The sequence below is a fragment of the Opisthocomus hoazin genome, chromosome Z (assembly GCF_030867145.1).
Source record: "Opisthocomus hoazin isolate bOpiHoa1 chromosome Z, bOpiHoa1.hap1, whole genome shotgun sequence".
Taxonomy (NCBI): Eukaryota; Metazoa; Chordata; class Aves; order Opisthocomiformes; family Opisthocomidae; genus Opisthocomus; species Opisthocomus hoazin.
In genome coordinates, this window is record NC_134454.1 from 91013026 (window position 1) to 91121367 (window position 108342).

Below are 108342 nucleotides of genomic sequence, written 5' to 3' on the forward strand. Positions count from 1 at the left end.
CCACGCAGTATCAGGGCATACCTCAGATTAGCACACTGCCAGTCTGCTGAGAGAGTCCCAGAATCACACTTACCATCTCTTTTATCCCAGAGGCACCAAAGAACAGCACCATACTCGTAAAACCTACCAGCCTCAAACAGCTGTAACGGGAGAACAGGCTCCTGCGACTGAACCTGTTGACAGGTACTGAAACGGCAACGAGTTTTTCTAGAGAAGACACCTTGCCAAATGCCACCCTACCACAAGGGTTCACAACAGTCCAGACTGACAAGTCCTAGAGAAATAATACCCACAGTAATAACCAAATCTAAGAGAAGGCTTGCACTTCATACATTTCAGACTAAGTAATCTTTAACAGAGCCAAACTCTGTGGAAGGGGCCCGTTCCGACCCCGGAGCAGCACACGCAGTCTGCGGCTTCAGCACAGCAGATTCAAATGCCACCTTTGTACAGTGCCATTCCTACCACACAGTGTTAAAGGCAGCTGCATTATGTAGGATAACGTTCTAATGTAAGGTGGAAAAACACCAGCTAATATCTGGAGGAAATAACCCACTTCTCACTGGGGATAGAGATTAAGATTTGCATATGTGGTGTTTTGGTTTTTCCACTCATAATAAACTTCCTCAGAAGAAAAACAAGTTTTCAAGAGTATTCTAGGAACAGCAGGTGAGTTGTAAATTTCATTTCATACAGAATTTATCCTGCAAACATAAAATTAATATTTTTTTTCACTTGGTAAGCAGAGAGAATAATTTCTGAATACCTGAATAAGCCTTGAAAACAAATATGTTGAAATGATTGCAAATTGCATAGTCTAAGAGCCTTCACTTGGACATGAAAATAACTTCTTTTTACTTGATCTTTATATGAACTCAAGCCTATCTTCTACTTAATAAAAATTAATTCATTGAGATTACTAAACAAGAATTGCATGTGTTGAACTGATTTCCAATACAACAGAACAATAACAAGAGATTCAAGTGTTGTTTTTAGTGTCAGTAGAAAGTTTAAAAATTTAAAATAAAAAACAAACCAGAAAATTCAGCTGCTTCAGCTGAAGACAATTCCTCTGAGACTAAACAGATACATCAAAAAGTTCACGTGACATAGAGAAAATTGTGCCTTAGATATATGCTTTGTGTTCTGAGAAACAACAGCAAGATGGTATCAAGGATTTAGCAAAAGAGGGGTGTCCTATTGCATTATGGCTATGAAATACAATCCCTGTAACAACTATTATAGACTAATACAGCAGATACCTTTCTCAAAAAAAAAAAAATTAGTGAAACATCTCAGCAGTATCTCCAAATGAAAATGTTTTCAAGATGCAGAAATGTAAAGTAGGCATTTATTGAAAACCACACAATTTTTCTCCCTCCTCCCCCACCTTTTTTTCCCTTAAAAAAAAAAGCTCATCTCTTTCACAAGCAGATCTTCATTTCTCCATTTAAAAAAAAAAAAAAAAAAAGATAAATTAGTCTGACCAGCAAACTAGTTCCTCTTTTCAAACTCTGATACCAATGCAATGAGATACGAAGAAATGAAGTACAGAAAAACGGAAGTCTCAAATTCATTTTTCTTTTCACTGTATTCCAAGTACAGTGTCACACAACTTGGAAAACTAACAAGGTTATGGCACTAGATTTAAAGCTCTGGTGATCCGAATTGGTATGTGATTAGGTAGGCACCTAATTCCTGTTATTTGCACCCAGCTCCTAATAGCTTAAAAAAAGCTTGGTGTTTTTCTTGCAGCGCTCATCCATTCAATCGCTTATCTCCCCTCCCCACCCAACAAGACAATGAGAAACTCTTCCCTTTTACACTGAGCTTGAGCTCCTTCTTTTGAAAACAAGCCCACATTTGCACAGTCACAGATCATGTGTACACATATAATGATGTATTATAAGAATATGCACAAGGAACAACCATAATATAGAATGTTTTTGTTTTCGTGGCAGGTATATCATGGTGCAGTAGAGGATAGCATGTTTTTTTATTCTCAAACTCCAGCAAAAGCATGCACTGAAGCTTTGTGGGAAACACTCATTTAAAAAAAAAAAATCCAGACTGCCAGGGCACACCACCAACAAAGCACTTACATATGCTACCACCCATCACCTGCTGGCCAGGGTAACAAGCCCACGAGGTTAACATTGCAGCACTAACCTCACCCTGCCAGGCACATCTCCTGACCCACGGGGTGGCACGACCTGCCTCAGGACTCTGAGGGGGCCCTGCCATTTCTTACAAATCTGCTCTGCCTCAGCAAGTGATGCTCAGTCACCTGATGCACCCAGAATTACTGGTCTTCAGAACACTGCCTGGGCTGCAATAGCTCCTCAGCAAAACCCAGCCTTTTCCTCAGCCTCACAACAACCAGAACATGGTTTGACTGAGGATCCCTGGACACCTGCATGAGATCTGGCATTCTGTAGCTATCCTCCAGCCTCTCAGTAAAAGGTCTCCAGCCAAGGAAGGCTCACAAACAAGGGAGAAGATGACCTCTTGTCTCAGCTACTGGGACTCCAGTATCAACATTCCTGTTTCAGGTACAGCTAAGTTCTTGTATCAATGCATATGCTTCAGATGCTAGTATAAACATCAAATGGATACTTAGTAAGGCCCAGACCTTCTAAATAGCTACAGCATGAATGCCTTAGCCTAGTGCACAACACTGTCTTTGGGATTACACCTCAGCAAAATATTTTTGGGAGCTCTGTGCCGCACTGCTTAGTTGGTAGACTGCAAACCCTCCAAGAGCTGATTTTGAAAAGGCCCTGTTATTCTGTCCTGAATGACCTCACCCAGAAAGCCTCCTTCCCACTCAGAACACAAAAACCACAGAAGTGGCAGGGACCCACACACTACCACACTTAACCAGGCTGAAACAGAAGGCCACCTCTGGGGGGGGTAGAGGGACAAGCTTTCTGGTGATTTACTTCTGATCCAGCTCATTGTCCATTCTCTAAATGACATCAAATCTAATACATGCTAAGGAACAACACCTCTTATTTTAATTGCTGAGTACTGCAATCTCAGAGTCATCCCATTACAACCAAAGATTAGGAGTCCACTTACTTGTCAGTTGTAAGCTTATTCACTCCAGCCGAGTCAGTCCAGAAGCGCAGTCTCAAGAACTCCAGAGCTGTTGCTATCTAGTAAATTTAATATCCAGTGCAATAGGTAAGCTTCTCCAATTTAACACAGACTATTCTGAACACCTAGCCACACTGAGTATCACTTTACAGACTTAACAGTCTCTAGAAAGGTCTCTGAGCCACCCTCCCACCTGATCTTAATGAAGACTTACTAATTTTCTGTTTGTCTAAACACCTGTGTAACTCCCAAACCCTGTTTCTACAGCCTGTAAAGTAGACTAATAATTCCTCTGTCAGTATTTTTGTTAAATAATGTTGCAATTCTCAGTGCCAGGCCAGGAATTGCCACTGCTTCATTTTATCTTGAGCTCAGGATCCATATTTGTTGTTTCTGTATGCAAGTTACCCGCAACATGTAAGATGCTCATAGTTATCACTGTCCAGTTAAACACTATAGCTATCCAGGCTTCCAACTGAAAACCAGCTTCTGCTTGCTGAAAGAAAATCCCCTCCATAGCATTAACAAGTAAACTTCTCTTGTTGAAAAAAGGAGAGAACTCTTCAACTCTTTTAAGGGACCAGCTGCCTTTCTTTTCTCCCTGCCTTAGTCTCCTTTCTCTTTTCACTATAGAAATCTCTTCTAACACATAAAGAGAACTTACCACGCCTGAAGCCTAGCACCTGCATTAATCGAAGCAAATAAAGACCAGCTGCACCTGAGAAGCCTACACCCTCCCCTGCAGCCGCATTCTGTGGACAGGAATAGCCATTACTCCTAGAGACAGACTAGAAAAAGAAACAGCACATTAATTCTCTCCGAGGTCTTGAAATTGCGATTTTGTGAAAAATACTTCACTTCAGCAGAGCTATGGCATCCAGGACTGGAATATTCATGTGAAATTCAATTTCATGCTGCGTAGGATAGTAAACAAGTTAGTAAGCTATCTGATTAGACTAAATATGATATCTGTATAAAGTCTACATGTAGCAAGGAAAGTGTCTGCAATGTCACATAAAACACCTGATGACTAATTTTTTTGTTGGTCACTACTCTTTGTCTCCAAAGCATTGATATTATTGCCATGTTATTCTTCTGTTTAATTGGGGGAATAGGTGCAGAGGAATATAGAAAAGAAAAATAAAACCACCCTACCAAAACATATTTAAGTAGCCTTATCTTGGCTGCTTGTAGGCTTTTTAGGCACTCAGCATATAGGCCCGCGGCAGGGAGTTCTTTTTCCAGTCACCATTTGGCCAGAGATAGGTCAAACCGGCACAGGAAAAGTTAAAGTTTCAACACGGAGTTAAAAACATTGTGTTCATGATTTTGTCAAGACACCACACCAATTTTTGAGTTGTAATTTTTATGAAAAGAGCAAAAACAGTAAAAAAGTGTGTGAAAGGCTATAGAGAATCCTTTTTAATTGCACAAGCTGAAAGGTTTCACCTGAAGCCCCGGGGGAGGTGGGGGAAAGCGCATTGTGACTACTCACATCTAGAACAAACTTCACCAAGACTGAGAAGTTTAAACAAATAATGAGTAATTACAATTGGCTACAGCAAGCAAAAGGTACCGAGCACCCTTTCCACCCTGCTTCCAATGTTCTCTACCACAGCCTTTTGACCAACTACCTCAGCACTGGCGGCGGGAGCTGAGTTCACCTGCGCAGCGCTTTGCCGCTGCAGACGGCCTGGCCTCTCCTCCCAGAAGGGGACATGGTGGCCTGGGGCGCGAGGCCGGCCCTGCCTGCCCCGCCGCAGCACGGCAGCAGACCAGACACACAGAGTGAGCGGGCGTCTCCTCAGCAGAGACCCCAGCCCTGAGCCCCACCCCTTCCAGAAGGTTCTGTGGCCCCTGCCCGGGCCCCGTGCCTTCCGGGAGGCCCCGCCCCACCCTGCCCCGCCCGCCTGTCCTCGTGGGACGGGGGGGCCCAGGCGCTGGCCGTGTTGCCCCTCGCGGAGCAGAGCTGGGCCTCTGCAGCTCTCCGTGTCTGTTCTGAGGTGATCAGACTGCAATTAACAGATCTCCAGCCACTGAAGGCTTCCCAAGTTCCCAGAAGAGGATGTAAGCAGGTTTTTTACATGCAAGCTCAAAAACCGAATAAAGTTGCTTATCCTCATCTCCACCAAAGACCTCAGTTTGTGCCCATTGCCCCTTGTCCTTTCGCAATTTCTCAGGCTGATGGAAGCAGTAAGCCTGACCTGGGCAAAAGACTTAGAGCTAAAGAGCCAAATAACAGTGTTTGCAGAGGCAGCAGTTTTCTTGAGGGGTGGGGAGCTCCCCCCCTAGGACAGGTAAATAAACTAAGATTTATCTGTTAGCCATCTGCTGACATCAAAGTTGCTTAAATTCTATCCACAACTATTTTGCTGGGGAAACAGAAGTTTCGTGGACAGTACACTGTTAGTCAGACTTTACACCCTTAATCTGAAGATAATCCTCAACCTGAATGCTGTGTGTCAGATGTGTCAGATGGTGAATCATTATGGGGAATGCCAGGACCATCTAGAACTGCTGTAATGCGTTTGATGATTGGGAAACTCAAATCAATTTCGTTTACTGAGCCCCTTCAGAAATCAGAAGAGATCATGGTTTCCAGGTTAAATACCTTTGCTCTACTTTATACTGCTCTAAGTTAATCTTTCTCTACCTAGTAGTCAGAATGACCCAGAATAGGTAATCTTTAACCACTGGCCATTGACTTACGAGGGCCACAACATTTTCCCTTCTGTCATCTAAGTTGTCCTAGCCCTACACGTGCCTCACCACTGTCTATTATATTGTGCTATTAGCACTGGTGAACGTGCTTCCTTCAGCGCTTGTGAAGGTTGATGCTCCCTGAATCCTGTAGTAATCTGGGATAAACAGATGAATAATACCAGCTTTTCCCACTTTGAGCCCAAGAACTCCTGTAGCAATTTCCTCTCAAAAATTATATGGTATCCTGTCCTAAACAGATGTAAGTCAGCATAGTTTCACTCAAATTAACAGCTCATAGCAAAGGGATAAATTCAGTCACATTGTTTGATATATGTCAGTTTTCTCCATAAAAAGATCCAGCATAAATCTTTGACCCAGATTTATCTGAAAGTTTTAAAACAAGTAAGCCATGCACACTGCTGGTGGATTGTAACCGGATTTTTCCATAGATGAAATGGCCAACCCCAATCAGTTTTAAGAGTATTAATTGCATGCTCATTCAAGGTAGAGCTGGAGTAAAGCTGTAAAGACGCAACTCAAGCTGTCACACATGAATGGCTATTAGTGCAACAGTTCTGAGGCTGGAATCTAGGGAAGGAAGGGAAGGAAGAGGATTGCAGAATTGGGGCCTCCTTGCACTGGTGCCTCAGTAGTTCCTTTTTAAACCTCTGCACCTTATAGTATCAGATTTTTCAGCTCAGAATCTTTCGCTCCAACTCCCTCCTCAACTGAGGGTCTAGTTTCCCATCTGCCTCAGAACTGCAGCTGACTTCGTTGTGATAAATTAGCTGGATACCATCAGGTCTTAAGCCATCCAAATGAGGAAGAGAAAGCTCTTCCCAGTCCACTCTCTTCTCCCCACTTACTCTACACGTGCACCGTGATCCCTCTCTGTGTTATTTTTCTTGTCTTATAAAGTCCAGACTATTCTAAGTGTAGAGAAAAAAAAAAGAATGAGAACTGATTCAGGTGAGCCTCTCTGATGTCATGTAAATGAACCCTGATTTGAAAGTCTTCAATTTGAACTGAATGGTAAAACTGGCTTTTGAAATCTACTCTAAATAAACAAAGTAACTGCATTTTTAAAGCCCTTTCAAACAGGCTTTCTAAATCAGCCTTGATCAACACGTAATGCATTTATGATCAAAATTAACCAGCTGCAAAGAAGGTTTATTCTTCCAAAGGGCTTTATACCATTCGCAAACCCTTGTAGGCCCATATAATTTTGAAACAGAATAAAACAGTTCTCCTAATACACTCGTGAGATTTTCATGCACAGACTATTTAACCCCGTTTTTTGCCAAAATTGTTGCTCTTAGTTGAAGAATTTCATAGTTAAGGTACTGCAGAGCCAAATCATAGCTTCTTACTGTTCGTTAAATACTCCCAGTGTGAAAAACTTCCTAACACAGCCCTGGTTTTGCCCCTATGGTAAGTTATTATTCCTTCTGTTTTGGAGTTGTTCTTCCACTCTTTCCATGTAGCAAAGACTTCATTCCTCAGTTTTCTATTTTACTCTCCGTATCCTTCACATTTTATACAAGAAAAATGATGGGAAAGAACTCTTGTATGGATCAAATTTCATCCTTTGTATAGTGATATTTTAGTCAAGAGGGGCCATGCACATAAAACGCAATCACAGAATCACAGAATAAGTTATGTTGGAAGGGACCTTTGGAGGTCACAGGGCTCAGTCCTCTGCCAACTTCAAAGTTAGATTGAACTTCAGAGTTAGATAATTTTGCCTGGGGTCATATCTACATATTTTCAAGGGAAAAATGTGGCCCTCGGATGAATGTGCAATGGTTATTGCATTATATGTCCTTGTGTCACCTTTATTAACATTTAAACAAACGAGTTCCTTTTTTTTTTCAGGAATTTCCAAATAATTTGGCATTTAATTTCAAAGAATTGGACCCAAACCAATCTGCAACAGTAATGAATGTTGCAATGCTGTTTCAGACTCTCACCAGTGGCTCCATGTGTAGCTCGCAGTACTTCACTTACAATTGCAGATCGCCACTTTGAGGAAAACAGCTTTTTTTCCAGAAACACAACCCCAGAAGAACCAAGTAAGTGGTGTTTCCTCTGTGATTAAAAGTAGCACATTTTAGTCTTCCTCTGATGTTTTTGGACAACATGTGCTATTTATGTTTTTATTACTATTATTTGAGGTCTTTTGCCCTCTTGTTATGATTAAGCAAATTGTCAGACACCTTCTGTAGACTTAGAATGCACATCCATATTTTCAGAATGGCATATGGAGTTTGCACACATGATTCTGGTACAATTCTACAGGTAATTTTTAAATAAATACTGTTTTGGGCAGACTATGAACTAGTACCAGTACAACAACTGGTAATTCTGTCATCTTTATACTGTGTGCGCGTACCAGTCCCAAATGAGAGACTTTTCACCAAAAAGCAAGCAGTAGTAACACCAAATGAAAAACAGTCCCTGATTCAGGAGAGTTTTCTAAACAGACCAAGAGCAGAAGATAACACAAACGTTGAAAGCACCATCGAAAAGCCTTAACCACTGGGACTCTAAACAAAGAAGGCAGCTGTAACTGGGGCTCTATTTTTCCTAATATTACAGGAAGTCTATTAGTAGTAACAATCCTGGCACAGTCAGGCCCCACCGTACAAGATGTCTACATACACAAAGAATGTGCAGATATATAATGCTGTAGGTGCTATCCTGATCTTTGAGAAGTTCGTGGAAATGTTTCTTTTGACTTCAGTAGATCCTAGTTTTGTCTGTAGTGATCAGCAAGATGGTGATTCACTCTAGAATTTTCCCAGTCATTTGCCTGTCTGTGATAAAAAATGAGACCGATTCAGTGCATCCAAGTCAGCTGAGATTGACACATAGCCATGGTCTCACTTCTCGTACAGCACTGGAAGATAGGTAGCACAGATTACTGTCACTTTTAACCTAAAAGCAAGTGTCTAGGACTGTGCTGTTACAACACTCTTCATTTCACCGTGTTTCTCCAATACCCTGTCATACAGCACAGAATATGAAAGCCAGAACTCAGGCATGTGCTTGTATTCTTTTCCTGCCTCATTTAGTTCTCTGCTTCCCTACTAAACATCACCTGTTAGAATTATTAATTTGTGCTTTGTGCTTATTAAAATCTTTTTTCTTTAACAAAACTGGAAAAGAGTACAGGGTAGCAGATGGATTATCTACATTAAGCAACTAACATTGCTTTTACAACTGAGGTTATACAAATGTCATTAAATCTCTGAGAATTATATATTCCAGAGTTTTTCATAAGGGGAAAAAACTATTCTTGAACTGTACATGCAGTGATAAGACTGATAATAACTTATAAAAATAGCTTCATTATTGCACAGAAAGCCCAGGTCAGTGCCTTCTTTTATTCACGACTGCTGACATTGTTATTTGTATCTGAAACTGGAGCTACACTGTGATTAGAAAAAAGCATTTTAGGAAACAGTAGGAGATCGTTCTCACCATGACAAGTTTGCAGTCCAAATACATGACAACCTAAAGAAGAAAAGGCATGCCATTAAGTTGGTAAGGATGAGGGTGTTCTAGTGGCTTTGTCATCCAGGTTTTTTCCATTACACAGTATTGCATTATGTGTTTGAATCACTTACTGCAGGACCCCTCTCACAAAAGGAGAGCTCTGATTCTTAGAGCTCATATATGCTGGCCTGTTCCATTTCACCCTGGCAGTGGTGAGGAAAGGCATCTTCACAAGGACAGAAGGTGCCCTTGTGTTCTGTCGAAGGTCTAGGTATACTAAAGCTGGAAAGCAAGAAGAAGGCAAGACAGCATTTTTTCCAGATTTGATTTCGCAGTGGCTTTCTTCTGCTGGGTGGACACATCCAGTCAAAACCAGTGAAGTGACCTGGTTCCTCACTTCTGTGAGGTACTATATTGAAAACTTTGCTTTTTTTAAAAAAACATTATTTTTACTTAAGACTGTTGCAGAACACTTATGTTCTGATGGAATAGAAGCATGGTAATGGAAGCAAGCAATGAAATACTAATTAGTTAATTATCAGGAAGGGTATCATACTGAAGGTGACTTGAATTCATGTTTAGAGAAATCTCAGGTTCAAATCCCATACTAGCCTTTACAAAAAATGTGAAATTCATCATGCCCTGAATTTGGGGGTTTATGCAGTGGTCTTCTTGTTGATTACCTGCATGAGGTCCTGAAATGTGTTTAATTCCTCATTTTGCCATTGGTGTTCAGGAGTCAGACTTTTTCCCCCATCTCATAGGTGTGCTGGAAAGTAAAATCTACTAAAAATGTGACAGGCTCTTTGAGAGTTCTGAAAATTCCTGTGCAGAAAAGACAGTAAATCAAAATTTAAAAATGAAAAAAAGATTGGTAAGACCCAGCAGTGAACAGTAAGATTAGCACTGTTAGCAATTGATGAAATCAGTCTCGCTGGAAGAAGCAATTAATACAAAGACAGAGTAAATACTCTTCATCTCAGGGTTAAGCAAAACAGGCAGATGAAAAAAACCTCTATATTTTGCATTTTTCCCTACCCACATACGCTCTCTCTGAAGGGATAAAGAAAATTGAGATTTCAGAGCTTTTTTTCCATTCCCTAGTCTGTTTGACTAAAGGTGACTCTGGCTCTGTGCAGTGAGGGCCATCTCCCTCCCCCAGATCAATACTTTAATATGACTTATCAGAAAGAGAATGAATTGTTTACTTTAAAACCTCAGGATCCCATAAAGGGCGAGGGAAAGGTGTCCACTGGAAACAGAGGCCAACAACACCTGACCACTGCTGGGAACTCATAAAAGAAAACCAAGACCTCCAAAGATCCAAATGCAGCGATATTCCTCAAAATGTCATGCAAGAGAACCTCAGTTCTGACAAGCCCTAACAACATATCAGAGGATCATTCGGCAGTTGCGTCAGATGGTAAGTGCCTTCCTGTGCTTGATCATGTGAGCAAAAGGAAATGCTAAAATGCACTAACAAAAATAAAATAGTGCAGGTGAATTTTGCGTACTAAGTACTTCAGCATACCAAAATATCTGTAAATGCCCATAGCCGGTCTGTGTAATGTAACAGAATTTAATGTCTTGATCTCTGCCTCCACTTTTAAAGAGATTAGGCTTTTATTCGTGTCAGTGGGCAACGTTTATTGTTCTAAAGAAAAAAAAGGGGGTGGCAGGGAAGCTGACAGTAAGCGTGGTTAGACTTCACCGGGGTTACAGAAATACTTCCAAGTCCAGATACACAAAAAGTCCAGGTTCTGTGATCCATCAAGATACTTCTTGAAAAAAACCCTTTTTTTTCACAACAATCTTCTCAACTGGACCATTCCAATAATAGTCTTTATACAAATGTCTAGCAGAAGGGAAGCAAAAAGTGGAATTTTTTTTCTCCAATGCAGTACTAAAAACTAGTGGCCATTTCTCTTTCTTTCATTACCTTTTGTCTTGGAAATCTTCCGGTTGAATTGCTGGAAGCTTCCATGTAGTTGTGGAACTATAAAACTGCCTGCTTGCAGCTGCATCATTTGCCTGGCTATCGACTGTCATATACATTTCACAGTAAAGTCCAGAGGCCCTTCTGCCAGGGCCCTACAGCTCTTTGCACTGTATCTGCCAGCAATTGTCAGGCTTTTCCTCAGAGAGCTTAATTAGAGCACGATCTTGCCTGACCTTTCTCCTCTGCTGCACAGAGAAAGCTGAGTAAAAAGTGTATGAGGAAAGGTAAGGGGAAAATTGTGATGAATTAGAAAGCAATGTACAGTAATTATGTTCCTTTGGCATTCATTTCTCATTATCGCCTATAGGCATAGGCACGTTCATCAAAAATAGCCTGGTGGACCTCAGGTCTACAACTGCAAGCTGCACCCTAGCTAGACAGAATATGTTCTGGGTGTGACCGTGTATCTGCCATCATTAATTCAAACAACTCAGTGCCATTTGGATGCACTGGGTGTGCTGCAGCTCCTTACCTTCCGTTAGAGATGTCTGCTTCATAGCTGCGATTTCACAGTGGCCTGATCTGTGCATCTGCAAATCTGCCTGACAGTTCTGTGTCAGCCTTCAAACGCGCAACTCTTTCCCACTACAGCATGTACAGATTCAGAATGCAGTCAAAATCAGTGAAAGATGAAAAGCACTTGGAAAAGTTTCAGCCCTGCCCAAGCATTTGCAGGCTTGCTTTCTTAACAAGGATGGGAATGACAGAGCAGTTGTAATAAATTTGAGAAGCAAAACAGCCTGAGCTGCTAACCCGCCAGCGAAGCTTCATTTCTCTGCTATTTACCAGCCAAGGGCCACTCAGAACACCAGCTCATACGGCCAGTTCATGCTTTCACTGAGGTTTGCTTAGATGTACTTGCAAATCAGTTGTTAAACTAGTCCAGAGCTCCAGTGAGTCTGCATGGACTGATCAACACTGGTTGAACTAGAGGACGTTTAAGAAAAAGCTCCAGAAAAGACACAAATTTGGATCAAAAGGTAAGGAAAGAACGTGTTACACTGCACAGGGTATGCTGGTGGTTCAGATGTGTTCAGTACACGCAGGTAGCCAGCTAGCGTGTTTTAGTGTGTGTGTGTTAGCGTCTCCTCTCTGCTGACACTTCAACTTTTGATGCTGTAGAATAGAGAATTAGAATAGAGAATATGAACAGCTGTATTTGGGAGCCCTGCGCCCTTACCCTTCATCATTTCTTGTTACAGTTCCTTCCACTGTCTCAAACCAGGACTGCTGTTTCTGCCGTAGCCCTCAATCTTCTCCAGGTCATTTCCTTCAGAGAGCCACGTTCTACTCCCCACAGGCTCCAGTACTTCAGCTGACCTAGTGGCAGTTGCCCATACACAATCTCTTCTTTTGGGGCACGCAGAGCTGCACTTCTCACAGACTGCAGCATGCCCTGACTCAGGCTAGGCACTGCCTCTCCTACTTACACAAGCTGATACTTAAAATGGCGACCACTTGGTATCAACAAGTACAGAAATGCGATTTTCCTCCATAGCTGTACCACAATCCGTGTACATACCTCACACGTTTAGATTTTATAAACAGCTGCTGGTGGAGATCTGTCTCTTTCTCTCTGGTTTCTCAGCTGGAACACACGATGGGCGTGCTGACAGCAGACTGAGAATAAAGCAGAGGCGTTATGGCTATTAATGTGCGGGAGTGACACATCACTAGGCAGTGAGTTAGGAAAGATAAAAAATGAGATTGACAGGAAGGTTAAGCCCATAGGAGGAGTTCTCTGGGGATCTGGAGTCTGCGTTTTGAATGCTTTAACTTGCTTAACATTCTTTTGCTAAAATGCAACCAGATTCTACTGGAGAGTCTAGTTTTATTACAAATGGGTAACAAATGCTCCTGATTATGTAAAAAAAGGGAATGCATTTACTGAGCTTAAAAAAAAACGAGACAGATAGTTCAAAAGCATTATAGCAAGATGTTCTGTCCTCACCTCTTGGCACAAAAAGACGACTCCATCCCCTCCCATGGTGCTTCTAACCAGCCCGTAAAGCATTATTTTTTGAGTCAGAAGTTCAAGTTTTCAGTAGCTACAAAAACTATTTCTGTTCTCAGCACATACAAAATCTACCCAAATTAACACAAAATGTAACATTAATGTTTAATGTACTCTGCTGTCCTTTAAAGATTTTTACCAGTTCCAGGGGAATAAAGGAATTCCACTCTGTGGTCTGTCTTCTTTTTTCTTTTTTTTTTTTTCTTTAAGTTAGCAGACTTCATTACAGTTATTGATTTGTTACTAATATTGTTATTATTAATGAACGTTCACTAGCTGGCTTCCACTTTCACAAAGCTACATTCTATCCGCACCAGTCAGTATTTCTTTCACTTGATATGCAATACGATCTTGCATAGATGATCCCACTAGTTGACAGTCTTTATAGACTGAGGAAAAAGTGGACACACGGCAGAGTAAGATACAAACGACACTACTGTTCACCCAAGCTCTGGTTTCTAATCTCTTCCATTCTCTGTGCTCCTTTCTCTGTTTTCTCTGCTTCTCTGCAGTATTCAGATGTGATGACAACGCATAACTGAACTCGCACGGCTTAAGAAATCACTGTGCATCGTGTGATCCTCAGTAATTGTTCGTGTGTTCTCAGTCCACTCCTGACAAACAGGATCTTTTACAGGATTTTTTATACTCACTGAGAACGTGCAGAAACGTTATTAGTCTTGCAGGCTAAACAAACACAAAATCCCACTCTGGCCTATTCAACCAACAACCTGTCCTGGGCAGAAATGAACCACCACAGTCCTGTGTATGTTAGTTACACTGCTTAACTCACTGTTGCATAGGGGTTGACGTGTCATAGAAGAACTTCCATTGAACAGAACAGGTGGAGTGGGACTAGGAGTACAGACCAACTTGCTGGTTTGTAAGTGGGCTAGCTCTAAAATGCTAGTGAAGACAAGTATATGGAAAACAAATATAACTTTTAGCATTGTGATTCCTCAGATCTAACCTAGCTCTGTAAAGGTCAGGCACTTATTCTGAGCTGTTTCCATCAATAAGAGAGCGGTCCTGGCAGAGAGTGATTCATCCCTCCCTTCATAAATTTGTCTCTTAGCACAGGACTGATCACTTTCTCAAGGTGCCTGTCCATCTCCTTTGGGTGCTCAGAGCTACTTAAAGGCACGCTTAAAGCTACTTAGCTTTTAGATTTCTTCAGCTAACTGAAACAAAATATTCACCTCAAATTTGGAATGCTGTCTCCCACTTCCTTGGTGAGAATCCTGATGTACCACTTACAAGAGCATGTAGTGACAGCACAAGGGTTGATGGCTTCAAGCTGGATTTAGATTAGATAGAAGAAAGAAATTCTTCCCCGTGAGGGTGCTGAGGCCCTGGCCCAGGCTGCCCAGAGAAGCTGTGGCTGGCCCCTCCCTGGCAGGGTTTAAGGCCAGGCTGGACGGGGCTGGGAGCACCTCGGGCTGGTGGAAGGGGTCCCTGCCCATGGCAGGGGGGTTAGACCAGATGATCTTTAAGGTCCCTTCCAACCCAAACCAGTCTGTGATTCTATGATAAATATGCATAAACATGGTCTTTTCTCTGTGTTTTCCAGATCTTTGAAGTCCCTGTGCTGAAGTCTGCAATGGGTGTATGTTACTTCTTCCACTACTACCAGAGCTGTGGAGTGTGACAATGGTGTTTGTGTCCAGTCTATCAAACGCCATTATCACACTAAATAGCTACTGGTAGACAAGACATCAATTCAGAAAAGTATGTGAACTGTAGCAATGCATTTTCCCACCGTGCTGAGGAATGACTAACCTTTTTACATGTATGTCAGGATGACTCTGCTCTTCCTTTTATAAGCAAACCCACTATCGTGTGAGGGAAATACACACTCTGCTAAATGCAATTCCAGGCTCCCATCGTAAAGCACACGAGTCATCTCAAGGAATCACCATTACAACCTCATCATTAGGAAAGTGGGTTTCATTGGAATCAACAGGGTTGTGATTACCTCTGAAAAAACAAAGCCAGCCTGGGATTTTCTTTTTCCTGTTGGACTGACCATGACAACAGAACACTGATGCCAATTAGCTGATGTAGTGAAACTCTGATTCTTATTCTGGCACCAAATTAAAATGTACATTTGTAACATCAATTGACAGAGATGCTCATGACATTTTTCAAACAGAACACTTTCCAAAATTCTGATAAAAAGCTATTACCTCTAACTCAAAACATCATTTATTCAGGTTTCAAACGCTTTCAGCTTTGTTCCCTTCCATGTCACTACTATATGTATGATTTGAGCACCATGCTCAAGTCCATTGTCTTATATTCTAAACCTACTGTTTTGGGAAGGGTCACCATTTCCTCACAGAAATTCTTCTGAAAACTATTGTAAAGAATAGGAATAATCTGTAGAAGCTTCCAGAGGGCTTAATGAAAGCCAGGCACGAACACTGCACTGAGAACCCTAAATCCCACTGCATAACCCAAGACTTAGGCTCACAGAATCTCGCTCTGTGATTTGCAGTAAGAGTGGTAACCTTAATATTCATCAGCATATTCCAAACTCCACCTTTCCTCTGACTTCTAGTGCTAAGTAACCAGGCATGCATAAGGAACAGGAAGTTTCCTATGGCTGTGATGTGTAGAGTGCTCCTGGAAGAAAGCACAGATGAATACGTGAAATTTATCATTTATAGAGTATACTGTGTTTCCACTTGCAACCAATTTTATTATGCAGTGTTTCCCTACAGAATATTTTCAGTGAGTTACTTAATTTTATTCCCTAAACCTTGTTTTCTTCCATGAGTTACTGCTGTGGAACAGTCACTAGCAACGCATACTGCTGAAAATTAATGGAAGAACTGCAATGTTTTATATTAAAATTGAGTTCCAGTCTAGATATTTTTAAAAGAATTCTCAGCACTTCAAATTATAATAACATAACAGGTCTTTACAGAGGAACCCAGAATAGTTTTCCTAAACCTTATACGCATCCTAATCACTCTTTGCATTCAGAATTTTCTTCTGTGACCACCTGTTCTGAAAGCCTGCCTGCCTCTCTGTGCAGGTATCTGATACAGTAATAACAGGTGACTGAATGGAGAGTGGTTCAGTAGCTTCCTGATAAATTAGTGCAGAACAGCTCTTGCAAAGAAGGTAATGCTTACTGCCTACAGGAAGAAGAAAGACTTTTTGTTGCCTTTTTTTCCTCCTCCAGCCCTGCTGTCCCAAATAAACATCAGGCACAACGACAGGTAATGGGACAGAGCCAGGGCGATGGCAGAGGAGGGGAGGAAGGAGAGGTGGCTTCGAAGCCAAGTCATTCACCTGTTCAGTTTGTCTCCTTTCTCTCGAACCCCCTTCTCCAGCTTGGGGGACAGAGGAGAACACCACCTGGGCTCCCGATCCCTTTAACATTCTTCTGAGGGACATAAAGTCTCTTTTGAGAGACTTGTGCCAGATGCATGTCCACTGCTGTCCCACCTCCCTGGCATCATCCTTCCAGTATTTATTGCACCTGTTGGCCTCGTCTTCCCTGGTCCAGATCTGCTTTCAGGAACAATAAATCTTAATCTTGGCTGCCATGAATGGATGGACATAAATATCCTGATGTTATTCCTCCCTCCTGATGTTTCCTACATTACACAGCAAGCCCATTCAAACACGTTCCTGTAGCAGCAGTACCAGCCTTTTGGTGTGTGCCACAAATACTTTCTGCTGGGCCCTGCTGACAGGTCCATCCCCGTTCTGTCACTTGGTATGGGCCTGTCACATCACCGAACTGCAGCTGGGATATACTGTGCTGCCATGCACATGGCACGCTTCCAGCCACAGCAAACAAGCAGCTCCCATCGTCTGATCCCGTGCACCCCCCTCTAACAAGACCAAACGCATATCTACCGTGTGTCTGGGGGAACACAAACATGGTTCATCTGGTAAAGGCTGGGCTGCCCTGCAGCATAAGGTCGGGCCCTGTCCTTTGTCTGAAAGGAGCAGATAAATTAATTGGAAAAACTGATGTAGTGATCCAAAACATCTGGCACAGACTGGGCATCTATCAGACCACTAAGCATTAACACTAACAAGGGACATTGTTCTGCCACCACTGCAAAACAAGCAACCGCAGTCATCCATAAACACAGCGAGAATCCAGCAGCAGAAGAAAGGCTCCCAAAGCCAATATTCTCCTGCTGCCCAAGACTCAGTAAATCACAGTAATTTCACACCCACAATATTTTACGGCGGACTCACAGCGAAATCAGCAGGGCTGCAGATAACTATGGCTTATTTTTCAAAAGGTCTTTGCTGAGAACGAGCTTCTAGCTGAGGGAATCTTTGTGCAGGTGAGTTAGGGGGTAGGGGTGGGCAAGAGAGCTGGAACTCCTTTCTCTCTTCTCTGGCTTTGCAGGAGGAAAGCAGAAGTGACCTTGTCTGCAAGACCCTCTGTGTAATGTTTTCGCAGCAGCTGCTTTTCTTCTCAACCTTTGAGAGTGAAATGAGGTCCCTTCCCTCCCTCACCACACATGCAGTGCTTTCTAGGGAGCCTGTACCAGTTTGGTTTGCCCTTCTCCTGATTACTGGCACTGAGATTTTTCTTATCGGAAGAACATTTTATGCTGTTGTTCTCCTCCCACTCAGTAAGCCTCACGTGCTGCTGGCCTGAGCACATTCTGTGATTCTGTATCATATCAATAGAAAGAGCTGGAGATGAGGTCTGTCATTTTGGACTAGCTTTACAATTTGCAATGTCATCACAGCTTATTCCACATCATTCATTCTTTCAGAGATGCAAAACATGAATCGCCACTGCTGGTACTCCAGTGGTGGAACAGCAGCACAGGCTCCCCAGGTTCTACTTGTAATGTTATTAAAGGAAACCCATTTAAAATATACAGTCAAACATCCACATGGGCAAACAGTTCCTAACCTTCCCCTGGTGCTCTGTGGCAGGATGGCAGTGTAGATTAATTCTCTCTCCCTATTACTTTCCAATACTGTGCTCTTTAAACTCAAAAATAAAAAATTATTTACTGAGCCTTTTATTGTAGAGCATCATGACCTTTACAACACCCACACATGTATTAGATACACTGAAGTTTCTTGAAGAGAAAAAAAAAGAAGAAATTAAGGCACAATGGAGCTGCATGCCTGCAGTTCACCATTAGGTTATGTGAGGTTAAACTGCGGGAGTTATACTGAAAAGCTGCTCCAACAGCAACTGCATACAATTTTCTCTCGCTACGTGGTATAAGGAATGGACTGGGAAACATGCTGCCTGTTTCTAACGGGGTCCTCCATCTTACTTCTCCTTGAAGTGGATAAATACTCAAGGCACAGCATTCGAAACACATCAGCTGCCTTCTGAAGGCGCATCCTCCAGAAACCTGGGGCCCAGCAATCTGTAAAGCAGGTGTACGCATAGGGACTGGCAATGCGTGTCACGGTGCTGCAATGATCTATTCATCCGAGACTGGTCAGTCATAGATTCAAACCCTGAAACTTCGCAGCCTGACTTTTGTCATTTGGAAACTTGAAGAATAATCTCACTTCTATGGCAAGGATCTATCTTCCAATAGGCTAAAAAATGCTGCAGATATTTTGGTTAAAAGTTTCTCAGTTTTCCAGTTTGAGAGAAAATTCTTCTGTACTCCAGACATATCTCCCCATACTGCAGGACCAGGCTGTTTTCTGTACGCACTGATGTTCTCCTTGAGGCTGAGATTGTTATTTAAGATCTAAAGCTGGAACCAGAGTCTGCAGCTGATTCGCAGCAACTGTGCACGGGTTCTCAAAAGTGCAAGCTGTCTTCTTGAATCCGTGGAGGACCAAGTACTCCGATTCATTCACCGCTACCATCGAACACTGCTGAACATGCAGGTGCCATTTCCAAATGTCCTCAGGGTTCTATTTCAAAAGGGAGCGCGCAGGCCAGTTTTCACTGAGCAACAAAGTTCTAAGGATCACAGACACTTTTTGAAATAAGATCAACTTCAGCGTTATGTGCCTAATATTTTCTGGATTTGGACCTATACACTGCAATCCCTTAGGTGTTTTTGAAAAACCACTGGAGATCAGACATTTTTTAAAGCACTTAAAGGTAGAATTACCAGTTTATCTATAGGGACACATACATCTAAAAACCCAATACCTATAGGCCATTCATGTGATTGATTACTTTTGTACAAGAAGAAACATCCTGTAGAAGCTTTATTGACTCCTGTTCCTGAGTGTTTTGTCATTGTTAGTCCGTGTAACAGAATTTAAATCACAACACATTAGTGCTTCAGCCTAAACTACAGTTGTGCCCTGTGAAAAGCTATCTGTACACAGCGCAATTCATTCCTTCTGTGTCTGCTTAAGAATATTTGTTAATATAATAACACAACTGCTAACAGCAAGAAGTAACCTCTAAGTGCTCCTTTAAAAAAATGGGTCCCAGTTTCTGCTTTGCTGATGTCTCTGCTGAGATTAGAATACATATTAATTTCACTTGCTCACAAAACCCATGCTCTGGTTCCCTTATGTGAAAGGCAAACAGCAGACTTTGGCTCAGATTAAAACACTGTCTGTAAAACAGGCAGCTGTTTCTCCCATTCCTCTCAATGGGCCATTAAATGTAGAGCCCAATGAGAACACCGTTTACCCTACTGAGACTTAACGGTTTCATTGCTTGTGATTTTGCAGACATCCAGCCTCCTAGGTGAATCTTTCTTCTGCCATTGAAGTCAAACTGACATAAATAGGACCAAGCTTTCTTTTCCCAGTCTGATTTCTTGGTCTAGACCTTTGTAAAAAGTTGAGTTTAGATGCACTCAGCTTTCACTCGTTTTCAAATAGCCAGGAAGTACTTCCTGACACAGGGTACGTGTGTGTTTCCTGTAACAGCAAGACTGACCTGGGTAGAGCGGCGAGTTACCAGTCTACAAAGAACAGCAATTATTAGCAAAGTCTGTTTAAAAAAAAACTGACATGAAAATTTAGACATAAGCAGACAAACAGTCTGTTAATCATCATTTCCCACCAGTTTTTGACACGTGCACTGGAGCTCTCTCTGTGTCATTGTCAGACTATCTAAATTTTAAACTCTTTACACTGTGACCCAGCAACATCAGGAAGGAACTGCGGATGTTTTTGAGAGGGGCTTGCGTAGACAAGGTATTCCTGCCACCAAGTTCCTACCTCTCAAACAAGACAGACAGGAGGGCAGAACAGAGAGCTCGGCAAGGGTGAAGGAGGACGGGGCAACAAGGAAACAAATAAAAGGCGAAGACTCAGTTCTCTGCTTCCCTTAGTAAGCCAAAGAGCAATCTCCTGAGTACCACGACAGCGCAAGGTTTTAAAACTTGTCAAGATGACTTTCCCCTGAGGTAATCAGTCAAGCATTTTCTACTTTTGGTAGCTATTAATGTATAATTATTCTAATGTATTTGCACGTGTAGCTGAACTCAAGGGCAATGACTGAATTTTAACAGGATCACGTGACATTATTATAATTGAAGCTTTGTTCTGTCACATAAAAATGACTGATTTAAACCAGGGTATTGCCAGATTTCCCTATTATCATCAGTTAGACTTCCCACTGATAGAAATTCAGAAATTGTGACTCACACAGTGTTGTAATACATCAGCAATGTAATATGTATATTAACAAACAAAATACGGTCAATAAAGTCCTGAGCAGTGGAAAAGCATCCATTTTAGCTGGGTGTATGTCTATTTACTCCAAATATGATGGCTTGTTATAATATATATAATACTATATATATGTAATGCTCCATGTATGCATTTATTCTGAGATCAATAAAAAGAAAATGAAAAATAGTTTTTGAGTACAGATGTCAAGTCTAGTTGAAAGATGAATGAAAAATATCAAATCCATCAAACCAGAAATACAACCAGAATGTGGCCTGAGTCCTTAATCAATGCTCCATCAATGGGCTCGGAGAACACTTCCTCACAGAGGAAAACATTCTGAGAGATTCACTTGGGCTCACTGCCAGAGGACAAGCATGTCACTGTCTTTTCTTAGAAGGCAACATGGAGCACAGAGCCTTTCATCATATTGTGTTCCAGAGACGTGTGGAGCATAAGCATCCTCGTTCAGATCTATGGTTTCTGCTGTGCTTATTTTGGCCAAGAAGTGTAACCAGTATTTTCTCCAAGTTTTTGATTAATGAATAAGGAGGAAGTTATGACTCAGTCCTGCAAACAACTGCAGGGATGGAACTATGGTCACAGACAGGTGCTCTAAGAATCCCTCTGAGGTCAGACACTTGCAGGATCAAGACCTCCAACTTCCCAGACAAGGATATTATTAATTGTGTCTGCACTGTCACCAGTATTGAACACACCAGGTAAATGCAGCAAGGTGATGTTTTTACACAGGCATGAAATATCAACAGAGTAATTCTCTGAGGTTGTGGGGGTGGGGGAGTGTTGGTTTTCCAATACCCTGTCTTTCCGAGATCAGAAATATCAGGAAGCAGAACACTTGAGAGTGGAAACGGGTGCAAATCTCCTTCCCACAGATGCTGCATGCCACCATCATACTCTGTGTTTCCTGAATGACCAGAAACTGTCTAGAAAGCTAGGGAGCCACTCCTCAGCTCCTACATGACAGACAAGAGAACTTTCAGTAAATTAAGGGTGGCCTGCAAACATACCCACATGCACATGTGCACACATGCAGCAGCTGGAGCAGGTGATGATGCCCAGGTGGGCCTGCTCTATTTACAGCAGAGCATACCAGCCCTCGATTTTTTTATGCAGACTTCTTACATTGTCCCTTGGCTCTGATGAGCAAGCAGCCTCCTAATTGGGGTGTGTTACAGCATTCAGCACACTATTGAGATGCACGGCACCAGAAGAACTGGAAACACCTGGGGTAAGCTCTTGTTCCCCTGTCAGCACTCTGCATTGACAGAAAGCTGTCAGGAGCAGAGCTGTTGGTCAAACCCTCTCCCATCACCACAGACGGGGAAAGGGCTACTGACCTAGGCCCGCTGGCATGCAGTGTTGGCCTGGCAGCATGGTCCCCTGGCTGGGTGGCCAGCTTCATGCTAACTGCCTGGCCCTGACACTCCTGCCCCTGACTGGCCCAATGGTTCCAGCTGCAACGTGACAGAGTGCCTGACACGCCCCATTCCCAAGATCTCCTCCCCACCAAAGCTAGCCAGAACGGCAAGCAGCAACAAGCATCGAGTACAGAATCCCAGGCTCAAGACACGATGCATTGGTGACTGCCATGCGGAGCAGAAAGCGGCTTGCTGCCATCGCCACCGCGAGGTGCGCTGCCTGGCCACGCACGCTGTCTCGCTCTCTCACACACACCTTTTGGCTTAGATGTGGGCAAACTCGGACTGGTTCCTGGTTTGAACAACTGAGACACCAGAGCAGCGAGACTTCCCCAAGAAAACCTCTCCGCTACAGCACAGCCTGTATCAGCAAGACCATTTGCCTCACCTGTGCCACATCTCGTGCCACCTGCCATGGTTGGTAACTCCTGCAAGACTTCTGCTCTGTATACTTTTCTACCTCCACTCTCCTGCGATACTTCAGATTGTGCACAGTAGCACAGCATTGTCATTCACCTTTATTTTGAAATGAGTAGCTTCCCGTTCTCAGTACATTGTAATTGTTTTGTCAAGGTTTTGTTCTCAGTGTTTCGACCCAGGTTTCAGTCACGCTCCATCCTTTCACCTTTCTTTGGCATTTTCTATTTAAAAACTAATTTTTCAAATAATCTTTCATACCTTTAATTTTGCGTAGACTACAATACCATCCTAATTTCTGCAATACTGTTTTGTAGTGGGTCTCCTGAGCCTAAGTTAGCTGAAAACTATTAAAAACTCAAATGCTTCAGAACAACTCTGGAGAACTTTGCCCCATCTAACAGCAGGAATTTAAAATCCAGATGTCTGTCTGACACTGTGCTTCCTTTTCCCTCAATGGAGAGACACAGGCACTTCTCTGGCACAGTTAATCTAACCTATTTCAAATGCTTGTTTTTCAGATGACCTGCACTTTGCTCTAAATTCCATTGAGAAGATCTCCATTAACCATAAAGGGAGCTCAGGATGGCAAGCCTAGATGTTACATGACATTGCAGTCAGACGAGTTTCTGTTCCTAGTGTCAGCTAGTCCCCAACAGTTTATCTCCTATTTGGCACCCACTGCTTACCAATACAAAGCAGAACCTAGTCTGAAATGGCTTTTATCATCCTTAGCACTGATGGGACTCTTACACACAGGTATTGGTTTCTGGCACTACCTGTTCTTCAGTGATCTCACAGGGATAAGAAGTCTGACAGTGTTCAGTGTTTGTATCCTCTGTTAGGCACCGCAGGTTGGGTTTTCAGCTGCCACCTCCAATAAGCTTGTTGCAGTCCTCTAGCATGCATAGTTCCCTCCTCTGGCTGCAAATCTCCACATAAGCTACACTTAAGTTTAATGGAGCACAGTATCGTTTTTCAGTTCTGGCCCTGCCGAGGCATTTTGGATTAATCATGACTCTTTAGCAGACAGGTACTGGCCCAGGGCACCTGTCATGTTCCTTCACAAAACAACTCTGTGCTACGCAGAAAAGTCATTTGACTCCTTCGAGTTGAAAATGCTCCAAGGTACTGAAATACCCTCTGTATGTAACGGCTTATTTCAGACAGTAGCTGCTTGGCAACATGCAAACTCCAAACCTCCATCCTGCAATAGGATCAGTGCAAGCACAACAGTACCGTGCCGTGGGGTTAACTGTAGATTCAAGGAAGCTTGCATGGAAAGCAAGGAATTCTATGGAGAATCACACAAGTTGCCCATCTTCAGGCTGATGACATCACTTTGTGAGGACCTTAAAAATGCTAGCTAATTTTGTGGGGGGCAGAAGACAGACATGTTCAGTCATGACGGGTTTTATCTTACATTACAAGATGTGTAAGTGGAAGAAAAAATTACAAGAATAGTAATATAGTAGGATTACAACATGCAAAAATCTGGGAAAGAAAACAGTTTTTCTATAGCAGCCTAAGCAACAACAATGTGGAAAACTTTTACTAAGTGACATCATAAATATATTGATGTTTACGTGGCAGCTGAACCCACAAGGTCATAGGCACATAGAAGGGAAGATGTTCTCCAGTGACCCGTGGTGCACTCAGTGTCCAAGACTCACAATGCGCAGATACCAATACACAGAAGGGTTGTAAGAGAATCCAGGCAGATGGCTTAGTTCGTCTTCAAAACCTTGCCCCGGTGTTAAACCTCAGGTACCAAGACCACAGAATCAGCTCCTTTCTTTGTCACTGGCACCAGCATCAAGATGGCCTCCAAACAACATCCCAAGGCAAAAGACTGAAGGTACGCCCACACCAGGTCATCGGTGCCTATCACTACTACACACCCCAGGGAGGAGTTTTCACAAGATGGGACAGTGCAACTCAGTGCTCTGAAGAAATGAAGTCTCTAGGTTCTCTTGCTTTCTTGGGTACTGTTTTCTTTACAGTCGATGAGTTTGGTAGATTTTTGCTTTTCATAGATGTTGCTTTCCTCTGTTTTTGATGAGTGGTTCGGAGCGATTTCAGCCCCAGCATCTCACAGTACTTATTGCACTGGTGGAGGGCTCTGAACTGCTCAATGAAGGAAATCGAGCAGTTGCCTTTAAAACCTTTGTATCTGTAGCAACAAAGAAAAAAAAAAAGAGCCAAATAGGATTTCAAGATTCATTTTCAGCACAGTGAGGCAGAGTATGACTGTTGACTCGTAAGCAACTTGAAAACATTAAGCAAGTCTCTTCCACCCATGCTGTTTTGAGAAGCACTAGCTCCGTCACAGAAAATCAAACTGAGCCATTGAGAGGTGAAGGAAACCAGGCAGTAAGCAGTGACAGAAGAGGGAAAAGGGTTAAAGAGGCATAGTTCTGTTGTCTGTGTCCCAGCTACTATTTTTCATTTCATTTACTTGAAATATAATTGTCTGCTGGCTAACTTTGTCTCCACAATATACAAACAAAATCCATTCTACATCGTTCTCTATAAACAGTTCTTCTGACTCCTGGGAAAAGACAAGGTTGCCGCACAAGGTATTGTCAGAAGCAGAAGCTGTTTTCATCCACACATGTACGTAACTTCTTGCCACGCTCCTCCCTGCCCCAGGCCCGACTACAAGATCTCAAGGAGCCGAGCCTCTTGGGGAAGACGGATGTAAGGAACGTTCCTGAGGAAGGCAGTCCCATCCAGCCTTCACAGTCCCCAGGCCACCACCACATCTCCCACTGCTACCTCTGCCATCTTCAGTGGGCTAGCAAAGCCAGGCAGCAGGCAGAGTGTGTACATCCTCTTCTCCTCATCCTGCCACGGGTTGCTGACATTCCTTCTGGTGCTTGCTTTCTAAGCTGCATTAGATTTTCTTAAAACCTGCACCTGCTTTTTAAAGGAGTAATTTTTGATCATATTACCAGGATGGAGATGGGAGAAGAAAGGCCAGGCTTCTCCTCTCCTTTTTCGGTAACCTTAATACGTGCGGGTTCTACCCTATTCCCTCGGTTCACTGGACATACAACGTCCTCAGATGTGAACTATGACTGCACAAAAAACCAAATAAACAACATTTAGCACTGAAATTAACACAACACGCTCATTGTACAGCATTCTGGAGAACTTCTTTGCTCAGGCACCTTGCACAGTGCTGCACAAAACATCGTTGCTCTGAGAAGGTCAAACTCCTTCTGACAGATAAGCATCTTTATTGCAACATAGTTTGCAAATCTTCTTCTACGAAAGAATGGTGCCAGTAGTGAAAAAATAATAAAATACCTTGCAAAAAAAGGGGACAGTATTTGCCTCCATTTACATCTAACTGTCCTATTTTGCATCTCTAGTGTTCCTCTACAGAGAGGAAATAGAGCAGTGGAAATCTCAGGCTGACTGCCTTCCTAGCACTAGTAGTTCCACCCTAGGAGAAAAGAAATCTCTTTGGTGGGTAATGTAAATCTGACAGTGTCTCTAGTGTATCTAAAAGGTAATATTTATTGCTCATTCCAGCACATGCCAAAATGGTAATCTGTCTTGGCAGGCCTCCTTACAGACAAAAAAAGTCATCTATACATTTTCTGCTGCTTTTAAACACTGTCACAATTGCCCACCCACGGAGGACTGATCCTGAATGATTTCAGACAAGCTATTACAGCCACGATGATGAAGACTTCACAGACAATTGTAAGGTGAACAGCAGACCTTAATCTTTTAAGGAATTAAATTATTGCTGGTGGTTAACTTCAATACGAAAAACTACTTGGCAGTTCAATTTTCTCATCATAAGTATTTAGCAGTTCTTTTTGTCTTCTCATACCAGTACTTTATTTTCAAATTCTTCTTTGAAGTCAGAGTTTTTGAATGTTAAATATGTATTTCAATGAAATAGAGCTCCACAGGTATTTTAGTATTATTTGTCATGTGAAGCTGTTCGTACCAGACAAGGTTACCCTCTACGTTAAAGAGGCAGTAAGCCTGCCCTGCTCTAGAGAAACTACTCAGCTAGCTTGCTATAGAGACAGATGAACCTCAAAGGGTTAAGAATTTTTTCTTTCCTCTCCACGTAAGTTATGTGCTTGCTTACCCAAAGGAAGTTTAAGAGGGAAGTGCCACTGTTACTTCAGGACTATACTCTGGGGCTCAGCCAGAGAATGAACTGCTCTCGCTCCTTTGGAGAAATAATAGACTTGAGACTTTATACTTGAGTTCCTCTGCTAAAGTATGCTCCAGACACAGCAGCAGAACGTAAGTTCCACAGGCAAACATGCTGTCCTCAGCAAGAAAATCTCTTAATGGCAAGCATTGGTCCTGACTCCAGAAACTAGTTAAAGCAGAGCAATGCACTGCCAGCAAAGAGCAATAACTTCGACAGAAATATTTTCATTAATTTATCATGAAGATTCAATTAACCATTGGGTCTTTCCAGTGAGTGCCAGTGGCAACACCAGCTGTTGTTCCAGCACATTCCACTGTCACAGAGTGTCACCGCTGGATGCTGCAGCAGTGCGTGTCACACAGATGCAGCTGCCGATGTCTGCGGAGATAACGGGGCTCCGTGCAGATGGCCTTTGGGTAGCGTCTGCCTGCTCCACTTCTGCTGCAAGACTGATTCAGAGGCTTCATTTCTCCTGCACTTTGTGGAGGTGTGTTCTGGCAGAAAAATTACTGATAAGAAGCCTCCAGGGCTATCAATTAGGTGAGACGTTTCACTGCACTGAATGCTGGCTGAAAAATGACCATGCACGCTTTCTCTTGCTCTCGCTTTCTTTTTTTTCCTAGGTAGCCATTTTGTTGCAGCTAAAGACAATTTCTTCGTATCTTTTTCTCATGCTATGAAATTCTGATAGTAATACTAATTTCTTTGCGGAAATAATCTTGGAAAGAAAAAGTTGGGCTAAAAAACCCCAATTTTCTCATGAAGTAAATAGAAGTCTGGCTAAATGGATTTCCTATCTGTGTTTGGTATCTGTCACTGCCTGTATGTCTTTGAGGAAACATTAAAACAAAGAGCAGAAACAGCAGCATTTGTTCAGATGATACTGTAATGCTCTGCTAACTTTGCTGTAGAATTCAACAAATGCCAGAAATATTTGCAGTAAAAGCAAGAGTGCAAGTATCTTGTGAACAAGAGACAGAACATTTATATTAAAAAAAAATGTGATCTATTGTACTAGCTTTGCTCCTAAATCAAGCTACCCTCATTTCCCTTCTCTTAACGTAATAGCTTTGCATTTGATCTTGTGGCTACAGATGTGGCCTAGGTAACACTCCTGGTCCATTCGGAAGCTGAGAGGCATGAACAGCACAGTTTGGCTCTGCAGTGTGCAGACAGCCCCAAGACTTACAGCGGGCCACAGAAAACCTGATCCACAGATGTGAGACCGAAGTTTTGCACCTGAGTTCTCCCAGCTGTTTGCTGTTTGTCAGTCAGTGTTCCCACAGGGCCTCCCTTGTGTGCTTCCAGACTGTATCATCTGTACTGGACAGACCTAACGACCATAGCTCTGCTGTAGTTTGGCAGGACCTGTGAACTTAATTCAACCCATTCTGTGGTGCTATAGCTTGCGGTACATGTAACTGGGGGAAGCTGTCCATTAGTGAATGGCTTCTAAACCGTACAGTCCGTATTGTGCTCACACATTTTGTGTTCAGTAACACCAAACCAGTGACCATTCCAAGCCTTGGAAAATATGAATCTGTTATTTAGCACAGCATACTCTATTAATTCACTGACTAGATGACTGATAAATAAAACCCGGACAGATCTCCGTCTCCCAAACTTAGCAGGCAGGGGTTGGCCCAAACCAAATCTTCCTTAATGCTCAAAGGGTAACGTTGGATTTGTCCCCAGGTTTAAACTCCCCAATGCCTCTCATTGCCATGCTGAATAAAACTGAATTTGTCAATGCCCTGAACCAGACTGACTTTCAGATAAACATCTGGCAAACACCACTGCCGTCAATCATCATGACCGTGGGTCACTCTGTTCCTGATTCCTTCAGCTTTGTGTTTACCGTTCTTGGATAAACACCTGGGCACTAAACCGACTCCCTCCTTGCACTCAGAAGCCAGTCGCTGTGCTGCAGTACTTCGGTTCACGTGCGCCCAAGAGCCTGCTGCATCGCTCGCTTCCAGGTCTGCCTGCCTGCCTGCCTCTGGTGCGCTCCAGCGGCTGCAGCCCAGAGCCTGTCCCGGCTTCTCAGCCTCCAGTCAGGCTTCGCCCTCTGCTGACAGCAACTGCCTGGCAGCTGCTCCAGCGCCGGCAGGGAGCGAGCCCCCCCGCTTCGGGCCCCTCTGGATCCCAGGTCACCGGGACAACGGGCACGGCAAGGTAAAAGGATCGGAATGACTTGGGAGACTGTGAAGTGCTGAAAACATCAATCTCTGCACAGCCTCTACAGGAAGGAGGGGAAAGATACAGAGACAGCATACATGGATACTCATCCAGAAACATTTGTTCAAACGTGGAGTGTGAGTCGGGACCCAAAAAAGAAATCATTAACAGCAATGAGCAATGCTGAATATAGGTACAAAATTTTAGTATGTGCTGTTTGTTGTGCTTGGTTTACAAGAAACACCAGGGGATAAATAATGTCCATGAATAATTCATGACAGCTGCCATATTGGCTTTTGCAAATTCATCAATAACAGTCTGTACTACGACATTAAATTATTTGAAAGCTTGATTACCCTATAAGCATGGCGGGGGTGGGTGGAGGAGAAGGATTTTTTTTTTTTCATATTGTTTTTCCCCTGATCATAAGTTTAGTTTTAGAATGAAATTAGAATTGTATTTAATTTACATTCCAACCAGGAACAACATGCATGTTTTTCCGTTCATCAGGGATCACAGAAGCATTTCCCAAGGATATTTTTGGTTTGCCTTGATGTGACTGGCCCAGGCTTAAGAGCACTGGAGGCAGAGGACCTGCTGGTGGTCACTAGGGTCATCACCTCCGCAAAGAGTGCTTGAGGAAACGACGGGAATTTCTTTAGGCAATTACACCAGAAAAATCAGCTTTGTATCTTCTCTAATAAACGCAGTTAAAATCATAACTGTATCATACTATATTTTTTCAGTTAAGTAGGACTATGTAGGTTCTCCCCAACATGTCAGATACAATCTCTCACTGGCATGGCTGCACACTACCAAAAGCGGCAACAGCCAGTAACAGAGATGAATTCTGCGTACTTGTTTGTTTTCCCCACCCAGGCTCATGAAATCAAAAATCAAACTGCAGATATTAAGGCACAGATGTGTCCTTTCTGGGAAAGAAGCATGAAAGAAAAATACAGTACCAAGAAAAATCTCCTGTCTTACAACAATACCATTAGCTAAATGACACAAAAAAATGATAGTCAACGTTCTTAAGAGGTTGCTCACGAAGGGAAATAATATTCCCTTACATATGACTGAGGTGATCCTTAACTACAGCCTGCATTGCACATTCATTTTCTCACTTCACCTTCCTCTTCCCTAGTCCAACATGTGTTTTTATATGAGAAATTTTCCACAGTGAGCTGGACAACATCATCCATTCAAGCATTCCTATAAATCTTCTAACTCCAGAGAACAGTGTTGCCTCAATAAAATTTTTATGACTTCTTCATTTTATTACATGATGATGATGCAACTTCATTTCAACTGATTTCACTTTGGATCCACAGCTAAAAGAGCAAACCAATCTAAGTTCTGAATAGATGCCAGCCTGCAAATATTAATGATTTTCCCAGAATACTCTGGACCCAAATTTTTAATAAATTACAAGATATTTTGAGGTTTTTTTCCTGTACCATGGGTATATAGACAAGCTCCAGTTTAGTATAAAAACTGAATACGTGTGTTTGGATCTGCTTTTTTCTAGCACTTTCTCAAAATAGAATATGCATTTAAAGCATTGGTCACAGGCATTTACCCTCATCCCCTTTTCGTTTCCAGCAGCCAGCTGATTTGAATGACTGCCTACACTGCTTATTTCTATCAATCAGCTTGTGGTATAACTAGAAGCTTTAATTAACAGAAACTTCAGAAAAGTGGAAAAAAGTTAGAGCATTAAAGGCCTGTATCTTTACACACATGCTTAAGTCTTCCAAAATGACCAGAAGCCATTGCAAAACTACTATGAAACAGCCCTCTTCAAAGATTAGGGACAGGTCTTTTGTTCTAGCTCTGAATTACTGCTTTTGAGAGAGAAGGGAGAGAGATACCATCAAATCCCTTAACCTTTCCTTTTTTATCAGATGAGTGGCCTATACAAGGCTAAACAGACATCTTCCCTCCGCCCATGCAGCTGACAAGAACACAAGCTCAAGAAAAGCTTACAGTCACTGCCTGCTACAGGAAGAAAAACTAACTCAGGGAGTTCTAAATTGATAAAAGAGTCTTTATAAAAGCTTGTATCATAAATACATATTCTAAAGCTTTGGCACTTTTGCTGGCTGCAAGAGGGATTTCAACTGTGTTCCCCCATGCAGTCCCTGCAACTTCCTTGCAAAAGGGGCAATACAAACTGTGGCCCCTTTCAGGGCATCTCCTTCCCTAGTTCCCGCAGTACCACGACAGACATCCTCTTTTGTTCCCGTGGAAGAGTAGGAGGGGAGAAGGGTCACCTTGGCTGCTGGCAGCAGGATCTAGTAATAGGACTAAGCAGGTATAAGCGCTTGTATTTGCAGTTGCTGGGGCAGGTGCCAATGAGTGCAACCCAGCTGGAGCTCTGGCTCCAACCGCATGCTGGGGTTTGAGGTATTTCCTCCACGGGCAGAAGCTCTGGACAGCACAAACACCAGGTCTTTCATTGTACCCCAGGCTGGAGCCAGTGTTGGCCCTGCATTTTCGGCATTACCTTCCTCCAGCTGATGTACCACCAAGTAAAGTGCCTTACTTGCTTGTACGTCACCAGAAACCTTGATTTCACTCTTCAAATGCCCTTTCAACAAGCCTGTTTTAAGGGAAGCATGAAGGAAAAGCAAAGCCCACTCTACAGTGTAGCCCCATCCTTTTAGAACAAAACAAACGAGTTTCACTTAGAGGCAGGTTCCCACAAATAGGAACAAAAAGAAGTTAAAATGAGCCAGATGAGGACTGTTTTCCTCCAAAGTTGAAGTAAGAAAAAATTTCCAGTGCACCCTCTCCCAACATATTTACACTGTGAAGAGACCGAGCTATAAAGCAAAACCATACTGTTGAGAAATCATTTTTCACTCACCCTTTGGCCAGTGTTGCTATGCCAACGTCAGTTAACTTCATTCCTACACCTAGAAGGCATCAAGGAAACACAGAGCTTATGTTACACTACAATTTCTAAGAAAATCTTCAGAGTCAAGAGCTCAAGAGAGTTATATATAGAGGCATTAAATATTATTCATTGATTCATGTTTTTAACTTTAATTATTTGCCACCATTTTTTCAAAACACTTTAAAGTACTCCAATTAAAAATAGGACGTTTGTGCTCTGTATCACCAGCAATTTCTAGAAGCCAGTCTCATACCCGTAGTTTACAGACAGCAAGGTGATAAACAGAGCATAACTTCCTTCCTGTGCTAGACGGTCAGTGGGGGGAACTAGGGGTTACACTTTGATGACTGCATTTAAGAAACATACAAAATCTTTGCTTATGCACCTGCCCCAAGATGTGTATATTTATTTGTGGGTTTTGTGGTTTTGATGCTTTGTAAACTTGGACTACAACGTTTATCAGTAGGAACCGCATATTTGCTTTGCTAATCAAATAGCAATAGGTCAGTCAACCTTATTTTCACTTTTTGGGCGAGAGATCCAAAATCCCTTTCTTATTCAGTATTTCCAAACACCTGGGGTTTTTAACCTGTCCCTTTGTTGACTTGTTTATAGGCAAAATCCAGTACTGTAGTGTGCAATTTTTTTTGTACAGGAGAATGATGGTCTCAAGACCAGTTTCCTTGGAGAATACCCTCAGAAATCTCAACTGGTACGCCTGAAAAATGCAGCCTAGATACTCAAATGAGAAGATGATCAGAAAGGAAGGATGTTTCTCTTCAACAGCAGCAGGTAGATTGTCCCTTGTGGTAGCAATCATTATAGGGGCTCAGGTACCATTTCCACTGCTGTGCTTCCCTCAGGCTAGGATTTCGTTCTTTCTTCTCCCTTTAAATTACTCCAAGGGTCTTGTTTAGATGTCTGGTTGCTAATATCTCCTGCCTTCTTTTGTTAAAGAATATGGGCTGTTTTCTACGATTCCACCTTTCTTTGGTTTTCCTTAACAAGGGTCTGTCTTTCTCAGTTTCAAATACATCTGTGCATGCCGTGCTGGGTAGAGGCCCAGCATTTCAGCAGTCAGGAGGAGTCACAGGCATAGGAGCATAAGGGCAGCATTTAGTAAATGCATGGAGGACACTTCTTCACCGTTCTGCTTTTTTGAAGAAACATGTTTCTTCAAACCTAGCCAGGACCTGAATGTGGAGCATTCCACTGTTCAGAGGTTGTTGGTAAGTATTTAAATACAAGAAAAAGTGAAGGACTAGGATGTTACTACCAAACGAAGGCATTAACTCACAAGACATTTCATTAACCTCTGGGAGGTGAGACAGTAAGCCAGACTTGACTCATACTGAGTGTCCTGATTTACTAAGGGGACATGTGGAAGAACAGCTCTCCCGTTAAGAGTTCAAGATGCAGGGTTTTTTTGCCCCAGACGGTCCTCTTACAAGAACATAAGGTAGGTAAAAACTCCCTTTCTCTGCTGGTTAGATAAAAGTCATGATACCGCATAGGCTAATACATGTTTGCCCCTGCTGCCACAGTAGGCAATTAATTAATGTCTTTCTGTTCCCTGGGGTAATGCACACACAATTAAACACAGTGCACTTACAAGAGGCTAGAAAATAAAATACCCTAACTCTCTCTCCTGTCTTTTATTCCGATGTGCATAAGATGCTGTATAAAACAGGTATGGGGCCAAGGGTACTCTCCGCATCTGGAGAAGACTCTGCCCATTACAAGGTGATGGAAGGAGCGCACTCAGCACTGCCAATAGGACACAGAAAGACAAGAATAACACTGCTCAGAAATAAGTGTCTAGAAGTTCTGCAGTTACAGGGATTGACTGCGAGTGGTCACCAGCCTGTATCATGGGAAAGCCATTTTATCGCCCCTACTCAGACAACTCACCTTGCAGGTCAGTGACAAGCAAGCTCCCATTGGTCTTCTCGTACACCCAGTGCTGGAAGGTGCAACACTTCTGGCCAGCCTCCGAGTCTCTTCTCAAGAAATTTACTTCCTTGCCATCCCTGACAGAGTATTTCACAAATTCCCCAATCAGCTCCTCCTCCACTGTCGCATAGGGGATGTTATTAGCAGGGCGATGAACAAGAAAAATAGGAATGATCCTGAAATCAAGGGATAAAAACTAATAAAAATCCAGAGAGTTCTGTCAATGAAGGAGTAAGAAACAGACGAAGTGGCCAGTGATCTCAGAGAGTGAATGAACAGCTACCAAGTCTAAGCCAAGCCAGGAGATACTTCGATAAGATTCGGATTTCCAGTTAGCTCTAGAAGATAATTGCATTATCCCCTATGTGCTTACTTCTTTGTATTATTTACTCAGATGTAAACTTTTTTCAAAGCATACTTTCTAATGTTGTCCTACTGCATCCCAGAACCTAAACTCTGCACAATAAAGGGTGCATGCTTATTTTGGAGTATCACTGCTTTAGCTGCTCAGTCTGACTGATACATGATTCTGTCTTTCTGAGGCGTTAAGCACCTGCAAATTTGACCTGCTCCAGAAAGTGCCTTGCCCAAGACCAGCGTAAGTGGAGGATTTCTCAGACTAGACTTCTAAAACCTGATACACCCAAAATTAGCAAACACTTTTGATAACGAAAATACAAAGCAATTACTTTACAAAAAAGTAACAGGCAACAAGAAAGACCCTGGAAAGACCATCAGATTCTCACGACGAGTTGGCCCAAGTGAAAATGTAGAATCTGAAGATTCTCGGGCTTTGGCAAAATTTGGATCCAGGTCAAAAAACTTCAGCTAGTTCTGTATGAAGTTTCCAGGAAACTGCAAACTTCACAAAATTTGTCTCATTTTATTCATTTAGAAATTGAGCTAGTTGAACCAGAAAGACTTACAAAGTTTTGTAGGAATACAGGCTAGGTCCATTTATGTCGAAAGACACACCATGCCAAAAACTCACATTCAATATCAAACAAAGTTTTGCTTGGGGGGGGGTTTCATGGTCTTTCCAGAGAGAAAGACTGAATTGTGAAGTGATAATGACAATAGTCTGGAAGGAAGTATCTGTCTCACTGGCAACATGAACTCCTTGGTTACCAAAGTTCCTGCTGTCTGGAAAGCAGTATTCTACCCCACAGACATTCTTCTGTTTGTACTTACCCCGGAAAAACTCATCATTCTTGTTAGGCAGCATTCTGATACTACAGTATAGACCTCCAAAATTAAAAACTCAGACTAAGCAAAAAAGGCATCAGTGTATATTAGACTGGAATTTAATACTGCTCTAAGATAAGGTAATTTTGGAAAGTTATTCAGCTGGAGCTGGTGACAGAACATAACCTTATTTTATCAGCTAGCTCACAAGAGCTCCTAGAAGTATCTCAGAACAAATGAGGGAAATGACTGTCACCACGTAACAGGTTTCTAGTTACTCGCTTTCTTACAGTTTTATCTGTTGGAGCAACACTGCCAAAAGGGTGGTATAGTTTCTTCCAGACACACTCGTACTGGATTCTGGAAATGGTAGAATCGTGACTGTACATGTGTGCTCTACATACACTGAAAGGAGGTCTAAAAGAATTAGTCATGGGACAGAGAACCACATATATCCAGAGAACTTCTGTGTAACTCTTCCAGTCCTAGTCCACAATCAAGCTTTATTGACACCATTAATCTATTTGTTGTGGTGGTATTTTACCCCTATTGTTATAGCACAAGCAGTTAAACTAGTACAAATGGCCTTTATACCAGTAGTTATTCTCTTTCTGAGGAACAATCGCTGCAATTGCAGCGACTTGTCTAGTTCTAACCTACTCACTCAAGGTATTATATCAGCTTAACTCTACCAGTACCATTACAGTGAACAGCTTTTATTAGTGTATAAGGCTTCATATAGTTTCCTATTGCTGCACACCAAAAGGAAAATAAAGGGGTCACTGGTTAAGAGAAATGCTAGTACTAGGCCTTGTGTAAGTATCTTAAATAACCTCAAGACTGCACAATCTCTCTCTTTCCTGCCCCTGCCCTTTTATAAACGTCTAGCTGCCAGGCTGCTGGCTATTACAGGGCAGTGCTTTCTCTATCCTTTCCCTGTCTTTCTCTTACAGTCAAACGTGCACAGGCAGGCTAAGGCTGTAGCTTTAAGCCCAACTCTGGAAGACAAGGACCTGCTGGAGTGGGGCCAAAGGAGGCACAGCAATGATCCGAGGGCTGGAACCCCTCTGCTGGGAAGAAAGGCTGGGAGAGCTGGGGCTGTTCAGCCTGCAGAAGTGAAGGCTCCGGCAAGACCTTAGGGCAAACTTCCAGTACCTGAAGGTGCCTGCAAGAGAGCTGGAGAGGGACTTTTTACAAGGGCATGTAGTGACAGGACAAGTGGCAATGGCTTTAGACTGAAAGAGGGGAGATTCAGACTAGATAGAAGGAAGAAATTCTTCCCTGTGAGGGTGGTGATGGCCTGGCCCAGGTTGCCCAGAGAAGTTTTCCCCTCCCTGGCCGTGTCCAAGGCCAGGTTGGACAGGGCTCGGAGCACCCTGGGCTGGTGGAAGGTGTCCCTGCCCACAGCCCGGGGGTTGGACCAGATGATCTGTAAGGTCCCTTCCAACCCAAACCAGTCTGTGATTCCATGATCCTATGACTTCTCTCTTGCTCTTATAAAACGTTGCAAGCAATATACTTCTAAATACAAGTCTTATCTGACAAGGGCTAGCTAGCAGAAAGGAGTCTAGCCTTAAAACGGTGACATTAAAAAGCAAACCAAACACATATGCACATCATCTCTTTGCTCCTAGCTGCTGTCTTCCAGCCAATTGTTTAGAACAAAGCACCAGATCTGAACCTCCCATGTGCCTGTTACTTGCACCAGACTTCTAGTTTTCATAGGGTGCATGCTCTGTTTCTCGTGTCAAAACTAGTGGTCATATTCCGTGCTCAGAGAAATCTCAAACACAAATTTTACCAATAGCAATATATTTCCAGAAAGGAAGATGACTTGCATAAATATTTTCCCTAAAAGATTTTACTGCCATCTCCATATTTCTAATCCTGAAAAGGTTCCTTTAAGGAATCGTTCCAGAAGCTGCATTTTAAGTGGTCCTTTTTTTCAGGGAATCAGGGCAGCTGAGCAGATCTGCTGTCATCTAAACAGAGATGGAGATTTAGCCTGCTGTCAAGCATGTAGGTCTTATCCTTCAAGCAAGGCAGATGCAATTTCAACCACCCATTGCAAATTCAACTCTACACAGTAGCCTGACACTGGAACAGCAAATCCTTTGAAAAAGATCTATTACCAAACCCTCAGGGTGCCGCTTCCCAGCCTCAGAGGCAGAGGTGAAACTGTACTGAGCTATTGGTCTGATGTACGTTTGGGAAATGGAAAGCTTCTGATACGAAAGAAACTAGTCTTTGGGAAAACCTAGAATCAGAGTTGAGCTTTCTGGCTTATGCCTCACTTTACGTAGAGCACTCGCCTGAAGAGTGACTTCATACCAGCTTCAGCATGATCGTGATTTCTCTGAAGGTTTCATTTTTAATGAAAAGTTGGAAGGCCTGACTTCTCCTCTACTGCTGTTATTAGATGATACTAGCAGTATCACCTACTGGTGTACTTCACCAACATGAAAAATTTCCTCTAAATTTATATCAAAATCATACCTTTTGCCTGCTATTTACTGTCTCTGCTCCTTATTATCCTTCTCTAATGGCACTGGAAACTCTCTCACCACCTTGATACTCTGTATTATTTAGGTCATGACTCCAGCTGTAACACTGTTCTCAGGATTCCTCTTTCTTCTTCGTTAGTAACTACCCCTAGCAGTCAGTGGTCAGCTGTGGTACAGGACAATATATATATATGCATATGTGTATATGTATATAAGGAGATATATATATATACTCACTCTGGCACTTCCCCAAAGCCTTCCAAGGGTTCAGCTTCAGCTGCATATATCTTTGCATACTCCCTTGCAGTATTTTGGACATAACATTCCTGTATTACAAACAGATACGCCGATAGACTATTACTCAAAACATTTAACAGATCATCCGTTTGAATATTTGCAAGACAGCTCTTCCCCACAATTCTTGCTTACAAAGGACAGGGGTGGCTTACCTGCAGTGCTAGTCTGTAGTTCTTCTGAACTAGATCATCCTTACTCTTGGTCCCATATGTGATAGCATTGTGCACTTTGAGAACACAGGGGTGGCCAGGACTGAACACTGGTACGAGGCCTTGCATCACTTTACTTCGGAAGGCTTTCCGGTGCATGCCTTCACCAAAGTGAAGCTCTTCTGTAGCTATTATTCCATGCAGGTTCCCACCAAAATAACTGTCACTGATGAAATCTTCTCTGAACATGAGCTGCATGAATTCAATTTCTTCCACACCTGAAACACAATGCCACTCTGTTCAGCACAACATCCTTCTGCAGTTACATGGAAAGGGGTGAACACAGGAGAACGAATGCATCTCTCCATGGAGTATTAAAGAAAATGCTCAGTGTAAACAGAATACATCGCCTCACTTGTGTTAATGTGGGGTTGGGACCCTACTCCTCTAGATGTAGCTTGCGTCTAAAGCCAGCATGGAGAAAGGTCGCAGTTCAGGATCATAAGGAGAGAATACAGAGTGCAACAAACAAAAAACAGAGCTAAAGATCACAAAAGCTGTTTTTAAAACTATTAGGGGAGTGGAAACTGAAGCTTCAAATGAATCTGAAGTAGTCAAACCGACTGAGAACTACATAGGCACTGATGGAATACAGAGATCCCACCAACTCTGCTTTTTTGGGGAGACAGAGACAGTAATCATGTGCAGCAGTGTATTTAGATATTAATTTAAAAGTAGAACACAGTTCTGTGCCCAGTACGGTCAGAGCATGTTCTTCTGAAGCTAGTCTGTCTTTTCAGAAAAGCCAGAAGCTGCTGGTACAACCAAAGCTTGTTTTAGCTTTCAGCTTGGAATCTTCTTAGTGAAAGATTCTGCCAACGTGTTTGTAGAGACACCCAGCTGAAAGAGGTCTCAGTCCTTATCCAATATCCAATACCATGACGGAAACATGCCTGTCCTAGTACCAACCACATTCACTACATCAGCTCCAGTGCTGCAGACTGGCACGTTCAAGTGTTCATTTCCTTCCACTCTGGCAAGCACCAGCTTTAAAACAGGCTCATTAGCAAAGGTAGAAGAAACTAACAAGATTTTTATTTCATAAATGATGTTGAGTAAGAACCACATTTCTATATATGATGATGTCAGTTTCAATCAAAAAGCAAATATATCAATGTTAGTGATCTTTATATGCAGGAGAAATTGGTACAATAACATCTCTCCTATCTCCCCACCTGTGGATTTTGAAGGTGCCAGTAGCATAAGAACGTGTGCCTAAGTTTGTTACAGCTGAAACCAAGCAGAATCATGGATTTCACCCTTTTAAATGATCACTGAAATACAACTGGAAAAAAATGTACGAGGAAAAAGAAGCAGTTAAGCACTGAGAGAATCTAAAAATTTCTAACTGCATTTCAAGTCTCTCTAATCACAATATTTCAAGGAACATCAGTGGAAAAGACAAATAGGAGAACAAAAGGTGTATACTATGCAGCAATGAAGTCCTTCCAGCTGCCCTTTGTAGTCATCTCTGGTTTAGCCTCTGTACACTACTCTCTCTCTTTGAAGCACAGAGGAAACGGTGCACATAGGAAGCTAGAATTAGAAGGCTCCTTAACTCCCCGTAAAATTTCCTGTTGATCAGAAGTTACACAGTGCTGTTAAAATGAAGACAGGACTTCTTATGTAACAAGGAACTAAATGTTTAATTTTATTCTTCTGGAAAAAGACAGAAAAATCAATTAGCCGAATGAAGTACTTCATTAGTACAGTGTGTTTAGAAATGATAAACCAATTTGCAATGCACTGTCTATCTTTAGCTGCAGCACAGCAAGACATAAGCTGAGTGTGATCAAACACAAGTTAACATATGGGGAAAGCATTCCAAATCTTCATGCCCATCTTTCTCTTGGAGTAAAGTTACATAGCAGGTGACTTGCAAAGACCATGTGTTCAAACACCACCGGCAAGTTTTTCTGCCAGCAGAGCTTTCGGTACTCTGTGTGTGTCTGTGTCTGTACGATGCGATGCGATGCTATTTCACTGTTTACTGTATGTGAAGTGCTAGTTCATCAAGCTAACGAGAAGTTACACAGTCAAGTTCCAGTCAGTAGCTCGTCACAGCGGCTACTCCATCACCCTGCACAAACCATTCTGAGGGTATTCTACCTAGAAAACTCCCAAGAACTAAAACAAATTTTATCTTTGATGGTACAGCAAAGGTGAGTGCAAAAAGGCATAAACAGTTAGCAAAAACAAATACTGATTCAATGGCTGCAGGCGATTCCCATAGTTTCTCACAGCCTAGGTGTCACAATGTCTCGGTCTAGTTATACTTTTCCATCCCTTGTTCTATTTGGAAATCAGAAGGAACAAAGATTTGAGCACACGATCAAGCAAATGTGTGCACTTACCTTCACAATTCTGAAAACTTGAGAGATGTTCCAATACTACAGGGAAACAAAGAAAGAGATTTTACAGTTAGAAAAAAGAATGGAAACTGCCATTGTCACTATTATTAATGAAAATTATAAACTGGGATTTACCTTCAGAAGTCAGATTAAACTCAGCAGTCACTTTTCCATACACATTATTCAAGCAGCAATAATACATTCCCTGGTCTTTGTTACTGGCTTTAGCTATTGCCAAAGATACGGGAGAGTCATCCTGAGCACTGAAACAGAATATTTTAATTTTCCACATTAATACTTTAAAAAAAAAAAAATCTTTCTTGATTATTCCATATATCTCTCCTCCTGTCCCTGGAATTTCTATCCTTCACTGCAAAGACTGCACTTCAAAGACTGATTCAAATATGATGCAAGTAGACAAAACATTTTATTCCACCCTACTTAGAGGCATTCAGCTTACTGTGTGTTTCACAATAGATGACCCTACTACATTCTGAGAGAAAAATACCTCAATCAAATCCAGAAATAATTCAAACACACCAAAAGGCATTCTAATACTCCTATCAATGTCATGGCCAAATACATAAAGTATGAACACAGAAAAGCCCAAAATGTTGTATGTTGTTCCTCAACACTGGCTCCTCACTTAGCTTTCTCTGTTCCTCTGCGTCAAGCTCGGTATTTGCCCTCTGATGTCTCTGCGTGTCATTTCACAAACGGATCAAAGGCAGATGTTACTAACGGGGGTGCAATGACATGTGACTGCACTTACAGTACTTGCAGACCCAAACTGCCTCTGGCAGCAATAAAACCACACTGAAACAGTGCCGTGCCTGAGTGAAAAGTCCTCTTAGGCCACGACGGTTTTCACATGTCCCACGGCGGATGTCCATGGCAGCATTTATCAGCAAAGCGGACAACCTGCGCAGGGATTGCAGAGACCTGGCTACTGCGCTTTAAAGCTTTTGTGAAGTCAGTTAGTGAAGGTGGGTACAGTTTTGTTGGCAACATGAAGTTTCATGATATTTTGGCGCACTGGAGAACGTATTTATCCAACAATAGTTTTTAAAGTAAATTACTTAGCATATATTTTTAATACACATACGAATAGCAATGTGTATTTTTCCATACATGTTTGTTTCCATGTGTTGGCAGGTAATAAAAATTTAAAGATTAGTTGCCTAATTTCCTGTAAAAGCCCCCTATTGAAAGTAAAAGTAAAGAGGTACCAAACAGTCCAGATTATAGATTTCTGTAGTGATGTATATTTCGAAAAGAAGAAACAGTGCTTGGGTACACACAAAACAAATAGATTCTGACTGTGATAGAAGGGAGATTTCCACTCAACTCTGCTGAACATTTTTGAAGTAAAAACCGTAAATAGGAATCCTTCTTACTCTAAATCTGTTATATTTTTCACTTTCGCTCCAACATTTTTAAATATATTTATCCTGTGAAGTTAAAATTCAAGTATTTTATGCTATCAAGTATTTTGCTTGTTATGACTGTAAAAACAGATAAATTTGGTATTTCTCCACTGTTTATCTGTTAAAACACTACAAAATTGTTTAGCAGATGACATGTACTAATATTACAATAGATACTGTAATACAGTAATAAAAATCAGTATAGTTAAAACAAGAATCAGAATGACATGGGAAGTTTAACCAATTCATGTAACTTTTTCTCTCCCCTTGAAAGAACATCTTAGAAGATGTCTTCCTACAAAACTTCCTCATTTTCACATAATTTTGCATTCTGATGGAGACATCTTTTCTTTTTCTTGCTTTGGGTAATGTTCATTTTGTATTTTTGAAACTTTATAAACAGATTTTAAGAGTTATGTGATAAGAACGTCATTACTTCTACGGAACAAAATAATTTGTTTCATAAAAAAGGAGTTTTAAGAAAAGCTGGCCTTCCTGCTGAAGGCCTTAAGAAGCTTTTACTTCCATCCTTCTCGATGCACTGCCTCTAGTCACTCAGGGTCAGGTTAATGGGCTGAGTTGAGGGGAGAGATCATTCTTCCTTAAATACAACTCCTATTGTTTAATCCAATTGGCTTGAAGTTCCATTCGATACTGAATAAGAAGTTCAAAGGGGAATCACAGACTCACAGAGTGGTTTGGGTTGGAAGGGACCTTATAAATCATCTGGTTCCAACCCCCCTGCCATGGGCAGGGACCCCTTCCACCAGCCCAGGGTGCTCAGAGCCCCGTCCAGCCTGGCCTTGAACCCTGCCAGGGAGGGGGCAGCCACAGCTTCTCTGGGCAGCCGGGGCCAGGGCCTCACCACCCTCATCGTAAAATATTTCTTCCTTACATCCAGTCTAAACCTGCCCTCTTTCATCTTAAAACCATTGTTGCCCCTTGCCCTGTCACTACAGGCCCTGGTAAAAAGCCTCACTCCATCTTTCTCATAAGCCCCGTTTAAGCATTGGAAAGCTGCTCTGAGGTCTCCCCACAGCCTTCTCCTCCCCAGGCTGAACAGCCCCAGCTCTCCCTGCCTTTCCTCCCAGCAGAGGGTTCCAGCCCTCGGATCACTGCTGGGGCCTCCTCTGGCCCCGCTCCCACAGCTCCAGCTCTGTCCTGTGCTGAGGGCTCCAGAGCTGGACGCAGGACTCCTGGGGGGTGTCACCAGAGCAGAGCAGAGGGGCAGAACCCCCTCCCTCACCCTGTGCCCACGCTGCTGGGGATGCAGCCAAGTGGACACTGGCTTTCTGGGCTGCCAGCACACAGTGTCAGCTCTAGTCCAATTTTTTGTCCACCAGTACCCCAAGCCCTGCTCTGCCAGGCTGCTCTCAACCCATTCATCCCCCAGTCTGCATTGCTACTGCAGAATAATCACGTCAAGTTCTACATCACATGTGAGTTGCTCCAGCAATTCACTTGCACCGCACAGGCACAGAGAGCCTCCCATGCATTAACCAAGCGCGTTCATGTTGCTTGGCTGGGTGCTGAGGTGCAAACTTCATTTGATTTTTTACGATACTTGAACGTTGGATGACACTGGTTATGAACAGGCTGAGAGGAATTACTGGTGATGAAATGCAAACTATGACCTATCAACGCACTGTGTGAACATATGCTTAATTACCCCGTTTAAACTTCTTTTTTGCACCTATCATACTAATCCTCTTAACAGGTACAAGAGTGAATCACTGTCATATTTTCCCAAAAGCTATTCAGAAACTACCAGTCCTTCAGAAACATTCACTCACCTTCTCTGCAGTCGAGCTAGTAACTTGGAATCTTTAGTCCACGTAATGGTGGAGTCACCATGAATGTCACCGAATTGACAGCACAGTTTAATATTTCCAGAGCAGTCAGGGAACAACTCTGCTTGGATTTTCTTCAGCAGTTTGGGAGCTTGAAACAGAAGAGCCACAGTTTAGGATTAGAAGATGACGACACTGTTTTGGCATTTGAAAGGAATCCCAGAATGATTTGCAGATGTCAAGAATATGAATCTGACAACACTGGTAAATAATCATGATTTCTTCTGATGCAGAAACCAGGGCTTTGTTTGAAATACGGAGGTTTTAAAAGACTGCTTCAGTGCCCCACACAGTCAACGGAACTGTTTTCAATGCAAAGACATTTTGAATGTATGGAACAGAACCCAAGGGAAGTTCTAGCCTGAAAAGGCATCAGCATAAAATAATTTCTTAATCAAAACACATTCTCTCTGACTAAAGGACCAGCTGGTTTTATCATTAAAAAAAGACACCACAAAGTAAAGCATACTATATGGCTACATAATGAGGATTCATATGAACTGAACACTTGTAACTAGTAGTTTTTTTTTAACTGATCACAGCCTTTGAGAAAAAAGTCCCAGGAGATGCTCAGTCTCCAAGGTGTTCTTGGAACATGCCCGACGCACACTGCCACGATGAGGCTCTTTGCAAGATGCAGTGACGGCACCATTTCCTTTAACACACAGCTGGAGGGAAGAACCCCCACTTAGTTGTTAGATATTTGCATTTGGTAATGTCAGTGGCCTTTGCTTCGCTCTGCAGTTTCAAAGGATTAATTTCATGCCTCTAAAGAAAGTCCCTACCTTTCCAGCCATAGGGCACAGTTCTTTCGCTAAACATGGACCATCATGCTGAACAAATCCAAGAATCACTCAGGTCACAGGAAGAGAGCACTCTGCCCAGTCTGGGGAATGTACTGATAACCTGGCTTTCTGCTAAGAATTGTTTTCTGGCTCCCAGAACGCTTCAGTGTCTTCTGCCTGTGGGCATGGCACGAGCGGGAGGAAAGAGGGTACTTGGAAAGAAAGGAAATCAGCATATACTTAGGGAAAGGTTTTGGGATCATGACACATGCCTGCATTCAAGTGAGACATCTCTGCTAGATGTAAGGGATGCAAAATGCAAGATGTTCTGTTTCCTACTGTGTTAATTCTGAGCTACTCCACTGTGAATGAGCTGGCATGACACATCTCCCTCGGGGATCCCATTCCAGGAGTCTAACTTTCCCCATCTAATGCCGAAGGAATGCTGGATCCAACCAGAAGGGATGGGCACCTGGAATTCACTGCTATGTTTAACTTGTAGTCACTTAAGTCCTTAGGCCTAAGAATCTTGCTGAAGCAGCGCTAAAATGACGCAGACAGTACGCAGACAGTTAATGACAGAACTGTAAATAGAACAGGTCCAGATTCCCTGCCCTAACCGCAAAGTCGGTCCTTCTGCAGCTGAAAATAATACAGAAGAGAACACTGAGTATATACCAGACTAACCATACCAACCTTCCCATAATGCTGGGCAAACTTCAACACAATTCTCTAAAGCACAAACACACACTCATTTCAGTCTAGACTGAAGCAGGTTAAGAAAATTCAAACTTATCTGATGCAAGCTTGAATGTTTAAAACATTTTTCAAGTATAGCCTCAGGTACATGGAAAAAGATCAGGCATTTCCCAGTAACTGCAGTTTGCTTGTTCTGCTTTGAAGGAATGTGTCTCTCCTCCTACAGATTTGGTTCTCTGGCAAAGGACCCATCTTCGAACACAGAAAAGTTTGGGGGGTTTTCAAATGTGATTGGAAAAGTAGAACTCTCACCAGATCGCACTGTAGTTAGAACCTCTGAAGAGCTTCATAGTTGTGTAGCTTACCATTAGTCACTGTTCAGCCTTGCTCTGATCTATGACTTTTTTTTTTTTTTTTTTTTTTACAATGTGAACATGAAATGCAATGTCAAAAGGTAAAAACCAGGACCTTGGTCCTTGCAAAGTATCCACAGAAACCACAAAGACCTCATCCATCTAGCTGCTACACTAGCGCTACTCCTGTTTGCATTTTGTTTTACCTGTTAGCAACCTCCTAGAGACTCTGACAAGCAACCTGAATCTCATTTCTATTGTATGTTTTCTGCGTCAGTTTGATATTGCTAATTTCATCAGCATCATTGATGACCAACAGTGGTGAAAAGGAATGCAGAACCAGCCATCAGGCATTAGACAGGACTGCACAACATTATGTTTGTCAGTGGCACCCTACTAATAACAATAATACTTTGCTAGTAATAAAACCATTTGGTAACCAAGAGAGGGTAATTGCATTTGGGAGCCACAGTGTAGGACCATAACTGGGAACACAGCCCTGTGGGAACATAACATGCAAGTACTGGGCTTGCAGCTGCTATATTGTGTCTAGTTATGTGGCACCAGTATGCTACCAATCTCTGAAAAGTTACTCGAAGAGACAAATGAAGAAGCCACTACTTCAAACAGGTTAAAACATTCATATATTTAATACATTTGCCAGCTCGGAAGAGGATGTTAGGGAGGGCTCAGCTCTGTGGCACGGGGACAGCACTAGTTACTAAGTTCACACAAGTGGAATTCAAAATCAGCGAGGGCAGGACACCTTTAGCTGATATGATTTAGACTAAAGGAAGCTTGCGGTGTGTTTAAACAAATTTGAATTTCATACTGTACCCAGAATGATGGCAAGGGACAGAAATGACAATCAGTTTTCTCTTACCTTTGCTATCCTTTTTCAAAATTAGTTTCCTTTGCTCTTTTCTATCTTCTTTATGAATCATGCCTGCCTCACTCTTCACAGACTTTTTAACACAGCTAGGATCCTTGCTGCCATTTCCTCTCTCCTCCAGTCGGGGTTTTTTTGACAGTGTTGCTGGTGGTAATTTCTTCTTAGCTCCAGCAGCTAAATGCCCACTCTTTGCTGGGTCTTGTTTACACCTGATGGGCTCGTGCTCAGCAACAGCCGGCGATGTCTGGTAGGATTTTGACGCTTCTTGATTTCTTAGCCCTTCCGCATTGACTGGGAATGGATCACATGTGGTTAACACCAGGGAGAATAGCTGAGTTCTGCTGTAGGGTGGTTGCTCTTGAAAATACTGGTTGTTGCCTGAATCATCTAGTGGCAAATTAACCAAACCACTTGCTACACTCTCCGATGTCATGACTTCTTCATCTTTATCATACTCAGTAGACTTAATTGAATTATCAACCTCAGTTAGCTTGCTGGAAGAGATCAAGTCAGGACAGGACTGCTTAGTGCTAATATTCCTAATTTGTCTCTGAGTCTTGGAGCTAATTAAAGCATGCAAAGGAGACTTCGTTTCAGCTTCATCAGGGTTATATTCCATAGCTCTTTGAACCCCTTGTTTATTTTCACACAAGACTGCTTCCTTCTTGTCTTCTTCAGGTACCCTACGGAACCGAACTTGCAATGCTTTGCAGGAAGTTTCCAGTGTACTCATATTTTCATCTACTTTGACTGCAGTTTGTGTGGATTTAGTTTTTACATGACTTGCTGTGCCAGGACACCCCACTGAGGATGTACTGGTAAGAAGGCCCTCTGGCTGGCTTACAGATGCGAAGAATGGTAATGTTTCTTTTGCAGTCAGTTCCTGGATACCTAAACGACTACTGGTATCTCTATAATCCTCATTTGCTATGTTGTGGTGCTCATTTTGAGCCTTTCTAGGCAGTGGGGTACTTACAGATGTTACACTTTCAGGTGCATAGGTGTGATTTTTTGAAGAATCTGTTTTTAACTCTTCATGAGACTTGAAGGTGCTGTCAACAGAAAGTACATGTTGTTCTGATGTATTACGAGGGGAAACTGCAGTCTGACTCTCCGAAACATGACTAACTCCTGAGTCACAGGAAGTTTCAGCCCTTTGTTCATTCAGCCAACCTATGCAAATCTCTCTCTGTTCTTCTCCTGTTTTACGTGGTTTGTACCTGGGTGCTTCTACACAAAAACCTCTTAAAAACGGATCCTCAGCAGAGGGAGTTAATGCCACTTCTTGTTTTTCTATTTCTGTCAGTTGGTCTATATTTTGTGGTAGATTCTTACGTGTTACGGTTTCAGAAGTCTTTATCAAATTAGGCAATCGCATTAGGGAACTATATTTCTGTGCATTAGAAACAACTCGAAAATCTTGACAGTCATTACTTTTGGAAATACGGTAACTGTCAGAATTAGTGTCATTTTGTGCATTCAAGTCCAAGTGATTCCCTTTTTCTTGTAAATTCCTGTCATAACTTTTGTGTATGGTGTTAACAGAAGAGTGTTCTCCATGTGTAAACTGACTGGTATTTTCACTGGGGAAAACGTCTTTCTCTTCAAGCAAATAAGCCAGTTCTTTTCTTGCTGGGTAACAGTCTCTAAAATGACACCCTTTACCAGCTACAGACTCCTTTATCAAGGATATGTTGAGCTCACTATGAAGTAATTGTCCAGTGGTCCCATGTGACTTATCTGACATGTAAGCTGGGTTTTCTTTGTCACACGCTAAATAACTACTCTGAGCATTTTCTAATCTTTGAGGAGAATCTGCATCACACATTTGGGAAGCATTGTTAATGGCAAGCTTTCCTTCCCAAGCAACAGTCATTTGAGTGGATCCACTACTGTCAGTTAACGTTTGATTTGGCTTCTGCTCCAAGCGCTCCCCTGTATTTAAGATGATACTATTTGCTGAAACACAAATGGATGGTGTTTCCGTCTTATTTCCAGTGCTAGAATCTAGACATATACCATCTGTTTCTCCCACTTGTGCAAGACAAATGTTTCCTATGGATGCACTGTTACATGCTTCATCTGTTTTAAGTAGGATATTAGAAACATTGCAGTCTTTCACTGTTCTTTGTCTGCTAGCTGGCTGTGTAACAGGTTCCTGCTCTTCTATCACATTTATTGGCAAAGGCTGATCAGAACAGGTCTCTTGTACAAAGTTCAGTTCTGTGACTTTGGTATCTGTCTGCCTAATTTCTAAACTTGTGATCCCTCGGTTGTCAAATGGGATTTGATAGTCTGAGTCATCTTCACGAAGAAGTTTCCACAGCTTGTCATGCACTGCAGATATATCAGCATCTCCTTTGCACCCAGGTTCTCCAGATTCCAGGACTGACTTAGGATTAGCTTCAAACAGAGATTCATCACATGACAGACTGCAGAGAATATCTGTGTCCTTGCTATCGTGCAAGTCAAAACTATACCTTTGCTCTCCCTCCTTTGGCTCATCACATAGCTTTGCAGAAGAGAGAACAGCACATAAACGTTCTTGTTTATCAGGAACAGAGTCCATATCCCACACAGAAAAAGGTGAAACATCATTCTTTGATTTGTTGCCATTACTAATTATATTAATTCCTTGCTCACAGAAGACTTGTTGGTGACAACTTTCTCTCTTATCACAAGGAGCATGGTGTTGAGAACAGGTCTGTAAATTTGCATCTTTTGCTTCTAATGTCTTCTCAGGACAGAGCATTTCTGAAGCTGGATGGATGGTTCCCGCACTCTCACAAGTCATGAAGATGCTTTCCTTTTCTATTTCAGGCTCCATATACATTCGCTCACAATTCCGGGTCAAGATTTTAAGATCAGCACCTTGATTCTACAAAGTAGGGGAAAAAAAAAAAAGAAGGAAAAAAAGAGAAAATTAATTAAAAATTAGAATTGCTGCTTGACGCAGGCCTAAACTAGAGTCCTGGCTTGAAATGTACCAAGTTGGGGGGTTTGTTAATTTTTTTTTTTTCTTCAGTATTTGTCAACAGTCAAGTTTCTGACTCGTAAATATCAACCTAAGGGACTGAAATCAAACTCCTGGGTCTTAACGGCTTTGAACCTTGGTGAATTCCAGATCTGGATCCAAATGCTAAGAAATACAAAATTTAATCAAGATGAAGATCAGTGACTGATATAGTCCAGGTAGATAAAAACAAATAAAATAAAATAAACCAAACTAAACTAAAATAAAACAGACATATCTACGCCTTTTTCTAACAGTCGGAGTGTCCCATCATACCAATGTAATTATTACATAATGCAAACTGATGAGTTTCTGAACTACCAAGACTAGGTTTTTGGGAGCTTGCCTTCCCCTTTGCTTCCATCATGGGCATTGTTATCTCAAGTTTCACATAGATGCTTTCATAATATGTATCAGTCCTGAAAAGTTTCAGACAATGCACTCCATGTCTGCTGTGCTATGTTCCTCAGAACAAGACTCCTACCAAGAAAGTTAACGTCTCTGCCTCAGTTTTAAGCCGTATTCAAAATTTGTCTTTGGCCATCTCTGATCCCTTGAGGTGACAAGTCCCTCTTCAAAAGGGAGTGCCACAGGTCATCCCAGATCTTGCCTCTGACCAGGTGGTAATGAATTGCTCAATATAAGGCGTGTTCAGCCCTCCTCTAGCAATGAGACATGCTTTGCAACCTTAGGGGGGCTGCTGGGAAAATTGGGGCAGGAAACAAAGACCCTTCTTCCTCCTGCATTTCCTTTATTCTTCTGTACCAAAATACTCCAACTTGTCACTTTATGTAGAAACAATCCATTCCTCAATTAAACTAAGCCAAATTGAACTTAATTTATGCAAGGAGTGCAGGCCTTATTACAGACAACAGCTGGCTGATGTGTGGGCTTGCATGGGATGAAGACAGTGCTGCCATCTGCCTGGCATACAAGATCTGTTAAACTGTTCACCATTTCCCTCAGAACTGAGCTCACACTCTCAAATTCTTGTTCCAGAGTCCCTGCCAAGCTTTTGTTCTCCAAGATTTTCTCTAGTCCTCTTCAGCACTAAATGGATTCCATGGAGGTGCTAAGCATCTTCCACCCATAGCAAATCATAGACGGAAACGTCTACAAGTTTTTACTAGACAAAAATACATTGTTTCCCAAACAAACTACGGTTTATGCTTTTGGTACCATTCATTTGTCAGAACAATCTGTAAAAGTAAGGAGAAATCTAGCGGTCAGCCTTTGAAAAAATAGCCATTATCAGGATGTAACAACACAGACCTCATGACTTACTTTGTACATTTGACCATGTATCTTTCTAGTGATTTTTCTGAAGCTTTGCACCCACTCCCAGCAGAAATGAGGAAATGCTAAAAAACATCAGAATATAAAAAACACCAGTATTTGTAGACATTTTTCATCTTTTAACTTTTATCCAGCCACAAACTCAACTTCACAACTGTTTTGAGTTTGTTTTTTTCCTCCTGAGTCCCAGTTCCACCCACAAGACCCATCCTGGCAGGAACAGCTAAACGAAAAGCAAATAAGGGCCATAGGGAGGAAGCGAACTCTTCCATCACCTCTGAGTTAGGGAAGGAAATAGGGCAGAACATGGAGAAAAGAAAAAGAAACTTAAAAGGATTCTACTGCTTCAAGACAATCTGATATCAGGAACATTTTCATCTGACAGTCTCTCTGCAGATCTAGAAGACACGCATGACCAAACTGATGACCTACAGACCTGCAAAACATTTCACAGGTGAAGTGAGCTTCCCCCAGGATGGGACCCAGTGCACCCACTGGGACCCAGTGCATCCTGCAGCCACATTCCAGTCCCATTTCAAGACAAGGTCCAGGCTCTGGCTGGTCCCTTTTCCACCCCGGTTTCCATTCACAGAAGGAAGCCAGAGGAGCTTTTGCATCTCAACAGGTGACCCACACACACCTCATATACAGACAGATCCAAAATATTATGAATCTGAGCAGGAAATAAAATGAAATTTGATTTGGAAAAAAGCAAAGTAATGCACTCTGGAATGTAATACACATATGCCAAGGGGAAAGATATCAGGGGTAAACTACACTGCTGACCAAGATATAGATAATAGAGGGAAAGAATTAAATATGACAAGTAATAAGGCCAATTGAGGTTGTGGTATGATAGAGGAGCAGAGCTACAATTTCCTCTCTTGACGTCCCACATGTCACAATAACGGTCAGAGACCTAATAAAAGAATAAATGGTATAATTTTGGACAACATATTTTGATAGAGCAAAGCTTAAACAGAAACACCAGTACAAATGCTCTGATTTGGAATTAAGACAAAATTTTAAAAATACACTTCTGCTCTGCAGAAACTATGTTGTTAGCTAGAGTCAATAGTGATACTGGGACTATCTTTACTTATCAGTATTTCTTGATAACAAAACTGACAGGCACATCATAATTATCTCCTAAATAATTATATAAAGCTGGGATCTTCAGGATATGACAAAACAGTAAAGAAAGCCAAATACATTAGGTTTTGATAAAACAAAGAACAGAAAGGCAGCTAAATCACCTTACTGTTGTGTGTGATAAAAAGGTATGAGTAAAGTTGGTGTTAAAATGACCCTTTTCCACGTGACTTTTTTAAAAGGCACCTCCAAGCACCACAAGAATCTTCACGGTATAATCTCAGTTAGCTGCTGTTCTCTGCTCCCTTTGCCATACCTGAGAAATGGACTATCTTCACCCAATGTGACAAAACCTGTTTCTGGACTGAGTGACAAATTGTCACATTCACCTGAAAATAAACTCAGTAGGCATCAGATAAGGCTATTCTGGTTCTCTTTTTCCCTACAAAATGTAGGGATAATTTATACATCAGTCTCTCACCTGATCAGTTGAACCATTTCTGTTAATGAAAGCAAGAAGTTAATCTCTGAAATGAGACGATTAATTTTACCTCATGGTTTCTCGCTGGTTTTTAAGAGGAAATAGTCTAGCAAGGTCTCCACCATAAATAAAGTCTCCGTGTTACATTTATATCCCTCTGTTTGCACAAATGGACTGTAACAAACCGCCCCTAGAGTACAGACAATAAGTATATCACTGCCACTGGATCAGAGCTCCCTCAAATCAACCACATTTGGAACTGGTTTTGGTTTACACTGTTCTCCAGCAGTAGTTTAGTGGCTCTTTCTATTTCCCCATTTCATGCAATGCCACTCAAATTCCTCTTTCCTAAAATAACACTGCTTTAAATGGCACATCTGTCTTGGATTAGCTAAAATAACTCAATATCTGTAGTTATTCTGACTGCTTTAGACAGGTGAAACCAAAGACATGAGCTATACTTTATCCTGCAGATGCTCACTGACAGGCACATCCTGCTAGCATCCTATTCCTGCTGAAGAGGCAGAAAAAGAGGACGTTAAATAAGAGCTACAGAATTTCCAAGGACAGAAGGAAAGTTCTCTGCCTTTGACAACAGCCGAGAGCAATAGGCTGACCATGCATAGCAGTCATGGGTCCATGATCTGAAGTGGTAAGAATTTTCCAACGGATTGGGGTTTTTTTGTGTCTCCCACAAAAAGTGCAGCCAACTATAACACAGGTGACAAAACGGGATGTTACTAGCCAGCCCTCGGGCAGATCATATCGAACAAGCAGGGCTGGTATCACAGCCTGCATGAGCTCTAGTTACCCAGACTAGGACTCCTCTGCTCTGACGCAGAGCTCCTGCCCCTTTGCACATTGCTTGGGCTCAGACCGTGCCCTCCGAACGTTCAGCTCTCATCTCGGCCAGACTCAGAGCAAAAGCCTGAGACAAGACCACTGTTTCAAGTGAACGTACCAACCACCCCAGCCTATTAGCAAGCATGAGGTGTAGCCTCCCGAACTCTCCTGTTGGATCTGTGGCACATAGTATGAGTATAATATTCAGAAACAAAGCATGCTAACCACTTGATGGAGCGTTATTCTGCATCTAAGGACTACTGAAGTATTTTATAGAGTGCAAAACTTTTCAATGAAGCAAAAAACTTTGAGAAATAAGAGACCTAATCTCTGCTCAGATTCAAAGTTGGCAGAGATTTGGATCCCAGCTTCCTCTGTCATAGGAAACAGATTTAGGCAAACTGTTTTTTCAAAATTCCAGCAAAAGAACTGTGAATGGTGGCAAGTTGCACCAAGAGAGAGCAAGAATACATGTCTCATTAAAAATTATAACTGAGTAGGTTTTGAGCTCAGATAACCAGAAAACCTTCATTTTTTCCAGCAACTATTCACTTAAATGAGACAAGAGGCACAGATGTATTTTTAAAACATTTGAATGAAAAATTAAACAACCGTAAGCTGATTGAAAATGATGTGTTGGGCATGCACAGTAATTCTTACTCATTACTGTTGGAACAGAAGTCCTCACCCATTTCGTATTCAGAGCCAGCCACTAAACCAGTTCCCATCCAACAGTTGTTTATTGGCCTATGTGAAACCTTTTGCTGGGTTTCAGTCTAACTCCTCACGGGCAGAGTCAACCCGTCGTAATGTTCTGACACCCTTTCAGTTTCCTTTCGCTCTTCCCTTGCTGTGTAACCCAGCTCCTTCCTCCGCTCTCACCTTTCCACCCTTTTCCCACATCTTTCTGCATGTTGCTCCCAGCACACACCCTCTCCTTCACGGCAGCATTGGAGTGCAGCGCACGTGACTAGCACCTGCATTTCTGTACTAACTGCCATGCTCTAAACTTGAGAGCGCCGCAGCAATAAAACACTCCAAATCACAGTTCTCCATTACACATGGCAGCTTCTAGGACATCACACACAACAGCAGCGAGTTACCATCTTAACACATTGACAGGGCCAGTGGCCCAACACATGAACAGCTTCACTGGCCTATGCAGTCCTTGCAATTCCGGCTACCCTGGAATCTATCACAGCCAGAGGTATGACGTGCTAGCCAAAACACTTTTTGAGCACAACCAGATTACCCAGCTACTTGGAAGCTCCACGTCAGTTCTGCTTCTCTCCTTTTTGTACAATAACATTTAAAATTATCTAGAAATGACGTAAATTTACATCAGGAAGGTCAAACCAAATATCTCACAAATATTATGAGAACAGGCTGTTCTGACTTGAGCAAAACCAAAATAATGGCAGGATAAACAGTAGATCTGATCAGCAGAAAAAAAAAATGCTCTAGAAATATACAAACACTACATGTCATTCTTCCCGGGCTACGAGCGTAAACATTAAGTATTTAGCCTATGCCCTGGAATCCCTCCAAACCCGCCAGTCCCAGCAGGACTTCACCAGCACCACTGGCATTCAGTAGGCCATAGCCATGGGCTCTGTAATTCAGGAGTGACACCAGCACCTTGTGCCGAGTGTGCTGGCTGAACACTAAACAGAGATCAGCTTTTGAATGACACACTGCAAACCTGAAGCCTCCCGGCTCTCTGTACAGTATGTACTATTGTACAGCTGGCACAGTTGGCTTTCAGGACCTATTATTAATTAAGCTGCTTTGAAGCATTAAATAAACAAAGAATTTCACCTGGGGCTAGACCACGAGGTCATCAGAGCAGTCAGGAGCCTCCCATCTTCACCATCTAACAGAAGGAGAAGTCACCCAGAACAGCAGCTGCTGCACAAGCCAGACTGCAAATGTTGCTCCAGTTAGCGGCAACTTGGCACTGAGAGGAAGTGTAAATCCTTGGGTAATTAGTGCTGGGGTTCTGTGGCTGCTGTGTACCTCTCAGCAGACCTGAATCACCACATGCAGAAGGAAAATACAACGCTCTTCAAAAATGGTCAGCTGTGATTTTTGCTACGAGTCCCTCACCCTGCTCCTGGCAGAGCTGTCTCAAATGCCGGGCTCCAGCTAACACCACAGTGCACTTTTACATGAACCTACTGCTGCACAATATTGCTATCCTGCAGCAACAGGAGGCTGATTCTTTCCTGCCTTTGTTAGGTCACACGTAGACTGCCGAGAAGCTTCTGGTTTACTATATGGGAGTTGAGAAGCTGTCCACACTTTCCTTGTGGAAAATAAAGAGCCGTTCCCGGATGGGACACTTTTGTTGGGCTTATTTTCAAGACCCCGTAATTTTGAACCTACACCTAAATTTAATCTTCACTCGTGCGTGCTTAAAACAAGGGGTTTGCTTTGTGCTCATATCTAGCCCTTTTGTGTACACCGACACTCCTTTCCTAGTTAGTTGTTACCTAATGTAAAGTTTTGGTCATAGACACACAAACAGAAGAAATACATACTGACTGCAGGCAGCAAGAGTCCAACTACCCAGTCTGAAATCTGGCCACAGCACTTCCAGTAACGTAACAGCTGCTCTCTGCTAAGAGGGCTCTGGGATTTAAGTTATCGTACTACACTTGGAAAAAAATGAAACAATGCCCCTTGCAAACCATGGCAATATATACTGTCAAGGAATTCTCAGTAAGTTAATTTCAACAGAAGGGTATTCCCCATCGTGAGAACATTATGTGCTGCTATAATGTGACTGCAATTTTACATATGTAAAAACAGAGAAACCTATGGACGTTTTTCAGGCAGAAGAATTCAGTGATTTTTGACTGCTTAAGACACCCCAGTGGCGAGATTAAAGTCAGTCTACTATCCAGAACTGGGACACATTTTTACTTAAATAATATAGATGAAGAAAAGCACGTGGAACTGGAAAAGCTTGTGTTTATTTCTCATAAATGTTTCTTCTGTACAATTAGCTATGCACCTTCAAATCAGTAAAGCTGGTGATAATACGATTATTCATTATTTAATGCTCACACATATGTATTTATATATCCAAAGTCTTTACTATGTGAAATAAAAAGTATGATCCAATTCTCCCACTTACGGAAACTGGTGCAGCATCATATCAGGCTGTAAAACTATGATGATTTCCCCAGCTGACTTCCTACCAACAGCATAAAATATGCAAGTACACTGAGAGTACCACTTTGGGTTTATTTTTAACTAGTTTTCGCATTTCAGCTGGAATATCTGGCTCTTTCATTGTTTTATTTTTAAAAAGCAAAGCTCCATTCCCCTCTAACATGAGCTCTCTGGATTAAATTCCCCTTCGTGTCATAAATTCAACCCTGTTGATTTGTTTTAGATTTCCAGCACCATAAGTACATGACAATGTTGTTCTTTGCGTACAAACTGAAAATAAAGTAAATCAAAACATTCTCTGCTCACAATAGGTATTCAAGAAACTTTCTAGGTTGAGAGAAACGTTACACTGATAAGACCTGTGCAGTAGCCTACATATCAGCTTTCCCTATCCAGCTGTCCAGAGCCCCGTTAGTGCCTCTTACTATCATCAGTCTCACTCTATAATTAGAACAGCTTATGGTTTATTTGGGCCTTTTTCAAAACCAGATTTCCTCCCCAGCCGTAGCTGTCATTCAGAAGTACATGAATAATATCTTTCAAAGTAATTTAAATTTTACATTATTTTGTGACAAATGGGAAATAAAATGCATTTAAATCAGTAGAGCAGCTCTTTCTATGAAATGATAAACACTTACCCTGGCTGAGACGCTTTCATTTGTTATCTGATTTTGCTCAGACAGGCCCCAAGTCCTTTTCCTTTCCCAATGACAGTCTTTATCTGCCTCCTCTGTATGACACAAACCAGCCTGCATTTGCAAGCTTTTTGTCTCCTCCGGGACTTGCGCTGAAATGACACCTTCCTGAGAGGGAAACAGAGCACTGGATTCCTTAGCCTCTGCTGCAGTCTGAAAAGTTTGTCCTATATTACTTACGTATCTGCAAAGCTCTTTCGGGTTTAGCAACCTTAAAAGGTTTCTTCTTAGACTTTCTGTTAAGGTACAGACAGCACGCCTTGGATTTTCTTCCGGCAAATTTCTTCCCCCCTCCTCTAGCAGCAATGAGCTTTCACCCAGCAAATCCTTGTCCATACTGTTTTCTGTCATTGTCTCTGAAGCCTGATTTGCCAAGGAAGCACCTATGCCACTAGTAGAAGAGTCCGTCTTGGCACATATATTATCTTTGTTCTTTGATTTGTCGGTTGAGAAACCTGCAGCTGAGTGGCTGCTTCCATTATTTTCTTCTTCAGTTCTGGGACAGTCATTTCCAATGGCTGCAGATGCAGCAGGCACTTTAGACTTTTCCTTGTCTTTCAAACTGGTACTTTTATCTCGGTGGTGTACAACGGTGAGAGTCATCTCTGCTGGCAAAGTTGACTGGCTGTACATAGAGGGGTCTCTCCTTACATTTACTCCTTTGAATTTTGAGTGATGACCACAGAAGCCAATGGTGGTATCCATAGGCGTAGTGTTATCTGACACTTGAGGCAGACAAGGCATTTCACTGAGGAAGTAAGCACACCCATCACAATCCTTACTCAGTTTTAAATCATCTTCATCGTCACTTTCTAATAAAAACTGCAATTTCTTTTTCCAGATTTCATTTTCGTGCGCTGTCAGCACATCTGAGCATTCAAAATAGTCTAGGTAATCATCAGAAAAGTCATCACTTACACTTGGAATTTTCTCTGCACAGGTCTTCAGAATAGTGGCAGAATTTTCAGAATTACCTTTTACAAAATAATTGTGATTTATTATGGGAGTATCTGCCTGCTCACTGAACAGGCTATTCATGGTTAGTGGTCTACGGAGCCCAGTCTTTTTACATGCCTGGAGACCTGCCAGAGACTGACCAGATACAGAGTCTTCTGTGCTAAGGCAAGAGCTGTCTGTGGGGTAAGTGATTACATTTGTAGGGCGGGAATGTACCTGTCTGCTGCAGTGTTTCTCTGCTTTTCCAGCAGTGACACTGACCATACTGTTAGAATGAATTGGGTCATCACCATTCTCTGACAAATCCCTCAGGCAGGAAATAGTTTCTTGAGCTTTAAACACATTTTTTACATCCATGTTGTCTTCCGTGCTAGGCAAGCGTCTGTGGGACCTCTCAAATGGGGACAATACTTTTGCTTTTTCTCGAGCAGTAAACCACTAATCTTTGGAGTCAGAATCTGGTGAAATCAACATGGGGTCACCCTCATAGGGGTAACTCTTCTGTTGTGCAAAATGTTTCTCCTTCTGCTCATTTTACCCTGAAGTCTCCCACATTGTTATTTAGGTCAACAACAAATTCTGGGGAAGTTTTCGGTTTTGTATCTGATTCCAGCTCAACAGAAGTTGAACAGTAGGTCATTCTAGCTGTCCAGCTGTTTCCAGGAACTGTTCAATAAAGTGCAGATCTTGCTCTGCGCACCTGCAAATAAAAGAAACCTGAAGTTTAAAACTACTTCTAAAATGGATATACGTATATTCTAAACGGTGGGCAACTGACACAGTTACAAGCATTTTCAAAAAAAATAAATCATTATTTAAAAATCAAGATCATACATTAAAACAGTAACTATAACCCAGCTATCTATGCAATGACACTTCATGGCAACACACTGTAACTGTCCCGAGTGATTTGTGCTAGGAAAACAAATTCTTAAGCATGCCTGCACACACATGTAGCAGCAAAGTAGGCTGTAGCACACATGGTTTAGTCATTTCTAAATGCAAACAGTAATCTGCAGACAATATAAATTTTCACATGTGCATGACTTCTGCAGGTACCAAGTACTTGCTATTTCAGTAGTCACACTGGTAAAACAGTAGGCTATTCCTTGAACTGGCATCATAGGGACATAAATTCCAAAATCTGTTTGTAGAAATACCTGGAACAATCAGTCTGGTTAGATTTTATAGGGCTGCTTCTGTTTAAAGCAATTCTACTGTACTTTGGCTTGATGTTTGTAATTTCTGTGGTGAGAGAATATGAAATGAAGCTGGTCAGCTTCAATTTCCTGCTCATATTGAGTCTTACTTTCAAACAGCTGTGCAGCAGCAAAATGGTGTGGCAAGGCAGAATTTACATAAAAACAAAGTGAAATACACCAAAAGGCTTCCATTTGCTGAACCACAAGAAATATGGAATCATCTCTCTCTCTTGTAAAAAAAAGTTTCCTAAGCATTCCCAAGTCTTAGGATCTTGGACACTCGAGATGTTTCTGTATACTACTAGAGCACCCTGGCTCATTCTTCACCACAGGGTACCCACGCTAATCACAGCAGGAGTCTTCCACCATCCAGGGATCCACTCATCTGGGAAAGTAGTATAGCAAAACTGAGTTTCAAGTAAATTTGATCTCATGAAGGATGCTGGACTAACAGCTTTGAAAAATAGTGACCTACTTTTATTCACAGAACTGGTAGCACATGAAGAACAGCAGGAAAAAAATTTCTTGCCACCCTGCTAACCCAATGAAACAATTTAAAGATGCCTCTACTCATTCTCCTTTTCCTTCTCTCTGCTTCTCCCATTGTGACCTTTTCAGCTAATGTTTCTCACCTGCTGCAAGACAACCAGCCACTACCACCCCAGCACAGCAACCTTTCCCGACGCCCTTCCAAGCACTTCATAGCGCTGCGTCTGTTCTCTGCGGGGCCACAAGCAGAGCAGCCATTGGACCCGTCAGCACCCAGCTTCGTGTCACAGTCCACCACAGACACTGATCAAAGTCAGTTGGCAAGAAAATATGTGGGAGCTAGATTAGAGCTTAATGGCTAAATAGCAAGGGGCTTGCATGGCTTGCTTGGAATCTGCCTCTCCTGTAAAGAGCACAAAGCAGCTAGGTGTATTTTTATTTCCTTCGGGCAAACCCTGCCACAGACACCTATTCCACAGAGCTACCTAGGAGGAGCAAAGCAGGAAGACAAGGTGGTTAACCACAAGGATACTAGGAGGGACATCTTAGGTTGTATGATAAACGGCTAGACTTCATGCACACAAAGGAGCGCACAGAACAACGGCTGATGGGGGAACCAGACCAGCACCCTCTCCCAGCACGCAGCACGTATGTGTGTGGTATACAGACCTGTATGTGCCTACTGAGTACACGTGCTCAGCCTCACCAGTCAACTTCAGGACACAAAGCTGTGGCAGACTTGCCGTAAGGCTGCTGTCTTTGGCACTTCCTAACAGGCAACCTGGGTCAGCACAGGACCTCTGGAGTGCGTTACAAGAGGGAAAGGGAGCAGAGTTCAGTGTTTTTGATATGAGAAGTAAGGGGGAGTGGGAGGAGGTAGTGAAAAGGCAGTGGAGAAGCAACATGTTTTGTCAGTTCAGTCTTGGAATAAATTGGCAAAGGTCCAGCATACAAGGAAGTGGAGGCCAACAGGAAGGGATGGTTCGTAGAGCAAGCCTGATGTGCCACATAGGTATACCATCAGCTCGGAGGTGTAGCCAGGAGGTTGCCAGAAGACACAGAGGACAACAAAACAGCTTTACAGTAGTACAAGCTAGCTGAGTCACAGTGGCTTCACCAGAGATGCTTTGCAGTATGAAACTAAGAGGGGAAACAAGCACCACTGTATACAGTGCTGCTGACATGCAGAAGCTTTCAGGTTACTTTGTAGCAGGGCCTGTTGCAATAGGACAAGGGGTAATGGTTTTAAACTAAGAGAGGGGAGATTCAGACTACGCACAAGGAAGAAATTTTTTACAATGAGGGTGGTGAAGCCCTGGCACAGGTTGCCCAGAGAGGTGGGAGATGCCCCAAACATTCCAGACCAGGCTGGACAGGGCTCTGAGCAACCTGATTCGGTTGAAGCTGTCCCTGCCCATGGCAGGGGGTTGGACTGGATGGTCTTTAAAGGTCCCTTCCCACCCAAACCATTCTATGATTATCCACACAGGAGGTACAGGGCATGAAGACCGTGTGCTGGCTTCCTCAAACTACCACCTCTGAGCCTGAGAAAGAGTCTCCATCAAAACCCAGCGCATTACGGGCTTCCCTGCTGAAGAGGACAAGAGGAGGACAATTAGCATATTGTAGTGCTTCTAAACCTGCCGACTGGCCCTGGGCCAAGGCTCCACACTTGCTTCATACAGGCATTTGAACTACAGTCCAGACCATGCGTGCAACAAGGGCCTGGAGAAAAATAAAGGCATCGGATCCCATTACCTGCAGCCTTTCAGATCTCCGATCACTTTTTGCTTTCCAACACTAAGAAATATAAATACTTAACAGGAAAAAGATGGAGCAGTAGAGATTAATCATTTTCTCATCCACTTTATTACAGTGCCATGGAATTACCCCCCAGCATTCACCCATCTCCTCCTAAATGTGTATTTGCCTAATGTTCCCTGTTGCATTCTTTCAAATCTGCTTTCATCTTTGCTTTTCAGAAGACCAGATGCCTCTTTTTTAGAGGGTAAGTTATTCTAAAAGCATGATAATTTTCCCAGCTGAAAAGAGCCTTGGCAACGTTTTTTTAATGCAAATTGACTCATGAATACTCTTTACTAAAACACTTGTACTATATAGTTATCATTATCTTAGTTCAGCTGCATTTTGACACTGAAGGGAAAAAAGCTGTCAGATTTCTCGATATGAAAATTAGATTAGATTGCTTGTGCATTCTGTCAGATCCAACAATGAAAATTAAAGCAAAACAATGTTCCATGAGGAAAACTGCAATAAATGCTGGTCTTCCACCCAAGATAAAGAGATTATTTTTTTAAATCTGGGGAGAAAATAGAAGATATTAGATAAAACCATAATTTCAGTTACTGAATTTAGATAGAAATTGGAAAGAGAACTGTTAGTATAATACCCTCTCAGCTCCTCAAGAAAACTTATGACAGAAGATGCATAATGAAATTCACTGAGGAAAGACGAATGGGAAATCATGATAATTTACCATCAGCTATTGACTAGTAACCTGAAAATGAGCTCAATTCCTAATAAACTGGATTTTGAATGTTTGGTGAATAGAAGACATGGGAACATTTAAACGTATAAGGGTGTTCTGGCTGCTTGTCTCAAGTCTTGCTCTGGAAACCAACAATGCTACTTGAGGAACTGGGCACTAGCTAACAACGGGAGGGCAGTGAAGCAGAACCATGTAAGAGCAGTTAACACCATCAGGTTTTAGCAGGTAATGGTAAAAAGGTGCTTATTTTGGTTCTCCAATGCTCTGTAAACATATCTTCCATCTCTTCCTGATCAGAACAGCAATGTCTGTTAGAGAATTTTTATGGTGCCCCTTGAGGAGAATTAAACACGTGTTTGTGCTCAAATAAAAAAAATATTTAAGGAACAATGCACTGGACAGAGTCCTACCACCATCAGCAGTTCTACCAGGAGTCTGCAAAGATCGTGAGGACCCCTTTTTGCTTGCACACACCTGGACCAGCACCAACGGGTGAGCGGCTGCACGGGCACCTCACCGGCTGTGGGTCCATCCGCCAGCCCAGCTCTGCTGCCCAAAGGCAGCCCCCGAGCACTCACAGTGCAGGACAGCCACAGGACAATGCTGTGCCTGCATCTTATCTCACTGCCAAGGGAAACTCCACTCCCTGACAGAGAGTGGTTTGGGCTCTGGCATTCCTGCTTCCAGCCAGCTTAACCCCTTCTGCAGCTGGGCCTTCTCGCCCTCTGTGACAGACTGCTCCTCAGTCACAAATTACCACTGCTGAGCAGCTACAACCTGAATTCCCCTTTACTATCCCTGGACATGCTGGCTTCCCCTTTCCCCTTCCTCCACCCATCACTCGGGTCTGTCTCCACTCCCACGAAGAAAACCACACGCATATCACCACGGTCTGACGCTGCCTAAGCTCAGTGCCCTAGGAACTAAGGACAAGGAAAAACAAAGCTGGCAGCAGCATGGGAGCAGCCACCCGAGAACTGTGGTTGGATATGATCTTGGAGAAGTACAGAATTGATGAAAACCCGCAATAGTCAGATTAACAAGGCAGCAGTAGCCAGGAAAGACATTTGTAGATGCTTCACCAAAATCCTTTTACAGCAGGAAATAATCAAAGTGTTTCAAAACATATTATGCAAAAGAGCGGCCGGAAAAAGCATTAAAATGGCTGAAACAATCACTCAACATTTCTCAAAGAAAAATATATAATAAAACAAATTCAAGTAAATTTTCAGAAAAAATGCTGTTTTTAAAAAATTCACACTTTGTCATAATTCCATACTGGTTTTGAAAAACTTATTCCTAGTGAAAAATAAAAATGTTGATCATTTAAACTTATTTTTATTAAAATGCCAACATTCTTCCCAATTTGAAACTTATTTTTAAAATAAAAAATGTTCAATATTTGATCATTTGTTCCAACCAAGACCAAAACATTTTTGGAAAATTAACATGGAAGGAAAAATGTTTAAATGAGTTTAATTTTTTAGTAATAGCCACTTTGCAGGTGCTTTTGGACCCAAAGCCTCTTCTAATGATTTCAGAAGGAACTGTGGGCTTAACCCTAATGTCAGTAAAAAAAAAATTTTAACTGACAAAAATCTACAATTTTGATTAAACTTAAAAGGTGGCCATTTTCCTCTCTTGCATCACATCCCTTTCCTACTTTATTTAGCTATAACCAAAATGGAAATCTTCCTTTGTAAGCAATTTTACATTCACAGAAGTTATTTTTACAGAAAGCTTATGCACGTCACAAGTCCAGGAGGGAATTTCTGTCTTTCTATGGGATTCATGTCCTCTACAGCCACCGGAAAAAATTCACTCCACTACCTCTCTGAGGTTTTTTTCCTCTTATTTACGATCTATTCATCATGCAACCTCTGTTGTCTGTACAGTCCTACCCAGCCCACACCCTTATTCAGTAGGATTTATTCCTATCTTTCAGATGCACTTGCTCCTTCCCCTCTTTCACAGGACTGTCAGTCCATACCCACGTATTGTCTCACTCCTTATCATGACCACAGGAGCCTTTTGGGTCCGGGACCATTGTGCGTATTCACATGCTGCCTGGCACAATGGCCACCTGATCTATGCCCAAACCTTGTATAGTACTACAGTACAATTAACATACTAACCGTGCTTTGACAACCAAAGCATTGTTTAGGCACGTGAAAGCTCCACATCTGTGCATAAATATCCCTGTATGGCTGTCCGCGTTCTGCAGATGACCCACTTTACACCCACCTCCGCGCAAAGGAGTGGGAAAGAAAAGCGTGCGTTAGCCCACACAAAGGGTTATCTTAGCTAAGCACACAGGAGGAATAAAACTGATAATCCCCCTATGTTTCACATTAAGAAATATCCTTCCATCAACTAATATTTTGGTCTCCTTTTACCAAGCTGCCACTGGGTCTGGGATACCTGAAAACACAAGACAAATGGATAGCTACATAGATAGCACATGTTTGTAATAGCCTTAGATCACACCGACCACGTCTTCAGTAACTTCTCTGCCATTGTTCACACTTGCGGGGCCACACAAAAGCTGGCAGATCCCTTTTGCTTAACTGGTCAAGGATTAACTTTCACTGAACTTCTACACACAAACCTACATACAGAAAGCACGGTCTCTCTCCTTTGCACGGGTGAGTACTGGAGGAGGATGTGGACGCATGCATAATACAGTCTGCTCACCTATTCTTTTAACACCTCTCCATCAGACTGATCTTGTTTAGAAAGTCAGTGGAGTGTTTGCTTCTGCACGTCATTGTTTATTCCAAGATACCTGGTCTGAGACAACAAACTCCCCAAATGCCAGCAGTTTCCTACTATCACCTCCGCTCCACAGGCCAAACTACGGGATCTGGATTTGCCCTTTTGAAAAAAAATTATTATCCCCTAGACTACCCTACTAAACTTTAGATTTATCAATAGCTCCTCTGCCTGCCTGGGCATACTATACACGTTTTCACACATCCTTTTATAGGGATGTTATGCTGGCAGGTAGCTTAAACACAAAGAAAGCTGGTGGATGTAATTAGACCTCATTTAAGATAAACATGAAAAATCTCCAAATCAAAAGACTAATAACCACAAAACCTTTCTTTATGATGAACAGCAATGGTCATATACTATGCAGATCCAATCGGAAAGCTAGCTGGCATGTAGAGCAGGATGTTATAAATATTATATTGATTAAAGTGAGAGAAAGCAGCAAAAGCAGAACAGAAACAATAAAAAAAAAAAGCAGAAAGGGATCTCCACTAACCACACGACCCCAATAAAAATCTAAAAGGGTCAACATCTGAAAGGTGGGACTAGGCAGAACTTCCCACCGCCTGGGTCTGTACCCATGCCCCTGCCTCACGCCGGCATCGTGCTGGAAGGAGTGCTGCGTACACAGTATTCCTCTCTTACCCTGTATTTGGCACAGGCAGAAAACACAAGCACGTGGGATAGAACGGAGTCCTGCCGCAGCCTGGCCAGGTTCTCAGTTTGCCTGACCAAGGACTGCGGCAGTACTGCGGAACACAAAGGTGCGTTAGTCCAGACATTGACAGGAAAGTTCGGCATGAAGCACTGGCCACAAGAGCCTTGTATATGTGATTACTGATTTCTACAGTGCTCAGGGAAACAGGACTTTATGTGCATTTCTGTCAATAAATATGACTTGTACTGTTTAAGATTAGGCATGAAAAGCCACACACCACAACCAGGCAGTCACAGCGATCCCTAGCATATGTATATGAGAACTGAAAGAATTACATCTACTGCAATAGCTTGCACAGCAAATGACCTGCAGTAGCAGACGTAGCTTAAAATGAAATATTACTGCTAACAAAGCTTGAGTTTTTATCACCCTGACTCTCGGACTGCTTGGTTTGCAGAGATACAAAGACATCATAGGCCTAATCACTCAATAACCTTACAGATCCTTTCTACAACGACCAACTCTGGCACCGTAAGTATAATACACATCCTGTCACCCAGCTGCCTGCAAAATCTTAGGGCCCTGTTTAAATGCAGTTACGTTCCAAGGCTAATGCTAATTCCCTTTCCATTCTCCCTGGAAATACTTCTCAAATATGTCTTAACTTTCTTGCAAAGAGTTTTCATACCATCTGTATAGCTGCAACGTTCTAAGAAATCAACTGCCCTAATTCCATCCACTCCCCAGACCCAGCCTGCCAACTGTTTTGTGTTTGGGAATACACACATGTTTTCACTTCCTCATCCAGGGCATCTCTCAACAGAGATTTTTTTATTTTGTAGCAAATTCCTAAGTTTAGCGTTTTTCTTCTTCCAAATCAAAACAAAACAGAGACTTTCCCTATTATGCAATAAACACCAATTTAGATTTCTTAAATGAGATATTATATTCCACATATGGAAATTCATATAATATATTTATATTTACAATCAGAATCGTACAACATCTTTTTTCCAAAAAGGTTGCCATGCATGTTTTGCCATACTTAAATGCTTATTTTCATGTTCTTTGTTTTAAACTTTTCCTTTACCAGAAACAAAAGTTATTATTAAAAGTTTTCCTTTAAAAGTTTCACCAACATCCGCATGTTTCTGTGAATCTTTTTTTTTTCCATGCAGCCATCAGTACTGATGATTCAAATTCCACATGAAATTTCTGATTCACTTTCCTCTACTCCTACTCTACACAACCTTTCCAAAGTGATTGTGCCAGCCAGCCATAACAACATTTTCCAAAAGCGTTGTGTCCATGCGTACATTCTGAAATGTTGTTACTTTGTAAAAGTTAAAATCTCCAAAACAACAAAACCTGGAATTCTAGAGTTCAATTATAACTCTGTGAACTCTATTTACAACTGGGCTATAGTAAGTATTTATACAGCAGTTTGCTTACTGTAGAGCCTAACATTTGATGGGGTAAGAGTAGTGAGAACCCATGCACACAGGGATGTACAATGACAGCACTTTCTACTTGTTCTGTATCTCACAGTAGTGCTGCCTGACTCAGTTCTGCCTGGAATCCCCAGTGCTGGAACACAAACAAGAACTATAACCATATTACTCTTCTATAAATCCTTCAAGACATTGCAATGAAATAGAGAGCAGCACACTTCTCAAAGACCAGGTAATGGCAGAAATCAAACTAGCAAAATGCAGTATTATCTAAACCAATTATCATGTATCTATTAACAAGGTTTGGATAAAAAAAACATCCATGAAGTTTTGGCTGTTCAGAAAGCAGACAACAGGAATATGTCCTTGCCAAATACACTGTGATACATTGTGTTTCTTCAACTTCCGACATGCGAGGCTTTTCGACAACTTTTACATTAGCATACTACCCATTGTAATCAGCACCACAGTATAAAGAAAACACCACAGCTACAATTCATTGGCTAAATGCATGAAGAAAACACCACAGCTATAATTCATTGGCTAAATGCAAGACAAATAAATGACTGGCTCTGCATATCTCTAACAAACATCTTAATATAGAGTAATTAAAAAAAGCAATCACAGCACAAGTCTTAACACTGATCTGTCTTAATCTATTTTTAACATTTGCCAACCATCTGACACTGTCAGCACGAGCAATTAATGCAGCCTGATAATCATCTACATGCTACCAAACGACTAGATTTTTTTTTCTCAGAAATGGAGGAAATTTTTATCTAATGAGTATTTGGCCATGCCATATATATTTAGAAAAAATAAAATGCATATTTCAGGATACCCAGTGTCACTTACACATTCTTTAGAGAAAGAAGCTTGCTTTCATACAATTTTTGCAATTTTGTTTGTCTTGATGAAACTCAGTAGAAATAGTACCAGAGTGTAATTTCAGAAGCATTTAGCAGAATTCTAAATGCAACGTTTAAAAACCCAAAATCTATCAGGATGAGCGAAAATGATTATACTTTACCAGAAGCAAATAACAAATCATATTTCCTGTTCAATAACAGTATAAATCACTATATTCATGCAATACATTAACAATAAAGTAACTTGCTCTTCTTCATTTATTTATCTTTTATGATACACATTCTATTTGCACACAGTAGAAGAAAGTAGACAAGTAATTTATGAAGTATAAACAATTTAACCTCTCTAACCATAAATATGCACTTACCCTTGCGTGCTCTTTTCTTTAAGTTCTAGCAGTGGGCCAGGCCTGTAGTTTGTGTGAGACAAAAGACAGTTAATTTATGCATGTTGTTTCAGAGCTGAGAAGCTAGCTGAAAGCTTCAGTGTTGTTTTGCTAGTATGACCTTAGTATAACGAGTCTGACCACAGACAGCTTGACTTTTAAGAGAGACTATTTCATTACACTCAGCAGATGGCTCTTCCTGGGAAAACCTCGGCCAGACAGAGTGAGCGAGGGAGCTGCCAGAGATAAGAGGGTACATCCTACTTCCATAGAAGTCCACGGAATTCCTCATGGCCTTTAGGGAGAGGAAGTGTTGGCCTTAGCTTTTCATAATAAAGCACTGGGCTGTTTCTTAAACCATGTGCTTAACTGCTTTGCGAGGCATGTTGGGAATTTCTTACTTCCTTGAAGTTAAGCACACAAAAGTTCTCCTGAACATAAGAAAATGTGCAATCCCTACCAAGTAGGCTGAGAAAACCAAAGGTGGATAGTGAACTTCTAACAATCACTACATAAAAACTCACGTCATGATTCACATTCCTCAAAGGCACATAAGCGAATCCCGAAGTAAGAAAGCATTCCTACTCCTGTTACCCAAGCAGGCAAGTCTTACCCAGCAGGAACTTGAATGAGCTGCACAAACTGCTCTGAGCTCAAGGGATCTAGAAAAGGCTAAAAAGCAACTTTTGTGGCAGCTTTTTTTCTTGAGCTTTTGCTGAAAGCACAGCTGAAACTCGTTATGAGATACTACTGTGCTAAATACTTCTTACTCCCAGCCTTATCTAGACCCAGATAGGAAGCTGGTGTGCTCAGCAATAAATATAGCACCTACAACCCCCCTCATTCAGGAGCAGCAGCAGGGCTATCAGTTTTATAGGATAAACTAATAGTCAAAATAATCCCCAAAGAAAGGAGAGCCAGGATTTAAAACCATGTTCAACCTGAGGTAATTTAACTGCCTGATGTTGTAAGAAGACACTCAACAAGCACAGATCATAGGCTGAGGTGGGTGAAAGGCACCTGCCTGATTCTCCAGCAGCTAAGCCATACACAGCTGTGGGTCACTACGTATCACCACTGTCTTGCCTGTAACCATTTTGCCACGCAGATCAGTTTTGCAGCTAAATTAGGGCAAATAAACTATTGATTAACGATGCAGGAAAAAGCCACTCAATGCAATTTCTTCAAGTTTAAATAACTGGCTTGTTTTTCCGATATTCTGGACCCTACGGAAGTCAGGAAAGATGCTATACCGTCATCTGCTCTGCAGGCAGATGGGTACCTCCAAGCCTGTTTTGACCAGCACATGAGGTAACAGACTCCACTCCACAGCCATGCTGTGCTGCTGCAGCCGCCTGACCTCCAGCTCGCTCTCTGGGAAGGCGAGGCAAGCTTGCAGCCACAGGGCACAATACTGCAGGAACAGGGGCAGCCGCATTTGAATGCCTGATCACCGATTCAAGAGTTAGCAAAATAACATTTTTCTTTTTAACGTACTTTCGGTCCACTTTGAGCAAGTCGTCATTCCAGAGAGGCGAGAATTCCGTCAGCGGCGATGGCGAGCAGCCACGGCAAGCTCTCTCGGGGGAGGCTCTCCCTCACCGAGCGGCCTGAGGCGCCCGGCCCCGCCGCCCGGGCGTCCGCTCGCCCGAGGACCGGCCGCAGGGAGGGCGTGTGCCACGGCGGGGAGGCCATGGCGGTGCGGGCCGACAGAGCCGCTTCTCCCCGCCGCCGGTCGGTTTCTGCCCGGTCCATCCCCCGCCCGACCCCTCGCCGCCTCACGGGACCGCCGCCCGGCCAGGCCTGCCCTCAGCGCCAGCGGCTCCCGGCCTCAGACGCTCCCCCTTCCCGCCTCACACCGGGTAACACAGAGCCCCGGCCGCTCCCCTCACGCTGCCAGGCCGAGGGAAGCCCTTCCCCTCCCGAAGGGCCGCAGGCGCGGCGCGGCTCCTCTCAGGGCGGAAAGCCGCGCCTGAGGCGAGCCGAGCCGAACCGTGCGGCTGCGCCCGCGCGTCCTTCCGGGCGGGAGCGCCGCCCCGCGCCGGCCGAGAGCGGCGATGTCGGAGCCGGCGCGGGGCGCGCCCGGGGCCCTGCCGCTCAGCCGGCTGGCGGAGCCGCTGCTGCGGAGGCTCAGCGAGCTGCTGGACCGGGCGGCGCCCGGCAAGGGCTGGCGGGACCTGGCGCAGCGGGCGGGGAGCCGCGGCAGGGTCCGGCTGAGGTGAGGGCGGCCCGCGGCGGGGGTCCGGGCGTCTCGGCAGAGCGAAGGCTGAGGCCGCGGGGCCGCGGCGCAGCGCAGCCGCCGCAGAGAGCGCACGGCGGCGCGGGGGGGAGGCCGAGGGCGCGGCGGCGGCGGGCTCGGCTTTGCCTGCCGGCCCCTCGCGGGCGTGCAGCGCAGCGGCAGCCGAGCGCTGCGGTCGCGCCGCCGCTCCCCGGGCCCGGCCCTGCCCCTCGAGGTGCAGCCCCCGCAGCCGCCCGGCCCCGCGGCCGCCGCCCAGGCGCTGCGGGGCCCGGCGCGGGGGCTGCCGCCGAGCAGCGGGAGGGGCCGGGGCGCTGCTCCCCGCTTGTCCGCGCTCGGGCGAACGCGTTCGTTCCCTTCAGCTCCGGGCCCAGGTGCCGGTCCCGGGTTGGCTTCCTGCGGGCGGGGTCTCGCAAACACGAGGCGTTTCGGCGCCGCGCGCACGCTGCGGGGCCGAGTCCTCTCCCTGTTCCCGCTGTACGTGTCGGTGCGGGGGAGCAGGCCCCGCGACTGCCGTGTGACCCCCGCACGGCCTGTCGCTGCCCCTGTCGGCGTTATCCTGTAAAAGACTAGGAAAGCCTGCCCGGTGCGGGACGGGATCTCGCCTCCCGGTTTGCGTGCAGCTGGGAGGGGGCGAAAGGAACACGGCTGAATCTTTGCGGTGGGCAGACACGAACCTGCATTACCTTTCCGCAGCTGTATTCATTTCCTTATTATCTGCGTTATTTTAATCTGCTGTGATGGAAAGTTCTTTAGGACCTGACACCAGGGTTTGAAGGGATCCCTGCGTGTGCCTGGAGACGCGCGTGGCGGGCGGCTGGCTGCGCGGGGCAGCCCATGCGTGTATGGGTTAGGTGGCGGCAGTCCCTTGCTCCAGCAGCTGCTCTGACAGTCAGAGTCTTCCCGGACCTTCAAGTTAGATTCTGACTCGCTCTTTACCGCTTCTGAATCAGGCGCCTGAAGATGAAAGGGGCTGTACTTGTTTTTCTGCTGAGACTTTAAAAAGTGAAAATTAGAAGATTTCTTGATACATTTGGTCGGCATTGTTAGGTACAAGCGTCTCTTTTGTAGCATGCAGCTCGCTGATACCGCTTTCTGTCGGTGGAGGTGTCGCTGTGTAACCTCTGCACTCCTGAAACTTGAAGGAAAGGCTGCAAATATGTCCAAATCAGCTAGGAATTTCCCGTGTCTTTTTTTTTTTTGTTTGCCTACAAGTGATTTTTAACTCGGCTGCTTTCGGAGGAAAATGTACTAAGAAGGTCTATGCCATGTCTTTCTCGTATTATTTTGTAGCCCTCTGGAATTAGAACAGTGTTCCCTCAAAGTGCTGGAGCCAGAAGGGAGTCCTAGCTGGAGTCTCCTGAAACTGCTGGGAGATCGGGGCTGCACCGTGGTGGAGCTTGTGGAGTTCTTGCAGGCGCTGGAGCACACGGAGGCTCTGCAGTGCCTCAGCCATGCAGGTCGGTCCTGGTTTGTGCTTTCGCTGCAACTGTGTCTTTTACACCGGAAACACTGAAGTATTTGTTTTCTACACAAAGTAAAAAAACACCTTTAGTGTTTGAATTCCAGTAATTGGTATTTGTATGATTACCACAGTAATTGGCTCGTGTGATTCTGAGATTAAAAGTAAGCCAAGTAGGTAAGCAGGCTTAGTGCAGTATTGTTGTAGACTTGGAGTTGGCTGCATCGATATGACAGGTGCTGTCATTCCCTCTGCTGACTTGGTTCTGTGTCAAGCTGTGCCTTTTGGGAGATGCTTATAGAGCTGAAATGGTTGAGCTGGAAGACAAAGAGCGTTGCCAGCCATCTGTTCAGGCTACAGGTTTTGTTAACTGCACTTCATAGCTTGCCCTAATTGAAGGGGAAGGGTGCAATTAGTGCCAGTTCTGGTGCATATTGGATCCAGTCCAACTTGCTAATTGGACAGAAAACCAGACTAACTTGGGATAGAACTACATTATTTTCTGCTAACAGATTCAGCTTGCTTCCTCACGAAAAGTCTAGAAGTGGGGCAACGCAAGGGAACGCATGGGTAAGACGGTGTAGACCATGTGCTTCTTGCTCTAGTACAAACCCAGGGCCCTCTTTTATGTCCTCTTCCTTCAAGATGTGGTGAAATTCAGCCTACTAGGAAGCTACAGAAGCCTCTCTTCAGAGCGGAGAGTGGAAATGAGACCAGCAAGCTCCTTGCCATACTGACAGCTGTCCTGTTCTTTGGACAGTGTAAGAAAAGAAGCATGGGCTGAGAACCTTGGAATTTTTCAAGTGATTTATAGTAATGCTTTGCAGCCGGTTCATCTAGTTAAGGGTGCTGCTTCTTACTGAACTGGGAGGACCATCATGTGTTGAATGAGGTGTGATTGAGTTACATGATAGCTGAAGTATTCCAACGCAGGCTTGCCAGGGAGAGGGGAATTGGTGTTATATTGATGTGAGTGGATTGCGCTCACAGGGGTAGAGCTGAGGGGGAGGCACAGGCGCTGTATGCCATCTTGCACTATGAATGCTTGTTCCTTTTTGTTGTTCTCCATATGGTGGTTACTGGGACAGTACTGAAAACAAGAGTGGTCCTGGTTCACATTTGTGCTACAGCGCGCCTGCACTGAGCCAAAATATTGTGCTTGCTTGATCTGTGATCGTCCCAGGTATCACCACCGTTGGAACTGTGGATTTTTGTGTGGCTGTCAGTCAAGTCATATTTTGAAATACGTAATAAAGACTGAATCCTGGGTAAAACAGGAACTTGCTACACAGTGGAATTGTGAGATAGCAGTATCAATTGGGGAACTGGATAGATAGCTAAGATATCCTTGTGTTGAGGGGAACAAGCCAGTAAGCAGACTTTTGTCAAGACCTCGTGGAACTGCAGAGATGGTCTTGTTACAAATGAATTTCTTGCAGAAAATCTTGCAGTTATGATCCGTGATAGGATGGATTCAGCCTCCTCTAAGGAGCATTGAGTGGTTTCATAGAGACTGAGAAACTGGAACCAACAGAAACCAAAGCAAAAGGTATTTGAAGAAAGTTTAGGTCAAAAGAGTTTTAAAAGTATTTAAAAAGAAGTGGTAGGTCCTGATATTTGTGGTGAGTTTATTTAAATGTTCAGAAGTGGTTGATTCTTGAAGTCAAAGTATAAATTCATAACTGCCAGTTTGTTCTAATACACCAAAAAGAGCTTCAGCATTGCTCAGGTTCCTTTAGGAATGGGATTGTTCATGTAAGAGCTCTATAGCTGTCATAGAGGTTTGTTGGACTGGTTTCTACCGGCTTGGTTGATGCAGTTAAAAAGACACAAAACTTTGTGAGCCTAGGAGCGTACTGGTTAGTGAGTGTACAGTTTTGATGCTGCGTATTCATCTGGTTTGGCAGTGATACTACCTCAGTACCTTTATGGCAGAGATGTAATGTTACAAGCTAGGACATCGCTTTGCTTATAGAATCAGAATCATTTAGGTTGGAAAAGGCCTTCAAGATCATCGAGTCCAACTGTAAGCCTAACACTGCCAAGTCCACCACTAAACCACATCCGTAAGTGCCACATCTGCACATCTGTTAAACACCTCCAGGATGGCGACTGAACCACTTCCCGGGGCAGCCTGTTCCAATGCTTGACAACCCTTTCAGTGAAGAAGTTTTTCCTAATACCCAGTTATATATTGGACGCCAATCTAAACCTCCCCTGGCGCACCTTCAGGCCGTTTGCAGCAATACAGAGGATCTCTTGGAGGATCATAGACTCTCAGAACCAAGGTCCAGAACTTGTCTGTGTCACAGAGCTTAGAGACTTGCCTGTCACGTTGGATTAACTCCATAGATCTTCTTCCTATAAAGACACAAAGTAGTAGCAATAGTAACAACTTTAAAACTTCTTCTTTTTGGTAGTGAGGAAGCCTGAGCATCTTGTTCCTTGGGTCACCTCTCTGTCCCTTTTCTTCCCTTTTTTTGTCTTGTCACTTTGTGAACTTGCTGGAAATGAATGAAACGCAAAGAGCTTTCTTCCAGGCTAAGAAGGGAAGACTTAATTCACAATTTGTGGTGTTACAGTCTAGTCCTTGTGCAACCTCACTGAGTTGTGGTGATTGAAACACGAGCAAAGAGGTGTTTTTCCTCTGCAGGCAGGTCTCTGACCGCAGCAGTTTAGGCGCTTCAGTCTGAATGTGAGTAATTGAGGCCAAGCTTCCAGAAATGACTGAAAATGTTTATCAGTGTGTAAGCTAAGAACGTAACAGTTGGGTTGTAGTTAAGATTATGAGTACTTAATGTGCACTGCATGTTTCAAAGTCTGGTAACCGTGTCAGTTTCCCCATCCTCGATGGTAAAACTCGAGCTTTGCGTTTTCCAAGGAAAATCAGAGAAGTGTTTGTGTGTCTTTGTAATCATTCAGAAAATTGAGCCAGAAGGGGTTTTTTGACCCGTTTGACCATCTATGATGCTTGCAGGAAGTAGCTGTTTAAGTGCTGAATGAATTGCAGGAACATAAATGAAACTGTGAAGAAATTATGAATCAGATTTCTTAGAACCTGTTTATAATACTTCCAAGGAGTGCAAAATACTTATCTTTCAGATAATTCATTTTTCTCTGCTTTCTTAAGAGATATTAGCGATGCAAATCAGGAGAGATTTAGAAAAAAAAAAGTGAAGTCTTTGGAAAGAGCAAGTCTTCTTAATTTTTCTGTCCTTTAAACTTAAATAATATAATTCCTGTTCGTTTTGGTTAATGTTAGGTGATTGTGATGCTTAAAAACTGTGTTTAACATACTCCCTTTAACTATGAAAAACAGCGGAGGAAGTGTTAAATGAGGACCTGAAGGAGCGATCTTCAGGGCTAGGGTATAGAGGGAAGTTATTTTAGAGAAAGAAAGGCGGGGAATTTTCAACTCCTGTAGCTACTTTGGGGTAGCTGCCTGTTCGATCAACTATTTCAGAATAAGATTGTGTGTGGAGGAAGTTAATATAGCCCAGTTCCTTGACAGACAAAGATGATGTGATTTCCAAATGTCGTATAATCTCTGTTTCAGTCTGTTGACCATGTGGGTTTCTGCTCAGGTTTTAGCCTGTTGATGAACACCTTGGTCATAGCTCTCTATTTTTTGACAGCAATGTGAGGTTAAACTTTCTGGTTTGGGGTTTTTTTTCCCCTCCTCCTCTTCTGATGACCTTTATTATACCAGTGGATCTGCATTTGGGGCCATGCTGTAACTAGATCTCTGGTGTGGTCTAGGTTAAGAAAACAACTGGATCATATCAGACTGGTGTCAGAGTTTCGCTCATGCTATTTCCTGGCAGTTCAAATCTGAAGTGGAAAATTTTACCTTGCAGACTGGCAAAAGAAAACAACAGCTCTGTGTTCTACAGGAGTCAAAGGCATAAAGCTGAAACCAGAGTTTCAGCTGATAAGGTTGCATGAGGAATAATAGAAAAACGCACTGTACTGTAGTTAAACCAACTCTTACTGCTTTGATCCATCCCTCAGGCTGTGCTTAATCTTAATCTGAAGATTGACAACTCAGAGAAGTTGTTGGGAGTAAGCAAACTCTTAAAACTGGGAATACCTTTCCCAGAAGGGATCTGTGATGCCATTGGAAGTATTACTTGCTTTAGTGAGTAGACAGCAAGAGGGACTGAAGTATCCTAAAACTAAAATGTCTGAATGATCTGCTTTAAATCTTTGGTAAACTCTGTAGGGTACTGATCAATTTAAGCATGGATTTTGTGTAACAGAAGACAATTTTTCATGTCTTAAAGTCATATAACTAATTGGAGCTGCGTGTATACACAGTACAAACATGTTATTTTCAAGTATATTTAGTGACAGAAACTTTCTTTGCTCAAAGGACAACTGAAATGCAAATTTAAATTGTGAAATTGCATTTCTTAATAACTTTCCTATGTGTAAATTCTTTTTTAAAGGTATAAAGATTGTTATACAGCCAGACTCTCAAGCAGTGCTCTCTGGTCAGGTCGTCAAGCTATGTTGCTGGGCAACAGGACATCCATTTGTGCATTACCAGTGGTTCAAACAGGAAAAAGAGGTAATAGTTGATATAGAATATAGGTTTTTTAAGTGATGAAAATAATAGGTAATGATTTTGGATGATGCTTCTTTTTAAGACTGTCACCGTTATTTACAAGGGGAGAAGATTGCTATGTGTACTAATAAAAATAGAAGTTTAAAAAATGCTGCATAATGACCCTGTCAATGTGCTCAAACAATAAGGTGGTTCTTCATACTCAGACCACTTCATCCTTGGAGGCTAATCTTGGAATGTGACCGTAGGGAAACTAAGTTTAGTTGTCCCTCAGCCTACCAAGAAGTTGAACACAGGCTACTGAGAAACTGTCACACTGGAACAAGCGCCAGTCACTCTTGGTCTTGGACAGAGGGAAGCTGGTTCCCTAAGAGTGGACAGTTAAAGGTCTGAACTTAATTCCACTTAGGAATTTAAGTGCCAGCACTTATGCCCATATTTCTGATCCCAGTTATCTTTCTACAAGATGAATGCACTTTTTTCTTAATGTCATTTTGTTAAGTGCTGTTTTAAAAAATGCAGTAAGTTTATGGTATTTTAAATTGCTGTTGGGACTGAAATTTGTAACTCATTTTCTACACCTTTCCAAAAGTTTATCTAGATCATCTAAAACATGGCTTAAAAATATTATTACAGTCATTTCCTGCTCATTACAGTTAAAATACATATTCAGTAAAAAATTATTTTTCTGTGAAAGAATGTTACAGTTTCCTGGTCATAACTAGATGTATCTTAAGACTAGAGCTGAATGTAACACATGTGCTGGTTGGAGTAGTGATTAAGAAATTATTCAGTTATTTGTGGAGAAAGGTAAAAATTATTAATTTTAGGAAGAACTTTTCAACTGGCTTAAAAGCTCAGAATTGTCTTAAATAGGGACATATGAATTATTCTTGGAAGAAAACCTGTCTCTGAGCTACTAAATACATAGAATAAGACCTTCTCATCCAAAAGTTTCAGGTAAATGAAGGAGTTGAGTGTGGTGTTATGGACATTGAAATTAATATTCTAATGTTAGATCGTGGCTTAGATTAAATCAATTTAAATTTAAATATTTCTTGGTTCCTCTGTAATTCAGGTTCCCCATGGTAATTCTCCAGAGCTGGTTTTGAATCCGGTGAATGTGAACGATTCCGGCTTTTACATCTGTCGAGTGAACAGTGAATCTTCCTTTGTGTTCAGTCGGTGGGCACGACTTGAAGTTTGTGATATCCAGGGTACATCTCATGGTGAGTGGCAAAAACACGGTCTTCTGAAAGTCTGTCTTTCCACTTGTTAGAGAAACTTAAGTCCCCATTGCTGTCTTGGACAGGCGTGAGAGAGGGCTGATGTGGTATCCAATTATCAGGCTCTTGTGCTGGTCACAGAAGCAAAAGAGAAATGAAGTTCTGCAGTGGCAGATAAGAATAGGTAGATGGAAAACAATACACAGTCTCAGATCCTTTTACTTCTCAGAGGATTCTTGGAACAGAAAAGCAATTCTTTAACTCTCTTCTTTTTTACTTGTTAACCTCTTGCTGTAACTTGCTAGTGACTGGACACCCACAGTCTATTCTGAAGGTCTGCCCCATGGGCTCTGGCTTAATAGCCAGGACTGTTTTCTTCTTCATCTACGTGCTGCCAGTCTGAGAAGCAAGCTGTTTGGGTAAAGGAGAATCTAACGAGGTTCTCTGCCTTCCTAGAAAGAAGTCCTGCCTTACTTAGAAGGTCAGAACAGTGAACTACAGAAAAGTGCATGCATGCTGGAGGCCTGGACACTTTAGAAAACCTAGATGCTGTGCAACGGAAGGAGCGTTAACTGTGCTCAGAGGCAACAGGACTGAGATCTGGAAAATAAGGTTTGGCAGGTAGCAAAGTGATAAATCTCCCTTCCAGTCAGTTTTTCAGACCACAATAATCTATCACAATCTTAGACGTGTACCAGCCAGGAAAGTTAAATTGGTTGAAGCCCAGCACATTCCTTCTTTGCCAGAACACTTGGGGAGAAGAGAGAGAGGCTGGGGCTCCGTGGATATGTCTGTTGCAGAATATACGTTTGCTAATACAATCTTTCCAACTTCGTATAAGCAGCCCAGATAATAGAGAAGACATGCCAACAATTTACTGAAGTAAACCTATGAGAGGAAGAAACACATGAGCTAAACAGAGTCTTTTTGGTGTGCAGTGCATCTTCATGGGTTCTGTAAATGGTCAGCTAACAGCTGAATATGTGTTACTTGCGTAAGAAAAGCCTTAGTAATTTAACTGTACCAGTGTAAGTCCATATGAATTTATGGCACTGGCTTGAAGATACCTCTGCTTCAGCGATGGGTTAATCCGTCTTCAGCATACATGATGGAAGTGGAAGCAGTGTAAGAATGGAACAATAGCAGAAAGTAAATAAGATCAAATAGCTGTCTACTCAACAGTGTCCAGCTAGTACTGGAATTTGTTAGTAGAACATAAAGAAGATCTTGAAAATTTACTTCTTAGATTTAGTATATTAATATTGTACATTTATTTCCAGTTTCTGAGGTTGCTGGAGTGGTGTCTTTTGGGGTTGTGTGTAGATTTTGGGGTTTGGTTGGTTTTCTTTACGGAATAGTCAGTTACATTAAATAGGCGTTTACTCATGCACTAAGTGTGCCTTTTGTAAACTTTTAAATTAAATACCCTGGAATTACTTGCTGTTGGCCTAAAGATGAGTGAGATAGAAATCAACTCTCTTCAGACCACAAAGAGTACTTATTTTGTCTGTTGTCGCAAGTCAAAGGTGTTTTCCACTTGCATCCCACATATAAGAATCATTCATGTCAGAAGAGATGGAGAGAACCAGTCCTCCAGTAAAAGATCAAATGCTATTGCAATGTCATTTGAGGTGACCTTTTTACATCTTAATCTCGAACATATTATCGGTCCCTTATCTAAACAATGATTTCTTCTGCTTTTCTTTTGCTCCTCCTTCAGGTTCTATTCAGTTAGAAACCTGCAGTTTTAGATCTTGCTGATTACACCAGGAAGCTGAGATGAATAAGCTTGTGATGATTAAAAAACAAAAAAACTAGGAAAAACAGCAGTATATTTTCACACTTGTGGCAAAAGTTTTGGTGACTAAATGGCAGCAGGTACCCACAGACTGGTGCCTTGCTTTATGACTCTTGGCCAACCAGGAACCCTAGTGGGAGTGAATTTTAGTGTGTTTAGGTCTTGGTGGTGTGTAAAAGGATAAGGGGCAGGGTTGATTGCTTCTTCCTATAGTTCTCCCTCTTAGGGCGCTTACGAAGAAGCGTAACGGGAATATGTAGTGCTTGCTACATTACATCAACTGGGCAAGTTTTTAATGTATTTAGGGTTTTCTGAATAGGTTTCTTTCCCAAAGACATACCTGTATGGGGACATGTCAGTGGCTGATGGTTGTTAAGCGTTTTTAGCTTTGGGCTTTTGTGGTGTATTTATCATAAGGTTTGATGCTCAGTTTAGAATGAGAAGAATAGGGATATGCTAAAACTAACTGATTTTAAGTTTTAAATTCTTACTCCTGTGTCCACACTTGCACACAAGTTGGATCCTCAGTCCATCCTTCGGTAGCCACTCTTCGTACTTGCGCCTTTCCCTGGAGCCTTTGTAATCCCACAGGCAGGAATAAATAATGCATTGTAGTTACAGGAAGATGTGGCCATATGTCATCAATTCTTGGTAACCTCTGTACAGTTAGATTGTCTCACCCTTTCTTTTCTTTTTTCTTCTTTTTTTTTTTTTTCTTTTTTAGGGAGCTTAATTGGTTTGCCTGAAAACAAGCTGCGCATTTGTATTCAGCCTCAGTCACAAAACCTGACAGTGGGGGATACTTTGGTATTAGAATGTAGAGCTGTTGGAAACCCAATTCCTCATTACCAGTGGTTCAGAAATGGATTTCCCTTGGCAAATGGGAGCAAAAATGTCTACATGGTAAGTTACTGCAAAGTGTCAGCTTTGGGGGACTCGTGTAACCACCCTTAACTTATCACGTAAACCTTCCGTGAAGAAAATAAGTTCTTCATAGCCTTGATAACCTCTCACAGAAGTGCTCGTGAGAAGTTGTTCTCCTGTTCCGTTATTTGCCCTTACTGTTCTAAGGCTCGCGGGTGCATAATTTTAATTCTGAACATGTTTCAGGTGGTGGTCACGGGATGTAAGGCTGTAACGTATTTTAGATTAGTGTGACATACTGACATAACAAAGATTAAGTATCAGTGACAGCTTCTCTTTCTGTCTTGTCCTGCAAAGCACTTCGATTTATATGAGCTGTTGCATTCAGTGCTTAATGCATCTCAAGCTCATGAGGCGGATTTGCATTCCTCCTCCTGTTCTTGAAAGCATCTCTAGAACATGCATGCCCTGCAGCTTACTGAAGAGTGAGGATATCAGCAGCTTTTGCATTTGTTTAGGCTTGGCTTTTTGTTTTCACTTTCTTGTGTGTGGGCTTAAGTGAAACTGATACAGATATTCTTCTGGGGTCTGGCGGGATGACTGTGACGATGCTTGCATAGGTAACTTATGTGGATGTAGAACATCAAGGGACGTACTGGTGTCACGTATTCAATGACCGGGAAGATCAAGACAGCAAGAAGATAGAAGTCATTATAGGTAAGGAGTTTTTCTGTTTGATACAAGTCAGCTGATTTAGCAATTTCTTCCCTGTCATTAGAATTAATTTTTGAAACTTTCAGTATTAAGACAAGCACATGCCTTCTCTATTTTTAGTTTATCCATATGTTAAAATAGCTGTGCTTGCTTGCAACAAATGGAATTTTAGAGCTTTTTCAATTATAAAGTGCTTTGGGTTTTTATGGTAACCAGCATAGAAATGCTGCCACTCTGGGGCATTGCTAGCACGTACGTGTCTTGTCAGCAGATTGCACGCTGATTTCTTCATGGCTTTTGACAATTTAAAAAGCAGTTTAACCCTGTTTGGTGATATGGGCTGTGTTACACTGAGTCCTTCATCAATCAGGACAGGTGAGATTATTCATAGCAATCAGCATAAATGAATACAACACGGTTCAGTGTGTGTGCGTGTATCTGCAGTAAACTAAAGAGGAGAAGATCTGTTTGTATAGCTTCCAGTTCTATTTGGGAATGCTATTGCGTAATTCATATGAAAAGTTCTCTCCTATCCTAAGAGATATTCTAGTTTAGTACTTCTGAGCTTTAGTAATAATTACAGTGTTGTGGTCAGTGCTGGTTTATACTGCTATAAAATGAGACATTGCAGAGAAGCTTGGAAGTGACCTTTGTCTTCCACTTTGTGTGCTAACTCTCATAACTGAGAGCAATTGTCTTCCAATTTTTTCCCTCCCCTTAAAACACAAGGAAGGAAAGCTATGGCAGTGGAGTGCACAGAAGGTAAAGTAGATCTTTAGTTGTGAATCAATTTTTAAAAATTAATGATGGGGATGACAGATTGTTGAGTCTGTTGCTGAAAAGCATGTGTGGGTTAAGAGCTTCAGTCTACTTTAAAACACTGATGTGTGATGCAACGTTCTTTGCATGTGCTTCTCTCTTCTTTGCCTTGATACCATGGTCTAGAGCACACAGGAGGAAAACCAAGCTGCTTTCTTCTTCTGTAGTGATCAAAGGTGTTTGATTTTTGCATTGGTTTTGTGTCCTGTGCTTACAGTTTCTAGTAAAATGTAAAGATCTCAAGATTTCTTTGGCTGGACTCGGGAGGCAACATCCTTGCAAGAAAAGCTGAATATGTCTAGGAACATGGGTGACTTCAGAGAGCTGGATAGAGCTACTTCCACTGTCAGCTCTGTCTGCAAGAGGTGTTTCCAGCAACCTCATTAGGATGATTCCTGTTCTCCTTTGTGTTGCTGCAGTGGGGGAGGAAGAAGTGTTTTGTGACCTATGATGTTGATATCATCCCTTGATTACCAAGCATGTCAAATATGTAATATTTACATCATAGGGGATCATATATAAAGATGTAAGGCTGCTTACAGCAGCCCCTCCCATCCCAGCTTACCTACCAACAATGGAAAAAAACAAATACATTTGCAAAGTACGTGAAATGGCCTGGCTTTTTTATAGAGTTTTCTTGGAATTAAACTACTTTACAGCATTTCTTGTTCAAAGTTTAACCAGACCTGGTGTTTCCCTTTAGCCCTTTTGTTAAAGGTTTAGCATTGTGAGGGGGTTGTGTACTGTCGCTCACTGGAACATTCAAGTGACACGCATTTCAGTGTCAGCCACTTCCATGGCATAGCTTCTGAGACCAATCATCTCTCTAAGCCTTCACGTCTTTTCTGGCTTGGAGGTGTCTGCATTACCTGATGGAGTGCTACGCAGAAGCCCCCTCGTTACCTGTAATTCAACTACACTTTGAAGCAGATGATAATCACTGTATTATCTGTGGAGATCTACACTCAAAACGACAGTTTGCTTGGATGCAACATCATTCTGCTACTAAGCTACGTCAACACCCGAAGAATGATTTTTCTTTTCCATAGTTTCCAGTGTTCTCAGGATAATTAGGTGAAACCTGTGGTAGCTTAAAATGTGTGAAAATTGTATCTGAAGTCTTTCTGAATATGTGTGGCTTTACGAAGTAAGAGTTCTTGCGCAGGATGTTGCTTTTTCAGCAGTCCCTCAAACATGTATTTTCCAAATGGGTGATTGTGACATCTTGTCATTCAGGCTGCTTGCACGTCTGCGGGATGGAGGCATAGTATGTGTTTCTCCCTTTGTTTTGAGATCTGCTGTATTACTATGCTGTGTCTAGCATAGCTCAGTATATTGGTGTAGGATTTTCTCTTCTCTGCATGTGGAATAAACATATGAAAGGTTACATTTACAGAAATGCAAAGCCAGAAGTATTTTAGAAAGGTAGTTTGTTTTCTAACATTTGGCTTCTGCTACTAATGGCATGAAACTTCATGATATTTTTATTAATAAAAAATGTATTTTTTTTGCTTCTTGTTTAAACTGTGATTTGACTGGTGTATTTCTTCACAGAAGATCTAAGTGATCTTCAAAAACCAGGTAAGTGGTAAGTTTTGAAACACTTCAGTTTCACATCTTCATTGTATGTTATAAATCACTGAAGCCTAGCTGGGTTACAATATATACTTTGCCTTATTTGGATGTATTTGTAACTGAGGATTTAATAGGGGTAATCATTATGTTAAGAGAAGCACAGCTTTCATGTTCCAATAAATTAACTTGAAGAATGTAGTGAATCACATTGATGTTTTTATAGAAACATAGATCTGGAACAGTGCTCCATAAGGGATTATCCCTGATACGGTGTTCCCAAAATCTCAAATCACAGAGGTCATACAGTTTCCTAGGTTAGACACCAAAGATCGGTTTGCTTTTGCCAAGACTCAGTTTTAGTCACTGAAGTGGTACTGTCATGATACATAATATGTTATCCAAAGTGTACCACTTTGGCATATTGCTTACCTCCTCTCTTGGCAGAGCATTGGCTCTACCATCCCTCTGTGAAGTACAAAATAAAAGAATTGTCACATACAAGCAGTCATCCCTGCTAAGCAGCCCCCATCTTGCATGTCTGCATTTCATTTGGAGAGGAGGTACTGTTTCGGATGTTACTGAAGATGCTGATGGGCAGTTTGCGAGATTCAAAATTATGCTGTAAGCATCTATTATGTCTTAATTTAGAGAACTAGCTATTCATATCCTGTTAGGCTATGTTTGCTGGAAGAGGGTGAAGGAAATCAGGTAAACAACAGCAACACAACACCCCAAAACCCCACCAGAACAAAGACTACTTTTTTTTGTCTTAAACTAGTACCTTGTTAGGTAAAGCAGTACCGATAGACTATGGCTGTATGGAACACGCGGTTCATTTTGGACGTTGGAACTATGACTGTAGTTGCTGATGATCTGCTCTTTGAATCTCTTTCAAGCAGACCTACAAGAGCAATCAAATCCCAGACCCGTTGGTAAGTAGTTTGTAGCTGTAATGAATGTATGTATTTCATATCTAGGAAATAGATTTTGCTTCTTCTGAGTATTGCTGCTTCTGCCATTGCTAGTGGAATAACTGTAGTTTGTGTAAATAGCTGCAGGGAGGGAGACCTTTGTCTGTTTTTATGGTCCTTTATAATACTTACATGCCCTTTCAGCAGTAAACTGTGGTAAGGGCACCAGTATTTTTAGTGACTTGGTGGAGCGTCTGCAGCTTCTCATCTGTTTCAGTTTACTGTTTCAAATTCCTCTGGACGTGACCTTAGCAAGTGTGTTACTCCATGACTTTGAATACTTTGACAGTTGGAGGTGGTGGCATTAGGATGATGTGATAAAGAGGACTGGTAGCCTGTCTGCGAAGGGTGCGCTGCCCCTGCAAGCTCAGCTCTTCCTGTGCACGTGTGTGGATGTTTTGATCCTGAGCTGAAGCTCGTAAAGATAGATGGATAGCACATGTGTGTTGTGAAGAAGAGTTGCTGGGGTTTTTTAACCACATTCCTAAGTTTGCATGGTAGACTTGACTGTGGTCAGACGTGTTGTCTTGTCAATGTTAAACCAGGTGGAAAGGCTGCTGGCCTCTGTCAAAATTTTACTGCTCTTTCAGGCTGATCAGTGTGAGAGGGAGTGTAAGTACTCCCCGGTCCTGGTTCATCTTTTCTAAATTAATTAGAAAGCTTGTCATTTTAAAAGTGTTTTTCAATGACAGTATGCCACTGTCAGTCTCTGCTGTTCAAAATAGTTCATGCTGTTCAAGACTTTGGAGGTTTTCCACCTGCAAAAATGTTGAAAACATCGTGGTTGAAGGCGGTGCAATACCAGACACTGAGGCTGTGGGCAGAGCTTCTCTTCTGGATCAAGCTGTGTGGGGTTGCTGACTCTGGAGCAGGAGTGGGGCGTTTGCGTGGTCTCGTTTCCCACCAGAGCTATGAGACAGTAATTCCTATTGGAGAAGAGAAGGAACACACCAGGGAGGAAGTGCCTTGCTTTGAATAAGTGCCTTTCTGTAACTTAGTGTGCAATTTGGGGATAAAAATCAGGCTAGTGGTCTCTAAAGCGTTTCTGTCAATGTGACTTTTTTCCCCTTTCATTGCTGCTTTGTTTACTTTTGACAGAATTACTTCTGCCTTTATTAAAATGAAAGCAGTAGACTTCCCGCTGAATTTTGCAAATTTCTCACGTCCTGTATAATTGTGTTTAACCAGAGCAACAGTAAAACCTTAACAGAAGAAAGACTTTACTTCTGACCTGTAAAAGTTTCCACCTAAATGTACCGTGTTTTAGAGAGATGGGACACAGGAGATGGGGATGTGAAAGTGGTCTTTTGTGTGTGGTGGGTTTTTGTTTGATTTTTAAGAAGCATAAGAAATTTTGAGGGTTCGGGGAAAGTATACTGGCCATAGCTTTGGCAATTTGCCGTAAGAATTTTCATGTTTATTAAATTTCTTCTTGCTTGGGGGAATTCAGTAATTGTTCTTTCAGGAAAATGAAAGAAATGGGAGGTAGCCTTAGTGACTCTCTTCTTGACAGATTATCCAGTCTGAGAGGCATCACAGTTCAGATACGTTGATTGTCAGACCATGCTGCAATGGGGTTTTTTGGATGAAAAGAGAGTTGAACTGTATTGTGGATATAGGATGATACTTAAAATCATATAAAATGTTCTGCCTGAAGTGAGATTTCACTTTAGAAGAAATTAAATTTAAAGGTATTGAACCCATGGAATACATAAATGTGCTGTGGTTTTGGTTTTCTTTTGTCTCTGCAGCAACAGACAAGGTAGCTCTGTTAATAGGAAATATGAGCTACTGGAATCACCCCCAACTCAAGGCTCCGATGGTAGATGTCCATGAATTGACTAATTTACTAAGACAGCTGGATTTCAAAGTTGTTTCTTTGCTGGATCTTACGGAGTCTGAGATGCGAAATGCAGTGGATGAATTTTTACTGCTCCTGGACAAAGGAGTATATGGTAAGAGCATGTGATATCCCTTCTGCAGTGGGTCAGTTTGGAGATGTATCATGTACACAAACATCTGGTGCTTACCTCTGCCAGCTCACTGTACGTGACAGCAAAACAAACTTCACTGTAAATAGCAGGATGGAGAATGGGAAAAGTACGTTAAAAACACCCACCAGCATATTCTTTGACTTTGGTTAAAATGTTACTGTTTCTTTATCCTTAGAACAGATAAAATGTTTGAACTTTTTTCTTTAACCATGCCTAAAACTGGAGTGCACTTTTTTGTGTGACGGTACGGATGCGTTTGCCTGCTGAAAGCTGCTGCGCCTGTATAGCGAGCGTGTTTGACAACATGCTCCGCAGAAGATGCATATTTGTAACAAGAAGTCATTAGTACTAGTTTGTAGTAGTCTTTTTTAAGCAAGAGCAAGAATAGTTTGTTGTCACCTGTATTAGTGTATTATGGAAACAGACAAGTAGCAGAGTAGTTGAAAACTGCGTGACTGCAGTATACAAGACTACACGTCGTCTTGGCAGCAGTCCTTGCTGCTTTTAGGAGACCTCTTAAACACCTTCTTCGTAAACTCCTGTTCTGCTGTCCTCCTTCCCCGTGCCTGCAAGTTAATGATTTGGGTAGGGTCGCCCGATCCCTTGGCGTACTTAGACAGCTAGGCTGCCTTTCTGTTGGGAGGTGGGGAGCAGTCCTACATACAGCATGGAATGTGTCCTGGACTTGCTGTCCCTCCCGTTCACCCCCTCTCTTTCTACTGGATGTCTGCAGAACACCCTTTCCTTCTGGATTTCCGTCCTTCTGGCGCTCTTTGAGAGGGGCTGCACTGCTCTCTTACTCCTCGATCGACAGCTCTGTACAGAACAGAGGAAGAGGGCTGCTTTGCTTTGCCTTGACAGTGAGCTGCGCTCTGATACCAGGTGTGTTGGGGGGGGCAGGCGGGCATAGCAGCACAGTGTATCTCATGATGTTACAAAATAAAATACGCAGTGCAGAAATAAGAGGAGAACATTGTGCTTTAGAGTTAGGGCGTAACCCTTAACAGGCTGGATGCAGTCTTTCTTTCCCTCCTCTTTTTTGCCAATCCTTAGTTTGAATTGCTGGTTCCTTTCAGTTACTGTGATACTGGCCTGGCAAGCACAGAGTTTTTCACGTCCTTGATAGTGCAAACCTGGATTTCTACTTCAGAAAGCAGATTGAAAAGGAGTTTATATAAAATGAAAATGTAGTTCTCCGAAGTTATGTCTATGCACATTAAAGAAGTAAAATAAAACGGAGAAGAATTCACATTATCCTTTGCAGAATACACCTTGCGTAAGGAAAGGCACCAACTGAGAAATAGGTGAGCTGTGGACTTCAGGTTCTGGCTTTCTGCAGTTGTCGATAGTAAAGGACTTTGCACTGAGTTAAATACTAAGATTCCTGTTTGGGCAAAACTCAGGTACAACTGCTGTTTCACAGGTCTGAATATAGAGTATAAAATGTATTCTTTCTTTGTGCCTTTGCACATTAGATGGAAAGCTTAATTGGTTTAAGTTGTAAGAGGACAAATTAAACAAAGTATGCATACTAAAAGATGTGCATTTAACACATTTTTTTTTCCTCTAAGTTTTTGTTATTTGAGTCACATATCCATTTATAAGGTACCTGTAATAGAATATTAATACCAATTTTAAGCTCTTCTCCACATACTGCACAGGAGGTGCCTTTTGCTGGGGTAATGACTAACCAGTCAGGTCTGATATGCCTTGATTCTTCGATGATTACTCATATATTGGGATTCCTTGTCTTGCATAAACGTGATTTTGAGGGACAAAGCACAAGACAGAACTGGTTGGTGGCTGCGCTAGCTGGGACAGGACATGGTGAAATTGATGCACAGAGCAAAACCCTTCATGTCTGGTGTGGAAAAGGCCTAGAAAGACCTAGCTTGGGGTGTAAGAAAAGTTCTTCTGTGGGCTTTGAGGAGTTTGCTGCTGACTGCCACTAGTTCTGTCATTTTTCTAAAAGCTAAGATTGCATAAACAACTCCAGAAATGATTTAGAACAAAGACCAAAAAGCTGTGCCAGTTGTCCTGTTTAAATTGCAGAATTCGTATAGTAACGCCCACACGAGAAAACATTATTTGATTCTTTTTTGGAACCCAAGGTCAGATTATTTGACTTTTTTAATGGTGTGTTACCTGATGCTCTGTCTGCGCAGAACTGGCTGATCTGACATTTGGGCATTTATGTCAGAGCCACAACTTGCATGACATGAAGACTAATTATGGCAATAGAGTATAGTAGGTGTTCTGATAGCGGTTTTCTTTTTTTTTGTTCCCTGGGAAATAGATGTCCTTACACATTTGAGTGAGCTTTCAGATTCTTGCACCTTCTCAATTTTTTTTTCTGTAATTGTTGGCATGAATTTAGAAAATAAAGTACTGAAAGGCTTTGATGAGTTTCTCACCAGCACTATATGAAAGCTCCTATAAGGCGTATTTTTGCAGTTGTATTTTTCCAGCAAGTTGATATTTCTGAAAGGTAAGCAGACCATTTTGTCAGTACTGTTTGGCAATAGCTGCTTCAATTTAAATGGTCACTTTGTTCTTTCTGGATGGTGGCTATTAATGGCTTAAAGCATGTAAAAGATGCTGTCAGTGCACAAATAGATAATGATTTATTGCGGTTTTAGTGGGCATAGCTCCAAACAGAAGAGGCATAGTGGCTACGTCTGTTTAGTCCTTGTTACACACATTCATGATGCCTAATATGACATTGTGTAATTCTTGCTTACTGCCAGGAAAGTGGCATTTCAGATATTGTTGCTTAAGAGCAGGTGTAGTAAACAAAGTGGTAATGATTCTCTCCTCTAATGGCTTAATTTATGTTGTTCTAAATGTAGGGTGCAGTTAATCTTGTATTCCACAAAGAGTAAAACCGTAGACTTGTATGTTTTAAAGGCTAAAAATAGTTAGACTGCTTTCTTTAAAAAAAAAAAAAAGGAGGGAGAGAGACACAGATATCACTTAAATGCTGACGTCTGTGAGGAACTTGAGCCTACTTAAAATTGTTGTGGCAAAGTGTCTAATGAGGCCCTCCAAACATGTTTCCTCTGGGTATGCAGAGATTTATTTGGGATCTTGAGCTCAACGTATTAACTGTTGCAGGTACTCATCAAATAAGCATAGCACAGTCATCTGCTTAAGGATATAAAAGAAATGTATTTGCGAATAGAAATATTTCAGAAATAATTGAGGAAATACTCTGATAAATCGTGCTTTGTATTAGCCTTGTTTCCTTCGGTCAGTCCAACTACTCGCCTAACGTAGGCTCAGATGTATATAATCTCAGGTATAGCCTTGATTTAGGTCCCAATCCAAACTCTGTGGAAATCAGATTGAAGAGTTTCCTTTTAACTTGGAACCTGACATGGAGTCATGCACTTGGTGCTTAACTTCATTTTTAACTCTTGAAACTCAGGTAACCATTGGAATCTTCTAAATAGCCCAGTAGCACCTTTGTGTAGGTTTTTAATCATACACGTTAAATTCTGTGCCCTTTGGAAATACAACTTTTAATTGACTAAAGCTGTTGCCGTTTTCCAAGCCTGTGGCAGAGGGGTAAACATGAGGCTCTTTGCTGAGGTGAAGCCTTGCGTCCTCGAGTTTACCTTGTATGCACTTGCTGGCTGCTTGACTATGCGTGTTTCCCATAAAAAGAAACTGAGCGCTGTTGATTGAATGGAGCAGTTTGCAAGGTCTTGGCATAGTTGTTAATGACTTGAGAGCTTACAAGAGAACCAAAGGCTTAGTTTGAAGGGCTATAGTTATACCTTGGTATTCCGTTACACAAAGAGCAGTGCTCTGCGAGAGAAGTATTTTTGTTTGTTGCAGCTATCTGTAATGAAAAGGTAAAAACACCTAGCGTATCTACCTGCACGAGCTGACTTAAATGTAGATCATTTTAGTATGTTAGGGTAAGGCTTCCTTTGTTTTTTCTGAATATTGAAGTTTTGTAGTGACGTAAATTTCGCAGCTATTCTTAGTAAGAACAGTGACATAAGACCGTATCTCCAGTTAGCATAAATTTTCATATCTCTGTTGACTTTAACTCAGCTGCACCACTATATACTAATTGAAGATGTGACCCATAGACTGCTTTGTATAGATAAATAAAAATTCTTTTTAGAAGATGGAACTTGCCCCATAGGTGAACAAAAATAGCACGGGGCACAGACAATAGGAAAATTCCATTTAATCGTACAAGCTTCTGGTAACTGCATTTTATGGCAGTGGAGGTTATTAATGCTAAGATCATCTAATCTTACTGCAAATTGATATGGCTTTAATATCTACATTTTTATTCTTGTAAGTAAAATCTAAGCCCTAGGTTGCAGTTCCCTTTTTCAGGGTTAAGAAAAACTTTTTAAAATTCGATTATGTGTTTTCTTTGTACAAAACTATTTCATGTTTTTTTTTTTCAAGATTTTAAATCTTAAATTATTGTAGACTGTTGTGTGTCGACACAAGAGAGATGACTGTAGGATAATCTTTTGTGTTTAGGTAAGCACACAGAATTTGTTTGTTTAGTAGACCCACAAGAGTTGTGAGTCTGTAACTGTAAAGAGATGCAGATGCAATTAACTATGAATGAGTTGTTGGTAGTTTGGTAATGGGAATGTGTTCTAGAGTCCTACCAAACATCATCACAGAATGACCTTTTTTTCCCCCCTCTAAAAGTAAAAATATTTCTTATCCCTACCTATAAGAAAGACAAAAACAAATTAAGAAACTGACTGCACAGATGAAACAGCAAAACTAAAAACTTGCCAAATGCTCTCATAGTGTAAGCAAGGTGTTTCTCTGATTTTTTTTTTCTAGTTAAAGTACTTTTAAGAATTTCCAATGATTAATGGTAAGTAAAACATAAAATAATCAAAGGAGAATAATTTTAAAGATGACGGCATCTCTCATTTAAAAAAAAAAATCCATCCAAACTGTTCAGTGTTACTTTTTTTCTATCTGTAAAACCTGCACTGACTCACTGCTGCTCAAGGCTTTGTAATTGCACATGCGGAGAAGATGTTTTACAGTTGGCACAATTCCTGGCTCATGTCTGTGAGTTATCATACATAACAGATTATTTCTGTTAGAGGTCATAACTCTACTTAAAGCATTTTAAGGGTATTTAACTTTGTGTGTTTGATGCAAATATCTAATGGATTCTGTTGCATGAGTGATTTTTTTTTTTAATTTTTTTTTTTTTAAATTTGGTGTGTCTGTATTGTGAAGTTGATGTTAACATGGTTTCCCACCCCCCTTCCCTTCCTTCCTGTATTAACATAGGCATATTGATATGAAAAAAAAAAAACCTGCTTGGAGTAGCTTGAATGATAATAATGTCCCACAGACAAATACTGTGGACATAGTGCATGAAGGTTTTGGCTGTGCTAAGATTTACAGAAATGTTCCAATAACTCTTGAACTGCGTTTTCAGTCACCTATATTTTGCACTCTCAGGTTTGTTGTACTATGCTGGCCATGGCTACGAAAACTATGGGAACAGTTTCATGGTTCCTATTGATGCTCCAAATCCCTACCGATCTGCCAACTGTTTGTGTGTCCAGAACATCCTCAAACTAATGCAGGAAAAAGAGACGGGACTCAATGTTTTCCTGCTGGATATGTGTCGGAAAAGGTATGATCTAATTTGTGACTAGTGAGAACTGACACTAAATGTCTGAGAGATGGGTTTGCTACACAATAGGGGGAGAGGGTATAATGACTGTAGTTTGGGGAACCAACTGTAAAGTTCAGTTTATTCTCTGCAGCAACAGATTAAAACTGAGCCTATTTTAAAATGAACAAATAAAACTGAACAGCTGCTATGAGAGAATAGCAAGGGAGAGAAAGCTGGACTTCAAGCTGAGGAGAAGTCTTTAGTCTGGGCTCAGAATTCAGTGTGCCGCAAAGTTCACGGTTCTGAGAATTCACAGCCTGCACCTGAATGCTTTTAAAGGCAGTAGGTTTCATTCAGACTTATTTTGCCTTTGGCCTGGATGGAAATGTGAAGCTGGTGATTAGGCTTTTTGCTTCCATGGACAGATACTTGCCTCTTGATTTGAATGGCAATTTTTTGTTGTTGTTTAAAAATTACAAAGTATCAGTCTTTTTAGATAAAAGTGAAATTAGGCATCTTGAAGAAGAAAAATGACCCCTTCCCCTAGCATCATTAACCGTCTTCATCATTACAGAGAGGAAGGAGGATCCATATGATCAAAGGCATGTTAATTTGACAGAAGGGCTCAAGTAAAGTGCTTATTTTAGAACTCTTAAGAGGCATGGATTTTGCGCGCTGCTTTTGTGCTGGGGATTTTTTATCTTTATTTAAAGCTGAAAAGTCAACTGCTTCATCAGATTTTTCTGAACAAAGTACTATTTTCTTACCATGTTAAGAGACTACTATGCCCGATTAAACTTGCACTTGAAATCAGCTCTTCAGTCAGCACTGATGAAAATTGGTCTCTAAGGAATGTTTCATAATAGAAAATTGCTAGTGCTTTGGTGTTCACAGAGCCTCTAAACTTCACTGCAGATGAAATGCCAGTGACCCATTTCGGCTTCATGATCTGCTGTCCAAATAGAAAATACTGCTGCATAAGCCTCACGTTAACTACACAGACACCGGGGGGGGGGGGGGGGGGGGGGAGAGGAGATCAGAAATTCTTTTTTAAGAGATTGTAGCCAAACTGTATTGGTTAATACAGCATGCCCTCATCTGGGTAATGCATGATATCTGACTGTATCTTTTCATTGTCTTCATGAAGAGTATTGATGATGCTGATTTTTGACTTCTAGTAGTCAGGATTCATTCCAGAAATGTAGGAGAAAAAAACCTACTGTTTCTGAACTATGCCCTTTCAGTGTTTTGAACAACTGTAGAGTTTGTCAACATTGTTCATTCTCAAATTATTATTTTACTTTTTTGTGTTTCCATTTATTGCAGAAATGAGTATGATGACACAATTCTTATCTTAGATGCTCTGAAGGTTACAGCCAACATTGTTTTTGGATATGCAACGTAAGGAAATTTTTCTCCTGCTATGCCACAGAGGCTTTGAAGCCAGAAATGACCACTGAGATTGTACAGCTAATCTTTTACACGAAAATACTAACTGTGGTGCTAAAGGACCAGTAATATATATCCATATCTGTGTCCTTATACTATGTTTTTTACAGTCTGACTGTGGAAATGCGTAAGTAATGATTCCCAGTACTTAATGTGCCCATTCAGATACAGGCTAACGCCAGTCAGAGAACTGCCTTCAGCAAACCAGACTCCTGGACGGTGTTCCTGGTCCTTTTTAAATGGTTACTTGTGGGAGTTGTGCACTTATCTCAGTATTATTTATTAGAAATGAAAAAAACGCAGAGAAGAAAAAATTAAATTTTACCCTCAGACCCATAATGTTCTGTTTGTGGGTGCTGATGGGGAAGGGGCAGTTAAGTCCTGGGTGTTCCTAATGGCACTTGCTGCACTGTGAGCTTGTACAGAAGGTCAAGTGCTGTGGAGCGGTCGATGCTACATGCTGCACCCTCTTCAGTCATGTGTCTCCTCTTGTTAATGCAAGATAAATTTTAAGGGGAAAAAAAAAAGTTAAAAATATAAATTAATAAATTATTGGAGGAGTAGCATGTAGGTTGGCCTCTCTGCTTCTTATTCTAGGTGTAAAGAATAAAGTTACAACTGCATTTGAAACTGTTTGAAGAGGTTACTTATGCAGAAAGCTAAATAACCTCTATCAGTTTTCAAGTCAAGTGCAAAAGCTGTTGAATAGAAGTTGTCAAGAGCTTTAATGAAGTCTTTTATGAGAAATTTAATCTCCTTGTATAAACAGTTTGATATCAGCTGTGGTCTGTGGCTTGACTGTAAGTGAAGTCTTCCCAGGATGAGCTGCTCGCAAATGAACGAGGAGCAGGCTGCCCTTAAACACAACCCCGTTTTCAAATTGTAGGCTTTCTTTCCCCCATTCCCAACATAACTTTTCTTCTTTTGTCCTCATGTTGATCTTAATCGTGCAGATGTTGCAGTGTTTATTCCTTGTCTGATGCTGGTGATCTCATAGGTGCCAAGGAGCAGAAGCTTTTGAAATTCAGCAGTCGGGGTTGGCCAATGGAATCTTCATGAAGTTCTTGAAGGACCGTTTGTTAGAAGACAAGAAGATTACTGTACTGCTTGATGAGGTTGCGGAAGGTGAACTCCAGCTTACTGCGCTAACAGTCTTCTCAGCCCGCATTACTAAAAACTTCTTTGCTTAAATGTTCTTCTCATGGTGAATGCGTTACGCTACTTCAAGCTCTTTGTTGTTGCATTTTGTTAAAACAGCAGCTTTTATCAAGAAGCAGGTGCTACTGGGCAGCACATTAACAAAGATCATGATATTCTAAAGGCATCTGAGCTTCTTTAATAGTGATCAATTTTATACTCTCCTTGTTAGGGAAACTTATTTATTCTGAGGGTCTTTCTGCATGGAGCTTTGAATTATCCATCCACAAAAATTACTATTCTGTTTTGTGGTGTCAGCTGCTAGTGGTAGTCCAGTCACTTCCACATCCATTTAAACAAGTGACTGAGTCCTACGTACCTCAAAGAGTGCTATAGTGATGATAATTATTTGCTTTCTATCAAAGGGTATAAATGCACTATAAAGGGCAATCCACTGTTTTAATACGTCTGGTTCAGTAATTGTCTTTTGTAATTGATGGGAGAAGCACTAAAGTGAAAACCGTTGAGGGAAAATGTATTGTTTCTGTGCAAACATTTGCTCAAAACGTAGAAGAATAGATACAGCCACTAACAAAGCACTGTCTGTGCAGGATCCTGTGATTTGTAGGTCATGTACGTAATTGGCCAAGTTCTGCTGTGGTTTCCAGTGTGCTCGGTGCAACTGCAGGTCTCGGAATTTTGCCCAGTCTGTCTTTTGACCGAAAAAATTCCCAGAGGATCCTAAATGCACAGTAAAGTTCTGCTATCAACAGGTCAGACTGTTGCAAATTAAATGCAAAGATTAAACTGACAGAGCTTCTGCCAGTGCTCTGCTGAGGAAAGGGAAGGGATCATTGGTTGACTAGCTGCAATACAAGCATGGAATTTATGTCAGATTCATGGCAATAGGCATCCAGTATACCCCCAGGACCTACATTGAAATGAAATGTGAAGCTTTTATTTGCTTACAGTACTACTCAATTTTGCCACTACCTAAACACGAAGGAAGGATTTGAGGACTTGCTGGCCTCCCATTTGCTGTGGTAGAAGCTAGAGCTAGCTAGAGCTGTGTTTCCCACAAGCCTGGCAGAAGCTCTAGTGAAGCTCCTGCTGGATGCTCACCAGCTGCTGTGTTTAGGCCCAAATTCATTAAACCATCATTCCTGACTCTTTGTTTTGAAGCAGGCCCCAGTATCTTCCCTTTCCTTCATCTTTCTTGCCTTCTGGGACATTCTCACTGTTACTCTTTTGTGAAAAGAGAGCCCTGTAATCCGTTCATCCTAGCATCAATGCTATGTCTGTAGTATACGGTGTCTTTAGTTTTCATCCTGCCTTCTCCCATTGTCAGCCTGTTCAAAGCAGGAGTAAGAGTAGAACAGACACCTGCTTGTATTTTGCAATGCTCAGAGACCAACCAGTCTTTCAACTTGCGTAAGAAGTTTAGAAATTTTAGAATGAACAAATATCCAGAAATATTCTCACCCTCTTCCTCCCCTCATCCCTTTTGTCATTGCTTTTGGGTGTTCTTAGGTGGGTTAGTATTCTCTGAGATTTCTCTCTCCTCTTTCCCCTGCGGTTGTGGCTTCGCCATAAGAACATGTCACAAATCTGCTGGCACTAATTTTCCCTAAACTTCCCCAAGTGTCCTGTAAAATATGACTGACTTACTGCTTCATCTGTGCTGCCAGGTTAATGTCACAGGCTGTAGATGTTCTGACGTGTGACCCACTACTTATCTCATTCTTGAACTCAGAGTGGAGAGAAAGATGGATTTGTCAGGCAACGTGACAACCATTGTTGTCAGTATTACCAGAGACTGGGTGTTAGTACATCGCTGCACTGATGACACTTGGAAATGTTTGAAGGAGTGTTCACGTTAAGTGTTCCATGTAAATAGCCTTCACTGTTTCTTTCTTTAATGAACTCACGAATGGAAATTTTCTAGTCGTTCTTTTAATTCACTTTGCAGGCCATAGGTTTTTACTTTCTGCGAGCAGCAGAACTATCTGAAAACATCACTGAACTAAATATAGGGAGGCCCTAAAAAATGCGAGTAAGTTTGAATTGCAGGCTGGTTAAAGTTGGAAGGGACCTCTGGAGATTGTCAAGTCCAACCCTGTTCAAAGCAGAGTGAACTAAAGCTGGTTGCTCAGGACCTTGTCCACGTGGGTTTTGAATGTCTTCTAGGATGGAGACTCCACAACCTCCCTGCACAACCTGCAGGGTTTGATCACTGTTAAAGTAGAAAGTTGTTTCTTATAGTTAAGTGGAATTTTCTCTATTTCAGTTTGCATCTGGTTCCTTCTGAGCTGTCACTGGTCTTGACTGAGAAGAGTCTGGCTCTGTCTCTTTTACTTTCCCTCGTCAAGTACTTGTACATACTGATAAGAAGTCCCCTGAGCCACGTTCTCTCCAGTAAAGTCTCAGCTCTCTCAGCATCTCCTCATACAAAGTATGCTCCAGTTCCCTCATATTTCTCTCACATGGGAGGTGTTCCAGGTCCCTCCTGTCTGACCCTTCGCTGCACTCTCTCCAGTATGTACATCTCATTCTTGTGGTGAGCCCAGCATTGGACCCGGCACTCCAGATGTGGCCTCACCAGTGCTGACCAGAGAGGAGGGATCACCTCCCTTGTTCCTGTTGGCTGCCTTTGCCACAAGAATGCTTCGCTGGCTCGTGGTCAGCTTGGTGTCCACCAGGTCCCCAAGGTCCTTATGTGCAGAGCTGCCTTCCAGTGGGTCAGTCCCCTTTCCGTACTGGTGCATGGGGTTGTTCCTGCCCAGGTGCAGGACTCAGTGTTGACACTGTTGAACTTCATGCAATTCCCCTCTGCCCACTTCTACAGCTTGTACGTACGCCTCTGAAGGGCAGCACAGCCCCCCGGTGTGTCGGCCACTACGCGCAGATTTTAATCACCTACAAAGTTGCCGAGGGCGCACTCTGTCCTGTCATCCAGATCATTATTGATGCTGTTAAATAAATGGCATTGGCCCCTTTATCGACCCCTAAAATACTCCACTTGCCTCCAGTTCTTTAGAGGTCCCCTCCAATGAAATTAGTCACTTTAATTAAGACCTTACTGAATCAGAGCTGTGATATTGCTTGAACTGGTTCTGAAATACATGTGAGCATGTTGACTAGGACACAAGCAAAACCCTCAGCATCTGGTGTGCTGTTTTAGCCTGAAGTGAATGAATAGCTGAGCAATGAATACTCGTGAAGTTTTTATGGAAGTGCTGACACTGGCGTAACCGTAGCAACTAGACAACATTGCAGTGATGTACTTATTTTAGTTAGAATTTCAGCAGCATTGATTCTGAGAGAATCTATATGCATCTTATTTTTAGATATGGGCAAATGTCACCTTACCAGAGGCAAGCAAGCTTTGGAGATTCGCAGCAGTTTGTCTGAGAAAAGGGCATTAACTGATCCCATTCAACAAACCGCATCTTCTGCAGAGTCTCTGGCACGGAACCTACAGTGGGCCAAAGCTCATGGTATGGTACAGTCTGCTTTTAGATGATCCTGCTTCCACAGTGGGGAACAATAAGAGGATGTACTTGCTTAATAATCTCTATAGTCTGTGGGTTGTAGTATTGCATGGAAGTAGAAGAAATTCAAGTTCATATCTGAATTTTCATTAGGATGTTCAGATCTTGGAAATTTTGGTGTTGGGGTTTACCTCTACATGAGATTATAATGAACAAGGTGACATGCAGAATTCATCCCAAGTAAGTATTTTTAAGACCACTCAGTCACTGAAGGGGAGACTTGCATGATGTCTGCCTCCTGGCATAATCTCCCAGTGGTCTGTTTGTGTCGAACAATGACACTTAAGACATTATCATCTTGTTCTAAAGTCATCACCTAAAATAGCCAGGTGAACTGTATGGTAAAAGCGTATGATGAGAAGGAGTCTTCAATGTGTACAGCTAAGAAAACAAAACTAAGGGTGAGATCTGTTCCAGGCTTTCTAGACTTCTTTTAGGAAGGGCAGTAGGGTTTAAGACCTTTTTATTTTTTTCACCTAAATAGGCTGGAGTGCGTTTTAAAATTTCTTAGACAGATTGGGCAGAGGGTCAGGGATGGCATTTTTAAGACTCAACTAGTCATGTAAGCAGACTCACAGATGTAGATTTCTATTTGCGGAATCAAGCCCTTAATTCTTGTTTGTTAAATGATTGAAGTGCAAAACAAAAAGTGTAAGGACATAATGTTATCTTATGGTTTATTTGTTTTAAGCCTTGCATAGAAGAGAATGTGTTTGGAATCTGGGGAGAGAGTAGGCTTTATATTTGTATAAAGGTATGTCTATGATAATGTTAAATAATCCACTTCTAGTGGGAGTAGAAAAATCAGTACAAAGCATTACAGACACCAAATGATGTCATTGACCCTTGAGCACTTTCAGATACGTTCCTATGGATTGAGAAGGATCCAAAATATAAAGAAGAAAAATGCTGCATGCTAGGCTTTGTGCATGTGTGCATAGGCTGTGAAATGAAAAGAAAAAAAAAAAAAAAAGAACCTAACACTTGTTTTGCTGTCAAATTCAAAGGTTCTCATAATGCTGTAGCTGTGTCTCCTATGTATTGGATATATACTGTATTAACCTTACTGATTTGATTAAAGATACGGAAACAAATTCTTGGGTCAGTAAGCTATATCCTAGTTGCAGTAAATGTTGCCTTGCTAGTTGTAGTTGCACAGAAATTGGAAACAAACCTGCGAAGCAGAAGTTGAGTCAGCTCTCTCTGGCAGAGTCTGCCAGTTACTGTTTGATACCGGCAAACTGTGGTGCTGCCTGACTGGCTTCTAGCCTGGTTTGCGTCGGCGTAAATGCGTAAGTGATAGGTAGAGGGAGGGCAGGAGGAAGGGGTCTATACCTTTTAAAACTTTTGAATTTAAAAACTAACTAAAAAAATAGAAAATAGATAATGCTAAGTTTTATTTAGAATGTAATGATGTGTTATTTATTTGCAGAGCTTCCAGAAAGTATGTATCTTGAATTCAAATGTGGTGTTCAGATTCAGCTGGGGTTTGCAGCCGAGTTTTCCAATGTCATGATAATCTACACGCGAATAGTAAAGAAGCCACCTGAAATAGTAGTTTGCAGAGCCTACGTTACAGACTTCGCACTCGTAAGTGCTTCCTCGTGGTGTCTCTCTGATCTCCCTCCAATGAAGCTGAAAACTGCCTGGTCTGTCCATGTCAGGCTGTGTCTTTTGTAATAAAATGGGTCTAAACTTTTGAAATCAGGTGCTTACATGTGTGTGTCTCTACAGAGGCACACATTTACTTTTTGTTTTAAAAGCATATTTTTAATATTTATATTAATACGTTAAAATTAATCTGGGGTCATCTTTTTCAAAGTCTCCCTTTTTGCCATTGTCTAATATGAAATATTTGCTATATTTAGTTAAAGAAGTTAATTGTCAGTAGCTCCTATGTGAGCTGAGGACACATCTACCTTGCAGGACAAGGTTTCTTAGGCTGTAGTTCTACAGTTCTTTGCACCTGGGTGATCCTGTCCAGTTCCATTGATGTTATCCAGCTGGTCACAGTAACGCGAAGGGTAAAACAGAAACCTCCTTGGGGCAAAAAAAGTTCTTATTTCATGTCTGTGAAAGAGGACACGGGGCAGAAAACCTTTTCAGACAGAACAAACAGGACACCTCTGATGCTTGATGAATAAAATATTTGAGTTAATGTGCATAATAAATACATGTATTTTTAGCCCACAGAACTAGTGTTGCAGTACTGTGCTGCATAGTAGAAGTTAGGTAAAAAAGAGCAACCCTGAAGCAAGCACAGCAAGTGTGATAGGAACCATCAGCAAAAGAGGGTAACCTACTGAAATGTAACCCCCTCTGCCTGTGACGAACAGTGATTTGAGCAGCTTTTGCAAGTAATCCAAGATTGGTGTTTACTTTCCTTTTCAGAAGAAAATGCTGACTTTTTATAAAGAAATACTACTATTTTGTGATCTACAAATTCTGTACCTTCAGTTAAGTTCTCGTTTCTTTCTTGCAACAGGACCTGGATGTGGATCCTAAAGAGGCCAATAAAGGAACTCCTGAGGAAACTGGAAGCTATTTAGTATCAAAGGATCTTCCCAAACACTGTCTCTACACCAGGCTAAGTTCACTGCAAAAACTAAGGGTTAATATATATCATTCCTCACAAGTCTGTTCAGTTTACATTAATCATGTTGCTTTGCAGTTCTGTTGAGGTAGCTGTGTATTGTCTGCATAATAAGTAGTGGGTTTTTTTGGAGGGAAAACATGGCTAATAGCACGATTTAGTGACTTAGCTGAAAAGCAAAAGGCAGAGAATCAATGCATATACAATCCTGATACTATCGTGCAAGGCACTTTGCATTTTCTAGGCCCATACTGAACTTTGACAAGATTATTATTTTTGTGGAGATCAGCTGTTCACTCTGTGGGGATGTTCCTGTGCTCTGTAGCGCAAGAAGAGCGTGACCTGAAGCAGAGCTGCATCTTACAAAGTTGTTAGTAGGAGATGAGGATGTTACATGCCATCTCCTTCCACTCCAGCCTGTGCTCTTGGGCATGCAGTTTTGGAAAGGTTGTCACTTCAACATACTGTGGCACTGTTAAGTTTATCTGTGGATCTTTGTGTCGTGAACATCTGTGCTGGACATCACTTAGTACCTGTTCTTTAGTGCTTTTGGCAGCTGAGGTAATGTAAGTGCTTCTAGAAATAAAGACTAATGGGTGAGCAAGTATTAGCCAAAAGAGGTCCTCAGTAAGCAAGTCTTGCCTAATACATGTCTGTAGCTCCTAAAAAGGTTAGTCTCCTGCTCCAGTGGACTATGCCTATAGTGTTTCCTATATTATTTATTTGGGGAGGAAGCGTAACTTGGGGTTTTTTTTCTTTTTATCCCCCTCCCCCCCTTTCCTTCTTTTACAGGAACACTTGATCTTCACTGTTTGTTTGCACTATGAGTATCCAGGAATAGAAGATACAATGGATGAAAGAAAGGAAGTTAATGTTGGGAAGCCCCTTATTGCTAAATTAGGCCTTCATCATGGATACAAAAATAATAACTGTCTCCAGACCTGTTGCATGGCTAATAATCCTTTTCATAATCAAACAGAATCAAGTCCGGTGGCAACGAAATACGACATCCCTAGTCACTGCCAACCAAATTCCTGTCCGGGCATTTACCATCCAAACCATATTTGCTCAGGCAGCATCAGACAACCGGAGGCATGTTCTTGCAATGGGACTTCAAGGATATTAGCTTCAAGACACAAAGTACGGAATTACTCTCCCTCTGTGGAAGAGACTAATGTACCAGTAGAGACCACTGATGATACCGTTGAACTGGAATTCCTTCTCTCTGACAACCTCAGATTCTCTAAACAGCAGCAGCTGTGATGTGTTCAGAATAGACCAGAGTACCATCCTTGAACAGGGGACCTTCCACGCTGCTGATCCGGCTTCTGGAGTTTGCGGGCTTCGGGACAAAGGGATTGGAGAGTCTAGAGCTGGTACCTTGTCATAGTATAACCTGGCAACTCTTTCCCAGCTGAAACCTGGGCATACTGGAAATGAGCTTAGGATGACAATTTTTCAGATCCAAAGAGGCAAAACTGGACTGATAGATCTAGGAATGAAAAAGGCATGATTTTTATTCTTCTTCTCCTACCATGTGACATTTGATGCAGGGAAAAACCTGAACTCCTCAGATGTTCCTGTGCCATTCTCTGGCAGTCAAGCAGCTGACAGACAGAGGCAGTTGAGCATTTCTGGGAGGAAGCTGCCTGCCTCTGTTAGGGGATGGATGCATGAAAGCCTGGCTGTGGTGACAAAGTTTCTCTTGAGATATTAAAGAAAAAAACTGAACTGAGCTAGTAAAGTAACCCATTATTATTGGGTTTTTTTGTTTGTTTGTTTTTTTGTTTTTTTTAAAGAGAACTAGATTAAAAATTGTCAGAGGGAGCAAAGTCACAGGTTCATACTGTGGTGGATTGTTCTTATTACGATAATCTTTCTCTTATGTGACACACCGAAGACTTTTGCTGATCTGATTTATGGAGGGGTGGTCTTTTCATGTTCTGGAAGAACACTAAATGGAGACGTGAGGGAAAAGTGCCTGTTCATAGCAAGCAAAGTATTGTATAGTTAGCCACGCAGTAAGACATGCTGGAGGCTAAAAATGAATGGGCAAGATGAGTGAAAACTTTGGGGTTCTTCAGGCCGAAGTACAGGAATGGTGTTTATTGGACACCAGCCGTTGCTTTTTTGTGGTGATTCTCAAAAACAAACAAACCCTACTCAGTTGTTTTCCAGGCCAAATGAATTTATATTAATTCAAATGAAAATGCTAAAAGTCTACCCTAAAACTGAAAATCCAAGATCAAGATTCCAGCACACACAAACGTAGGAAGGCTAAAGCAAAGTTAAACGCAGTCGGCCAAAGGTGAAGGACGCTTGCTTCGTGTCGCGACCTGACGCGCCATATGTAGCCCTGCCTGGGTGCGTTGGCTCTGGAGCTCAGCGGTGGAGTTCATCTCTCCATCGACCTGATGCCAGGAGTAAGCCAGTCTTGCAGGTCCTTCAGCCTCTGAACCCCAGAATCTCGCTGTTAGGGGCTTAGGCACCTTCAGAGGGCAGCTGATCCTTTACGGAAAGCCAGACTTGCTGCTGCCATATGGTGCTTTATTGCTTTGCTGACGAGGGGAACAGATAGGCCTAGCTTGGGCTAGCTGCCAAACCTTTTAGACGTTGCAAAATTTTTTGATCTGTGTTCAGGAAAGGGCAGTTTTGCTCACCAAACTGTTTTGCATATTCAGATTGAATAGTTTGGTGAAAAAAGGCACACTAATTTTTTTAATGTTTGGTTTTATTTCAAAATACTGAAGAATCTGTGGCTTGCCTGCCTATGTGTATCTGGGAACGAGTGTGAGAACACTGATGTTTTATTAGGTCTTAAAAAGTCTTGATGTTTTGAAAGGAGGAAAATATTGGGGTGTGAGGTAATTAAATTTCAAGGGAGTTTTCAGATATGGGTAGTAGCCTTTCCTGTCCAGGTAGTATTGATGAGCAGTGCTGCTTTAATTAAGATCCCCATTATGAAACAATTTTTTACTTTGAAAAAATTATTGTAGAGCTTTTCATTAAGTAGGTAGCAAAAACTAAAGTCATGGAGTCTCACTGATGTGGTGGACAAACTAGTTTAAATCTTCAGCTGAGATCCACTCTTCTCGTGGGGTCTGTTAGTCTCACAGCGTGTTGGCTGGATGCTGAGAGAGGTGCTGTACACAGCTGTGATGACTTTCAGGTAGGAATCTTAATGCATCATTAACTATATCTTCAAATTCATCTGTGCTGAAAGGTGCATGTATGTACCTGGATTTTAATGTAGTTATTTCTAAAATGACAGCCATTCTTGCAGTAAGCTGCCAATGAGCTTGGGTTTCTGACTTTCTCCTTTGGAGGATATTAAATAGTGAAATGTTTATTGATGAATGAGGTGTACCTGTGCATTAATTACCCTGTGTAATTGACTTATAAATCACAGAATCACAGGATGGTCGGGGTTGGAAGGGACCTCTGTGGGTCATCCAGTCCAACCCCCTGCCGAAGCAGGGTCACCTGCAGCAGGCTGCACAGCACTGCGGCCAGGCGGGGCTTGAATATATTATACCTTGAGATCTGGTCTAGTACTGTAATAATTAGCTGATACGTTGTCACAGTTTTCTAGTTTGTATAAAAGCTTATTCTGTTTCTTATTGTGTAATAAACTGTTGTCCATAAAACGATATATCTGTGCATATGTAGTTGCTATATTCTTCCACCCCTCCCAGTTTAAAAGCCCCCAGACTATATTAAACCGACGCAGATAATAAAATAGTTTCCTTAACAAAAAAGAAGGGGAAATCTGAATCATGAGCTTCAGCTCAAGATATCTGCACTCTGGGTCTGTCCAGGTTTCTCAAACTATACACTTAGAAGTAGAAGGTTGGTTTTGTTGTGGGTTTTTTTGCAGGTTTATATGCCTTCTAACTTCCGAAATCCCAACTGTACTGCTTGCTAAAACTAAATGATCTTTCTCCATCACTTCACAAAGGTATCCAAACAAGTTTCAGTAATATGGGGACAAAGTTCTTACAGCAATGTGGGTAGAGAAAGAATGCAAGTACTATACCTGAGTTGTTCTCCAGCGAAAGGCAGCGGAACTCGCTGACGGCGTCTGCATGGCTGTGTGCAGGCAGCCTCCTCCACGGCGTGGGACGGGCTGCCGGGAGCAGCACTGTGGGGGGGTCAGGAGCTGTCTCTGGCGTGGTGTCACAGCGGCTGGGCACTCTGCTGAGTGCAGAGGGGTCAGGAGCTGTCTCTGGCGTGGTGTCACACTGGCTGGGCACTCCGCTGAGTGCAGAGGGGTCAGGAGCTGTCTCTGGCGTGGTGTCACACTGGCTGCAGGCACTCTGGTGAGTGAGGAAGGGTCAGTAACTGTCTCTGGCGTGGTGTCACACCGGCTGGGCACTCCACTGAGCGCGGAGGGGTCAGGAGCTGTCTCTGGTGTGGTGTCACGCTGGCTGCAGGCACTCTGGTGAGTGAGGAAGGGTCAGTAACTGGCGTGGTGTCACGCCGGCTGGGCACTCCGGTGAGTGCAGAGGGGTCAGGAGCTGTCTCTTGCGTGGTGTCACACCGGCTGGGCACTCTGCTGAGTGCAGAGGGGTCAGGAGCTGTCTCTGGCGTGGTGTCACACCGGCTGGGCACTCTGCTGAGTGCAGAGGGGTCAGGAGCTGTCTCTGGCGTGGTGTCACACCGGCTGGGCACTCTGCTGAGTGCAGAGGGGTCAGGAGCTGTCTCTGGCGTGGTGTCACACCGGCTGGGCACTCTGCTGAGTGCAGAGGGGTCAGGAGCTGTCTCTGGCGTGGTGTCACACCGGCTGTGGGCACCTCACTGCTGCCTCGCAGGGCAACGGCTGGCCAGCGTGCTGTGAACTTGCTGTTGCTGCAGAGCTCTAACATGCGTTGATCAGTTCTCAAGCTGAGTACAGGGTCTGCTGGTACGCAGCCTTTGTCAGCCTGGGTAGGTGCTGATTGACCTTTGAGGATCTGAACCGTAACCATATTTGAATGTGGTAAAGAGAACGTCACAGAACTGTGGAGACTGGGAGGGACCTGTGCAAACTGTCTGACGAAATGAATGCTCCCCGTGGCAGTAGGGTCTGTGGAGGGAAACTGTTGTCGTTCTGAGCCCTTCTTGCAAGGAAATGGTGATGGACAGGCGTTTTCTTACTGTGTCACTGCCTTCAGGAACTGCTGTAACTGTTCTAATCACTGATGTTAAAGGTGAAATACTCTGGTTCTTAAGGACAAGCTGCAAGAGGCATCCATTTCCTTTGGCCCATATCCAGTAAAGCACTTTAAAATTTCAGCACGCCTAAATTCAGCCAACATTTAAATCCCAGTGAAATCAGTGGGATTACAATACGTGACTAAACCTAGGCATTTGTTAGAACTCCCTTTGGCTTGTCATGCCCTTTCCGAACTGGAGCCTTGGGGTTTCTTCCTGAAGTGCAGTTGTTTGGGGATAATATTTATTTTTTGCTTGAAGTATCTGCTAGGCTAAGTTACTTATGTGTGTGTTAGTTGCTTTGGGCTGTTGAATAGGTTTGGAAGAAAGGTTTTAAGGTGATCCAAATAGGCTTCTCTGGCAAAGGAAGAGTTCGTGTGCTTCAGAAAAGCCAATATACTTCTGTTTTCCCTCCCCACGCTGCAGTAAGGTGGGGCAGTTTACATGCAAGAAGCTGCTAATGCAGCATTAAACTTCTGAAAGTGATCCTATTTCTAGCAAGTGATGAGAGGAGGAGCATGAGAGGCTTCTAAAGAAAGAGCTCTCCAAAATTAATGGTTGGGGATTCATTTGGTCTTTGGTTTGGCGTTTTGAATTTCGCGTCCTTGGCCTTTGCTGCCTATGCTGGCCGTGCTCTTTGCCAATCTGTAGAGGACAGTGCTGGGACTCAGCATGGCGCCAGCTGGCCCTAGCTTTGGGTGAGCATCCCCAGCATCCTCTTGCATGTGTCTGTGTCATGCAAACCGCCGGCGGAGAGCCATGCCGTTATAAGCAGTGAGATGTTTGTGTTGTCCTGGGTGAGCATCTTTCTCTGCCGGTCCACCTGGTTTTCTGTCTTGTCCATTTTGTACAGGTTCTGCGGGGTGGAAGATTCCTCTCTTGAGGTGTTCCTTGAATAGCCCTCTAAAAACATGATGCTGTTGGTAGGAAGGATTTTAGAGTTCTGCGTAAGTCTGTCCTAGTGCACTGTTAACCATTTGTCACACGCTGTGCGAACTTTGGAACAGTTGTTACATTGTGGAGGCATCAAGTGGCCAGAATATCATGTTGGAACTCAAGCTGACCCTGGTTAGAAGTATTAACTGCTGTAATTCTCTGACCTGATTTTTTGCACAGCTGAGATCTGGAACCTTCTGGTGGTAGCGACGGTCAGCTGGCGTTTCTGGGTTGCACCACCTGACCCCAGAGGGCATGGAGACCAGTGAACTTCATGCATAAAGTTGTGATTTGGGGAGACAATAGCCAGATACCATGGGTGAAATTTCGTCCTTGGTTTAGCTCACGTACTGCATTGACCTAGTGGTTTTTCAAGTTTTCTTTGGCCAGGATGAGACACTTATTTCTCCCAAAATGCAACTATTTGAACAGCAGGAATGTGTGAATAGTGCCGTCTTCTGACTTGCTCGAGCTGTTCCCTCTTGCCATCTAGTCAAAGCACTGTTCATGCTGAATTGGAGACAGATCTTCCACAGAAATGGTATGAGTGAATATACCTTCTGTATCTAAATAAAGATGTGCAAGCTACCTCCTCAGTAAAACAACCTTTTGTCTTGAGAGTCCTTAAATTGTCTCCCTGGCCACGGAAAACCATCTGCACTGTGTAACTCTTCACTAAGAGATTTCAGGGCTGGTTTTGCTGTCTGTGTAGTTACTGCTTTTCTTCATGCATCAACGACTTTTCCTCATTCCCTCCGGTAATTAATAGCTTTGGCAGGTCTCACACGCATTAAGCTTCAGGGCTGTGTTCATCTTGACATATATTCCTGACTACTGTAAGTCTAATGCATTTCAGTATTACTCCTTCCTTGCACAGAATTTTAGTTCAGGCAGAGTAAGATCTGCTCACTTTCTGGAGTGTGGCATTTTGAGATTTGAGGTGTTTGCTGTGAATTGAAAGATAGGTTTGGGGTATCAGGTGAGGGAGGAGGGGTTGGGAGTCTTGGGGGTTTGAGGTTTTATTTTTAGAGTTTGATCATCCTTCTAGTTTAGTAATTGCACTAGTCTAGTAATGGAGCAAGAACATCTCCATGTTGTGGAAATCAAGCAGTTATTTAACTTCTAAGGTACCACTGCTACAATTTAGTCATACCAGGCTTATTTTAAGAGGTAACAAGAAGAAATGCTGCCTC

The 108342-nt window shown here is 42.3% G+C and overlaps 2 protein-coding genes and 2 long non-coding RNA genes across 8 annotated transcripts; 3 read left to right on the plus strand and 1 right to left on the minus strand.

Moving 5' to 3' along the window:
• The first annotated feature begins 582 nt into the window (after positions 1-582).
• Positions 583-4554, plus strand: LOC142358919 (uncharacterized). The gene is made up of 3 exons (XR_012761952.1): positions 583-669; positions 1962-2552; positions 3733-4554. It is a non-coding gene; the product is annotated as an uncharacterized LOC142358919 (long non-coding RNA).
• LOC104328500 (alpha-protein kinase 2) lies at positions 2546-70192 on the minus strand. Of its 5 annotated transcripts, none has more exons than XM_075411603.1 (13): positions 69936-70192; positions 68421-68462; positions 57089-58802; positions 46540-49426; positions 43763-43910; positions 40678-40805; positions 40546-40581; positions 38135-38409; positions 37923-38011; positions 33955-34172; positions 32014-32062; positions 12822-12919; positions 2546-3158 (listed from the first exon to the last, which is right to left on the minus strand). In XM_075411603.1, exons 3-12 carry the CDS (start codon positions 58457-58459, stop codon positions 12838-12840), a joined length of 5283 nt encoding a protein of 1760 aa, XP_075267718.1. In that variant the 5' UTR covers positions 58460-58802; positions 68421-68462; positions 69936-70192; the 3' UTR covers positions 2546-3158; positions 12822-12837. The 5 variants fall into 5 exon arrangements, 4 of the variants coding, with proteins under 4 accessions (XP_075267718.1, XP_075267719.1, XP_075267716.1 ...); XR_012761950.1 differs by lacking the exon at positions 2546-3158 and adding an exon at positions 24381-24950 and having other exon boundaries at positions 12867-12919; XM_075411604.1 differs by lacking the exons at positions 2546-3158; positions 12822-12919 and adding an exon at positions 19041-24950 and having other exon boundaries at positions 57326-58802.
• Positions 7771-13486, plus strand: LOC142358918 (uncharacterized). Its single transcript, XR_012761951.1, has 3 exons — positions 7771-7874; positions 10522-10723; positions 12502-13486. It is a non-coding gene; the product is annotated as an uncharacterized LOC142358918 (long non-coding RNA).
• A 303-nt stretch (positions 70193-70495) lies between the features above and the next one.
• Positions 70496-104672, plus strand: LOC104333477 (mucosa-associated lymphoid tissue lymphoma translocation protein 1). Its single transcript, XM_075447051.1, has 17 exons — positions 70496-70656; positions 71968-72134; positions 76585-76706; positions 77782-77932; positions 80452-80630; positions 81212-81308; positions 82035-82067; positions 83679-83705; positions 84596-84631; positions 86422-86625; positions 92131-92308; positions 93617-93691; positions 94737-94864; positions 98224-98373; positions 99860-100017; positions 100913-101038; positions 101813-104672. Exons 1-17 carry the CDS (start codon positions 70496-70498, stop codon positions 102281-102283), a joined length of 2463 nt encoding a protein of 820 aa, XP_075303166.1. The 3' UTR covers positions 102284-104672.
• Positions 104673-108342: the final 3670 nt, after the last annotated feature.

Coding starts and splice junctions, on each gene's coding strand:
- LOC104328500 (XM_075411601.1), bottom strand. CDS start 58,459: ATGGATGTAAAAAATGTGTTTAAAGCTCAAGAAACTATTTCCTGCCTG. Junction 43,911..46,539: donor TTTGAAAAAGGATAGCAAAG/GTAAGAGAAAAC, acceptor TTCTGTTTCAAG/CTCCCAAACTGCTGAAGAAA. Junction 32,063..33,954: donor GCTTGTCACTGACCTGCAAG/GTGAGTTGTCTG, acceptor GATGCCTTCTAG/GTGTAGGAATGAAGTTAACT.
- LOC104333477 (XM_075447051.1), top strand. CDS start 70,496: ATGTCGGAGCCGGCGCGGGGCGCGCCCGGGGCCCTGCCGCTCAGCCGG. Junction 83,706..84,595: donor AAGTGATCTTCAAAAACCAG/GTAAGTGGTAAG, acceptor ATCTCTTTCAAG/CAGACCTACAAGAGCAATCA. Junction 84,632..86,421: donor ATCAAATCCCAGACCCGTTG/GTAAGTAGTTTG, acceptor TTGTCTCTGCAG/CAACAGACAAGGTAGCTCTG.